The sequence below is a fragment of the Haemorhous mexicanus genome, chromosome 7 (assembly GCF_027477595.1).
Source record: "Haemorhous mexicanus isolate bHaeMex1 chromosome 7, bHaeMex1.pri, whole genome shotgun sequence".
Lineage (NCBI taxonomy): Eukaryota > Metazoa > Chordata > Aves > Passeriformes > Fringillidae > Haemorhous > Haemorhous mexicanus.
Window position 1 is genome coordinate 17,492,400 of NC_082347.1, and position 129,389 is coordinate 17,621,788.

At 38.4% G+C, this 129,389-nt stretch overlaps 1 protein-coding gene across 1 annotated transcript; it reads right to left on the reverse strand.

Annotated features, from left to right (window-relative positions):
* Nucleotides 1–57,397: 57,397 nt before the first annotated feature.
* SH2D4B (SH2 domain containing 4B) lies at nucleotides 57,398–118,919 on the reverse strand. Its single transcript, XM_059851237.1, has 8 exons — nucleotides 118,670–118,919; nucleotides 105,820–105,979; nucleotides 104,589–104,736; nucleotides 96,912–97,056; nucleotides 90,999–91,203; nucleotides 89,838–89,965; nucleotides 65,888–66,108; nucleotides 57,398–63,217 (listed from the first exon to the last, which is right to left on the reverse strand). Exons 1-8 carry the CDS (start codon nucleotides 118,851–118,853, stop codon nucleotides 63,125–63,127), a joined length of 1,284 nt encoding a protein of 427 aa, XP_059707220.1. The 5' UTR covers nucleotides 118,854–118,919; the 3' UTR covers nucleotides 57,398–63,124.
* Between the last annotated feature and the right edge of the window lie 10,470 nt (nucleotides 118,920–129,389).

Genomic DNA, 129,389 nt, shown 5'->3' on the forward strand with positions numbered 1-129,389 from the left:
TTTCAACCAAGGTATAGTTTTCTCTACCTTTTAAAATGGGCTTAAAATGAGGAAATAAATATCAGCTGTGGTGCATTGCTGACTGTGGTGTGTAGTTGAACCATCACAGTAAATATTTTAATGAAGACTTGAAAAACAAGCTGCAGTATTAGTAATGCAGTAATCATCTTCAGGTTGTCTGCATTTTTAACTCCAGCTTTCTTCACTCAGGGGACTTTTTCAGGAGGGTTTACAAAAATCATTTCCTGAGCCTACAGGAAACTCTTAATTACCTAACCTTGATTTTAACCATTGCTAAAAGATAATCAATTTCATCTTCCAAACAAAATAGGTTAATTTAGCTCACAGAGTGGGTCTGAATATTAATTGTGTCTTATTTACATATTCTTCATGATTAGCAGGCATGTAATAAGCTCTTGAATGAATGAAGGGAGAAAAAGAAGGAAACAGAAAATCTTCCAAGGAATGGTTAAGAAAATGGGGTAGGTGAAATTGCAGAACTCCCTGCACAAAGGTCTCAGCAATAACTGCATACATTTGTTCTGTGTTTGCAAATATATATTTTTTTAAATGCCATCCTGAATTTATGTAAAAAGATATCACTGCTGCTACAGACAGCAAAGGTTATCTCATTAGTCAAACCCCTGGCATTCCAGTCTCAGGCTATCATTAAAAAGACATATATGGATACATAGAACACACCATAAATACATGCAAGGAATTATGATTTTGTAACAAACCATCCCAAGAGCTCTAGGAATATATTTCATTTCTCTATGGAAATACACAAGTGTCTAATTTGATGGTTCAGACATCCATGTTTGCTTAGCCCCTGTGCAGTTTTGACAATGACAGGAATCATTGTCACAACACAGCTCTGACAGTAATTCATTAATACAGTCAAAATGTAACCCTGTTCAGGAAATGCAGCACTGTGTTATCTTACTGCAAATTTAAGGGTAGAGCAACCTTTCCCATGGCAATTGGTTGAGCTACTACAAGTGTCTCATTTATATCATCTCATTCACCACTTAGGGTTTTCAGCTTTCCCCACAATTAATGACTTTATGACCAAACAGGTTTTGTATTGCACAACACATAAATTACAAAGCGTTAATATTGATTTGCATATTTACATATACGCACACAAAATGCAAAAGCTCTGAGCTGTTGTGCTAAATATATTAAATACTAAGACATTCCTCTTCCTCAAAATCTTTGCATTGTAATACAGATTTGGCTTTTGAGAGCCGAACATAACAAATGTTTTTTCATGATTGAGAATATCTGCAAAAATTGCATCTTCCATAACCATTTCCCAGTTAACTATTCTGCTTAATAAATCAATAAATAGACTAGGACAGCTCAACCGGGTATGACTTTATAAATTTCTCATGCCTTTGAATTATGTTTCATCTGGATGTAATGTTTTTCTCCCTCCCTTACTTTCCTTCTGCTGTAGAACTCAATTTTCAAGTTCCAATGATTTCACCACAGAAAATAATACAGCCTTGACAATAAGGTTTTATTAACTTTTATTGTTCTAAAGCCTACATCTGAGATGAAATCCCACAGCTTTAACTGTCAAAGGTTAAATAAGTGATTGCTGCTTCTAATGGGTGTCTGAAAGACACTCAGTCGTATTTTCCCTTATACACACTCTACTGAAGGAAAATATAGATTACAGTAACTTGAGATAGAAGACTTTTAAAATGAATCCCCAGTGCAGTATTTTTTAGGAAACTAGACCTAAATTTAAAGAGCAAACTTTTAAAGTTAAATAGTTTTGCCTTGCCTTCTCTTGCCTACTATATGTAAATTTTTCTACTAGTTTACTCAGCTAAAACTTAACAGCAGGCTTGCACTTATTATGGGGAGAGGTATGATACTTCAGAAGGGATTTCTCCTGCCTTATCACTGAAATACACTGAGCTTCCATGGAAAGCACAGCACAGCCTCTTGTTTTAGAAGGAACAACTGAATTGGGTCTCCATCTCAGAAAGGTAAAGATCTATACACATAATGATCATGAAACAATTTCACCTTTTTCCTACATATTTGCTGCAAATTCTCCAGTGAAGCCATAGATAAAGCCTAAATAAGGGCTGAAAGAAGACACTTCTTCCAACACAGAATCAGAATGTAGAATCCTCTTCTCCCTCTACTTCTATAAGACACAGACAGAAGATGAGCCTGCATTAAGGAGGCCAGGAGAGTTAATGGAGCCAGGGTAGGGGTTAGGAAGCTCTTTCTAGGAGGGAAACCTGATTTCTTCAACTGAAGAATTGTTTTCTGAAAGTGACCATTAAAAACAGGGCCATAATTAGAGGCAGGGGAACAGCACAAACCTTCTGGTCTGTTTTTGCCACATATCACAGTAATTCACAGAACAGCACAAAGATTTTACTGGCTTCAGGCTGGGTGTGCTGATCTTCCTATCACTGATAAGATACAAGTGCAACTTTTGGGCCTTTTAATCTGCAAATTGTTGTCGCCCTGGAGCAGAATAGAGGCAATCTCTTCAGTCAGAGAAAATGTGCTGCTGTCTGCACACAGGATGTGATCTGTCTGCAACACATCACAGGATGCAAGGAGGGAAAGGAGATTTTTGTTCCCAACCAAGCCATCCGCAGAATTCCCAGTGATGGCAGCAGTGCCAATCTTCAGCACTGGCAAGAATACAATAAAAATTCTTGCCCAGTGACACAGGTAATACTTCATTAGACAACTCCTGAAGTGGATATTGATCATGTTTTGATTTGAAAAATTTGATTTTTTGTATTTTGAAAAATTCAGTCATCTTCATCACAGGCTATAGCCTGTAACTTTTATGTTTCTGTTCCCTTCATGAAAAGACTCGAAAACTATACAAAAGTATAGTTTAGTATGTTTATGGTATATGGACTTTGGCCTAAAAACCCTTTGCCACAGAAAACAGGTCCTGTGCTCTTCTCCTGTGATTCTGACACTTGATCTCCTGTGTGCTAGGAGCTCGGGAAGATGCTCTGCTTTCCCCTGCTCCTTTAGTGATAAGAATGAGGAAAAAGTTATGCTAAGAACAAGACAGAGAAATGATCAACAAAGAGATTATACAATAACATGTGATTTTCCAGGGTAGGAACAGCTAGAAAATTTAGACTAGAACATCAGCAGAGTGCAGCACTACAAAAAAAAAAGGGGGAATGATGTGCATTGAGATGCCTAGATGCTATGCAAATTCAATAGTGAGGAAAGAATTTAAAAGAAAAAAAAAATTTAAATATCCAAAGAGAAGTTTTTCCTTTCAAATTCCATTAAACCTGAAATGGGTTGAGCCAGGCATCCATACAATTTCAGGCTGATATAAAAATTAAAGCTACCTAGAGTATTATTGGCATTATTAGCCAATAACACCAGCTGAGTTAATGTTTCTCATTTGTGTCTGTGTGTATGTATATACTTGTATGTGCCTGTAAATTAAAGACAACTTTCTGTTATAAACAGAAAGAAACTCATTCACAAATGTCTCTGGTATCTTTGGACAGCACTTTTTAAATCAGGTAAAAGTTTTTTGGATTAAATAATGTTCATGACACAGGAAAACATGAGCTCAGCTGTTTGTCACAACAGGGAATAAGCAGATGGGCAATGTTGATGTTCTCAAGTGGAGAGGTCCCTGTACACCCTGCTGTGCTCAGTGAGTGAGAGCAAGTGAGTGAGAGCACTGCTAGACCCAGGAAGTGGCAATTTACAGTCAGTCAGGTCTGGAATGATTCCCTCTACAAGGTTTCAAACTAGAAGTTGCACAAGTAGCTAGACTGGGCAATTGTAATGCTCTCTCCAGCATTACAAACTATAAATAGACAAAGCACTCAGCATTCTGTTCAAGTTGCCTACTTTTTCCCTTAATTCCTTTTGATCTTTTCCTTTAATCTGCTACAACCAGTTGTTCAAGGCTCAAACACATACATATCTCTATGCCATTATATTTATAGCTTGTGTTTTTCTTTCCATTCAATACCAATCTGATGCTAACTTTTTTCTTTAGCTTTGATTTGTCAGCTCATATTCCCTTTTAGGTGTATTTTTTAGGTAAGAACATGAACAAAGGTGTCTCTTTATCTACCTTTCATCATTTAACTCGTGCCTAGACTATAAGCTTTCCATAAAACAAAAGTTGAAGTTTAGTAACTTTGAATCAAATGTTCCATTACTACAGAGCCTAAGAAGTTGAAGTCCTTCTAAATGTAGTACAAAGCTGTCTTGAGTAATTTGCACTTCTGCAATAATTATTTCGTTGCTTCTACCATTAGGGTTTCAAATCCCCATTGCTGTTCCCCTGTGTGATTAAAGTAAAGCAATGTTTCAATGATTTCTTATACCAGACTTGGAGTACTTTCACAACTAAAAAAAAATCTGGAAGGGACAGAGAGTATTTTCTGAATTTCTAAACTCAATGATAGACATAGATTAAAAAAAGAAAAAACCCAACAACAACAACAACAACAACAAAAACAACCAACCAAAACCACCCCCTCAAAAAACCTCAGAAAAAAACCCCAAATGACCCAACACTGGTGGGAAGACTGCCTGCATATCTAGTAGAGCAGATGTAGACAAAATCTACCATCTAAAAAATGATCAGAGGAGGTAAATACCCATCAAGCAGCATTCCAGCACTGCCTGGCTTTTGCTGTGTCTAGTTCTAAGAGAAATAAGCAGCTGCCTAAGGCTGACAAGATATTCTGGTATCATCAGTCCTTGCTCCCACAAGCCCCACATCTTCTTCTCCTTCTGCCAACACTAAAGCAGGTACTGGTGATGAGAGGCAACTGCTGCTGCTGATATTACTGTGTGCAATTTTTGTGTGGCTTGCACGTGTGCGTATGTGAGAGAAAAAATAATAAAGCATTCTAATGCTTTTATGAAAATTACAGCTTTTATGCTTTTCTGAATCAAAACAGTCTTTAAAAAGAATGAAATATTTTCAGAGCCATACACTACTGTTTTTGTCAACCTCTGCCTCTCACTAATGCCCATTGCCTCATAAAATTAATAATACAATGTATACACAACCAGGGGTCAGACTGTAAGACCACTCATGCACTGCAAAGTAGAAAGAACTGCTGAGAGTAGCAATTAAAAACAGCCTTTCTACAGAGATACAAGCTGTGGGACAGTCGACCTCATTTTGAGCCAGTTAAACAGTTGTATTGAAATGCAAATATGTTGATTCCACAAGTGTTTCTGTGGATACCTGTTAAAGAAGTTTCCTTCAAAAGCTATTAAAGAGTACATTGGTTTTGCATCAAACCATGTGTGAGAACACAATACGCTCTGTTAAATAAAGATAAAGGAGAGGAATAACCTTGTTAAAGGCATGACTGTGTGAAACAAGGTTGTACATTTACCACTATTTGGCTGTAATTACAACTTGTAGAAAAACAGTACTTTACTTGGTAACCAATACAGTGGCTGCTGAATTCTTTTATACTTAAACCACTAATAATTTTGGTTTTAACAATTTTTATTTCCATTTCAGTGTTTTGGAGGGCTTTATTTAATATATGGCAACATAAGTTCAGTAATCACATGCCAGCAAGAAGGAAGTAACCAGACTAGGAGTGTTATTTGAACTCTGGCTGTAAGGACTCACTGGGCCTTTGTGGCCAATGGACAGCAGTGAACAGTGGAGATTTGCAGGTACTTGGAAGCACATCCAAGACATTTTTGGAGCTTCATTTAAATCCAGTTTGCATAATCATTTCAACAGAGACAAATACCAAAACAGGCAGAACCTCAATGAATTTCCACTGAGGCACAGTCTAACTTTTTAAATTCATAGTGTTATGAAAAAATAACCAGAGTTGCAATTAAGATCAGGTCAGAAAACAAGCAGCTTATCAATATAGCTATAGAAGAGAGCACTGGGCAACAGAGTGACAGAACTCTGCCAAAATGGGGCAGTTACAGAATTTCTTTAGATTATTTAACTCCTTCCCCAAAATTCAGCCAACAAACTGAATATGATAATTAACATGAGCAATTTAAAACCTGCAGACAGCACATCCATTTACAAAGAATCCTCTGCCTTTACATAGTCTGCTGTTGTTAATTAAATTGTGCTGACTGGCAAGACCATTAGCTGCAAGTTTCTGAGCTCCCTAGGTCTCCTGTGGGATGTTAACTGCTTTCCTTCCACGGGAGACTAAGGCTGCGATTGGAGTATCATAACTGGGCTCTCTATGTTTCTGTAGGACATGCATTCTGAGAGAGAGGCTCCTTCTTATTTATACATTTTTCTTAGGTTCTGAAATCTTGATAGTAGGTGAGGCTTACAGATAGTTCTGGAAAATAATTATTGCCCTGGTATAAATTCTCAGCACCATTTAGTCCCAGGAAATGAGTTGTTCACTGTGGTTCAAATGCATCCTTGTTCCTTTGAACAAATGATTAAATAAACAAATAAATATTAAGGATTGAAAAATTTCACAGCAAGCGTTTGCAAAGATTTATGGTGTAAATTAAGGCTTTTGAGTCCCTGACCTCCAGTTTAGTTGCTGTATTATTTATATTGCTGAAAACCAATGTTTATCACTATCTATATTGAAATGACATCATGTTCCTTTTTCTGATACAAATTAGATTTAAGTCAGAGCTTTTCGCTTCAAACCATTCGGAAAAGCCTGAGGATGTATTGATTGTAATAAGACACAAGGCATCAGTTTTTCACCTCTTCCAGACTGTTACTCAGAGAAATACCACTAGAAGGAATTGTCTAAATGATTTTAAAATGTAAATTGTGATCAAAATAAGAAATGCAAGATACTAAATCCTTTCAGTTTGGGAAACAGATATAAATCTCCTTAGCTCTTGACATTTCTGTTTTCAAAACACAAGACACAAACTCAGCTAACCTCTCTCAGCAGCTATTTTACTCCAGTGGCTTCACAGCCATCTGTTTCTAGTGTCAGCAGCTCATCAGAATTGAAATTCAGACTTCATCCTGAAAAGGGAGATGAGGCTTTTGAATAAACACCATCATCCAAAATATGTCCCACATCTCCAGAGCAATAATAGCAGGGAAGAAAAGAGTGGTGAGCTCTGAAAATGGGCCATTCCTCCAGTTGCAATGATTCACAGTTTTGTCTTGAATATATTGCTCACATCTGACGTTGTCTTTGGACTGGCCTTGAATTTCCCTGCCTACAAAACACAAATTCCTTGTACATGTTCTGTTTACTCTGGAGCAAATTGCCATGGTTATAGTACAATCTAGAAGTACAGAAAAAGCTACCACATGGTCATAGAAAAGGCAATGATCAAAAAAAAAGGAGGATCACTAACAAGAAGAAAGGTGGTGTTTCATTTCAGTAGTTACTGGGGCTGAAACTACATTTACAGATCTCTGTATACAAATTAAGCACTGTTTCCAACAGTATAATCAAGAACCACTCTGCACTTTATAGCCTCGAGAGGAGCATAACTATAAATGTACAGAGGGCAAAATAGCTGTTTCACTAAAAAAGTGAGATTTAAAAACACATATTCATTCAAACAGTAAGTGAAGACTGAAGTCTTCAGAATTCTTGAAGCAATAGAAAAGCTTAGAAAAGACTGTTTAGATGGGATTGTTAATATCGAATACCAAACATGAAGAACATAAAAATACATTTCAAAATGTTAAAATAGAGAATTTTGATGTTGTTTGAATGTTCAAGTATTCATCCTAAGCAGAAGTTTAACAAAATCAGCTTTGGGGGGTTTTTTTGTTGTTGTTTTGTTTGGTTGGTTTTTTTGTGTTGATCATGGAATACTGCCCTCACCAAGACCCACCACAAAGTTCAGCTGCAGGGCTAGAAGTGTTAATCTGAAATTAAATGAAATTATTTTGTCACATACTTTTCTCTTTACGTGGCTTTTAGCAAAAGGAACACATGTAATTCAATCGATTACCATATGTTGGGTAAAAGATAATCACCTCAAAAGGTCCCTTCCAACCCAAACTATTCTATGAATCCATGATTGTGGAGATTCTGAAGAGGAATTATAGATATACAGAATGCAGTATTGGATTGCAGGTGAAAACAATAGTGAAAACTATGCAACATCCCCTTGACTCACACAACACTTAAAATATGCTTTTCTCAGTTATCTATGTCCTGCTCAGATTACTATTTACTATATTTACTCTTCTCCATATGTCTGAGGAGATGTTGTAGCTCATGGAAACTTCTGCAGCTGTGATAGTTAGTTGTCATTGATCACACTGTTATAAAAGAAGAAAATTTGGGCAATTGTATCTTTGTCAATGTTTGTTACTGTGACAAAGGGTTAGTTCTTCCTATACCAGCTGCAATTGCAGTATGAGGGTTGCAGTAGAGTTTTGAGCTATGTCTCTTGCATTACCATTTTTAGACAGATTATCTACCTCAGCTTTTAATACTACTGTACCTGCTGCTGCTGCAATCATGTATATACTCTGTGAACTCTAGTGGATTTACTTGTTAAAGATAAGCTACTTTGTATAGAAAAGACTTTATAATGAGCCCAGTGTCGGGCAGTGATGCATAGAGACGCACTGCACTAAATTTTCTGGGAGTTGATTAAGATGGCCTTCGGTCCCCACAGATTTGCTGTATTAAAGAAAAAAAAAACTAATCAAAGTAATAAAGATTGTTCCTTTCATACTGGATTTTTAATGTAATTTATACCAAAATAAAGATCAGAAGTCAAACCCAACAGCCCACCCATACACGTATATGAGTTTGTAATAGAAAAAGACAAAGGACATACTGTAAAATCCATTTTACAGACTAGGAAGGAAGAAGAAAGATATCAGAGGCTTTACCTAAAGTAAAACAAGAAATACACAGCAATAATAGTGACTGGCCTCCAGAAGCCAGGAAGTTATCATCCCTGCTAGAATGTGTGAATCTTCTTTGGTACCATAATCAAGTCTCTGCCAATGATATACACGCTGCTGCAAAATGCCAGCCATGAAGGAAAAGGAAGAAGTACTTACCTTGTTGTAGCAACGTTCATTATTCCCTCTTCTGACAGGACTGGAGAGAGCAGTTTTCTTTAACACCAAGGTACTTCAATTACTTTTGCAGCACAAATACATTCCTCTTAGTTTCTGCTTCTTTGGCTATAGAGAAAAGAAAGGATCACTGTCCTGGATTGTAGAGACCATGACTTTGCTTTGCTCTCCACAATTTGGAGCCTATGTCTTTGCAGGTGTAATTTTTCAGTCTTCAACCAAAACACTGCATGTTATTTTCATCAAGTCCTGTAATAATTTTAGCTATAACATTGTCATGAGTGTTGAATGTACTTAGGCCTGTGCTAAACATGAGAAGTTTATTCACTCCGACAGACTACTGACACTGCAAATAATACCTAAATTCTACTCGAGGTAGTGCAGGAAAGGCTTGGAGATAAACACAGAAATGGAATCTCTGTTCATCTGTGTATATCCTTTAAAGTGTTCACTTCAGGTAAGCTAGGAAGAAAGCAATGTTCTCATGATTTCTACTTGCTCCTTCCTATTTACCATTTAACTTCTACATATAAACAAACTTGTAAAACAAAAGTGCAAAGTTTGACCGAGCATTTAAATATCCTTGTGTGCTTTTGCTAAGCCAAAGGTGATTTAAGAGGAATCCCGCTTAGAGGTAAAAAAAACCACCCTTTGATATCACCATAACACATGCGTAAGATTCAGTTTTGAAGCTTTTACAAAGCTTTTTTCACCACAAAGCAGACATAGTAAAGATAAAACAGAGAGCAAATGTCCTTTCAAACAGAAAACACAATGTTCATTAATCCATATAAGTAAAAGAATGCAGCATAATTCATCTTATCAATAGTTTATTATATGAGCATAATGCAAGACTTGAAGTGCCCTAACACACTGGAAAATATAAATTAATATAAAGACCAAACTGGGAGCTATGTTACGTAACAGTTAGCATAATAGGCATGAAGGGAGTCATATATATGTATTTATTATCAAGGACACACAAAACTACTTAGATCTATCCTTGATTTTTCAATATGGTTCTGTTCTATTAAGGGCAGAACAATGAACTGTGCTAACAGACAGAAAAGCATGGGCAAGTGCATGACAAATCTATGACAGGGTGAAAATTTCCAAAGCATTCACATTTGTCTTTAAACATCTGAATTGCTATTTTCAACACCAGTGTTTCCATCCACCCACAGCTGAGAACTAATCAAAAGCTTTCAAAACACATACTGTATATATTTCTTTTCAACTGCATACTATGTGAGTGCTCCCATGGTCCACCTTTGACAAATGTCCTGAATAACACTTGCAATGGCAGAAATGCAAGAGTAAACAGCGTGAGTGACTCATATTACACAAAACCTTTCTGGGAGGACACTTGCCCCACATAGTTCATATTAAAGTGAAAGAGAACCATCAGCTGGATTAAATAATAACTGAGGAATTACAGAGACTTCTGAAACAAAGAAGCAAGCCTGAAAAGAATTATTGAAGCACGAACATTTGTAAGAGAGGGGAGATCTGGAGGTTGACACAGAGGTGGCCAAAACATGTTTTGATGGTACCACAGGTTGTCACACAAGTGGCACAGCCTCTGCCAAGGCCTCACAGAGCATCTCCATCATCAGACATGCTGAGCAGTCACAATCCAACCAGGAGAGAGACCCTGGGTGCACCAAGTAGGCACCCAACCCTGGAGGGGCTACACATCACTCAGGGAGGGTGGGGAGCTCCTGGGGAAAGGGGGTCTGAGCCCATCACTGAGGGTAGGATTAGTTACAAAGGGTGTTTCAAAATTTGTGGGCATTTGTTAACATTTTGTAAGTGTCTCATTTTGTGGATTATCTGATATTGATTCTTAATTTATAGTTCACTTATTGCTAATTTCATTTTGTTAAGTCTTCAATAAAGTGGTTTGATCCTGATTTGGATTTAAAATATGTGATCTGAGCTCTGTGAAGTATAGTTTTGCATGTGTCAATATTTTACTTCTTTTCTCCCTGACATATCAGCTGGACAAAGTTTATATGAGATATGAACACCTACCAGTAAAAAGAAAAAAAAAGAGAAAAAAATTTAGGTCAAAAGTTTTCAGCTGGTGGTAGTGGCACTTTTTGTGTATGTGATACCACACACTTCACAAGATTACTTTGAAACCTGAGAACAAGCAATCCCTAAATTCCTTCTGTTACAGACAGAATAACTAACTTTACACTTTTTCACAATTCCATAAAAATTATTTAGCTGTTGCTCAAAACACTTCTGGGGAAAGTTAAGTATCAGTAGTGTAAGGGAAATCTCTCTCTCTGACCATCCAGGAGGCACTCTTGCAGTCCCACTCCCACAACCTGAGCTGGGACCAAAGCCACTTTGCAGCTGCACCCCCTGCTCACACAGTCAGACCAGGTTTCCTTACTCTAGGTTTCCCACAGCAGAGTCTCAGACATCCAGATCCTTCAAATAGTTTCATCTTGGTGCAATAAACAAATAAAACTACAGCTGGAGCTGGTGCCTCCAAGAGGGACACCAAAAAAGGAACCCTTTTATCCCCTCACAGTCTAAGTGTGTGAAAGTGGGGTCCTCAGCTCCTGCCGTGTCCCTGAATGTCTCTCACCAGGTCCCCAAGCCCTTTGTCACACAAAGGATCAGTTCACAGATTCCTGTCTCAGGCTCCCACCACCCAGGGCTCAACCTGCAGCTCCCATTGCAGCTGCACCCTGAGCTGCCCAAACCACATGTATTCCTCAAATTAGTAACTCTATTTGCAGTGGACAGCTCAGAGCATTTAAGTGTAGACTATTCCAGGTTCTTGAATGGCAACTAGTTCTGGAGTAATACTAGTTATACGTAACATACAAGTTCTTATGCAATCTTTCTGAGAAAAGTCTATCCCAGTTCAATTTTAGGGATTTCTGTCAACTAATTTAACTGCCATGATTTCAGTTTCTCCACCACTGAGGAGGATGCAGGAACACTTGCTTACCTTCAGCTCCAAAGGTGGTACCCTTCAGCTGCCTACTTCAATTCAGAACCACCCATGAGTCGGCTGCTTCCCTCATTTAATAACTGAGTAGATTAATCTGTTCATAGAACTTGTTAAAACTAGTCAGGAGAGAAGGGTAATGGGGATAATTGGCTAAAATCTAGCTTTTGAAAATATCCAGGGCTCTGATTCATGACTAAGGACAGCTTGCATTGAGGTGGCAATCCTGTAGTCCTGCTCTAGCTGACTATAGGGAAGTGCAACTATTTTTGTGGCAGCAGCTGAATAACCACAAATTACAGCCTGATGTATTACAGAAACCCAGAGAATAGTCTCGGTTTACCTCAATACCCTGCGCTCTAAGACTCTGAAATTTTAGCTTTTGCTTGGTGTAGAAATACCCAAACAGCTCAGAGCATTGTGCTTCTGACACAGAGGGGTAGGAGCTGCTACATCAATCTTCTATTATGTGACTCATACTTTTTGCAACTGTTATTGCAATAACAATTTAAGTGCATGAGAATGTCAAATATTTATAGAGCTACTTATTTTTAATTAGTTATTTAATTTCAAATTAATAGAATTTATTTCTAGTTTCCTTCAGGTTATTTATTCATCACTCCTAGATTTGTCATATGCTGGCCTTTTGTTTTTTTTATACTACATATCTAGCATTTCCTGAGTCAGATGATTATTTAATTTGCAGTAATATACTACTAATACATTCTACTACTAAAACACTGTATTTTCAAAGCTAGAAATTATTCCATCTATGGTGAGTCATCAGTTACACTTGCTTCTCCCACTACATCTTTTAATACAATTCTCATTAAATCAAAATGGGATTTACTACTAGGATTTTCCCACACATTCAAAAGCATACTTCTTAATCCTACAATTACAACACGGAATATCATATTTGATTATCACTGAAGACAGGACAGGCTTAATTATAACAAGTTTGATAAACTCAGTGTGCTCTTCATGAATTCTCTCTCACACTGACAAAATTTTCACACAATTGTCAGGGGAGAATGCTGAGACAGATCATATAGATGTCTATGTCTGCCTTCCTTAAACAAAGCAGGGGGAGGGCCTGGAAACCTAAATAGCTGTGTGCAGTTGCTCAGTCTCAGCTATTAGTACAGTCCAGTTTATGCTGATCCCTTTCTTACAGGGGAGCTTTCAGAAGACAGTGTCTCCAAGATGAATATAAAATTAATAGAACAGGCATTGTGAATCTAAGGTAGTTTAGAAGTGCATGGCAACTGTAGTGCAGAATAGATCTATTTAATAGCACCTGCAAGTCACTGTCCACAAGTATTTATTCTCACAGCTCTACAATGCAGTGCTGAGAGGGAAGCCTAGTGATTCCCTCAGTCTGGGAGCTCCATTAGCAGCATACCCTAAGGCTCAAACAGTGTGCAGTATTCATAGTCAAACCCATCCAAGAAAGTTTTGAAAAAAAAGCCTAGAAATTTATTTTTTTCTGACTCAAGCCTAGTGTGATCTTCAGCACAATTTTCAGTCTAAATTCTGTGAGTTAAAACTGAGTTTGACCAAGACTGCAGTAGAGACAGCAAGCACAATATTGTTAGGAACCGAAGTTTACAGTACTCACTTCTGGAAACAAACTGGGGAGTTCTAAGCAATGGGGAGGGAGCATGTCTGGATTGGGGTTTTTTTTTTGTTTGTTTTTTGTGGTTTTTTTGTTGGGTTTTTTGTTGGGTTTTTTTTTTTTTTTGGGTGGGGGGGTGGGGGTCTTTTTTTGGGTTGTTTTCTTTTGGCAGAGGAAGCAACAGAAACTTTTTCGAGGTTTTTAGCCACAGTTTGTAGATCCCACTGCTCTGACTGTTTAGTATTCAGGCAAAACATAATTATAGATCTAAGTAATATGATAGCTAAAATAGACACAGCAAATTTGAAACATCACTGGTCTTAGTTCTAATCCATTCTATGCCTTGCAGTTTATGACATATCCCTGAAGTTTCACCCTGAAGCAGGTGCTGCTTCACCATTCAAATCAAAAACTGAAAGCAATGCACATTATGCATCTGAAAACTCAACCTTTTTTCAAAGCCTACTATCTTTACTGAAGAAAATTATGAATCAGGAGTGAAAAAATGTACGATGCTAAAATATCATAAAGTAATGTAAAAAATAAGTTTAAATGAAAAAAACTCTTGCATTGGACTGATTATGATTAGCTTTACAAAAGCAAAATAAATTTCCGCAGTGGAAAATTGAAAGGAAGGAAATTAATATCTCATCACATTCCTTTCCCAAAGATAATATCAAAGCTGCTCAATACAAACAGATTTTGAAAAAGTACAAAAACAACAGAGATAGAGGCAATTCTATATGTAATTCAGATGCCAGTAATTCAGCTCTTCAGCAGTGTCTCAGAGAAGAAACAATAGTTGCTACTTGATCACTTCAAATTATCAACTACTGACTCATTCCATGTCTTCACCAGAAAATGGAAAATAAGCAATTTAAACCTAGTCTGTTAAGACCTGTACTTGTCCTTATGGCAGAGAAAGCAAATAAAAATTAAACTTTTCTTCCTTCCTGTTTTGTATGTAATAATTATGGCAGTGGAAGACATTATGATCTCAAGGAGCATCCTAAACTGTGTAAGGATTGCCACCTGAATAATAGCATCATAGTTACTACGACATATGGATTTTTAGACGTATATTAAATTAGTGTCCTACTGAACCCTTCTGCAAATTCTATTTAAATGGGATTTTTGCAAGGTTAGTGAAGGTAGTGGAATGTCCTCACAGCTCACAAAGGACAGATATAAGCACATAAGTGATACTGCTGAGGACCTGGGGTGGTATTCATCCCATGACATTGCATTTGGCTGATGATCTATGACTACAGGGATCTTTTGCCCCCACTTATAGCTCATTCCAGCATTCCTCCTTTCTTCCTGCTCTGCAAATGAAGCACAGTGAATTGCTGCTTCATCATCCTGACATCTTGCACCAGCTCACTGCATTGTCTGCCACAGCTACCCAAATTTGAAATATACTTCTGCTGCTTTGGGGCTCCATCAATACACATCAAGGCAAAAGGAAAGGAAGGAATAAGATTTTTTCACACATAGGTAATACATTGATTCTATGAACATAAATTCCATTTGTAAAACCCCTGTATTCGCTTCCACATTTTTTCCAAAGGATTACCACCAAAAGGATTGCCAAGCACCACAGACCTTTTAAAACCCCACCTGAAATTCATTATGGTCTGAAAATGAAAATCACACCTCCCTGAGAATTTCCACTGTACATCAGTCTCATTGCAGCTACAAATATTCTGCCAGAAATTATTTTAATGGCTTTCCTCCTCTACATAAACATTTCCTTCTCACAAATTGTGTTTCTTATATAAATATCTGATTTGAGAAATAATCTGGTTTAGTCTAGGAAAATGAACAAGAAACTTCTTAAATCTTAGTGCAGCATTAAGAAGTTTGGCTTTTTCTATGTACCATTTATAGTTAATTTGAAACAAAAGGCTTTTCATACAAACACCTTTTACCACTGAAAACCATACATGGCATTGTAGATGTGGTAAGCAAAGATTAGGTTGATACAAGAAAGCCATTACTTCATTATTAGCCCACACGTACATTAATAGACCTAAATTCTTATCCAGCCTCAAATTCTCTACACAAAACACTGTTCAGGATGTGTCATACACACTGAGACCTAACTGCTGTCATTTCAGGGGTCCCAACCCAAGGATCAAAGCTCTTTATTCATCACCAAATTGGATAGAAACATGTTAGAGAGAAGCACCCAGCAGCCTGTGACAGTGTGTAGCCACACTGACCTGAAGGCACCAGAGCTTTGCCTGTGCCTGGCCTTGGCTGCTGCTGCAGACACGAAGGATGTTGGCAGGGCAGCTGAGGCACTGAGCTCCTGTCAGCACCTGAAGCTTGAGAAGGGAGCAGGGGTTATTTCTCCACAAGTAGGATAAAAAAATTGCAAACTTTGAGCTAATGAATGTCCCTTCCTAAATGGTGTGATAAATTAGAATCAGTGTTTTCTTTTGCACATTAAATGAACTTTATTTTTTTGCACATTAAATATCATTTCGTTTATGCCACTTGCCACATTTTCTTACTTACCACTTAATTATCCCAGCAATGTTTATTTTCCTCCTTCTCAGCACTGAAATCAGATTATTTAAAAGGAAATTAATTGAATTACACCCTTTCACTGATGTCTATGCCCTGTTTTTTCATTCAGTTCAGAGTGCATAAATTTTCTCTTCCTTTCAGATAAAAGAAGGCATCTGAAGGATCAGAGTTAGAAGGACCAGTTAAGTTTGGTATGTTCATCCATCCACACTTTAGGATACTCCAAGAGAACAAAGATTTATAAATTTTGTAAAATGAAAAGTTATTTTGTCATGTTAAGCCCCTTGTCACCCTGGTGAACTCTGCCTTTTGGACTTGTCTGGGAAATGACTACCAACATGGCAAGCTCTTTTATAGTCACAGTAGACCTTAAAAATTCATTTGAAATCAAACAGGTACCATGGGTTTGACTGACATGGAGATTTGTTCGTTGTTCAAAGCTTGAAACACATGAATTTACAAACAGATATCACTCTAGAACCTGATGACAATCTCTTCATTATACATGCTCCTTTGGTGATTTGGCTGCTGTATATTTTCACTAATGCATTCAGAGACATAGTTCATCTGCAAATGAGATGTCCTTTTCAATTACATTTCTGGGGGAAAAGAGTTGTCTAGAAAACTTTTTGACAGTACTTGGAAAAGAGTGAAAATAATAACTTCTTGAAAAAGTGATGGAGGTTTTTTTCAGGAGGGTTTTTGGGTTATTTTTCTTCCTGCTGGCTTATTTAATTTTGGGTTACTACGTTAATACTCTTCCCCCATACTATGTTCCTCAGTAACAACTACTTGAGTGATTTTGTAATTGACTGCCACAATGCTTATAGCTGTATAGGCAAAATTTACTGTGATTACATCCAAATTAATTATTTCCACCCAAATACTAGTAGAGTAGAATTTGCTTGGAGGGAAAAAAATGCTTTACATTCCCTCATCTCTCTCAAAAAGAAAACTCATAACCCCTCCCAGAGAAAGAGTTTTTAAAAAGCAGACAGCAATGCAAAGAACTGAACCAATAGATTTCCTCATGGCTTAATTGGAATTTTGAATTATGTATGACAGGTTGAATCTGATAAATTTGGCGACTTCTGACCATGAGCTGAGGGGGATTTCAAGTAATGTGATTTAATGTGATCCATGAACACACAGCAATCACAATGGGCACCTCTCTCAAACTACATAAAGGTCAGATGGCAGGGAAAAGCATAAGGGCACAGCTTCAGCCAGAGAGAAGCATAAGAGACTCCAATTCCTTTTCTCCTGGGGCAGGGATCACACCACTCCCTCCCACAACACCCTTCTGCTTTGGGAGTGTGGTAGAGGAGCTGGAGAGCAGCCATGGGTTGCTTTTGCTTCTGCACATATATCATGTCTTGCAGAGATATTTCTGGCTTGTAGGGAAAGATTGGTCTGGATTAGTGGCTGCCACAATTTCACAGTGGGCATTTTAATTGTCAGAAACTTCCATCAGCAAAACCAGGTCCTTCCCTGAAACCATGACCAGGAAGCAGATTAAGGGGTACAGCCTGGGTTCCAGCTGGAAGACAACCACCATGGTGTACTTTAAAGTTTTCCAAAGCAAAACCTTGAGGTTGAAAAGGTTGGTTCTGGAAAAGGACTCAAAAGTCTTCCCTTGTAATTTGTGCTTGGTAAGAGACATTTTTTGTCACCATCTTTACAAGTGCCTGCATAGGTAAGCATAAAGAATTAACTTTGCAATAAGAGTTCTTACAACGGAATCTGAGTCTGACATTCCTTAGGCATGTTAGAGGATTTAGAAGTAGAAGCAGGCCAGCTGCACTTTCTAAATGAATGAATAATGTAAAAACAATTATTGCTTTTCACAGATACTGCACAGTATAACACACAATATTTATTTTTTCATTTTGCAGTGTGGATGTTTATGTTTACAATGGCAATTTTCTCGAGGGAAGTTACAGTTATGACAACTAAGGACAGTATCTAGAATGTGCTTCACAATTATGGTGCTACAATGGTAAAAAAGAGGGAAAATCAATGAAACCAATTAAACTACATGAACTGCAGTGCTCCAGACCAAACATAGCTTTCCCTCTGCATCCAAACTTTCCTCTTAGAATCTACAGTCAAGGCTCGAGTATTTGAGTATCAAACCAAAACAAGTGACGGAATAATCTTGTTTGCTAAAATCTGCTCTCTTTAATCTGTTATTGATGCAGTTGGTAAAAGAGCTTGTTTTGAAATTCAATTTGGCTGATTTGAAAACAGGATTCTGAATGGAAGCATTTTCAGTGGCCTGCCAGAGTAATTGGTTAAATGTAAATACACAAACCAATTAAAAACTTCTTTCCTTCCTGTGAAGCCTTCTTAGTATAAATGTAACTGGAGGAAGTAGAGGAAGGTATTTCCCAGAAAGTGTAAGGTGGGTCCATACTTGCCACTCATTCCTTATTTAGGAAGAAGGTTGATCTTTATGCAAGAAGCATTCTTTCTACTGGGTAAAAGCTAAAAAACAAAACCAAAACAAACAAAAAAAATATTGCCCTATGCAGATTAGGAAGCCATGCTATGCAAACACAAATAATGCAGCTCAAACAAATCAGGTCTTAAGGTCATAACAAGTCAGGTTTGTTCTGTATTACATCTTTACTGAAAGGTTTGATCTATGACATTTTCAGAACATCTGAAAAAGACATCAGGAATGTAAGGCACAGGGCAGCAGTGAAAAGGTTACATACTAACAGCACATAAAAATGCAATTTCCTAGCATTTAGCAGATTGATAAGCAGACATTTTCTAGTCAATGTTTCAGCAAGAGGCACAATAAATAATTAGGAAACCTTTTGCCCTTTTGAGACTTGAGTTAAATTCAGTGATGTTACCACATAAAAGAAGTTCAATGTATTTTTTGTGGATCCGAGGGAAAGTCATTCATATCACATGAAATCAAAGTGTGTGGCGACTGTCCAAGAGTGAAATAGATTACAGCACAGGCTAGGACACTCAGACTGGGAAATATGCTTGGATATAAACAGAAGTTGAGTGATGCAAAAAGAGTAAAGTATGAAGACATGCAAGCACAATGCAGTATTTCTGAAGCCCATTTCAGACAGTATTTCGGATCTTCTAATGCTCTGGGTTCTCTGATGTTTCCAAAACTGAAACTGAGTCATAAGAAAGGATAAAAAGCTCCTGACATGAAGAAGTGGTGGGAGCAAAATATGGAATCTTATGTAAAAATGTGATAAAAAAAAGAGTAGCTTTTCCCATGGATATATAAAGAGCGTGTTATTAGCTGCTCTTACTACAACTGTTTTTCATTCCCTGAAATCCAATTTCTATACCAAAGAATTAAGTCAGGAACAGGACTTTCTTTTAAAACAAATATATCATTTTACTGAATGCCTAATCTACAAATTCTTCACAAGTGTTATGTTAGAATTTTATAGAGGAAGGAAAGAATAAACGATGAAATTATAGAATGCAACACAATTTCAAGTTTTGTGATATCTTTTATGGCCCAAACACATGGCAAATTACTTTGTGTCCAGTACCTGAAAGTAGATGAGAAGTGACACATGTGAACTTGGTCATACGATAACAGATAAAGACAAAAAAAAGACTGATAATGCAATAGTATAACCATGAAACAGTAATAATGTTAATTCTGTGCTACTTCTGAAAGATGAAAATCCTTTTCTACAGTAACATCCTGTTCACAGTCATTTTGCCCATGACAGTCCTCTCACTAGTGATACTCTCTGAAAGCAGGAAGCCATCTGAGACTTCACGGACCTCTCTCATGTCCTCTCCTTTGTCTATGGAGAGATCTTTCTGTCTACTCTGAGCTATGGATGAATATTCTATCGATAATATGAATGGCCCTGTCTGTAAAAGGCATAATTAAGTGCACTGTTTCCTTCACTGAATTTTCTGAAAAATTCTAAAATTCATTCCACCCTGTTTGCCTCCTAAGTATTGAGTGAGGACTTTGTAAATCTACTAAACTCATTGTAGTAATGCTAGTATTGAGTTGAAGGCCAATAAAAGTCTTAGCTAATCCACTAATATCTCTCTCAACCAACTCTCATGAGACAGATTCAGACAGCGAACATTTCCCTGAATGCAGTAAGATTTTATCTAAAGTAGTGTAAATACATCATCATTACAAATGAAATCTCGGCCCTTGATCAGCTATAAGTAAGTTAAGAAAGACTTGATTCTAGCTAAGGATTTGAAGTACTTCGTCCTCCTCCCAGGCCTTCATGTTTAAACTTGAATAATTAATAAAAAAATGAATACTAATACTTTTGCATTGCTCTGCATTTTCCCACAAATGAGAGATGAGATAACACACCACAAGGTATTATCTGATTTCTCTAATGGTGACAATATTGGTTTTGAGACAGCAAAGATATTTCCAAGTAAACTGTGGTACAGAAGAATGCAGACTACCCACTAGTCTCCTAGAATGTGATACAATTATTGATTTCACCTTTCCAAGTAAAAATATCTTAAATCATCTTAGTCCAAGCTTTTATCTGTTAATTCTTAAACAGAATTAGCTTTTAGTAATTATAATTAATTTTTAATCATCATTTATGAATAGAAGTTTGAAGAGTGAGATGAAATTGCTGAGGCTGAGGGCAGAATGGGAATTCCTTTGTCTCTCCTTGTTTACATATGTCAAGTCCACCCTTTGAACATTTCACAGACAATTCATTTCCAAAGTACTTTAAATCATAGGAAAGCTGTGCCTGTTACCTTCTTTAGTTCTTTGTCACAGTATATGATTCTTATGTCCTGCTCTTCTCTATGCTGCTATTGCTAGTAGACAAAGTGCCTAAATATATGTTAGATACCCATTGCACAGTGGTTGTGTAGGTTGAAGTTACAGCCACACACAGAGCTTTATTTGACATGGGCTTAACAGCAGGTGTATCAGCAACGCTAAAGCTCAAATCAGACTTGGGATATTTATTCATCTCATGTTTTGAAAGATTCATTTTTATCTCATGGTCAATTACTTTATATTTCATGGGCCTTTCATCCTAATGTTAAGGTACTTGCCTTTAAACATGGGAAAAAATGTGCCAACTGAAAGGGAGTTTAGAAAATTCAATTCCGAATGCTTTGGGAGATTAGAGAATTAAATTTAGAATATTGTCAATAGCTTCATCTTCAGAAGCAGCAAGTCCTTTAGTGTGACTCCATATTTCATCATATTCTTAGAAAAGGATTTAATTTATTATGGGCAATCATTGAAGTTCTACACATACAATTATATAAGTTCATAAAAGTACGTGTTTAAATTTACCTTATAAACATTAATTAGCAGCACAAGGTCTCCAAACACATTGAGGACAATATAAACCTCTCTCCCTCATGAGACTGAAATGGTTTCTATTCACACATAAGAGTCTGATGGAAGGCAGGAGCCCACTTACCAACCTCAGAAATGGAGCAGGTCATTAGGCAAGCAGCTCAAAGCAACTCAAAGGCTCTAATAATGGCATTGTCCCTCCCCCTACAGCCAAAGCTCTCACTGCAGCATTCCACAATGCCAGGCACTCCCAGACACCTCTCAGCTCCCACCCACTTCACATCCCCTCCACAGCCAGCCCGGTCAGAACTGTCCCACTGCCCCGGTGACCCCAGTGTCACAGCCAGCCTGGTAAGAACTGTCCCCACTGCCCCAGTGACCCTGGGTGTCCCAGCCAGCCTTGCTGTGTGCTCACAGGCAGCAGCTCCACAAGGGGCTCTGCAGAAGGGCAGCCCCTAAACCCCCAGCAAAAAACCTGATCCTGAGTGAGATGCTTCATACACAGTGAGAAACAACAGCAGAAATAAACTACTCACAGAACCAACTTTGGGAAGACTGTACACAGAGGATACAATTACTGGCAGATTAAATCAACTCCCAAGTAAGAATATCTTGGCAAGTAACCTGAAATTAATCCCTCATAGCTTGCTGGAAGCCACTCCACGGCAGCAAAAATTATTTGGTTTGGGGTTTTTTTTCAGCTGATTTAATTCAGAAACAGTTATTCTCAAGAGGCTGAGGTGGGATAGAAAGTGACCTTAAAATCTGAATACTCTGGAAAAAATTGCTGGAAAAAAAAACAGATTGATAATATTTTTTAAAAATCTAAAATAGAAAGAAAATTAAGTCCTGAATAATTTGAAAAATCTGAATCTAGGAGTTTCTGTGGATATATCCTGGCATAGAAAAATTAGCATATCTCCAAAGAAACAGGGACAGAAAAAAACAGTAGGATCTGGACCCTAAAAACCTTTATGTCAGTCCTGGGGAAAAATAAATTGTTGTTAAGAGTGCCCTTCTCAAAACAAGTACGGACAGGTTAAACACAACATTCGGTTTTCACAGCTCCTTCCCAACAAAAGAAGTGCTCACATAAACACCCATACATTAAAAAGGCAAATAATCAAATCTGTGCCAGTTCTAAGTTTCTGACATTTCTTGTCTGACAAATATGTACAACAATGCCCCAGAGCACTGGGAATTTCTCAAACTTCAATGGAAAATTTAAGAGATTCCTTCAAAAACTACTTTTTTCTCACTTTCTCACACATGCATGTGTGTCACCTCTTTCTCTCCTTCCTCAACAAAATGGTGACTCTTCAAGGGAGAGTATTTTCATAGCTCTCTGAGGTTATGATGGAACAGACTGACCTGCTGCTTCATTTTCCACACATCCTCTGTGTGGACTCAGCATTTTGAGAGAAGAAACTGAGAAATGAGCAGTGACAGTCAGGGCCTGCCTCCTTGCCCTTGAAGGGTGGTAGTGTATAGACCTAATGCAACATGACTTTCCCTAGTGCTTGCTTTGCCTGATGTCAGAGAGGAGTGCCTGGCTTTGTCCAGTCCCTCTTGCATTCTTGTGTCAAACCCTTATCCAGATCCTACAACTTTTGCAAAAGGTTTGTTTGCCTTGAAAGTACTTCATCTTTGAAGCATGTGATAATGTCAATTAAAAGAAAAAATAAAGCTTGGGTTCAGGATGATGGAGAACTCTCTAAAATACTAAAGGACTTTAAAATATGTACAAAATAAATAGAAATGTGGATTTCTTTTTTCGTTAAAAAATATTTCAAATGTTTGGGCTTACTATGATTTATCTAGGGGAACAGCAGCAGCTCTGCAGATATACCATAAATATTGCTAGCTGTCACACAGAAATAAGGAAGTGAGTTATTGCTCCTCAATCCCTTAACAAAGACATATAACATAGACTAGGCACTCTGGCTTCAAGGAAGTTAATATAGTACTTTTTTTCTTGAAAGCGAGAAATACAAAGGTGTGTGAGGTTCTTTCAGGGTTGTTTTTCTTTTCTTGTTGGGAAATGTTTGCTTTCACTAATGCTACAGGGTAGCAATAACTGTTCATTATTTAGCAACAAACAAACAAATGATTTCACAGCTATGCAGTGTAAATAAATATATTCTTCAAATTATCCCACACAAGTTAAATACTGATGTTAATGGTCTTCTGGAGCTACTGTCCTCAAGAGTCTTGGTGGTACCTGGAGATAAGAAAATCCCTTTATAACACTTTCTAAGGATATGGGTGGACATTTATGACTTTTGACAGGTTAGACATAATTGCAGTGGAACTCTGCATTGTATTTAATTGAATACCTGAAGAGTTTGACAGTGTTGAAATTACTACAGTGATTCCATAAAAAACAGTTGGTCTGGTCTTCTATTACTTAAGTATCTCAAGCTGATTTACACCAGTAAATAGAAAGGGAAGCAGACAGCACCTGGACAGGTGAAAACACATCACTAAATCTTGAAATTTTACCAACTTTCATCCATATTCTTACATTCCTTGAGCTTTTTTTTTCAGTCTAGCTGTCAATCCTTTCGTTTTCTGTATCCTTGACTAAAAGTAAAAAGTACCAATTATGAAGAGAGACCTTTTACATCATTTAGTCCAACAGCTCTACTTTGCAGATGTCACTGCCACTTAGTCTGAGTAGGATGGGAGGTTGTGAAATACAGCTTTTTACCAGTGATATCATCTCCTTTTCCACACAATTAATCTATAAATAATTAACATGAGTCATCACCCTATTTAGAGGCTGGCATTCTGAACTTCAATTGCTACAGAATACACTGAGAGAAGGATCAGCCTTCAAAGCATGTCCCTTCTTGCTACAGTAAAAAGGGCAAAAACGTTTGGAGAAAGGCATTAAAACCTGACAATATTACACATTATGTACTCCACTACAAAGCAAAGAGAAGCTGGCAGGTGGTCAGTTTGTCACCCATTAGAGGTTTGGTCACTTAAATGGCATAGGGCAGGATATTACAGTGAGAAACTTGAATATTCTGTGACCAGTTAGAGTTGTGTTGACTCTAAAGCCACTGGAGTACGGGAAGAGAATCAACCTGTAGGAACCTGACACAGTGACAGGAAACTTAAACCATGCCTAACAGGAAGCCAGCCTTTAACATCACTCATGAAAACCTGCATGAAAAACTGTATGAAAAACTGCCTGGTTTCTTTGCTTCTCCTCTATCAGATATCCCATAAACAAAGCAACCAGGAACTTGTGAGGAGACTTCCCACACATACTCAAGGCAGTTTTTTACTAATGTAATTGATGATATTATTAGAGGAATAAAAACCACAACAACAACAACAATGAAACAAAGGAAAGTTAACATCTGGATCCTGCCACAGTATTCTAACGAAGGAGCTCAATAGTTGTGTATTTCTTATAAGTTACTTCAGCTGTCACTCAGTATTATCTGCTATGAAAACAAATTCTGCCTTTCACTCCTGTACTGGTAGATTACTAGCACAAGAACATCTTTGTGTAATCATTTAAAACTCTGCACTGCAGTTTGTACCTAAATAAAGCTACTTTTTTGTCACGTGAGTAAGTCAAGAAATCACAATTTTGAGACAAATCCATGACTCTTGTGAAATATCCTTCCTTTTAGTCTAAGGAGAAGCTGTGGTTGATTAGCAGAAACACAGGTCCTGGAGAACAGCAGACTGTATTTCCCAAATACAGTTCTTACAATGCAATAATATTCATACCATAAACTTCATACCATCTTGTAAAAAATACGTTAAAAGCATTATTTTTTACCCTTTCAGAGGAAAAAAAACATGTTTAAAGTCATAATAGCCATTAATAGTCATAATAGTAATTTTGTAGCTTTAGCCATCAAAAAAATTCACTTGAAAAAATGTATCTATATGAACTTTGTTCTGAAGGGATGAACAGCAGAGCTGGTTTTGTCAGCACAAACTCTCCAAGAATCTTGAATAAAGTTGTTCAAAGCCTTATAACAGTAAACTAGACAAATATTTGTCCTATTCTCCTTGAAATTTTGGAGATTTAAGCATTAACGGCACAAAGGACAAGGATTTCAAATTGCATGTAGTTTTTAAAATTAAGAGGAATTTAGAGAAAAAGAAAGTATGAAGTGATTTCTGCTGTTAGATGTTATTCTTCTAAATGACAAATGCATAGATTGCTTGGTTGTTTTTTTTTTTTTCTTAAATTTAGATCTTTCAGGTCATTTGTCTACTGGATGGGTTATTTCTTTGAGTGCCAACTAACCAATTATGAAGAGTATAAAAAGATATCTTTGGTTTTAACCACTAGACCACTCTTCCTAGATAATGAGTTTATTTTTCTATCAAATAATCAAAGCCTTGTTTCTGTACTTAAGCACATCAATATAAATGGTTATAGCCTGGTATTAAAATATTTGTCCTTCTCTTCAGTTTCCTTTAGGGTAACAGACTGAGGTAATAGCTTTTGAGTAAAATGTCCAGGCTAATACGATTTGGGTAGATTAAAAAACAAGCCTCATAAATCAGTTTTCCAGTGATGTTTATTTTTGTCATTGTTCCTGATACTTGTCATGCAAACATTAGTCTTGTACGATATGTCAGCCATTGTTAAAGCCTTGATTTATTTCACATAAGAGAAAGAAACCTGTCATTGCATTAAAAGTTAATGGACTCTTAAAAAAATAGCTTTAGTTTGGTATGCAATTTTCTAAAATTCAGGCCTGTAAGGACCCAAATAACCCTAGGTCTGTATTGCATTAACACCTTAAATATATATGTAATTATATTCTCTAATAATTCATCTTTTTTTTCTGTGTTGTTTCAAAGAGTTCAGATTATACTAAAAAAAAAAGTTGTAAGGAAGCTTGAAGGTGACGCTGAATGTGTCTACCCCATGGGTAAGGGACTGAGAAATGGAGAAAAAAGGCTGGGTTTCACTGAGCTCTGGGTGGCAGCAGAGAAATCTCAGTCTAAAACTTCACTTAGCTCAGTTTAACAGGAGCAGAAGCAAGGCCCACTTCTCAAGGCAAACCTGATAGTGGGAGCACTGCTGTTTGGTTTCCAGGAGTCTGTTCCTGGGTGAGAACTGCCAGATGAACTGCTCTAGAACAAATTCTTCAGACATCTCACGTCAGGTGTAGCATAAACAGTCTACAATCTACATAAATGTGTTGGGCTTGAAGTGGAACCAAGGAGAAGCTTGGTCCTGAAAATCTAATTGTTCTTGGACCAATTGTGTCTAGTTCTTGCGCAGTCTTGGATACCCTGACTTGTTTGTGCAGTGGTTCTGACAGCCACTTCTGCATGGCATTCTGCTAGGGAAACCTGTGTCCTCGAGAAGGGAGACCACTGGTCTTTAAAATGTGCACTTTTGGGCTATCCCCATCATGAAAAATGCACAACACAATTTCTAGCCCATTTCTCCCTGATGAAATTATTATATCTCTAGTACAAAAATACCATTCAAGTGAAGTTACCAGGCAAGGCTGTGTCAGAAATAGGAAAACAATGTAAAATTCTTAATTCCAGTTAACTGAATAAACTTCTAGATTACTATAATTTCAGGTGTCTAGTATGTTAGGTCACCTTACTCAACATCTAGATAAGCACATCTTACCCTGAGGTACCAATATCAGATCACATGTATGAGGGAGGCATGGATAAGTTCAAAGCTACATTTTTCAACAAAATTTGGTCTTACCTATTTTGTTTACTGCTCCCTCTAAGTATTTGCATGAATCATTAGAAGTTTAATTTATAAGTTATTTCAGCAACATTAAATTTGAGACCAAGTATGCAAAAGGAATAATATGCAGAACAGTGTGTGGCCTCCAAGAATAAGCATACCCTTTCTGCATCTGGCTGTACATGAATTGTTTGCAAAACCTGACTTAAGTCTCTATTACAGTCCTTGCAAGGTTGTCATGTCAAAATATTGATGTTATTCTAAAATGCCATTAACCCAAGGGTGTCCCTGAGGGTGCATAATGCACAAGATTAAAAGGTCAATAATGACTTCCCAGCAACATCATCAGCCATTCTCCAGGGCTGTTAAGTTTCTGTGCCAGCCTTAATTTGAGCCAAGAGCATACAAAATGTTACAATGGGCATCAGTGAGTAGGGAATACTCACTGGGTCATGGACCATGAACTCTTTTCCTGGGTGAATTACAGATCCTTTGCGTGCAAGCGCCCAAAGTGAATGCCCTATTGCCTCTGATGAAGCAATTACAGGGTGCTCACAATATTTCATTTTGCTTTTCATCAATGTCCAATTGCACTATTTAGCCTTAGAAAGTAGTAATTGACCAGCTATCTGATTTCCATGTTCGACTTGGACTCACACACCGGGGAAGCCCCAAAGAATATAAGGCCACCAATTTTGAAAGTTCAAAGGCTTCCTCCATAATGAAAAAGCAAACACAAGAGTAATTCCACTGGCTGTCATTCTTGTTGGATTACCTTATGCCTCGAAGCCTTGCATTACTCTGTTTAGACTGACAATGCAACTTGTGATTAGATAGTAAATTTCCTCTTTGAATAGGATGAGCAGCAGAACAGCAGAAAATGCCATTGACTGCAGTTTCAAATTCCAATAAAGTCTGGCACGCTCCACTGCCTATGAGCATCTCTGAAGTAAAGCACTGTAGTTAAGCTTTCACCTTGCATGCTGGTCTAGAATTCAAAGAAAGAAAGGAAAGAAATCATCATAAGAAGCCCCAACTGTCTCAGATCGTAACTGCTTTACTCTTGGTGCAACAAAGTATTGAGTTAATTCTCATTATTGACTTTTTCACTCAGTTTCCCTCTTCTGACCCCACTCTTTTAAAGGTATTAACTACTGAGCAGCCTATGAAACACAGTCCAGGATGGAAATTTGTTTGTGGAAGAGGTTCAGGGTCTTCCAAGTGAAAGGAACCTAGAGGTAGGCAGTCAGAGCATACAAAACACCTTCATTGCAGCAGTTATAGAACAGTGAGACTCCCTAGGTACAATTTAGGTGATTTATTATGCAGTGTTGGTAGTCACTGGAGAAGACAGTCACATAAAAAGAAATATTTTTATTGTGTTAAAATGCTAAATAAGTGCGCCTTCTTTTTCTTCATATTTTCATATCTGCTGGCATGGCAGAGTCTGATGACCCTCTCTTGTCTTCAGACTAATAAACAGTGTCTGTCGTTGTCCTCTAACTGAGACACAGAAACCTTGCTTCAGTTTCCATGCACAAACAAACCAGGAAGGCAGCACTCATTCCCTCCAAATCTCAACCCATTGATATTTTAACTTTACTGAATTACAGTGTAGGCTGAAATGAGTGTAGGCTATATAAAGTCACTAATCATGAGGGTCAGATGGAAATATATAATTTTCTCAATTATAAAAAAAAGAGTTAACAGATGGAAACATCTTGCCTGCTGGTAAACTAATCAGGCTGACCTCTTTTGTCTCTCTATAAATAATAGACTCCAATTCATTCACACAGTGGGTTTTTTTTCTTTTATGCACTGTCAGATTTTCAACCATCTTTTGAAGAGCATGAGTACTGCCACTTCACACAGAATTTCAGTGTCACTCTTACCTGAGGCAGAGATGAAATTCTCACCAATCTCCACTGTAAACAGCCAAGGACTCCCTTAAACCTCTTTCAATAGTTTTTTCTTGAAAGCTCATTTTTGTTTACCCCCCCTGACATCTGTGTTTCTTGTACAACACACCACTTTAGAGAAAACAGAAAGACTCATGGAGTTTTAATACTCACCATCCACACCTTATAAACTGATCAAATTATTTTTCTGATCAGGGGCAGTAATTAAGTGGTTACCAATAAAAGGGCAGAAGTTGAAAGCTCTTAGTAATCTCCAATAATTTCTCCTCAGCATCATAAAATACTCTTGGCAGTCAAGTTTTACAAAAATCAACATGTTAATATGTCAGGGACAGGGAGAAATTAAAGAAATGCTTTGTCATGAGACTGCCAAAGAAGTCTTTCCTACTTAAACCTCTGCTTATGTGATTTCCTTTTTCATAGTTTCTGGCCAAAACAGAATTTAGTAGTTTTCTACAAAAAGAAGTGAGAGCTGGGTTGTATTGAGCAGAAATGCTATGCTACTAAAGAGAACTCACATGGGTGAAGAAAACCACTTGGATGGCTTATTTATTTCCTGTAAAACAAGGAGAAAAATTTATACTGTATATTAGCACCATAATTTCTTGGTCTGTTGAAATAATCCAGAAAATTATGAGAGATTAAAAAGCAACATGTCTTTTTGTACATATTTCTTTTGCTCTGTATTCTAAAAACTAAAATAGCAAGAAAGTTTCAGTGTTCCAGCCTCTAAAAGGTCACACAGGTGCCCCAAATCCATCACCTCTCTTACTTAATGTATTTTAAATAAAGTAGCATAGCTGGTCTCTCAACTTCATAACTTGTCACATGTTGGTGTCAGAGTCTCAAGAATTTAAACCTTAATTTGAGTCCAGGGTGAAATCACTTAATGTTTAAGCAGACCTCACTAGTTAGGTACTATGAACCAGGGGAACCAGCAGGGAAATAGATTTCATGCACAGTGCATGAAGCATAGAGGTTAAAATGACTGAAGCATGACAGCAACCTGAGAAATAGTCTTTCTCATCCTCTCCTTCTCTAAGAGCATTTAGTCTAAGAACAACTTTAAGAAAACACAATTTCTCTTCTGAGGCTGGCAAACACCTCAGCATGCACACACAACCTGCCAAGTTCCTGAAGCATCACACATAAGAACATGTCCTAGCACATTACTTCATTAAAGATATTTCTTAAAAGAAAATTAAATGTCACCCTTCTCCAAAAAATAAACCCAGTGACAAAACAAATGGACAATACCATTTGTTTTGAATTATACTTTATTTATCCATTTTACTGTTTGCTAATTCACATGCAGCCAAAACAGGGATGACAAAGAAAAGGGTGCTATCTGCTCAGGACTTCACAAAACTGAGAGCAAATACAGCCCCAAGCTCTGAAGAAGCATAAGCAGGACACCTACTCTGCTGGAAGCCTGACTCAAGGTGAATTGTGATTAATCAAGCACTATGCTTACAAGGAGGATGTCTTGCAATTGCAAGGTCAGCAGGAGGCAAGTAAGAGCACAGGATGATCAAAACATACAGTTTGAGATATTTTCATCCCACATCCAGCAAGCTGGGCTTGCCACAGACCAGACGTAGTTTGCAACAAGGGAAAGACAACTAGAAGAGGCTTGCTGCAATGACAGTCTCCACCAGTAAAATAAAGTAAGCAAACCACTACATTCTTTACATGCCTATAGCATCACAAATTTCTTATATCCTTGCAACTATACACAGTAAGCTTTTCTGGGCAGGGAAGATGTGTTTATGTACATGCAGATAAAGACACCCTGAACGACCTCCCCTCAGCAGCAAGGCTAATGTTTTTATAAAACTAAGAACAAAATAATTTGCATGCATCCAGATGGCAATGTCATGTAAGCAATTCTCCAGAGCAGAGACTAAGCTCCACAGGGTACAAGATACACAGCTGTGTATTATGAGAGTGCTGATGTTGTTCTATGCTGTGTTGGGAAAAAATTTTGTCTAGAGGCATCATACGTCCTTTGAGCAACAAAGGTTTGGAGACACATCCCTGAAACATGTCATGTTTCATACCTCTGGGCACTGTCTCTACAGTTTGATGATTTCTTATTGGTCTTAAGAGAGGATAAATTCTGGTGTTCTAGTAGCATCTCACCCATGATGAGTCATATCAGATGTTGCAGAAACATCTGCTCCAAAATGCCTTTTGAATCTCTAGTTAGATGGAATACCTACCTGGAAAGCTGCTAGTCTCTCAGAAGTGATGAGTAAAGAAACACACTCTCTTTCATGAAGTGTAAAACCTAGACAGAAACTGACTTCTGGATGGTTTCTGAAGAAAATATCAAGACCCTTGCTAAAAGCAGCCAGTTTTTCTAGCTGTTCATAATACATTTTAATGTATCATGGCCACACCCAAATTTGTCAAGCAGCTAAGAACAGACCACAGTCAGAATGGCATGGACCATGTCTCAGAGACTTTAAATTTCTTTCTTACCTGTATAAAGTTGAGAAAACTGAACATATAGTATAACAATGTGTTCTTGTTCCATACAATTGTGTATAGGAATACTGCTGATTGTTTTTTAAGGTGTTAAAAATAATGACTAAGACATCCCAATATAGAGAACCACAGAATTGTTTGCATTGAAAAAGACTTTGAAGATCCTTGAGTCCAACCAAGTACTGCCACATCCACCACTAAACCGTGTCCTTAAGTACCACATCTACTTGTCTTTTAAACACCTCAAGAGTTGATGACACAATCACTTCCCTGGGCAGCCTGTTCTACTAGTTGGTCACTCTTTCAGTGAAGAAATGTTTTCTATTATCCAATCTAAACCTTCCCTCCTGCAACTTGAGGCCATTTCCTCTCATCCTGTCCCTTGATACCTGGTAGGAGACTGACCCTCACCTTGCCACAACAAGGGCCAGTGCCACCTGGCCTGTATCAGGAATAGTGTGGCCAGCAGGACCAGGATCATCCCCCTGTTGTTGGCAATGATGAAGCCACACCTTGAGTACAGGGCTCAGATCTGGGTCCCTCACTACAAGAACAACATTGAGGAGCTGGAGCAGGTGCAGAGAAGAGCAATGAAGTTGGTTAAAGGTCTGGAGCACACAAACAGGAGGAGTAGCTGAGGAAGCTGGGTGTGTTTAGCCTGGAGATAAAATGATTCAGGGGGGCACCTTACTGCCCTCTAAAACTTCCCAAAAGGGATTTGTGGTAAGGCAGCAATCAGTCTCTTCTCCAAAGTATCAGGCGACAGGATGAGAGGAAATGACCTTAAGTTGCACAACAGAAGGTTTAGACTGGCTATTAGAACATATCCAAGCCACAAGTAGCCAGTTTGTCCAGGAAAATGCTGTGGGAAACAGTGTCAAAACCCATACTGAAGTCCAAGCAGACAATATCCACAGCTGTTCTCTCATCCACTAAACATGCCACCTTGTCACAGATCAGGTTGATAAAGCAGGAGCTGCCTTTCTTAAAACCAAGTTAGCAGGGTGTGGTCCCCTGGGTGTCCTGCCCATGCCTCATGATGACACTCAAGGGAATCTACTAGTCCACTGAGGTCAGGTCTGTAGTTCCCTCCATTCTCCTTCCAACCCTTTCTGCAGATGGGCATCACAGTTCCCGAGTTCCAGCCAACTGGGGCTTCCCTGGTTAGCCAGAACTGCTGGTAAATGGCAGAAAATGTTTCAGTGAGCACTTCCACCAGCTCCCTCAGTATCCTTGGATAGACCTCACCTGCCCCCACAGACTTGTATGTGTGTCCAAGTGGTCCAGCAGGACCCTGACCATTTCCCCTGGATCATAGGGCTGCATCCTGCTCTCCACCCCTGTCTTCCAGCTCAGGGGGCTGGACATCCAAAGAACAAATGCTTGTGCTATTAAAGACTGAGGCAAAGAACACATCATACACAGGAATAACTTGAACACATCTGTGTTGTATTATGGGAGAGTTTATCCCAGACTGGATATGTTATCAACATAAAAAAAGAGCGGAAATAACCCCTTAGTGTGTTACACAGACACATTTAATTGTGTTGTTGAATCTATTTTTATTTATCACCTGTTAACACATAAATGAGTAAGCATGAAGGATGCTATAATTTACCTGCTAAGAACACTAACAATCCAGTTGTAAGCATTTTTAAGTCACAGTCTGTCTTCCCTTTTCCTCTTGAGTCAATGTAGAATATCTCCTACAAACTAGACTGAGGAAGGTTTTGCAGAGGTTTTTATTCTAAGTTGTTATTCCTGATTCTTTTTATTAATTTTCTGTCATTGGTGCTGCTCTTTAGAAGTAAAAAAAAGTACACAGCTCTGAATTAGCATACATTTAAATGGAAGAATGTAATTCAGACAGCAGCTATACAAGAATGAATCAGGAATTGTTATCTCCTTTGAACCCAAACCTGGCCGTAATACAAATCAACTTTAGCAGATTAGACCTTCATTATGCTCAGTTTTACATCAATGACAGTCTTAAGATCTCATAGCTTGGGAAGCTGCAGGGGTGAAATGTGAGCATTGAGCCACTGGAAACTGGTTTGACAGGTGCAGGGAAATTTAAAAATGCAGCTACAGTAACCACAATATTCCTATTCTTTAAAGTATTTCACACCTTAATACTTGCGCAGGATGACACTGGCAGTATTAGCTACAGGACGCTTGGTAGGCAATTCCCTACAAGGCTGGGGCCAGCTTTCATAAAGATTCCCCCACAGGATTAATTTTCCATCTGATACAAAGGCCAGGATGTTGGGAGGACTGAACCCTCCTAAATTCTGTCCATAGCTGTTTGCTGTGCCATTATATATTTTGTCAATATGCATGCAATTTCTTGCAACCAGTGAATAAAATTAGTCTTTAGAAAATGATACAATAGGCACTACTCAGAATCAAAGCAGGTTTTATCATGGTTGCAGAAAGGAATGGACTTTCAGCAGGAACAAAGTGCAAAACCTTGTTCCTCTACAGATATTTTGCTGCCCTCTGCATTTAAAGTGGTACAACACCACCCTGCCATGACTTGCAGTTTGAGACACATGCGGAAGACATCACCATGATATTAAAAGAAAATAATTCATTAAAAAGCGAGGGGGAGGGAGACACCTGCCGCGGAAGGAGCGGCGCCAGGCTGGCCAGCTCAAGAGCGCCACCTGCTGGGAGCGCGCTCCGGGGCCGGGCTCAGCCCTGCTCAGGGCGGCACCTCCCGCCGTCCTGCCGTGTGCCGCGCAGTCCTGCCAGGCTTCCTGGCTTCTTTCCTTCCTTCCCCTGGCCTCGTCCATTCTCCTTCAGATGCAGAAACTCTGTCAGGGACAGCGTCTGTCTGGCAGTTGTCTAGAAATCAGACTCGGCCTAAGTGCAGATGAGCTGTGGGTTTAGAAGGTGAACATTATCCATCTGTGTCTTCCTCAGATTACAGCAATGGATTTAAAGGATCCATCTTCAAATATTTCCATATTTATTCTTAATATGGTCTCTTCCCTTAAAGTCAGAATCAGAATTTTGTCATCCTCTATTAATAAATGCTAGTAGTTTATGGAATAGGAGCCCTTTTCCTTTTTTACAGCTGAGACAAGCTATTTCAGAGAGATAAAACCACACTGGGTATGAAGGAAGGAAAGGAAGCAGACAAAACATAGTTTCTACTGTCAAGCTCATAAAACTGAAGAAACTACAGGTCTTCTGTAAGTGAATGCTTGCATTTTCACATCAAAAATCTCATTCTGTGTCAACACTGCTCAGCTTCTACATCAGGTAACACAACCTTCCTATTAAACCTCAAAACAAAATTCTTACAAAGAGGGTCAAGTACTGACAAAGGGCAAATATTGAGATGAGAAATGCTCTTTGGGACTGGTTTATTTCACCATGGTGGCAGAGCCACTCAGAAATGGGGGGTGGAGATGTCCTCAAGTGCCTGAAAGGAGTCCAAGCAACAGAAACCTTGCATCTCCAGGAGACTTGGACTACTGTTTGTGAGGTATCCCTCTATGCATATACTCAGCATCACCATTCACATGCAAGTCCTGAAACAGGGAAAATTCAGGAAACTGAAGCACATGAGTTTGCTTTTTCTTCCCTAAAACATCTTGTGGCCAAGTAAAATGAGGGGAAAAAGCACAAACCACACATCATCTTCCAAAGTAATGGAAGCATGAAGAAGGAAAACAGAGTGATCTGTTTCATGGTTGGTGAACTGTGTTTCCTAGTGTGGAAGTGAAGCCTACATGAAACACCTATTAGCAAGTATAATTCAGGAAGTGTTTTGAAAAGAAAAATCAAGTGCAGCTCTCAGAGGTACAGCAAAGAAGGATATCTTGACCCACACATTTTAAAGTGAAACTGGTAAATTCAGTCAACTGCCAAGACCTATCACTGAAAGCAATGTAAAACACCCATTAAAAGCACCTAGTTTCCACTGCACTGAAGCCAGTATATCAGATCTAAGCATTCTCCTTGAAGTCTTTGTAGGTACTTGAGGAAAACAAAATGAAGGGCAGAAAGAGAGAGAGGAAAATCTGATGATTTAGGCTTGTCACTCATATTTCATTACAAAGAGTATTAATTGGACCTCATGAAAGAAATTTGTCATAATTTTGAATATAAAATAAAAATAAAACTACAAAATTAAGTGGTTTGATCCACTTTATTTTGTTTTATCTGAATTTTCTGTTCTAATCCTCGTGATCTTTGAGTAAATGAAAACTGAACACTGCACCAAGCTTTCTCATGAATGCATTTCTGTGTAGTTGTGTTTTTCCTTTCGATTGCTATGTTCCAAGAAATCATAACACCAAAACTGCTTGGTCCCCTTGCCCACTGTGGCACTTTTAAATGGACATAGTTTACTTCCCCAAAGGAGTTCTTTCACATAAATATTCAGTTCTGAAGCAGCAGTGATGTCCAGTGATGATGCATGAGATTACAAGGTGCTACATGACTTAGCTCTAGGAGGGTGCTCTAAACTTGGCCATCCCTTCACTTTTTAAAATCTTTCTTCCAGGGGAGGGGGGGAAGGGGCAAAGGAAGAGAGGGAATTCTCTTTTTTGCTATGATGAAAAATGAATTACAGTCTGAATAGCAAATAACAGCGTGTGAACTATTTATATCAACTCACAAGCAGACTACTATTGAGCACCACAGTATTATCCCAGTCTTCCTTCCAGTTTTATTCCTTTTTGTAACTATGACACAAACTTTAAGGGTACACACAGCAATACATGTATGTGAAAGCTTGCAGGTGTGACATGCAGAACTATTTTCACAAGTATTTTGAATTTTATTGTCTGTAGTAGGCCATACAAGACATCCAGTTTTACAAGCAGATTCTTCCAAAGGAGAAAAAGGTCCTATTTTACCCCAGGTTTCTTGATTTATTTCACCATATACTAGCACATGCAATGCTACTTTGGAGAAAGATTAATGCATTTGTCAGGTGAATTTACTTAATTTTCCTAGACATGTTTCAATCTGCACTAATTCTACCCTGATGATTATTCTGTCAAAATATATTTTTCCCTTTAGTTTCAAATGATGAGGAAATTTTCCTATAGTTATAATCAGGATGACAGTGTCAGTTGACTTTAATTTTGCTTGTGTAAAAGTCAATGTACAAGTACTCATGGAATATATGCATTGAAGTGACCAGCTAGGCAGACAACCACTAATGTCAGTGGAGTAACTTCTGTAAGATGTTATCTTAATAAACCAATATATCCACTCAGTTTCACATAGAGGCAACTAGAACAAACTAGTCAATTCTATCCTGCATAAATTGTGTTATGGGAGGGTAAAGGTAGAAGCCATTTCCTTGATATTTAATACATATAAGCAGGCTAGAATGTGTTAAAGTTTCCTGACATACATCCTACCTTAAAAAAAAAAAAAAAAAAAAAAAAAAAAAAAAAAAAAAAAGACTCAAATCCTACACTTCAAGACAGTGTTATTTTTGTCATAGTATTATTCAGCCAGAAATGAAGGAAAGGGAAAAGGGAGTCATGTCCAAAACAATGAGAATAGACAGACTAACCTCAAACAGATAATCATATAAATAACTCTTTAATGATCTTTTTTATTCATGACCTTGTTTTCCTTTATACTTCTAAAGGGGACAATATCAATTTGTTTGAGCTCAAATTCATCATAACTTCAGATCTCATTAACTGCCAAAACAATATCAGAGCGAATGTTTTAAATCTCTTGGTTTTGGAAAGATATTTCTGCTGAGGGGAATTTATGCAAAATTTTGCAAAGAAAAACCTCACTCATTTTTCAAGATAACTTTTTTCTGCCGCTGGATGGTACTGGCAGAGGGAATGAAAAGCTTCTCTCTGTGGAATTTCAGTGCTGTGTCTTGGTGAGGCATGTGAGCAGCCTGATGCACAGCCAAGGGATGCCAGGGCTATTCACAGAACAACATTACAATGGAAAGCAGATAATGCTCTAATGCAGAACAGCATTCCCAGTCACAGCAGCAGCCAGGGCTCTGCAGGGGTGGGCACCCAGAGCACACTCAGTATCACCCTCCTCAGCCTTTCACAGCATGTGCTGCCACCTGGTAGCATTATTGCCACTCTACAAACAGAGCCAAGCCACAGAACCCAGGTGATCTGACAGAGGTACCAAACCTTTGATAAGGCTGACCTTACTAAATTAGATTTCAGGTAGATTTCATTACCTCAGTTCTCACACAATGCCCATGCAAAGAAAAGCGAACAGACCTACAATATATGACTAGGTAGTAAGAATACCCTTTATCCTTGGTAATAAGAGCTTTCAAATGTGAATTTTCCCTGTAGAACTTTAATAGAAACCTGTTTTTCTATTAAAATGCAGTTTGCCTTGTCCTTGGGATTTTATCTGAAACATTTATTCTTGTAAAATTTTATATCAACATTAATAAATTTTCTCTAAGACCTCAGGCACTAGCCTTACTGCTGTGTTTGTTACATCACAATCAATGTTCCAAGACTGTGTCACAGCAAAATTTCTGGAATATTAGACTAGAAAATAACTTTTAAAACCATGTTGTATAAGTGAAATTAATATTTGATTGGAAAAAGGCAGAATGCTCTCAGAAGAGCACATTGAGGATGGGTGCCTACACACTGTGAGTAGGAAATTGGCATGAATAGTAGTAAAGATGTGGAGAATGAGTGAGCCAGGATAAGAGCACCATGATCTGTAGCCAAGATGACTCGGTGTGTTTATTTATGCATTTACACCACCAGGAGGAACAGTAATAAAGTTTCTGTCCTTCTAGATTGAGATCTTCAAAAGAACCTGACCAGGAATATGCACCCACGAGGAATTTCACATGCATTCAACACACAACATTCCCCACAGCACTTCCCAGTCAAGTACTTCTGCTATAATCTGATTCTCCATCAATCCTGCTTCCATTAACTCCACCTGTGTAATCTATTCTTTTGACATCCCTGCAATTTGCCCAAACTTGTGACTTGCCCAACAACTCTCTCTTACAACTGCTTTGGCATCATGTGAAGGAGACATTGACCCTACCACTGTTCTGCCACCTTGCACCAAAGCACAAAATTAAGGAACTCCTGCAAAGACTAGAAAGGAACTGGAAACAGTTTAAAATTCCAACTACAGACTGTGATGCCTGTGCAGGCAGGGACATGAGGACCAAAGGTCACCATTACAAAGTGGATTGTCCTTCATATAACCAGATGTGAGAAAAAGTTCAGTATATCAGAGGCATCTGATACAGTACAAGGTCTCATCTTGCAATCTATTGATGAGTCTGCATTTGGGATTTCTCCTTCATTTTTTTTTACTTTTTTGAGTTTTCTCATACTCAGTCTCATCACAGACCATCAGTCTTCCAAACTTCTTTGGAAAGATTTTTTTTCTAAATTTGGAGTCAAACTATTGTGAAGGTTTAGCCTTTTCCCCCATGGTTCATAGGGGTATTTTAATTTTCTGCCATATCTTTTTTAAAGACTGCCATTTTGTTCTTGTTGAATTGCTAAAATAAACAGCATTGTCTTCAGACTGGATTTTTCTGTGTGCCTACAAAATGTCTGCTGAAGTACAGCACTGATTACCAAAAATGCACCAAAATTTACCAGATTTGCTTTCAGTTCTCCTGACCTCATTTTGCAGGGTGCAAACAGAAATTCTTGATGGTAATAGAAGAAGGCAAGAGATTGCAAGAATTCTCTGTGGAAGGGCTCAGGGCAGCGTGAAATCAGCAACACAGGACTCCCAGAGAATTGATTAAGGGCCTTGACCCTTAACCATGGGGTATCAGAACCAGATGAAACAGCAAAAGCCAGCTTTATTACTCCACTCAAGCTCGTGTCACAGCAGAAGCAGCACGAAGCTCCCTCGCTACATGGCAACTCTGACGCTGTGCTGTGAACTTTGTAATTGTTACTGGTAAGCATGTGCTCCAAAAGCAGGGGAACATAAATATCCAGGTTCCACTGCACCTATTTCAAGTATCAACAGCTGCGTGGCACTAGGAGCTTCCTGGGAAGTGACAACTCACAGTGACTTGAGTATATAACAAAAAAAAAGGGTGATTCCTTAAGGTATCTTTCTAAGTCATATACAGTTTCATTCCAGGTTTTAATGTCAAATGAGCCAGCATGATTTATTTCTTTTCAGTAGTTTCATGGTACATCTCTACAACTTCCCAATTCGTCAACCAAAAAATTAACCAAAGAGTTCTTGAATGTTATTAATCTATAGCTATCATTCTGAATGATTATTTGTTTGGCTCATTCTGAATAAATGCTTAGCAAGGCATAAGGAAATGATCTAGTCTTGTTGGACTAATTTAAAGCAGGGAAATTCTATTTTATTACTATGGGGACTGTTGCACATACACCATTTCCTTTCTTTATTAGCTACTAACACCTTTTTTGAATGTTCTCCCCTGTTTGATTTTGTGATTAAGAGACACCAGTTTCACTTTGAGGCTTACATAATATACCTTGCTCTTCTAGAATATTAGAGACCTCAGATAGAGAAAAAGCAAGACTAATAATTACACCTGTGTGTCTCAAACACATGCCTCCACAGTTGTCACTGCTTATTTTTTTTATATACCTATATATATATATTTAAAACATGTTGCGCAAGTTGTGCAAGCACACTTGTGCACAAATAAGTGTGTGCACAAGTCTAGAAATAAAAAAAAAAAAGAAAAGGTGGTAACAGAAAATCTTGGCTACATTAAGTCACTAGGGATACTGAACTTATTTATTTAGCTAAATGTACTCAATACTGTTCTCTCTGCCATAATTTTATTCCTTTTTAAGCTACTACTTCTGGTTTAAAGCAATTCAAAACTACAGCAAGAGGAAAAAGTTACTTTAGTTAATGGAAAATTTGCTACAAAATGGAAAATTATAGATCACTTTTTAAAAAAAATTTCTCCTTTCTTTTTACCTTCTTCATCTCAGCTACTTATAAAAATCAAAAGCAATTTTTGATTTAAAAACCATCACCCTACAAGGCTTTTATTGAACATATCAAATACTTTTGAGGATGCATGGCACCAATATTCATTTGGGGATAATCATGAAAAATTAATGAATACCTATATGTTCATAAAAGTAACAGCACTTACAGTGATATCATTAAGAAATTTTGAAGTCCTTTTATAGTCCCAGGTCATCAGATAAGGCCCCAAAACACATGATAGTGTATCATTGAAATTAATGAAAGGACTCTTGAGAGTTTGAGAGTTTTTTACAATATCTATTCAGACATAGATATTGTAAAAAATCAGCACAGAACTTTTCAGCTCTCGCTCTCCATATTCTTATGAGGAAGAAACAATTCATGCTGCAAAATTGAAGTCACTAATTACCAGTAGGAACTTAGAAGCCAGTAGAAACCATAAAAGCTGCATATACAAGGCTTTCTGTCCCACATCTCCAACATGAAGGAGGTCCTTTAGAGAAATTAATTGTCGTGTTGATCTACTACCACAAAAGCTGTGTCAATGTTTTATTAAACAGCAGTTTTGACTTAACTAAAAAAATGAACATAAGTGACTTGTAACTTTCAGTGTTACTAAACAAAGCAAACAAACAAAGTCATTTTTTCTACACTACAACTCTTGCTTTTATCAAGGCAAATCTTAGTAGAAGCACATTCAGTTAACAAGAAGCTTTAATTTCAAGGCCTAATGCACATGATGAAGTCTCAGGAAATAAAATGTGTTGCAGCTTGCATGTGTCATTCTTGCCTTTCAACACATAAAAAGATGTTTGCTTCTCAGCCATCAGACACACAAACCCCCATGGGTCAGAAGAAACAGTTATTGCAACTGTAGGCATTTATTCTATTAAAGAATTTCTGAAATGTTGGAAAGACTTTTCTCAGAGTTAACAGTGTGATGAAAGACCACATATTGGGCGAGTGAAATCAGTTTTGGTGCTGGAGTTGAAAAAACAGAGGCTTAGGGAAAAGATGTTAAATCCTCAAAACATTCTCCACTCACTATTAAAAGCAGAAATTGAGTCTTTGATGTAGAAATCTGTATTTACAATTAAAATAATTATCTTACTTTCCTTAATTCAATCCTTTTGACTTTTTTTCTGAAAGAAAAATAATAACACTATCTGAACTACTGCTGAAAGGCATGATTATCCACTTCTAAGTTTGCTTTAGTTGCTGCTTAACGTTCATTAATTATTTTCATGTTTAAAAGACTTTTTCTCCCCTGTAATGCTAGAACTTAGTTCCCAGATAAACTGTAGCTCCCAAAAAGGAAACCTGACATGCCAATTTTATCTTAGTGTTGATGCTTCTGTTGCTACAGCTTCATGGGAGGGAATCTCAGCTGGTGTACACAGCTCCAGTTCAACTGATCCTTTGGAAGCTGGGCAACCTGCACTGAAGGTTTGATATTTGATTATGAGAATTTGCAACACTCTGTTCTGCTGTGAGATACAGAGTCCAGTTCAGAAGAGAGTATTGACTACTTCTAGCTGCTTTCCTCTAAGCTGTTAATCGATGACTAATTAGTCATTTAGATTTACCTCAAAATAAATCCTGCTTGAAGAGTATTTTCCCTAACCCCGTAGCAGTCTCAGCCTCCAACAAAGATTCCCACTGAAACTAGGGCAGTTCACAGAAATACCTCAGAAGAAAGCCCCACATGGACTGCTCCATCCCCTTATAAACCAACATGCTTCACCTGCAAAATTCAAGCCACAGGTTTATCACCAGAGCTCATCAAGGGCACATTATCACCATTCTAACACAATAGTGCTCTTTGTAATTCTGACCACATTAAACAAAAAGCTCCTAAATTCAACAGGTTACTAAGTTGAACTGCATCAGCACACAGAAAAACCTCAGCCAGGACTGCCATCTCCACCCAGTGCAGTGCTTCCCTGAGTTCCTACGCAGGACCTCTATTTTGAAGTGTCCTTGCATGGAATTCACAGATGTGCTTCATGTACCAGTGCCATACACTTAACAGCTTAGCCCTGACAAACCCTGAGGATTTTCATATGCTCTAATCAATTTCTCCATATAATTGCAGCAGGCTAAAATGTACTGAATTGGTTTTTATACCTTTGCTCCCATTTTATTTGCTTGCACATGTCCAGTGACAATATCCAGGCTCTAACAGTGCAGGCACTATTGTTTCAATTCAGAAATAAACACTAGTAAATAACCACCCATGAAATGGCATTGGTCCATTGGTAAACTGAAAATTATGGAGCAAAGATAGCTTTTGCAATGTACATAATTCATACTTTATTATTTGGCTCCCATTTTCCACCATCTCATTCAATTGGGGATTTCCTGAAATATGTATTTCACTAAAAACATCGTAATTTACCCACTGCCTTGTAACTTACAATCAAACAACATGCATTTACAATGTGTGATAACTAATAAAAATACAGGCACACCTGTGCCCTTGCCCTCTCCCTACCCCTTCATTATGGAACAGGAAAATGTCTTGATTCTGTGGGGACTGTGGGGTATGTTTGCCATTCCAAATTCATTTATACAAACTGGCTTAGTTTTGCTTAATAGTAAACAAACCCTTCTAGAATTCATGCTGGGACTATGGTTTTCCTGTACTAACACCTTTCACTATTGTCTCCGTGCCCTAATTCAGAGAAGGAGCACCTCCTATCTGGTAGTCAGACCCGTAACTCACAATTTTCTGAGACACTTCTGTTAATTTCCTTCATAAGTTTAGGATGTGGAAATATAGAAAATGATTATCCAATGTTCAATACTTTTCACATACATCTATGTATAATGTGGAACCTTGGCAAGTACTACACCCATTTTATAGCATACAACTTCCATCTTTGAAAACATTCCATTATGTATATTTTTATCCTAATAGTGATACTGTGAGATAGGTTTTGAAAAAAACTCTTTTGCTCTATGGGCTCCAGCCTGCTTTTTCTGAACTCAGTTCTTTCACACAAAGACTTCTGGGAGTGCCTGAATACATGCATGCATGCATGCAGAGAGTGACAGCCATGAAATGCAGTGAGCTTGCAAGATGAACAAAATCACAGCTGGAAAGAGCTCCCCCAGAAACACAGTACCTATACTTGTGGTTTGAGATCAGAAACTGGTCCTGATACGGAGGGAAAAGCAAACCTATTTTTAACAGTGTAAGAAGTACCTGAGAATTACAGATCACCCAGCTGAATGAGATATTTGGGAAGATCCTGGAAGACTTGCAGCATTCTGAAAATAGTGATAAGTAAATAAAATAATTTCCTCCATGATGTAAACAAAACATCTCACTAGAGCAAGTGAATTTCCTTCCAGCTGGCTTAGTGAAAAAGAATAAGCAATAGATGGGCCACCTCTATTTAGTGAGGCATTTGACACTGGCATTACAATAAACTGGAAACATTTGGAGATGGCCGGTGAAATAAAAATGAGCAGTTTATTACTTATCAGACTAGGAGACTTTGAGATCTTTCAGAAGTCTGCCCTGTGATTACATTTTTTTAACTATTCAAGCCATAATACCTATAAATTATTTGAGTAATTAAAAAACACACAAAATTCACATGTCACCACGTACTGGGATAATGTAAAAGCATACTTAAGAAAAATACTAAGATGCAGAATAATCCTGGTAAACCAGAAAAATTGTTTAGAAACAGTAAGATAAATTCAATTAGGACCAGAGCACAGTAAAGAGAAATAAAGAGTGTAAATAGAAAGAAGGAAAACAAACCATCAGATTCTACCAGGGAGAATTCTGGTTGTTAAGATTAAACCTGAATAAGAGTTAACTTATTCTGTACTGTATTTACAGGAATATTGTAAATCTGAAATTGAGAAAATGCTCTGCTTTTCATCATCCTGGTGAGAGCCAAGATAGAACCCTGTCTGTAGCTTGGCCTATCTGCTTAAGGCAGACAAAAGCAAATTACCAAATCCCAAAGAGAACATTAAGAGTCAAAGGTTTAAAAATGTGACCTAAAAGGCTGCCATGAATTCAGCAGGGTTAGTCTAGAGAAGAGGGATTTTACAGGTAACATGACAACAGTTCCATAATATGAAAGCTGGTAAAAGTGCTATAGCAATAAATTGTTGCCCAGTCTCACGGGGAGGAGGAAAAAGAGTAACAAACTTTGCCTACTGAAGAGATTTCATATGGAGTCTGGAAAAGAAATTTCTAATTCACAATGTTTCTATGTCCATCATTAGTGTCCAGGGAAGTTGTGTCACTGCTTAGACAGCAAGGGACAAAACATTCTGTCATTAATGCTATCTCACTGAAAAGAGACAAGCTGAATAAAAAGGTCCCTTTCCAGTGCTCCACTTCCAAGATTTGTAAGCATTCTTTTGCTAAAGACACAAAACAAAATACTGAAAAATATTGTACAGTGCTGGTATTTGCAGTTTCACAGTAAACACGTCAAGCTGTTTTTTCTCCATCTTAAAATAACTGAAAGCCCAGATGGTCCCTGAAGTGCTTAAATTGCATTGATCATCACCTGTTCTGCATAGTACATTCTTTTGCACATTCAAGCTGTGAGCACAGTACACATTCATGCAGCTTTACAGCAAGAATGATAGGTAATAGTAACTTTTCCCAGGCTTACGTGTTTGCCACCCCTGAACAGAAAATGTTACCATTAGTAGCTTGTTCATTTTTTAAGCTTATTTTTAAGCTACTGAAAGAGTTCGAGTAACAGCTAAGTTATTTTCTGCTATTCAAAACAAATATTTTAAATCTGCCTAGCGTGTTGTAGACAAATTGGGTAAAAGAGATATGAAGTATTCACAGTAGACATGTTTTTTTTTAATCTCAGTTCACAACATCCCTTGTTATCATGTCTGAAGCCCATGGAATGTGTGTTGGTGCTGTTTTACCCCTCATTTAATTACTTGCTTTATGAGGACAACAATGCTGGTTTTAATGCTGATTTCTCAGGGAAATGTCAATACTGTATAATTTCTCTCTAATGATATTTGGGGGGAATAGTGCAAATTTTTTAATTAGTAAATGTGACTAATAATGCTGTGTTCTTGAAGCCATTATGTCTGTAATTTAGCCTTGGCAGTGCTGTGGTGTATTACAAGCATATACCCAAAATTTAGGACTCCTTAACAATCTTACTGTTCCTGCAAGTATTTGCTTAGGCTGTACAAAGAAGCAGGCAGACATTTACCTGCCTTCTCCTGACTGCTTGCTGAGACACTTCCATCAGCCTCCATCCTCTACTTACTACCGTGACCAACTTCATGACCTAAGTTTTTCTCAATTAGGAACCTCTTGCTCAAGTTGTGGGAGAAAAAAATTCAGGACAACAAACCAAAACCTGAGAACCTCCCCACAGACACACTCCTCCCCCTCAAACAAGTCTATTCCTGTGTCTTCATCCAGTGCTGGTGGGAGAGCCAGAAGGCTGCAAGGTACAGTAAGAAGATAAGTTGGTTACACAAATTCAGTTTCTCTGAATACTGAAGTAAAGAAAAGGAACAGAGACAAGACAGTCAAAAGCCTGCAAATTATTTAAGCAGCAACCTGATGTAAGAGACTGATATTCAAGCTCTTGTTTTAAGCTGGCTCTCAGTGGTATCCATGGATATAAATATTTTTTATAGTCATCACAGCTGTGAAACTCTGGGTAAACTTCTTTCAACACTTTCAGGAAAATTTAAAAACACCAAATTTAATTTGAGATATCAAAAGAAAAATCATAATTTTAGTCCACCATGTAATTAATGAAAAAAAACCCTTAAGTTTCCTAATAGCACTTACCTGGAGACCTTGGGAGCTCACACAGTCAGAAGGACAGCTCTTTGCAGTGGTAATGTAGAAGACAAGAAGCACCAGCCACAAATCATGAGGAAAGGACAGCCTGCCTCCTAGATTAACTACTGTCTAGGCACTTGCTAGCAGGGATTGATTTTCTTTTCACTTCATTTCAGTCTGTGAGGTTTTTTTACCTTGTACTGAAGTTTCCCATGTATTCCCATCAAAGTGAAAAGAGAATGAGGGGATGTCCCAAGTTTATATGAACCCACCAAGATCCCAATGGACTGGTGGGGCAAGAGAGCACTCACTTCTCATCTCTCTCACCTGAGGACCAGGGGCAAGTGCTGTCCTCCAGCTGCTCCACGTCCACCTGAGGCTGAGTGAGCCAAAAGGGCAAAGTTATTTCTGTTCCTGCAGAAACAAACTCCTCTACACCTCACCAGATCAGGAGCAGCATTTTGTGTTTTGGCATCACATCCCCACATCTTCTCGAAAAGATGGCGGTGGGACAGATAGGACCTAAACACTCTTTTAATTAGGCTGGATTGCAGCATTGCATTTGTCTACTATATTTAACATACATAAAAAGTATTTAACAATTGAGCATTCTTGTTGATAACCATATTCAGATGCTTAATTTTCTCAGAAGCTCTAATCAAGAACTGTTGAGAAAGATTTTATCAAATAATGTTGAAAGAAAGATTGTTCAAAAATTACTGATTTTAGAAGCCTCAATTTTTTGCCCAAGTTCATTTGGATCTGCAGAGCACTAACAAATTTAAACTTTATAAAATATCTCTAGCACAACAAGACAATGCAAAATTATTCATCATGTTTGAAAAGTTGGGCTGTGATATGTTCCCAATCAAGATTGTGCTTGAAACTGAGATTTTGCAGAGTGCTGCCAAAATGATCAACCCTGTCTGCTATATTTCTTGGAAGGGCATACAATCATCCTGGTCCATAAATGACTACTGTTTCTATAAAACAAGTCAATTTCTGTCTTAAAGCTCCCTGGCTTTAATTTTAAGGGCATAACTCCACATGCAAGCCAAATAACCAAATGCTATTAAAATATTTATTTTTACAAAAGGTGCTGTCTGCTTGTCTCCTAAGTAGAAGGGTGATGAGAAAGTGAATTCACTGACATTTCAGAACTCAGGCCTTTTGCAGTGACAGGGACACACTAGTTAAGGAGGATTTTATGCCTGTTCCAATTTTACTGTGATCTGAAATGTTTTAAATTGGCTGTGTCTGCCAAATCCTGAGAAAGGTTTAATTGTGAATGTCCAGAAGAAAACTGAATGCAATCTACTTGACTCCATGCCTGTCAAAACGAGCCTCATTGCACATATATGATGAGTTATGAACCCTTGTCAAATCCTGGCAGAATATTGCAGCAGGAGGTTCCCTATCTTATGTGAAGAAAAGTTTTATTCTAGTACAAATATATATATATATATATATATATATATATATATATATATATATATATATATATAACATCTATTTTTAAAGCCAATACAAGGGGATGATACCAGTTACTCAAAGATGTCCTATTAGACCTAGAACAAATGGGAAAGAAATTGATCTGGCTTTCCTCCTTCAACTTTGACCCGTCAGAAGTTTCCTGACTCCAGCACTATGAGTTGCAGATGATCATCCAGTGGAGCCCCCAAACTTATGAGCTGGGCTTAACAACTGTCAGAGCTGAGTTAATATGCACTCATTTGCTTCAGGGTTTGCAGCTTGCCTCAACACTGTGCTCACTGACTTCAGATCTCTGAGCACAAGAGCACTTCCATGTCTGCTTGCAGCAGGAATATGCAAAGTGAAAGATTTCACTCACATCTGTGTGAATAACAGTATTTAGACTATAGTCTCATTCTCAGATTCTGTACTCTAGGTTCAAAAGGAAAGAAATTAGTTATTCTGAGCCTTTGAGAGAGTCAGTCTTTCAAAGCACTTCCCTTTAGAACAGTTTTAATGACGTTTTAATTGCACTTTTCTTCCTTAGGCAGTACATACCTTTTCACAAACTGTTTGTGTAGCATTAAATATATCCTCCCAGCAAGCAAATATTTGGTACCCAATATGTTGCATGAAAGTATTTAGTGCTTGACTTGAAGTTCTTCCATCATTAACTTATTGCTATGGTCTTCCACTGGAATTCAGACCATTGTGTAGAAAACAATCTTTCCAATTATGTCTCCAGCCCCCATCCAACTGCCTTGTTCTACAGGGTGTGGAAACACTGCCTTCATGACAAGGCAACATTAAAATTTTCCCAGGATACCAAGTCACCCTACACAGCTGATTGGAAGGTTCAGGACAGTACTAGAGATGTGCATTGGCTGTGTGCTGGTGCTCTGAATGGGGTTGAATTTTTCTGTGGTAGGACAAGAGGACTAGGCAATGTGAAGGGGAGAAAATCATCTAAAACATCATTCCATGTGGGGAATGAATTGAAGCTGGGATTATATTCTCTAAAATCAAAACAACCAAGGTATAGACTAGACTATGGAAAAGGCTTGCATTTACTTCTACCTCAGAGGACCTGTTGTGATGATCACCAAACCTTAGAGCCCCATTTTTACCTCTAAAAGCTATTTTCTACATCTTGAAGCATGCCCAGATTATCCTCTGGAGCTTGCATGTACCATCCTTTTGGATGGAGATAATCAAGTTCAGCCTTAGCTGTTTCCAGCTTGTGTTAGATGAGGGATACCACTGCAATAATCTAGTCTGGACTCCTGGCAGAAAGCATTTTGAGATTCAGGTACACAATCCATTGCCAGCATTTCTGGCTGCTCAATTATGAACCCTCATTGAGAGATGAGAAGAAAAAGGAAGGTGGAGAAAGACTTATAAAATACTTACAGGAACAACAAGAAAAGCTGTGCAGGTAGTTCAGGCTTTAGTGAAGTCAACTAGAGGTCTACAAATTTTTCTAATGAGCATGTGAGTACCATGTTTTAAAAACAAATGTATGTGTTTGAAACTTAGCTACCATTCATGAATTTAATTCTAAATTGGTTTGGTACTTAGAGAAAAACTTCTCACATGCATTTGTGGCACTATATTACTCAGACTGGATTGTTTCTGGAAGTTAAATCTAGCCAGTTTTTATTCAAAGACTTCGGAATTTTTTTCCTTTCAAAAGCATCTATATTTGGAGACCTTGTACTGCATGTCATTGAAAGCATATTTGCTGGTAAGCAACCATATGTAACAGATGCATTTTACAAGATTATTTTCCTTATTATTCTTTTAACAAAAATGTTAGAGATCCATTTTTCTCCTGGAAAACTTTTTTTTCCTTAATGAATTATATTTCACAAGCTTCCTAATACTTTACACATGTTTGACTGGCCAGCAGCTTGCAACCAGATACCTGGACTTGCCCTTGGGAGTCATTTATTCAAGGACAGCTCAGTTCAGACTGCTCACTTACAGATGTTAATGTAAGATGAGCTGTGTTACATTAATGGGTAAACAGCTATCAAAATAGCAGTCAGAAAACCTCAGCAGGTAAGTCAAAAGTACAGAGTAAAATTCCAGCCATAAAATCTACAGAAACAAGATGAATTTGCAGTAACATGGTGCTGAATGCCCAGCACTGTGGCTAAATGAGCTTGCACTCTGCAATCCAACACCAATGCCTAGCAGTGTGCTCACACTTTCTGCCCTCAACATCACCACATTTTCTCTGATGGTATAAAATTTTCATACAACTTTTCCACTGACTTGTTTTTTTTCTCTGCTTCTTATACAGGTCTAACTCTTCTGCCAATTAAGTCAATGGGATTTTTACAGTTGACCTACATTGAAGAAATACTGGCTTTAGGCCTATTGAGTTACAATTTCCACACAAGTAACATTAGAGAGGTGGTTTTTTCACTTCACACATGATAAAGACCTTTTAAGGAATATGAGTGAATGAATAAAGTAACTAAACACAAGTCAGAGATGAAAAACCTCAGAAATATTAATTAACATCCAAGCTTGTATTGTGAGCAATGCAGTTTCATAAACAATAATGACTCTTATCCAGAAAATGAATGGTATCTGAACACATACTAAAGGATTTCATACCTATTGCAGTGATGAAACTTGATGATGAAACAAGATGATGACTTGAAAACAACTTTGAGTACAACTTTGAGTTTCATTCAAAACACTGGTAAAATCATAGTCCTTTGTCCAGCGGGAGTTTCTAAAACCTTTTGTTCATAAGGCATGCAAAACCCCCAAAGATCCCTCTTGCATTAAACTGTATTTTGCTTGGTGCTGCTAGGACTGCTACAAGATAAATGGCTTGTGAGGATATGGATTTGAAGTATTAGAAATTACTTTTTGACTGCATATCAGTGCCATTTTATTGATAATGAGGGATTTGCTGACTATTTACAACTGACATTTTGAGAAGTTGTTCTGTAATCCAAAATGATCTCTTATTCTACAGCACTCATTTTTAAGCTAGGATCCAGAGGGAAAAAAGGAGGCATTCAGCACAATATGACATTTTGATGTATTCTAAAGAGTTTTTAAAGGACTTAGCATCCAAAATAGCAGAATAGATTAAAAAATACATAAGGACATTTTCATTAGAGAGTATCTCTTCTCAAAAAGTTCAGATGCTTTTATATGAAGCACAGGAGTTCAGACCCTCATCTGAAAGTGTTTCATGGAATTGAGGTCCTTGGGATCACGGTGGTCTTTTGAGACTTTCCCATTCTTTATATAGCTTCTTGTAACAGACATTTAACAAGTTGTAAAAGGAAGATAAAGGCAAACTTGCGTGGAGTTTCAGGACTTTTGGATCAGGCAGGCACTCACAGAGCATCCTTTTAGCACTTAGATCAAAACTAGTAAGAACCAGGAACTTTATGAGGCCCTAAAGGGAGACTGGAAGTAAAAGCACTGAACTATTCTTAAACTTCAAGAGGGTTCTGTTATGGTTACCTATAAAACCAGAATTAATTCAGTTTGAATGAAATAGTTTTGTTTTCTATAACTAAATGGTTTATCCAAGGTTTTCTTCTCTTCTATTTCTACAAGAACTTTTCTATAATAACTGTTCTGGCACCTTTGCCAAAGGAATGTGTTATGCACAGTTTAATGGCGCACTGAATTGACAATTCACTGACAAACACTAGATTGTAACAAACAAAAAAAATAGGAGAAAAGAAAAGGCAGGAGGTGAGAATCAAGAAGGGGAGATATCTATGTCTCTGAAAAAAGCAAAGTCGCAGAAGATCCTGGACCTCTAAAACTGAGCAACAAGAAAAATGAAGTAAAAATAATGAAGAAATAGTGAGGCAGTTCGCAGGCTTTGTGCTATAATTATTAGCTGTTTATTGTCCTAGAAGTCATGGTCCATTCCTCTTATAGCCTTATGATGAATATTGATAAGGAACTCCTAATCTGTGTCTAAATATATTGACAGGAGCTGACTGAAATTTCTGTGCCTCAACATAGCTCAATTTTTTTTTTTTTTTTACGGCTATATTGAATCACAATTTTTCCAATATATTAAACATACATTGTACATACACAGCTACGTAGAACATTTGAGACTTCTCAGTTTGTCTGTTACTATTGTGATGCCAAAATGTGAATTTTGGAGCCTATCTCTGGACAGGCAACTAAGCCCTGGGTTGGTTTTTTTTTTTAACATAGTGTTGTGTAATAATGTGCATAGTACTTTAAAAAGAGAAAGAATACAGGAAAACCGAGTTGTTGATTTCCACCACAAATTCCCTGCCTGAAAGGAAACTCTCCATAAAGCAAGTTAATAACCCTGGTCTGCCTGCCTTCCTGAGACAGGACATCACTCAGATGCCGGTACAAATTCATTGTCTATACATGTATCTATTGCAATATTTATTCATTTTCCTGCTATCAGCAGTGACAAATTGTTTCCTTGCATTCTTTAGTTAGAAATGGGCTGCTTTTTCTTTCTCTCACATATCTCCAAACACCTCAGTCACATCCATAGCTGTTACAGAACTCAAAGCAAGGCATTTTATTAGACATGCAGCAGCAACAATCACTGAAAAATACTAAGCTTAAAGAAGAAATTTCATGAAGCCTTTAACAAATCCGCTCATATCCCATCACAGGTTTTCTTTTTTTAAATAAAATAAAAGCAAAACCAATGCTAACAACCTTAACAAAACAACAAAATCAGCAACTCTCCTATTGCTCTGTGATTATACATAAAGAAGTTTAATGCTGCAAAAGTAAAAGGTGGGCAAGAATTTCAAGTTGGGGTATATAAAATATTTTTCAGCCTTTTCAATGGAACTTTTTGCCCATATTCACACATAACAAAGTCCAGCATCTAAACTGTAGTTTAAAACTTAAAGTTTAAAAAAAAAAAAAAAAAAAGGTGTACAGCAAAAGCTCCCCTGAACAGTAAGCTCCAGGAATGACAGCCTGAAAGACATTCATAAAAATAAAAGGGCAGATCTGTTAGTTGGACCAATAAATTAGACACCTATGGTCCTCCAGAGGGTGCAGTGACAAGGAAAAAATGAAAGTCCAGATGCTGAAAGATTAAAGAAAATTTAGTTAATTCCATTAAAATCCAGGAGACACCATCCTAAAATTTTAGTACAAACATCACTTCCAAAGGCCCCTAAAGCCCCAAATTATTCTAAGATGCCACAATTCATCCACGCTGAGTCAAAAGCAACTTCCTTTCTTTAGTATCACAGAGGAGTGTTTACCTGAGTTTTGTGCTGTGTAGAATGAGGGCAGTAGAGTCTTCACCTTTTATTTGCTGCTTCTCATCAAATACAATTACAGTGCCATAAGTCCACATTTTATTTTCTCTATTGGACTCCTTGCTTTGTTAAAAATTAAACTACCATGAAAAATACTCACAAAATATTAAATAAGCATAAACATATCAGTCAAACTACTTAAGAAAGCATTAAATTTGTTTAGATGTTCTCCAGCTTGTTCTGTGGTAAAAGGATGCACAGAGATTACTTCAGACAAAGAAATCAAAACAGAATAATTTCATCGTGAAAAGCAGGCAACATTGCATTCTTGATAGCCATTTACACTCCTTTTTATACAAAAGCTTTATTGCATTACATTTCTGAGCATTATTTCAGTATGTGTTAAATAATTTTTGAAAGTTTATAGACTGTATCAAAGCACATCAAATCAACCAGAACGCAGCTGTTTGCCACTCTGCTCTCTAGCACAATCCTATTTGGACATTTCTTATTTTGACATTTCTAAGTCCTCAGACAGTTTTCCCTCTCCTGTATCGGAAATTGTGTTTAGTGCTGTCTGGACCAAGGTGGTAATATTTAAATTTACAGTTTGAGAGAATGATACAGTTTACTTCATCAAATAGAAAGAGTTCCATTAAGGGAAACACAAACTGCCCTGATAATGTGTGCCCCAGCTGTGACTGTGAAGAGGAGAAGGCAGGTTTATTTTCTTTTGCATTCAGGGCTTGACCCAAGACCCATTGGAATAATTGGAAAACATCACATTTTTGTAAACATCCTTGATACTTAACTGATATGTGATTTGTGTTCAGTGGTTCATGGAGATCCAAACATGTTGGAAATTTTTTCCTTTAGATTTGTTCTACATCAGACTCAAACTTTGGACTTGGTTAACAAATCGGGGCAGTGAACAATGACCTCCTCAGCAATTCATGTGGGTGATTTTCCTGTTTCAGCAGTCAGCTGGTACCTTTCCTGCATTCCACCACTGTTACACTGGCCATTCAGGGAAGCTAAGCCAAACTAGAGGGAAAAAATGCATCTTACCTATTGGTCTGCCTCCATCATGCAAGTATTACTGGAGAAGACGGTTCCTTCCCTTTTCTTAGGGACAAAGGGCAGCTTCCTTCCCTGGAGCTTCCCAATCTTCAGCAGGTGAAGAGTCCTTAAACCAGGACGAAAACCAAGACAGTTTGGCATTTCCTGCCAGTTTCATCCTGTCCATCTGTAAACTATCTGCTCTGTTCAACCTGAGAGGAACCGGCCCACGGGGCACGATTTTATCCTGCCTGTATTTCGGGACCTGGTTTGGGTAGGGCTCGGGAAACATGAAGCTTTGGGCCGAGGAAAACTGCTCGGAAAGTTTCCTGGAGCAAAGCCGCGAGATCGGGCCCTCAGCCCCAGGCTCTCCCTGCGCAGCGCTGCCGGCTGGGACCGCTCCATCCCGCACGCTCCTTCTCCGTGGCTGCGGCCGCCGCTGCTCCGCCATCTGCGGCAGAGCCTCAGGATCGAGCCGAGCCTTCACAGGTCACGGACGGGTCAGGGACCGCAGGGCACAGCGGTTCCTCCGGAAGGCTGCCGGCTGTGCCGCCTGAGGGAGGCCCCGCAGCCCCTCACAGCGCCCAGGTGGGCCGGGGCGCGGCCGCTCCCTGCCACAGGGGACACGGGCGGAGCGCCCCGAGTCGGCGACATACAGCAAAGCCAGGCCACGAATCCTGGCCGGCTCAAGTGGGCTCAAATCCATCCAGTGAATTTTACCCCAAGAAAAGCGAGATGTGCTGTTTGGCTGATGCTTGTCTCGAATATTCTCCGCGGGGCGGCCACGGGCGGCCTCAGGGCTGCCCATCCCTGCTCGCAGACCCGGCTCCGGGGCAGCTTTGTGCTTAGAGTGATGGGTGGGACAGTACAGCTCCCACTGCAGTTTTCAAGAAGGGAACTCAGTCCGTGACCTTGTACTTACTCGTGCCTGGGTAATTACTGCATTACCCTGGAGATTGTGAAACCGTTTCAGATTCTCCCTGAATCACCACATCCAGGACTTAAAGCTTTCCCTAATTCACTGCAGCAATTATAAGGATCTGGATATTAGATCCAAGCCCCACATTTTCCTATTGTCTCTAACAGTACAGTCCATTAATGCCTTCAATCTTTATTACAGCTGATTACAAAGATGCCACCATTCTGCAGAAACAAAGTTATCAAAGAAAAATAATCTGAAAACCTATTATCTGTTGAGCCTTTGAGAACTTCACTTGATATTAAAACAGGTAAAGCAACATAATTCAGTCTCAAGAAGGCTCTCTATTCCATTAAAATGTCATTGATTTGCTGCTGATAGAAAATGAACCACAAGAGACATTGATGAAAAAGCTTTATAAAGGGATATGACAAGTGATTATCAGTTACTGAAGTGTAACTTGAATTGAACTTTAGCACTGTGGGCAGGTGCAGACCCAGGATTACAAACAGAGTCTTAGCCAGCAGCCAGTTTTCTCCTTCGTTGCTTTGAATTTGCTTCATTATTAATAGGTCTGGGGGAGGAAAAGAGATTTTAGAAAAAGAACCCCGATGCCTCTTAATTTATCACCTTTTTCTGTGGTCCAAAGTAAAAGCATCCAAGACTTCTCAAAGTACCCTGACTGTCTCCTTGGCAGACTGAGTATTTTTAGCCCACTGGATGTGAGCTGCTCCGGAGAACAGATGGGTTAGCACTCCAAGCACTTCATGGCTGTATGTGCACTGCTGTAGAACAGAATGAATAAACAATGCCCTGCCCATGAAACCCTTATTCCTCACTTCTGTCTCATTGACTTCAACAAATTGTGTGCGTCTCCTCCCCAACAGGAAACAATGTCTGCCAGTTTCACAATGCCTCCTTGTTTCCTCATTAGAAACTGATTCTTATCTAGGGTGGGGAAAGGGAAGTTGGGTTTTTTTTTTCCTTTCATAGTAATATTTCAAGGTTTCACAAGTTTTCTCACTCTCTCCTGATCCTGCCTTCTCAAATAATCGGTGATCTTTGGCAGAGGAGCTGATACAACTCTGAAGGGCCTGTGTCTAGTCCAGCCCGAGGAGAACAACTGGAATCCAAGCTATTCATTTTTGCTACACCACCACAGCTGTTCTGTGGGATGTTTCACCTTTGCAGTGAGCAGGTACATTGCAAATGCTTCCATTTGGTATTTGAATGTGTAGTCTGAACTTTGTATTTCTTAATCACACTTTCATTCAGGAGGAGATTTCTATTGTGATTGATCACAATGACAGCTTGGAAAATTAGATACTGTTTTTCTACAAATGTTCATGAATAGGCTTGGTCTTTTACATAACCATTGATAGAATTAGCCTTTGCAGAGAAACTGGAACAGTAGGTTTAATTTCCTTCATGTTATTTATTATTCAATAGAAATTAATTACTTTTTGAGGCTCAGACTTTTTAGTAGTGTATAAATGTAAATCATACTCTAAGGATCCAAGCACATAACACAATATATTCAAAATTGTGGACAAGATGCATCCATTCTTTTTTTCTAAACTCACTTTCCTAGCTTGATTTTTTTCTGGAAAAAAAATTATCTGGGGTCTTATTTAAACCTTCACAAATTTATTTCAGTCATCAGATCAGATATTTAATGGGCTTGACATTTTGAGTAACTGTTCCCCGGGTATTTTAATTCTCCCCTAAAAGGAAACTAGCATTAAGGGAGAGAATGGATACGTAATGAAATGTCAAAAAACATTGAATATCTGCATTGAATTTGGAGCACAATGTAGCACATTTTCTTTTAGAAATTAATAAAATATAAATTTTTTCTGTGTTAAATTTTGAGAACATTTTTCATATTTTCTGCAATTAAAAATGCCCTTAGATTATTTTTTTCTTTTTTTATTTTTTACTCTAAGGAATTGAAACAATTTTATGAAGCTTGGCATTTTGAAAACAGAACATTTTTTCATTAAATAGTGTCAATGGAAGATTTTAGAGTAGCTCTGGGGAAGTGAAAAGTGATTTTAACAGGCAGCCCTGATAAAAACATTTTCATATTTATCAACTAAGGTTTGCCACATGAACTCCAGCAAATGTTGTGGGAGCTCAGCATTGGAATTCAGTGAATATTTTTTGTCCACAGAATGGTTTGCTTGCCTACATCTGTCTCTACTGCTTTCTTATTTAAAAAATCAGATAGATTCCAATATATCATATAGATTACTGAAATTCAAAACAAATGAAGTAGCATTGTGTGAGTACAGCACGTAATAGGTAACAAAATATTATCTAGAAGGCAGACCAGAACTTTTGCATTGTTGTTAGAATTTTATTTTTTTCTTGGATTCCTTGAGAGAAAATGTCAACAGTAAAAATGATAATGAAACATATACTTTAACACTTCTTCATTACATTGGATTTGAATGAGCTCCTAAAAACATATTTCACATTAGCATCTGGCTATCATGAGCAAAAAGACTGAGAATCCAGAACAGACAGGCTATCTTACTAATTGCAGTGCAGTGTTCACTGTACAGCTCTCAGAAATTACTTGCTGTAGTCCATTATTAAGATTAAATTCCTGGATGGGAAGATATTTTCTTGTTTATAAAGTTGACATTTCCTACAGGAGAGCAGAATAACCAGGGATACTTTTATTCTTCACTGAGTTTTTAAGTGCTGTGAAAATTACACTGGCAAACTCATCATACTTTATGTGGTAAGCAGTACATGGTTTCTACATTTGTAAATCCTGATATGCATTATGCATTTTACAATTTTCTGCCCCAAATAAATTACAAGAATAGCTAGTAACTTTTTTCTAAGACAACTATGTCAGATTTTCCTTTCAGGCAGTCCGTGCTCCACCAGCTTGTGGAATAGAAGGTGCATTACTCTTGGCCACGTCTTCACATGTATTGACCATTAATGACAACAATCACGTCATTAAAAGAATTAACTCCTACCAAACAAGAATTTGCAATCACTCCAAATCTACACACCCATACAGACAATATGTCTTTACTGTGTTCTTGATCCACACTCCTTCTATATCACTCCTGGTGCTCTGTAATGTTACTTACTGAACAACTTCTGGGCTTTTTTCTTACGCACTAGGAATTGCTTCCTACTGCTGTTGTATGAGGGTAAGCAGGAAAATGGTAAGCAGGAAAACCTGTGCATCTCAGGAAGTACTTAATCCAAGCTTTGCCTGCTGTTATATGGAAATCTGTACAGAATAAACCAGTCCTGCCTTCTCTCTTTTCTCTCCATGGCTTGTGAGCTTGGGACCTTCTCCCACCCACAGTTCTCATTAAAACTGAGAACGGCGGAGAAATGGCAGCTAAACTTTAAAGGAGACATTAACATGCCAAGTGTTGTCTTTGTACGTACATCACAAGGACACAAATAGGACCAAACTAAATGTCCAGTCTCTTTTGAAGTTATTTCTCTTCCATAAGAAAAGTCACTTATTGTTGTATAATAAAGATACCATAAAAAGTTACCTTCATTTAAAAATACTGGAAGAAATTCCAAGAGAGAAGAACCCAAACCCACTGAAGGCTCCAGCCTAGTAGAAAATTTGCATTAGCTATGGGCCATCATGTAAATATACAAGCTACAGGATTAATCACTAGCAGTAAACAAATATTTAAAGAGATGCTTTCACTCAGCACTTGCATGGCAAGAAATTAGCTATAAAAATCAATTATGCATCATTATCATCTGACAGTATGTATCCAGGAGATTCATCTCAGAAAACACAAAGCAAGCATCTGGTCAAGTGCAAACACCTCATTCTGCAATTGATAGCTGGCCAGGCACACATTTCACAGGGGTCACTTACCCCCTCCTCTTGGGAAGGGAAAAATGAATCTAAAGCAAAGCCACACTAAGACAGAAAAGAAAGCCAGTCCCTGAACATCATTGAAAAATAAACTCTGACCTGTAAATTATGGAAACGAATTTACTAATAGAAAGAGAAAAGCTTCTCCCACTGTAAACTACCACAGTCTACCAGGTTTGTGTTGTGGTAAATGGAAGAATTTAGACTGCAGTGTAATGTGGTGTAACTCCATTGATGCTCAATATTCAGGTTTCTGGTGTTTCAAAGGAAGTCTGAGCAGAAGTGGATTCCTAGTTCATACAAAACTGAAGTCTTTTACTGTAGTCAGTGAATTAATACTGCCTCACCTCAGCCAAGAAATAGGTTTAATTTGATTCAAGTTAACTGAAATCTAGTGGAAATTCTCCATCTGAATTTGGTTTTTTGAAGTAGTTTCTACTCAGCCTGAAAATGAATCTCTGTATTAAAAACAACTTTTAGGTATCTCCTTCTTGAGGGAGGTGTTATTTTATTTAGCTTAGGATTTGTTCAGAACAATTGGGATTTAGTACCTAAAAGAATAATCCAGGACATCTATTATAAAACTAGTGTGCAAAAACTCATACTACATCATTATTCCATTAATTAAAGAGTTAGACTGGCATCTACTTTCTTTGAGTAGCCTTGGAAATCTCATCCATGATTGCTGTCAATTTCTTTACTTGGTTTTTGTTCTCTTTGGAGAAGAGAGCAGTATTAAATTGGAGATGTCTGTGTACAATAACAGATTAAAACAAAATTCAAAAAAACAGACGGATCTGCGGATCTATGAAGAATCAAGAATAAATCCTCAAGAGATGCTTTTTCCAAAGAAACCTGCAAAGAAGCTCTGGACCTTGTGTGCCATATTTTATTGGTGTGAAACAGATATGAGAAAAGTTAATTCATTTCAAAGTTTAAAATTTACCTTACTGCTGTGGCATTTTTATTTATGAAATCCAATTAGCATAGCAGACCTCTCAGTGAACTCCTGGTGGTCTCATCAGTAAGAAATATTGACAGGGAATCTTATAAGGAAATTCTATAACATGCCTCTCTTACAACTCACCAATAGTTACCACTAGAAAAGCAGGTCAGGAAGCAAGACTGGAAGGTCCCAGGGGTATGAGCTAAAGCTCCCCCTGGCAGCCAAGGAAATGGCAGCAGCACCACCATTTTTTCAGCCAGTGATGAACAGCTGCAGCCAGCACTACACTGAGAGGCAATAGAGGGAAGCATTCTGGGCTGCAGCACAGACCAGCCCAGCTCTTACAGATTCAAGAGTGTCCAATCTACCTCCAAGGTAGGTTTAGCTCAAAGCTGAAATCTTCCAGACTTGCAGAGAGAAAAAGAGGTAGCAGTGCCTGGTCTTCCTCCCAGGGCAGCAAAAATCCAAAATGCTTTCAAAAGAACAGGATAAGCACATTTTTCCCTTGCTTATTTTCCTAATTTTCCATATTTATTCCTTCACTGTTTTATCTCCTATTCTTCCTACTAACTGGGCTACATTTTTATAGTCCCCTAATTGTCTTGTTGCCCCCTTAGACAACAAGAAGCACCTGTTAACTTAGAAAACCTCTCCATGCCTGTACTTCACTCAAGTATATTGGCAACAGCTGCACATTGCTACCAAGGAAAGCTTCTGTTCTTAGTTTCTGCTAGCTATGATCTCTTTTTGTTTCCTACAAAACTTATCTTCAGCCAAGTGCACAGCATTTTCCATTGCAGCTGCTTCTGGTTAAGTATTGTTTAGATTTCTTTCTTGGTAACTCTATGAATTGGCTGAATACTTTATACATTATTTCTGTGGGGCTTAAGGGAGAAAAAACAAGCAATTCCTTTACTTGTGAATTCTGCCATTTATTAGGAGAGTAAAACTCTCAGGAGGAATTGCAGTATTCCAAGTAATATCAGTTGTAGGGGAACTTGAAAGGACTTTATTTTAAAGCTAGGTAAAACTTAGAGTGAAAAATTGATGACAGACAAAAAATTAGAAAATTAGAATTAGGAAATGTGCTCTGAAGTGAAAATAATGTTAATTACATTGCAGAAGGCCACATAAGCTAAAGAACTATTATTTCCTGGCCTTCTTAATGCTAAACAAAACACAAGCAGTTGCTGGGAACTGTGTCACTAGAAATAAATAGCAGTATTACTATCAGCTTCTGAATGTGAATTGCATGTGGAACAAGTTCTTCAATATTCTGTCTATAAACATTCACAGCATTGTGTTGAGTAATCGTCCAAAAACTGGCATTTGCATGTCTTCTAGCATGCCTAGGGCCTTTTCCAGAGAAAAGGTAGCATTTCCTGGTTTTTTTTTTTTTTGTTCTTCTTGGTTTTTTGGGGGGTTTTCTTCAGCGCTTAAAGGAAAAAGACTGGTCTGTAAAGACACCTGGGTGCCTGTACAGTCACCTACTGCTTTCTGAGTGTAGAGGTAAGTCTGTGGATACTTACAATTTTTTATAATTTTTAAGGTCCTTTCCATCCTCCTTTAAGTAAAGTTCGAATTGTTCTATGAAAAAACTGTGCAGCTGTGAATAACCTGAGGCTGAGGTGGTTCTTGAGATGCCTCTGAAGGAGGAAGAAAGTGCAGAGCTGGTTTTCTCAGAGAAAGGAGATCTTTTCTGCCTATTCGCTGTGTCCTGACTTGCTTTGTTCCGAGGTGCTAACAGTAACTGTTTAAAACCTCCTGAGCCAGTGTTCCCAGTGATTAGTACAGAAACTGCCCAGCTGTCTCTATGGGAAGTTCAATAGAATTTTCTTTTCATGGGCCACAAACACTGATGGATTAAATCACACAAAACCCAACATTAACAGAAGAAAAAATTCCTGACCAAGAATGAAGCTTGTGTACAAAAATCTGTACTTTAATATGAGCTAGCCATAAAATTAATCATAAAAAATACTGTTATTACTACCACAAATATTTACTGTTGTAGCACCTGAAATGTTTAGTGTGCTTTATTGGCTTGGATAAGACAAGTTTCTTTTCCTGGTTGTCTTTACCATCTTCATCAGACAGAGTACAGAAGGTAACAGTGAGTCAAGAGTCAAATGACTGTTTGAGGAGAAAGGGTTCAGGAGACAGGACGTTCAGGAGAGGTCTCACCTGGATTTTGAACAGAGGGCGCAGAGACTGCCCAAAGCAGTAGCTTCTAGAAATATGCTCAGTGTACCTTGCCTATGTGTACTGTGATGAGGTTTTAATATTTTTCTAGTCCAAGGACTAAGCAACTGCTCCACAGATCTAGGCTTCTGTTCAATTTTCAGGGGGTTAATGTTTGTAGTAAATGGATCAGGAATACATTGTGTGCATCTTGGTTTTACACAAAAAATAGCACGATGGTAATGCAATTAACTGTACCTTTTCTATGTATAAATATACCAGCCCAGCCCTCTCTCATAACTCAGAAAAGGAAAATACCCAGTCCTATAGCAAAGTAAAGCTAGCAATATCCACTGTGTCTCTTGCACATCTAAAAGTGGAAAGCATGACAAGGCCAGTGAGAGAATTGCAGCAAATCAAACAGTTTCCTTTAGAACAGACTGACCCCTTACTGTACAGGAGTAAACCTCCTTCCAAGGCTGTTGGGCTTAATGAAAATGTAAATAAAATGTGTTTGACCTTTGTCTCTGCTGTGGGGAACTTAGTAGGCCTGAATTCAAAAGCATAATGGCAACTTTCAAGCTACACCTAATTACATACACAATCACAAACTTCACAGGGATGTTTGAAGGCTGCTTCTCTTGTCATCAAAGTGCACCACTGGGTAATGAAATTGTCAACAGAAACTGTCAAACCTTGCTTTGGAACACAGAATCTGTTCAGCAACACTGATACTTCATACAGTACTCTGTGAATGGCTCCTGTCTATGCTTCTTGCAGTATAAAACATGAGAAAATTAGGACAGGAACTTAGCATTCCATGCAATTGGCTACAACCCCTTGAAAATTTTTTTGAAGTAGTCCTCTTTTGCAATTTGCTGGTAATTTCTCACCTTTCAAGTGCTGGCAGTATGGATAATGATGATGATAATTCAGATGCAAACCAGAAATGTTTTAGGCCTCCTAATGAGGATACTTTTTTGGCCACAAGACCAGTGGCTTTGAAAGTGGGTTAACTACTTCCATTGTTTACTTTTGTAACTATCTATTACTACAGCTATCCAGAATGCATTCCTGTTGGTCCTGGATCAGTTATTCAAATAAAGGGCTGTAGTCTGGAGGATTCTTCTGCTGTCCACATGGCTCCAGGAGTAGCTCCCCACCTGAGGACGTGATGATTTCTTCCTGGAATGATAAAACCAATTAAAATACCAAAGATATAAACTGCACCTGCCTTCTAAGAATAGCAATAAAGGCCATCCCTCCTCTGTAACTGGCAAGCAACTATGAATAAACACTTGATTAAATAATTACAGACTAGCAAAAGGATCTTATAGGTTAATCATTTTCTTCATGCTTTGTTTGTTTTATTTATGCTGGTAGCAACTTATGCTACTATCAAGCAGTGAAATCAGCGCACACAAGAGACTCTCTGATTTGTACTACTTGTAAGTTGCTGCACTACTTAGGAAGTCAACTACAGATGCTTATAGAGGGTGTTCTCATGGGTTAATTGAACAGACAGATGCCAGTCTTACCATGCTGCTACCCCAGGCAGACTGAGCAGGGGCTCAATGTTGAGTGCTCACACAGAACAGTAACAGCCTCCTGGCTGATGACAGCAAGGTGAAAGACATTGCCCTTGCTAGGAAAAGGCAGTCTGTACTCACAGCACCTATGCACAGAAGATGCACGCTCACACCATATTCTGTAAAGTTTGTTCTTCCAGCTAATGGTTACCACCCCCTTGTGTCTGCCAGCTGAGTTGCTCAAGTGACCTCTCAGTTTTTTAATCAAAATGAAACAAAGTGAAGTCACTCAATATAAGCAAGTAAAAAATTAGTTACATCATTCCTCCTCAGGGCCTTAAAAAAAGTCCATGCAACCCTTGGGGTGGGAAAGCATACTCTTGCTAAAAATAGCCATGAGGAAAGCAGCACCCTTTTAAAAATTATAGCAATAGCTGTAAGGGAAATGTGCCCACAGCACAACCAGTCACATAGAGATTGCTTTGGGTTACCAGGAGGCTTTGGGACAATTGACAGTGTACTTCACCAGAGAGGGCAGGCAGAAAAGTCTCTAAGAAAACCAAATGACAGACAGGATAAAATGCCTCCTGAGGTGATTGCCAAAGGTACTCGTTTTAATACAGCCATAAGCTAGACAGGGAAAATAGAACTGTGTGCTGGCATTAAAGCTGAACTGGTTTCCCTCATAGGCTTACTGCTGGGGCAGCTATTAACTCTTATCATGGGACACCTAAGCAAGTTTTTTCCTTTTTTCAAATGGCAGGAACTAAAAGCCATTCTGCTTCTGACAAGTGCTCTACTCCTGTCTGTAAATAGATGTGCTCCTAATACAGTGATTGCCTAACATGAGCTGTGATGAAAATATAGGAACACAGCTGAAGCACAGATGGTGGGAATTGATTGTCACCATCACTAGGAGCAGAGGGGAAACTACATTAGCCAGAGGTTCCACATCCAACACCTGATAATCTGCATCTGCTTTTTTTCCCTGACAAAACCCTGGTTACATGCTTTCCAGGTGCACTGGGACTGGCTGGCTGGGGTGGACCTTCACAGCTGCCTGTGCTCCATTGTGACATCATGTTTTAATTTGTGGCTAAAACAGTGTTGATAACACACTACAGTTTTGGCTATTGCTGATCACTGCTTGCACAGCACAAAGGCTTTCTCTTTTTCCCCACTCGGGCCCTGCTAGCAGGGTAGGCTGGGAATAAGGGAGAACTATGAGGGGACGCAGCCCAGTTGGTTTACCCAAACTGGCCAAAAGGACATTCTGTACAAGAAGGTTGTCAGGGATTTGAGCTTCCCAGGTGGCCACTGGGAAGGTTTATTTAAATTAGGAGAGGACATATATTTTAGTCAAATGTGACACCTACCGTCTCCCCACATGGAAATATAACTTGTGGACATTTAATATCAGAGTGATCTCTGAGAGGACACTAAGACAACACTAAACAGATACAGCAAAACAAGAGAGATAAAAGAAAGATTTAAAAGACAGGCAATTTAGAAGAAAAATAACCTGGGACTGAATATTTTAAAAATTAAAAGTTGTGAAGAAAAGGAGGAGCAAAAAAATTATAGAATTACTCTGAGACAAGGGTGAGAAAAAGATAAAATAGGATGGAGAACTAGAAAAGAAAGGATGCAGATGAACTACAAGGGTGTCTAAGAAAAAAAAAAAAACAACAGAATTAAAACTTATGAAGATAGGGAGATTCCAGATAAAAACAATTTATGCTTTCAGAAACAGTGCTACTATTTAGTTAGAGTCTGGCAACAAGAAACAGAACTTAGAGGTAAAGTAATTCAAACCCATCTAAAGTCGAATAGTAAATTCCTCTTGCAAGATTGTTTTGGGTAATAAGAAGTGACCCTTGATACATCCCTAATAGAGAGCCCCTCCATGTTCCCTTCTTTGGTGCAGGGTCACACTCTCTTGGTTTTGCACATTACAGCCCTCACATCAAAGGCAGAAAAATGCTGAAATTTCATTGAAAGACCTTTCTATGGTATTTCAAATCCAATTTTCCACAGCAAAAAGACTCAGAAAGCGTTACATCTGTCAGCCCTTATTAGGCTATTTGTAGCCAAGGAGAGTACACACCGTATAAAGGGACACAAGTACATACTGGAGCATTTGAAAGAAGGGGAAAAGCCTTGTGATTCAGTGCAACAGAAGTATGAATGTTACAGCTGGGCTTATTGTACAATATTCTTTCCCACTATGGTCATTCCTATTTTCCAGTGTGGTTTCAAGCTACATGGCTCCTCATTAAATTATTAATCCATTCCACTCTATTGATCTCCACCTAGCAAGTGTTACCTTGTGAAAATCAATCAGGTCTGTGAGCGTTGGGTGTCGGTTTGGATCTACCCCCAGGAAGCTGTAGAAATCTCCCGAAGCATCCACCAGGAAGTGCTTGAAGCCGTTTTGCTGGCGGTAGGACAAGGCATAGCCCCAGATTTTCTCACTGACTCGCACCAGGAACGCACCTTCAGATTTATTCATCAACAGCTCCTCTGCTTCCTGACGGCTGATAATGCCTGGCAAGAAAAAACCCCATGGTTATGCAGGTACCAGGTCTGCCAGAGGCAATCAAATGCAGCAAACACTGAACAGAAGTGAAATCACAATGCTGTAACTTCTGAAGACTGGAATGTTTCAAGGAGGAGTCTAGGAGGAGATGGAGACAATGTTTATGCTGTTTGCTTCTGAAGGATACCTGTAAAGGTTTTGATGGAGTCTGGTGAGATCTGTTTTTAATTTGATGATTAAGACTTGCTTTTTCCCATCCTTACTTCTTTTTCAAAGTTTAAATAAATGCAACTGGCCTATCAAACCAGCAAATTCTGGACAAGCTGTCATTTAATCAGACTTGCACAGCTAGGCATTGCAGCTTGAATTTGCAATGCATTGCTGATATTTGCAATTGTATTGCAGTTCTGCAGACTCTGATGTCTTATAACTGCATTATATGTCCTACAGAAGGAATCAGGAGAAAAAGCATTTTTTTGCTTTTGTACATCCACACACATACCCATGCATAGATGCATATAGGTAAATTGGAGGGAAAGGTTTAATGGGAGTAGTTTCAAAACCTTTCCCATTTTATTCTTTCATGTTGGAAAAATCTTCATCTCTCTTGTTCTTTCTGATTCTGGGGCACAACACTGAAGTTGCTGGTACTTCTGCTTGCATAGAGGTTATAACAGATAAAACCTATTCTGATCCCAACCTACAACAAAGGTGTGATCAGAAATACACCGGGAACTGAACCAGGTCTTACCATCTACCCAGAGAGCCTGGTTCCAGTCTGTCTGGTCGGCCTAGAGGAGAGTCAGCTCATGCCTCAATTATCTGTGAAACCCAGATGCTCACTCTCATCAGGAGCAGATGTTGAATTAGGCCATTCTGAATGTGAACATGGCACATACATCAGTAAATAATGCATGCACATGTTCCAAAGTTACTCTCTGTGGGGATAACTTTCTCCAAACAATGCATGTAATATTTAATGGAACTGCTTGTCATTGTAGAATCTTATACATGTCCTAGAGAAAGTTCCACGGAGTCCAAGTACTGAAAAGCCACATTGTTTTAATGTAATAACCAACACAGTTCAGGGATTATCTGTTTGCACAGAGAAGGGTTTATCTTTGGAAAGTTTGGAATGCTCTAATTAAGTCCTTAAGGAAAATTATGCATCTGGGAGACGTAGGAAGGGACTGAAGAGGTCTGGGTACTAAAAGCAAGCACCGTGTGATATTAGGAAAGGTAGAAAAACATCTTCTTTCAATTTTCTGTCTACTTTGAGAATACAAGTTTCTCTTACAGTTTTACTTGGTGCAGAGATGAAGGGCTCAATCTCAATGGGGTTCAGAGGTCCCCTTGGGAATACCTTCAAGTACTAAGAAATGTACACATATAGTCTGCTAAATGACACCCATTTCTCTTTTATGAAGGATATTGCATCATCTTTGCACCAGACATGAAAAACAGGCAGTGCAAACATAAGCATTTGTTTAGAAACAGCAAGTAACTGCTCAACAACAGTGTCAATTGATGCACTTTTCAAAATTCGGAATACTTTTATTGGAGGTATTCCAAGATGAATTATTAAAAATTTTTGAACTCTGTTCAAATGAAAAGACAGTACCAATATGAATCCACATGATACAGCGAATTATGGGAAGCTGCACCACCACATCCCAATACCAGGTACCCAAGAATTACACAAAAACTCATTCTGAAATCACAGCATCTGTTGACCCAGTCTTCTCTCAAACTGGCCTAATTTAAATTTGCATGAAATGTTTTATTAGTGATTATGATGGCTACTTCCTTGACAAATCTCCGGTGGAAATAAATGTAGACGAGCTGCACTACCAATCTCAGAGAATTTAATGACAGGAAAGGATAAACAGTGCCATCACCAGCAAATACTACATTAATTACCATAAATCAGTATTTATACTGTAGTTCTAGATTGAAGGCATGTTGATAACTTTTGTGATAGGAAGTGGTGGTTGTTACAACTACCTCTTCTCCAAACACTGCCAGAATTGTTATGCAGCCCTGACAAGCAATGAGGTAGACTTGACAATTCAACCTCAATGAATATAGAGGATTTGTAAAACAAAGAGAGCTGTAAAAAAAGAGTGGTTGTAGTATACAGTGAACACTATTAGGATATTTCTAGAGTTTGAATCACTATCAGGCCTATAATATGAAATTCATTTAGCATTGATTACTTTAATGGCAAACAATCTGTTCAACTGCTCTCAACTCCCACTAGTGTGTGGGAGACTTAAAACACTGGAGACTTCCACACAACGCCATCTTCTTTGCCAGACCTTAGTTGTGTTCTGGGCACTTCCTATCACTGAGTAGGTGAGAAATGCTACGTTGCTCACAGCCAAGTTCTTTTTTTGTTTTAATTCCCTTTTCTGCTACAGATCTTGTAAAAACTTATCAGCCAGTCACTCTCTTCCCTTTTACTCACCTGATTCTGTTAATAGCTCACAAGAAACCATCTCTCTGCACCATCTCCTCCCTCTCCTTGCCTCTCAGTTATTTTATTTTTCTCCAGTTCAATTCTTCAGAGGGTGGTTATTACAGCAATGAAAGTTTCCCTCTACCCTTTAAAAAACATTATCTTGTTCTCAAGACAATTGGAAAAAGAGTGGCACTGTTCACTCCGGAGGTGATTGTAGAAAGATAGAAAACATCTGTGAAACCCCTACATTTAAAATTGTTTTAAGTAAAATCAAGAAACTTTGGTTTTCCAAGTCTCCAGTAAGAGGTATAGAATCACAAATGCTCTTATCTTTGCTAGTTAGGACATTAATGAAATATATTGAATAGAAACCACTGATGCTTTGAAAACTAATTTCCCCTCACTCTCATTCTTGCTAATCTCTTAAAAAGATAAAAAAAGGGGAAAGCCCAGTCCAGCTTTTAATACTTATAGATATTAACGGCTTGGATTCTTAGCAGAGAGAATAACATTTTCTAAGACAGTTATTTCAAATCATAGAACATTCATCATCAACTGACATGTTCCTAACGGCTTCATTTTTAAAATACAGGACAAGTTTTAGATGATGATAGGCAAGTCTTAACATTTTTGTTGTAATTATGTTCTGTTTACTGCCACCAATCTTTCAAACAGGAAAAAGAACATCCTAACATTTAGGGTATATTAAGCCCATGTGAAAAGTGATGAGTTCATTATTAATTTAATGAGCCCAGCTAAGAATCCTAATGCTGCCTTCCAAGTTTACAGAAGCCTCAGCAGCAGAAAGTGCTATTCTGCAATATTCTGCAATGATAACTCAGCTTCCCACTCCACTTTCAGGGTTATCCTACATACATCATTGAGTGAAACTCAAGATGAAGTACATATATATCTGTTACAAGAAAGCCACACCAAGCATGGATCCAAGGCTGATAAATTTTGCTAATAAGATAGACTACGTAATAGAAGTCTAGAATTATTTTTTTCATTATTTTACAGATAAAGTAATATCACATCCTTTGTTGTGACCTACCAAGACTCTAAAGTATCACATGTAATAGTCATGTCTATATAAAAAGATAATTCAGCCTTTAATGGTCAATAAATTTTTAATGCACATATGCACGCATATATATAAAAAAAATATTATATATAATACATGTATATTATATGTGTATATGCCAAGAGGCCAGCTGAGGTTAGAGGGACAGCAGGTACGAACACAGCCCAGAAGCTTTCATTTACCATTCTGCAATAGAAGCTATTTGTTGAGCTGATATTTTCTCTTTTTGTATTTTTTCCATTAGCTTGATCTCAAACACTCCAGTGCATGAGGTCTTACTCAGAAAAAGTGTTACAAATACTAGCAGGAATAAATGAGAACAATGTAATGAAAGAAATCATGGCAAAAGTGCCTTCATGACCATTATGAAAAGCCTTCTATCTTGTGCAAAATTCATTTAATGAACAATTATGAATATTCACACGTAATAAATGCAGAAGAAAGAGACCATTCTGTTAGTACAACTTAAGACATCTAACCAAGGTGATGTAGGCCACTAATCAGAATCCAAAACTGATAGAAGCCAATACCAGCATATCCTCTGTTTTCAATAGGATTAGATCAAAGCCCAAATGAGTACAAATATGCCTGGCAATCATTACATGACTGATTCACATGCTAAAGGTCATAAAAACACATTACACTGAGAGCAAGTGTAAACAGTAAAGAAATAAGTAAACACAAGGAATTATGAGGAATTAGCAGATAACACCTGAATAATATAAAGCACTATATTTGATCAATCATACAGGCAGATCTAATCAGGACTTCAAAAGATAGCAATAAAATGGCCATAAGAGGGAAGGAGCAGTTTGGTATGCATCAGCAAACCCTTCCACTTTTTTGAACTGAAAAACTGAGGTACGCAGACATACTACTCTAAATATAGCATTTAGAATTAAAAAAAAATTCACAATGGCAAAACAGCAAATTTTCCAAACATTTCCAAATCAACTTCTTCTCTTCAAGACTTAATTTGCAAATCAAAAGTTGGATTACATCTCACAATGAAAGAAAGAAAAAAGCTGAAGTAAATTTAAGGGGGAAAAAACCCCAACACTATAGAAGCTTCAAAATAACTTCGTTTAGAACAAATTTTAGGGTCTTGGGCATTTTGACTCAAAAGTTGTGGTTTGGTGAGAGGAAAATACATCATAGGTTTTTCTCCTTATTTCATTACGATTTTAAAAAATCATGCAAGTTGGAAGTAAAGATCAAACCTGCCTGAGGCCAAAATCTGAATGAAGGCAATCAGTTTTGAAAGACATAATCAGACAAATAAACAGAAATTCAGAAGGGATTGATCCAAGTGCAGCCAGTGTGGTTTCAGAGGAGCTGACAGGCTGTGTCACACAGCAGCATTAACATACGCCACAGCCAGGAGGAGCAAGAACAGCTTCTGAGAACACTCTGTGAACCTCATGGAGGGAGGCAGAGCTTCCAGAGCCCACAAAAGATGAAGATGCTCATGAGCAGCCAATACAAGGTAAGATGAAAACTGAAACTGGGAAACTAAAACTTAGAATAGATCTGACCTTTTTGAAGTCCCACAATAAGGTGGGATAGTAATGGCTTGGAGCAAACACTCAAATGACACTAGCAACCATCTCTGGTCTGGGAGAAGATGAAAAACCCAGCTCCTTCAGCCACTCAGAAAGAGCAAAAGCATAAAAGCAGGGAAGGTGAAGTAATGGCTTCCCTGCAGTGGAAGAACTAGAGCAGCTATAGTTTATACTCTCAAGGAAAAGCATCACTCAAAGCAACTTTCCTCAGGCTGACTTTTCCAATTCTCTCCCACAGGTGCAAGTCTATACGTGGACTCTGAAACTGACTAAATATAGTTCTGGTTGTTCATTGGGAAGGTCACAATTAATCTACAGCAGGGTGATGTCTAGACTGAATACTTTATGTCATCCTTGAGACTGCCAATGTCACACAAAATTTAAAGAACTCTGTTATCTGTAGGTGGTTTATGGACTGCGCTGCAAATGAAATAGTAAAAAAATAACAAAGGGTCCAAAGTACCACATATAACAGTCAAGTCTATATAAAAAGATCATTCTGCCTTTAATGATAAATATATATAAAGAGAAGTCAAACATTGCCATTTCTCTGGTGTATTCAGCAAGAGTAGCATACACAACTAAATACATGGACAAATATTTGCAGCAATAGCATCTTACAGTGTACTGCTATTGAAGAGGTTTCACCCTCTCCTTCCTTTTAGTCACAATGCTTTTTTGAATAATGCCACAAGAAGAGATCAATAGTATTATGTGAGAAAAGCTAGAGCTGAGAGGTAACAATAGCTCTGCCTCTGCTATTTCAGAATAGAAGCAATAAAGGCCAGAAAGCAAAGCAAGGGAGTAAATCAAAGACATCTGGTAATAGAAACAAAGCTGTTGAAGCTATTCACCATCTGCTGTTAAGGCAGAACAAACTCACATGGGACTAGATCTTCAAAAGAGTTCTGTTTCCATTTAGACATTGAAGTAAATGGCCAAGCTTAGTAAGAAAACCAACAAATAACAAAACAACAAAAATTCAATAAAAAACCCAAACAAAAAGCCAGCACAATGACTAGAAGGTTTGTTGAGGTTTGGGGGACGAATTGAGTTTTTTCATTGTTTTGTTTGTTTGTTTTCCAAACTCTGGCTTGAAGTGTCATGGCAAGAACCCAAGAGCCAAGGGGTCCTGAATTCCTAGGTAATGCTTTTGTTATTTACAGCTACTAAGAATGCAGCTATTTCATGCTGCGCTGCAGGCTGGTAATCTGAGTCCTAGTAACTAGTAATATTTATGCATACTGATAATAAAGAAAATATGTGCAATAGGTCACAAAAAGCAAAACATAAATATGTATAAATAAAACCTTCCTGTCTCCATAGAACTGCACTGGGAGATAAAGCTGGGTTGTATTTAGAAATCAACAGGTAAAACACACATTTGAAATATACTCACAAATGAGTTCTGTCAGGACACAGGGGCCAGTATGGGGCCAGTCTTCTCTGAGCTACATAGGCAAAGCAGAGTGAGACTCTCTAGGGAGCCTGTGGAGAAAGTTCTCTGCTCCACACTCACCTCCCCTTCTGCACAATTTCAGGAGTTAAGCATGCAGTAACATACCTCAGATAGAGATAAATCTGTGCTGGGGAAAGGTGAACAGGAGCCCATTAGCCATTCTTCACCATTCCTCTCCTTTGTAACCACCCTGGCACATTTCTGGTGTATACAGAATTGGGAAGCAACACCTCAGTGAGATTCAGCCAATTCTCCAGTGTGCCTTGCTCACTATAGGAACTGTGCCCTGGGCTATGCACAGACACATAGAGCAAACCAAGGCCCAGAGGAATAATGTATTATTTCTGATGGCAAGAGATCCCTTTAGGCAAGGATGAGGCACCTTGATAATAATCCATCATGTCCTAAATGAGCTTTCCTTGAAGACTTACTTGACGCATAGCTAGAATTTTTATACAGGAGAAATTAAAGGAAAAATCACAGTAAAAAGATATAGGACTGGTTTTGTTTGGGTGGAGTTTTCAAAGGGGTTCTTTGTAGTGTTTTTTTGATGGGTTGGTTTGGTGATTTTTATAATGTGGATTCAGCTCCCTGCTTTGTCGGGATACAACAGTTCTTAGAATAAAGCAAACTCAGTCCTCAGAAGATTTCTTAATTCCCTAAGGATAAGATTCTCTAAAGCAATTAAAAACCTGCTGAAATTCTGAAAGGAATGGATGCCTTACTCCCCTGGGAATCTTAAAAAATCCCATCTAAATGAATAATGCAGTAATAAAGGGTATTTTTCTTCAGGTTTACAGAAAATCAGGTGTGTTACATCTATTGTTGCCAGTGCAGCTCACAGTTAATTCTCTATGCACTTTGCAGAAAATATACCTCTTAATTGTCTCCTTCAGAATTCATTCTACATCCAGCTATCAAATACTGTAAAAACCCTTTATACCCACTGTCAAAACATTTACACCTTATTCACTAGCAAGCAGTGCAGCACATAAAAGACAGGTGTTGGCATTACTTGTCTGAATATACCAGTGTATAATAGAGCTGTAAATTTTTCTGTTAATGTCTCCTCAAAGCCTCGTGTTGGTTTCTTTTCTTCCTTCTTTTCAGAACAGCCTATAGAATGCATTAGCTGGGATAAAAACAATTTAACCCCTCTCTTCTCTTTTTACATTATTGTAATGTATCAGAAGAAAAAATATAGCACAAAATACTTTTAACCTTTTATCTCATATATATATATATTACTTTTTTTGCTTTAGATATAGGCTCTTCTGACTTGAAATCCCTGCATTAAATCTCTGCTGCTACTCTTTAATTTTTGTGAGTTTTCTCTTCTTGTCTAAGTAGCTTCTTAAAAGAAGCTTATGCTAAAAGATGGAACAGTTAACCATTCAATTTTCAGTGGCTTCTTAAACTAAAAGCCTCTGTGTAATTTACTATGTATCATCAGTAAATTGTCAGAAATTATGGGTCAAGAATATTTCATTTTGTACCGTTTTCACTGTTGGAACACTGTCATGTTTCAAAGTCAGAAGCCTCAGTGTTCTAGTGAACTCAATGGAAGATCAACAACAGGAAGGTTAGAGTTTTGGTTTTGCTTTTGTTGGTTGGGTTTTTTATCAGTAAATACTTCCAGGCCTATATAAATGTTCTTCACTCTGTTATAGATACCTAACATTTCCTGCAAGTAGCATGGAAAATAAATATATGCATGAGGATGTCTTCCAACTTGAGAAAATATCAGTACGATATTCCAAGTAGGGAATTTTGTTACAAATATTATTCCCGTAGGATGCATTCACCTCCTTACAATACAGATGAGATTAAATTTTTATTTCTATTATGTACAAAAAAGCTATAGCAAGCTATACAGGCCATCAAGAAACTTCTGTGATGGGTGCATGATGTGACACATGCAGTAGATACTAAGACCTTGCTGTATCTACTGAAACACTGAAATTTGCTTAATCAGTAAAGCACACAAATATCTAACTAAAACCTGACAGGGCTAGAAATTGTACAGGGGAGTAATAAACAGAGAGCAAAGAGACTGATTTATGCTCTGATCCTGGCTTGGCAAACTGAAACACCTCTGTCCTGGTACAATAGTCACTGATACTGTGTTTTCTGTGCAAATTGAAGCGTGGGACACATTTTTAAGACATTAGTGGGCAGTACTCATCATCCTTTCTCCAGGCAGACAGAATGTTTCATTTATTCAGTCTTGGTCTTGGAAGCAAGAAACAGGAAATTCTAGTTTGTGGTCATCTTTTGCAAGCATTTCACTTGTTTACATTACTCACCTTGTTACTGCTCATCTAAATTCTTAAAGTTTACTGAATTTGAAAATGGGAGAGAAAAACCTTCTAGTTTGCAAATTAGATCTAAATCAAAGAAAAAGATGAGAAAATTGATATGTGCAAGAAGAGGGAAGAAGAAAAGCTCTCCTGGGACCTATTTATGTTTTTATAACTCTAGCCATCATTAGGCTCTTGTTTCTCCTAAATACTTCTAAGGGAAACAGAGACATGAACAAAGATGAAAGACTGAGCTTTTACCAAACCAATCGTACAAAACAAAACAAAGCCCAGAGTGAGATTCTTGTTTACTTTGGATTTCTGCAAAAAGGAAATAAAGAAGAAAAGTAGAAAGTAGAAAAATTAAAGTAGAAGAATTAAAATAGTCTTTTAGTAGAACCTTCCTGGCTTTGTACAACTCATTCCAAGACAACATTGCCAGGTCACTCTCATTGCAAGGGGGAGCACATGGACCAAAGGCAAGAACAATGCATGGAACAGCACTGCTGCTAAGTAGCCCTGGCTGGCATGACCTTCCTGCAGAAATCTCAGAGCCCAGCACCAGCTGATGGGCAGTTGCAGTAGGGGGCATCGGGGCACAGTTCTGAACACACAGAGAATAAGGGAAGTTGCTGAAGCTGGCGCTAATTCCTTCTGGAAACAAAGTCTCCTTTAAAAAATAATTTAAAGAAATATGTAAAAGCAGAAATTATTTGCAATTCAAAATCAGCAGTCACTGAACACTTCAGCCGCTGAAGGCACCACGATGAGAACTGAGTGCCAGTTCCCTGACTTGCTGCGCAAGCTGCATTTGGAACTCGACCCACTGCTCACTCAGTGCGTGGAGACGTTACCATTTCCCACTGCCTGCAAGTGGAAGACAAGGGTGAAAAACTGCAAGTGTTAAAACTACTGTCAGTCTCAGGGATTGTTTTGGAAAAAAACCTGTCTCCTTAGATTTTTATTTACTTGCAGCATCTTCCTTCTCTCGAGGCTATACGCACATTTAACCACCAGAATTTTCTTTTAAAAACAGTGTCAGAAGAAATACTTGTACTTGCAAATCTATAGGTGTTTAATCTCAACAAGAAAGACAAGTCAAGCACAAAACTTCAACTGTGCAGTCTTTTAAAACAGCTACATATTCTACTATCTTTGAAATAAGCATTACTGACTGAAGCGTGGAATACTTTACAGGACATGTAAATCCATAATCATTATTTTAAAAATTAAATGCTAATAGATCTGCATATATATTTACTTATTTTAGCACCAGGTGCTGCTTCTGCACTACACATTTAATATATTGATGTTTCTTAAGTAAGATGCTTCTTTTTGTCTGCAAATAATTTTGATATAAGAAAAATACTATATATTAACACCAAATATATATTTTTTCATTAACAGTCTTTCAGTGTTGATACATAAATTAGTTTTGATGCTTCTGAATTGTGAATACTTGATTGCTTAGGCATACAGACATTTAAGTTTGTGATGCAGACTGGCTCCTTTGTGTAACCTGTTCTAAAAGCCACGGCCACGTTAACGGATATATGGAAGGGACAACAAATAATGAGCATTCATTTAAAAAGGCTGCAGTGGGCTAAGAACAAATGAACTCCAACCCAGCCAAAAGCAGGACATTACCCCTCCATTTGCATGCTCTATCACGAAAATACCACTTGTAGAGAAAAATGGGATTTCATTCTGTGCCCATGGAATTCATAATATCTACACTGTGGTTGATATTATCCTTAATAAATTATATAATAAATCAGCATAAACTCTGGCAAAACAGCTTGGGCCTGATTAGACTTCGCCTTGTATACTGTGCAGCCATTTATTCTCAGGCAGGTTTTGACCCATTATGCCCATTTTTCTATCATGTAATTAAGTACAGAAAATAAAGAAGAATTAAAAAATCAGGCCCATGTCCACACAGACTGGACTGAGATGATCAGCTGCCAAAAAGCTTTCTAATAATAATAGCAATAAATTACTTAGTATTGTAACATGCTCTGATTTTCTATCAAAATTATCAAGACAGCAACATTAGGCCCTAGAGTAGTTCCCTGTGCCATTATTGCCATAGCTGTAAATAGCTAGGAAGAGAGTAACTGTATTTACTAAATGCAGAAAAGGAATTAATTGCTTAGGTAATAGGAAGCTACTGTCAAATTTCATCAAGCCAAGAGCAAAGTAGAAAAATGAACAAGAATGCTCTGAAATCATGGTGGCCACATGACACAAACTATAAAAAGGCAAACAAAAGCAAAGCAGATGTGCCTATAACACTGCATTTTATGGGTATTCCTGCCTTTATCATGTCATCTCCACTAAGCATTAAAAAACCCACCAAAACAAAATAAAAACCCACCCACACAAACACACACAAAAAGTAAAAACAAAAAAGCAACAACCAAAAACTGGAGGGAAAAGCAGTGCATTCAGTCATGAGCCAAATTACAAAAAGCCTGCAATTCTTAGGAGTTAAAACTCAGAGAAAAACAACAGTGCCACTTTCTCAAGCTCATCTCTAGATAAATGGGAAAATAATTTTAGAAAAACGTCATTCTCAGGCATTCTTTCCTTCTTCACACTGTTATAAAGCTTTTCAATATGTCCGGTATAAAAGCAATAGAATGTTTCTTTATAAAAACAAAGAATGTTTAAGAATCTTTTCAATACAGTTTTTCATGATTTTGTAGAATTAAGATAAACCCCAACACTTCAAATTTGGACTTAGAAACTGAACTCACTGTCTTTATCAGTGGTTTCACATGTTTTACTTAGATGTAACAACACAACCAAAATATAGACTGTAGCTCCAGGCAAACAGGAAATGCATCCTAGTCCTATTTAGGAAAAATCTTGAAATAAATGAGATGTACTAAATGAAAGCACATTTTAGAACACTGAAGAAAAGTCACCATGTTAGTGTGTATAAAGAGGAAGACAACTGCATTGGCTTTTGTCTAGAAGATGGATTCAAACAATTTTCTGTAAGATGCATCTCTGAATGAATTCTTCAATTACTTTCCATAAAGGCAATTAACCTGCAGTTCTACCTAAAACAAACAAGCTTCACAATGACTTCAATGAAAAAGCAAAGTAAAGTGTCCTCATGAGTAATGACTCTTTGATATTCAAAATCTGCTTGTGTGTAAACTGAAACCCAAAGCCCTCCACAGACACCCATGCTTAATAAGGTTTATTCACATGTCAAATTGCTGTGAACAAATGTCTTGAATAATGTAACACAAAATACATGTGGGTAGGAAAGGCTTTGTAACTCTACTGATTACTAACAAAGCAGTGATACCTAAGCTGGTCATATTTTTTGAGCATGATGAATGTTCAGCCTTCTTTGGGAGCCTTCCTGCTACATTGCTAGTTTAAATGCTTTATTTATGCTAATATTGATTTGCTATTCAGTACACAGGGAAAGCATTACAAATAAAACTTCATTAATTCAGTGGTCTCACTGTAAAAGCATTTGCCCAATGAACAAACACTGAAATGTCTAGAAGATAATTGAGTTACATGGTAGTAAACAAAATATTACACTACAGCCCCTGACAAGCTGCTAACTTGCTAGAGTTGCTAATGTCTTCCACTGGCCTTTACATATTGATACTAATTTGTATTGATGTATCTACGCTTTTTTATCTGACTACGTGGAAGTTAGGTTTGGATTCTTGCATGTAACAGGATTCTTTAGACCTCTAGTTTGACTTCAAGCAGCAAGGGTTGGCTTTTAGATCCTGAGGCCCTTTCTCCACGTGTTGTGTTTCCATGTGTGTCGTGACAGAGCTGAGGGTTGCTGCATGCTCCCAGGTGAAACTCTGAATTTTGAGAAGAACCTAGAGTAGTGCCACAGATTTGGCCCACAGTTTATAGCCTCTCATGAATACCCTGAGTAGATACCAGCTGATAAAGGCAGTCAACTGGCAGTCATGGTGCAACTGGCTCTGCAGTCACCACAGCAATGTGTGAGTACAAGGCAAGGAAGCTTTCCAGGAGGCTTTACTGATACCCTTCTTGGCCATTAAGTAGACAGAAGAAAAGTAGTGGAATGCATTCTCAGTTTGCTTTTATCTAATAAGGAAGCCCTCAGTTTTAAACAAAAAATACAGCCCACAATCAAAAATTACTGTCGGGCCCTTCTCCTTTCTATAATTAAATTAATAGATCTAAAAAGTACAAAATCCTGATTATATAACCACAAACACATGCTCACAGTGGTCTTTAAAAGCACATATTACAGCTCACCTAGAATGCTATAATCTCAAGGGTGTTGAAGAAGCTGTCAAGACACATTTTCCATAAACCTAAATGACAAGTGTACTAGTAAATCACAGTGTCAGCAGAGCTCACTCAAAAGGAGGAGAAAAACAAAAGCCACAGTTGACATGAAGCCCTGGAAAACTCCAATTTTACAGCTGAATGTTTCAACAGATAACTAGGCAGAAAATATACTGTGTTCTTTGCTTTACATACTTTTCTCTCAGGTGAAGGAAAATGTTTTTTTCTTTAAATATATTCCCTTTGTGTAAAGTTTAAGAACGCATTTATTTTTTAGGTACATTAGCAATCTGAAATCTATTTTAATCTGTAAGAAGCTTCCAGATGACATCACTAATCTTATAAGAAATCATTCTGCATTTTTTTTAATCAAGTAATTATTAGAACCTTTATTGCTAAAAGGGGTACAAATTTAAATCATGGTATATCTGGAGTAATTTCCCATATTCAAATTAAAACAGGATTTCCAGATAGAATTCTACAACGCATTTTCTGTAACTGCTTAAGAAACTGTTCTTCTTTATCTAGCTCAAAGAAAAGTAAATCTAGCCATAATATTGATAACTAATTTTTCTTCTCACACACTTGGCTAGATTTGGGAACCTTAGGCTAGCTTTGTTAATTACAGTGCTTTCTAGCTGCTTGCAGCATTCTTGAACATTGATTTCTTGTACTGTTCCTCAGGGGGAAAAGTTACCTTTAATCACTCAATACAGTGAGCCAGACTCTGAAGCACTGTTGAAAGTCAAATGAGAACAACATTGAGATAGTAAAAACTTCACACCTAATGAGTGGCGGTGTAGTGCCCATGTGCAGCTGTGAGAGTGACCCAGTTCTGGACATCCCCTGGGGTCTGACACGGTTCTCAGTTAAGCCACCAAAAACCAGGCACTAAATTGCCTCATTTCCTACCAGCAGTAGAGCTAAGGTGAGTGAGTTAGCAGCCAGGCTCAAACTCACAGCAGTATAATCTGAATGAGGGGTTTAAAGCCACTACTCAGAAACGGAAAGTACTTCAATGAGGAACCAACTTCATCTCAAGTTCCAAAAAAGTTATAAACAGAAGCAGGCACAAATTTTAACTGATTTTTGAATGCAAAGTCTGGAATTAAGTGTCTTTCATTTACACTAAATTTCATTAATGAAACATGATAAAAGGTACTCCACTCATACAGCAACTGTGCAGAATAATTGTTCCTCCCACTATCTGGGTTCTCAAAACTTCTGTCACCACCCTGTAAACAGTAGCATGGTTAAGAGAGAAAACAGGAGAGGGAGTTCTGTCCCATGACTAATGAGCTACTACTTTCTTGCACTTTGGATTGAGTATCTATAAATGTTTATAGCACACTTCAAGTCAAAAAGATTCCTATTATCAAGCATCTTGGAATGAATTTATAATAGACACATGCACTCATCAAAGGTCATGCTGTGTTTAATTGTAAGAAGCAGTGGTAGCAGCAGTGGCAGAATGGCCCATGGAATTATATATAATTTAGATCTCAGTCCTCTCCACTGTGGATTAAGAACTCTGTGTATTTTATTATGGATGTTAATCTTGGATAGAGAGCTAGGGTTTGAAGCTGTCGGAGCCAATGCCAATCAGTGTGCCAACCCGCATGGCTCTTTTGGAGCTTTTCCTCTTCAAAAGAGTTGTGAGTTTGTGATTTGACAATCCCATTCACTGAAAGGCCAGGAGAAGAAGGAATAACTGACCTTTCTGAAATTGAAAAGGGAAGGAAGCTGTCACTTTCTTAATGTTTGCAAGCGAAAGGCAAATTTCTGTCTCATTCTCTCCACCCCATTCTGCCTCCATGCCAGCAGCACACAGAGCAGTGACACAAACAGGTTGGTTACCTGCAGTCACAGAAATCTCTTCCCTTTCTTTCTCTACCATCTCCTACTGTTTACCTCCTGCAGGGAATGCAGTTCAAGTGTCAAGATCTGCTTCTAACTGGAAGAACTGGAATTAAGCTAAACCAGCAATATATTTTTTTCAGCCCCACACTTTCCCCCCTGCATGACTACACACAATACCTGCTGGTACCCTGTTTGAGAGAGTTGTCTTTGCTTAGCAGGAAAATAGTATTACTTCAGAGGAGCTGTCAAACTAATAACTTGTAATCTTTTCCCTTGAGGCTGGATCAATAGGACTGCAGGTTCAATGCTTAGCAGAGCAAGAAGGAGGACCAATAAGGCATCCAGCTTCTGGGAAATCAGGGAAATTTACTGACCTCACGTCTGCAAGTATTTGCTGGGCTTTAAATAGATAAAATAATAAATATAACTCAGTCTGTCATAAGCTGATGAAAACATATACAGAAGCCTGTGAAAGAGAAAGCACATTCTTGTAAGTATGCAAGCAAAGGAACAAAAGCTGCAAACATTGCTGATAGACACTTAGATATAGACTAACAATAAGCAGGAGATGAGCAATTCATCCAGGCCTAACAAGGTTCTGCACAGGATACCTGTGGTATGCTAGAGGGGGTGATCAGGAAACAAAAAAACACAGCACTTAAAGGTGCACAGTATGAGCTGAATGTCTTGTGCTGGTAGTGTCTGATATCTAAAAGTGTACGGATAAACCCCAACTGACACACCCACAATGCCACTGGAAGGAGAAAGCATGGTCCAGCAGGTAAGGACCAGACTACAGTACCTGGAAAAGGATACTGCTCAGATTCAGGCTGCTGGACAGATGAATAAGGCCTTCTGCTTTTGCTTTGGTCACCATCAAATAATCATAATTCCTTCCAGTCTTACTATAATCAACCTTTGTAGGTTTCTGGGCTTTTTACTAGTGTGTAACACTCCTTATTTTGTGTAAAAATTATGACTTTTATGTCTATACATATGATTTCTTCCAAATAACTTTCACTCTTATATCACACGGTTTCTATAAATTATTCTTCATATCTAAGCACTAACAGCAGAGCTTTCTGTCCAGACACACCTCTCTTTGTTTTATGTAATGTGATAAAGCCTGAAGGAGCTGCAGTAGCAGAGAAATGTATTGACACACTGACCAACTCAAAATGGAGACAGAACTGTAGTGAAAAAATACAGGTATATACTGTAAGCTACCATGACGGCTTACTAAGCAAAATCATAATTGCTTACAATGGCATGCTCTAACAGTAGCAGATGGAGAAGAAAATCTTAAAAGTGTTTTAAGTGAAAGGGGAAGAGGTCTTCGAAATGTAGAGGAATTTGATTTTCAATATTCTTTCAATAAATTCACCTGGGAGTAAACTCTCTGAAATAGTTGCTCAATATTCTTCACTTATGCAAAGAACTGCCTGACGAACTTGAAAAGCCTATTTAAAAAAAATTTTATTTTTAACTAACCCTGCACTGTCTGGGCTCTGTACCTGACCTGTTTGTGTTAGTAAAACTGTTAGCACACCGCACCTGTTTCCTCTTTGTGCTTACATGTTCTTTATTATCTCTCATTCTAAATGTTTGCCATACCTGCTAAGAAAAATTGATGCCTTCTGTCTTCAGAACATGCCAAATCTTTAGAATATAGCTTCCAGTTAAAAAGCAGTCAAGAAGGAAAATGTATTGTAAAAGAATAAGAAAGCTCATTTCACATTAGCAATTAGCCTATTTACATTAATTATTCAACTGCCTCATTCTACAATTTCCCTGCTGTTCTTTTGTGCTTCCTTTCTCCTTGCAGCCTGTTACAGCTCACATTACCTCACTTTGATACTTTGCTCCCTTCCAAGAGGAGCCATGAGTCTAAAACATTTATTTTGTTTGCTAATAACCTGTCTGCATAGACACTTTGAAACTCTAACGGTGTAAGAAAAACAATTCCAAAGCCTTCAATAGAACTGACAGACTGAAACAATCATTATGATCTAAGTGTAATGAATTAGTGTGTGAAGGATCATCTTATTTCTCAGAAAACAGAAAAATACCTCTCATTTCTTAAAAAAGAAGCCAAAAGCTGAATTGAAGCTCAGGAAGCATTTGGATTTTTTCATATTATGGGTCTGACTGAGGACAAAAATAATCAAGTACCAGAATCCACCGTAGGACCTCAACACTTAACTCCAAATACTGTGTGATCTTTGAAAAATATTATCAGAATATCTGGTAAATGTTTGAAAAGGATATGTTCAGGAAATACAGAAAAAGAATGTTCCATCTCACAGGAAGTAAAAAAAGTGAAAAACTATCATGACTCTAATAACAGCTCTCATGCTCATATTCACCCATGTAAAGAATATATATAAAACTGCAAGGACAAGCTGGTTCATGTCTGGTGCTGCATTAAAACCTGTACGTGTAGGTTATAAAAATTACTGCTCTATAATAATTCTGAAGTAAAATTACAATAGTGTTACTATTTAAAGGCAATGGTACAAACCCAACATGAGCCAATCCTCAGTCCGTCAAATGCAAGATAGATTTTCCAGTCTCACAGAGGGTTTAGCAACCCCTCTGTATAATTCACCAGAGGGCTCTCACTCATCCTGCAGCACCACTCTGCCAGGAATATCATCATTCTGTGCCTCAATTCAGCAGTGGAGGAAAGCACAGGACTAAGCAGCCTTGGAATCTCCTGTGGTCTGTGTAACCACAGGATGGGGACAGCAGAGGTGACAGCTGAGCTGCCTTCCCACTCAGGCCTAACTACTTCTCAACCCCTTTTCTAATGTAGGCTTATGTGATGAGAGTGTAATTTGGTGTCCAAACTTATTCTACATCTGTTCTTCCTGCCAAGATTCCCAACAAAGGTGACTTCCATTCCTACCTAATTTTTCTGAGAAAACCACACAGATTGGGGATGCTGATTGATAATAATTGACTGTGGCATTACTTATTTTGCACAAAATCAACCATGTGGCAATATCTGGCAGCCTGTGTTGACCTGGCTGTATCCCTGCAGCAGCCACAAGCCACAAAGCCTACAGATATTTGAACTGCTGATCACAACTGTGTCCATCCTCTTGGAGAACTGACTGGCAGGGAACAGAGACCTCTACCTTTTAAATAAAGGAACTAAGACATAATTTCTTCTAAATCTATCATCTCAAAAGTGTCCTCTCTTTTTTAATCTTTCCCAGACAATTGTTCAAAATAAATTTTTACATTCTGTAAAATGTAAAAATTTAATCCTTTTTTTAATCTCATTTCCCCTTTTCATTACTTGCATAAATTAGAGAACTGGATCTGTCCTGCAAATGTATGCAACAGGTGCATTCATAGTCACAATTTTCATTTGAGTCAGGAATTATCTGATTCCATTCCAGATGTTTCCCAACTACAGAACATTTTAGATACCAAGCCTTGCATATTTGCATTCTTGAAGTCCTGTGGAAGACAGTGAAAAGCTCTCAGTGAATTCAGGAGATTTTTAACAAACTTTGTATCTTTTTATCATCAGCTAACATTCTAGAAGATAAAAAAACCCCAGACCCCTAGGGTCTGTTTACTTAAGCAAATAGTCTGTGTGCACACTTTTTCAAATAGACGTAAAACCTAGATAATAATAAAGCAGTGAATCAGAAAATAGATCATTAATATTATCAAGAAGGCCGTACGTCTGCTAGATTAACAGCACTTGCTTTACATCTTCATAAAATGCATTTATTGAAAAACTGAAAAGCTCCTCTTCAAGAGCAGAAGAAAAAGCATGCTTTTGTTCTCAAAGCAGCAAACTTTATTCACTGTTAGATGTTTTTCAAACAAACCACTGCCATTTCTGTGTCTTTTAAAAATATTACAACACAGACTACATGCTAAATTCCAAGTGCCCTCACTGTTGTTCAAGGATCAGAATGAATAGACTTTCAGAAATATCTCCTTTACTGAGAACACCTCATTTGCAAAACCATTATCACTTTTTTCGTGTGCTAGATTTTCCTCTTGAAACAAGTTTCTTCCTGAAAACAGCATCAGCCATCTGGGTTAAACCTTGATCTGTAAACGTTTGCAACACATTCCTGATAAAAGGAATATTTTCTTCCCTTGCTCCCGTGACCTCAGAGATTATTCAACTCCTGCATCTCTCAGAATTCTTTCAATCCATCCTTCGATCTGCTCTGATCAGCTCCTCCACAGTTCCCCACTCCCCTAACTGCACCACCACTCTGACTTCCCCTGGTGAAATGGTTCTCCACAATAGCACCCACGCTCCTGCAATTACATTGTAAAGGTACAGCCTTTAGGGCAACTACCTCATGTTTCCAGATCTATGATATCAGCCTCTGAACTTTCCTTTCAAATTGAAGGCAAGTGGAGATCTGATAGTGCTGCAGCAGATGCTTGGCAAACAAGCCCACAACCACCCACAGACAGGCAATGAATAAATTCTGTACTGTGCTCACTACACACCTGAGAGATCCCTGTTATATTGTGTATAAACAGAAACAGCCATAAAACATTGCTCTCAACTAGAACTGGGGAAATATTTTGAGCTCAACACCAGCAAAGACCATCATCCCTATATTCTGAATAGAAAATAACCAAATGCAGAACAAAGTATGTGAGGGTGAACAGTCTAACATCTGAAGTTAAAAATATCAAAACCATCAAAAGTAACAGCTGACAAACTCATTGGAATGGGGAAAAAAGTGCTGAAACAAATTGCAAGCACAAGAGAAAGGTTAAAAGACAAATGAAAGAGCAGTTATGGAAATAATACACATTTCAGCCACCAGCAACATTTTGTTAAATACTTAGGGGAGGAAAGGTCTTTAGTTTTGCTGCCATATGGAATTCTATCCCAAGAGTCTTATACCTGCAATAAACCACAATTTGCTAATGTCTGTGATAGTTTGGCAAAACTCTTCAACATACAGGGAAGACTGATAACTTTCCCTTTACTCAGCATGGGTCCCACAGGGGTTTGAAAAGAAAAATCCTGTTCAAAGCTAAACTTAGAAAAACAAGGAATGGTCCCTCTTTCCAGCCTGTTTGAGAGACAGCTCTCCCATCCTAAACAACAATTTGCTTCCCTGCTTTCAAAACATATCAGCAACTGGGATCTTTGCAAAGAATGCTCTTGATTCAAATTAACAAAAACCTTTCATACAACTTGACACAACATTAGGATGCCCATACAAGTTTGATTAATATGCTTATAATCATCAATTAGCAGGTGGGAAATCAGAATACAATCATTAACTTTCTGGCTATCACGCTGTACGGAATTTACCTGTAATTAAATTTAGACCAATTTCTTAGTTTTCGTAGTAAAAAAAATTAAATAATAGTTCTTTTCACTTAAACCTAAGGCAACTATTAGACAATACAAAAGACAAAGACACTGATAACATTAAATCCCAAGATAGTCCTGATGACACCTTAATCACTGGCTCTGATTCTTCTTCATTTTAACCGTTTGAGAACTGAGCATTGAGCACTGTGGCCACAAAGCGGGCATAAGCTACTTCAAAACAAAAGTTCATTGCTTCACAACCCAAATGAAGTAAAGAACATGTCATAATTTTATGATTTAGGACAGAACTAAAGTTGGGTTTAATTTATATAAAACATTTGAAAATAGATATGTATTTTTTTTTTCTTTGCAAACTTAAGAAAATAATCCTAGCTTGGAAGGGCAAATAAACTGGGTTTTGGCAGGGATCTATTATTTAAACAGAGCAAAAAAGAACTGAATTCACATCCAGAATTCAGCTGTATGTTACAATTTGTATCCTTAACATCAATTTTTTAAATGAAGAAAACAGTAAAGCCTATTTCAAATGCGCTAAATAAGATCTGCTGAAATTTAGATAACTGATGATAATTTCAGGAGACAAATAGAGATGGATGAAGTTGAAGCTGATATTTATTTAGGAAGTAACTTCTTGTGAATAAGGAAAGAAATGTTCTGATTTGAAAGATCTTTTGTTACTACAGATTTTACTACCCTGCTTCAAATGAAACATTTTGTAGTGATTCTTCAAATGAAGACAAAAGGAAAACTTCAGGTACATTAAACAAGCCATATGCTACCGGTTTCATGTACCATGAAAATGCCTCAAACAATGTGTATTTTTAAACAGAATCCAGATTGGTTTGATGACTTAAAGTGGAAAATAAGCCAAATATATGAGGATAAAGCCATTTGCATTATGATTTGTACTTTGCTACTTGAGCTACACACATCTGTCTCAAAGCTTCATCTATGCATAACTAGAATAAGTTATATGTCCACAGTACAATTTGAAGACAGTGAATCAGCTAATGCTCAGCTTCAGCTAAAAAGCTGAACAGCCTGACAGTCAAAGCAGGCAAGCCAAGCTCTACTGACCCTGGCAAAAACATGCAATTCTGTAATAAACTGGTATCTACTTTTTCAGTACTGCTGCAATAGCTCTCTTAGTGCATTGCATTCAAAAAACCCTTAACGTGAGGCAGAATATTAAACTCCCATTTTGTGGTTCAAAACTGAGATATAAGAAAATACAGAAGTTGCTCAAGGATGTGAAGGACTTGATTATACCTGTTGTGAGAGACGCTTGAGGTGACCCAGTGGCTCGAATTGTCAGCTGTAATTCTGGGCTTTGCAGAATGGCTTTCATTTGTACTGCCAATTTCTTATACAAGCCAAATATATTCTGCTGTATATTTGTTCATAGACAAAAATCATTCATCATGTATCCTGGTTCCCTGAATATAATACAAAATAACAGGAGGTGCAGGAGTCAGACTCGATAATCCTTGTGGGTCCCCTTCCGACTCAACACAATGTGTGATTCTGTTTTGTTTGGTTTTCCTGAGAGTTTGTGTCCATTACAAACTGTAACACAGACACCAGATAACACTACCAAACACTAATTATTGCACCTGTAATAGCCTCTTTAGATTCCACCACTGCAGAAGAGTTACAAGGCAGCTGAGTTGTTCACAATTTACAATTGTAACAATTAATCTGACCAGAGTTGCAAAAGCCAAAACAACTCATGCAGCAAATAGGTACCAAAACAGCACTCACTGGAGTCCCTGCAGAGAAGACCACTGAGCTTTAGGCTGGAAGGTAACTTGATTGTCTTTGTCTGGCTCTTTGAGTGAGAGAAAGAAAAATTAGGTACTTTGCTCAAATTTACTAGTCATTGCATTCAGTTTCTCAAGATATGAAGAGCGTGACGTGGGAAATTAAAGAATGATCATGACCGTCTCAATTCATTCAGTGATTAACAAACTAATCCAAAAGACACCAAAATTAGTAGAAAGACTGCACATGCATTGGCTCAAGCCTAGACACCTCCTTAACTTTAAGCATAAATTATGTTTGTAATTCCTCACATGAACTTATATGGATGTGGCCTTCCCACATGCAGGGAAAACGTTTATCATTGAATCATGCAGAAAGATCCTGGTTGGAAGCACATCTGGCAAATGGCCACAAATGAAATTTTGATCAGTTTGTCTCTCAGAAAGCAACCACACCTAATGTCTTCCCTAGGAAACACACAACACTGTATCACTGTTCATAAGAAATGAAAGTATTTAGAATTTACAAGCTATACATGACTGACTGCAGGGTCTTTGACCAATTAAGCCAATGAAAATAGCAGCTTGTTGATGTCTTTTAACACATAAGGATTTGTGTATCATAAACAGAAATCTGAAATACGTGAAACACTAAACTTATTCAAAAATCTTCCTTGCCTGACTCACTTCAGAATGCCCACACATCGTCATCTTAGCCTTAGAGAATTAGAGAATCATGAATCAGATGAGGGTCAGCTTAGTGCTTTGAACAAAGCAATAGACACATCAAAAGCAGAAATGAAAAAACACCAGATTTAACTTTAAAGTCTTGCTGGTCCTCAATTATGTCAGCTATTAAACCAGAACCCTTTTTTTTTTTTTTAATGTCTACAAATACTGAATATGAAGATCATTGCTAACATCTATGAAAATAAGACATCTTACCTGTGAATTTGATATCAACATATTCAGCTGCATTGCAAATGCTATACAAAGCAAAACTCTCAGAGATGCTAGCAACTCCAGCAGATAAGATAGCAAATTTTGAATCTGCACATGTCCCATTTCAGGAAAACTGCCTAAAATCATACACTTTCAATTATTTTTGAGGAAAAAAATAATAATTTTTGTTTGCAAAAGAAAGTAAGAAATAAAAAATGCTCCCCCAGTTTATAAAGTAAAACAATGATTAAAAAGATATGAGTTCAAGTCATTCTTGCAAATCAGGTAAATCAAAAACTTGAACGTCAGTCATCTATCTACCACATCATTGTAGTATTTTCCAGTTAATTTTGGAGTTCTTCTCACCCTGTCTTGGTTTAGTACTCTCGCTTGACTTGCTGTTTTGCAGCAAGTATATTTTGACCAAAATATTCCTGAAAAAAAACTTTGGTGATATGAGTCCCACATTAATCTACTTAATTAGTAAAAATAAACCAGGAAAATTGTACAGTAATAGTAGGAAAGATGCAAAAGTCTTGTTTTAACAGGCACTCATTTTCACCATATCAGTAGGCTTTGTTTTTTGGGATGGAAGCTGGTAAGATTAATTTCCCAAGCAGGTGCTCACAGCCCTGTTATACACAAAATAAGAGATCAGGGAATTACCATGGAACCACTGAGCAATCCTGTTGGTGCTCCTCTCAAAGCCAGCCCGCCGAGGGATCTGCTCCTCCTTGAACCAGCGGATGATGACATCTCGGGAGAAGGGCCGAGAAGGGCGCTCCCAGACGTTACTGCACACAGAGACAGCACAGCAGTGTGAGAAAAAAAGGGACAGCAGAAATAATAGTCTCTTTTTACAAATTGACAAAGCATACAGCTGCAAAATGGTCAGTGTAACTTCTGCTCAGTAAAACTCACTGAACAACTTTATCTTTTTAAAAATTGTTAAATTTACTTTTTGTGTTTATGGAAACCACAGTCGTGTGATTTTTATATTTGCAATGGCACCTTAAATATTTTCTTACAGAACTTAAATTGAAAAAATAATTTATAACAATGGATGTTTCAGTCAGCTTTCCTTTTCCGTCTCATTTTTATTCCAATGTAAACATTGACAAGAAATGCTTTTTTCTTGAGTATATTCCTTTTTACTAGCAAAAACTCTTAATCAGTAGCAGCTATAATACACTGTGTCTCCAAACAGGAACCACTAAGCACAGTAGAGGGAATTTTTAGTTTAAAATTTTATGTTTCCTTTGCAGTCTCTGCTTGACAGCCTGCCTTACTCTTTCTACTGCTTTCAATGTGTTTTATTTAGTAGGAATCGTCCTCCAGTTTGAATTCTTCTCCTCTCCTGCAATTAATTGTGCTCCTTAAATAGTGAAATGAATGATTAATAAATACCAAAGATGCTTGGTTTTGCCTGAAAAAAAGCCACAAAAAAATAAAAGCCTCTGAAACTTAGGACTGATCTCTGTTTAAAAAAAAAAAAAAGCTGTTAAGCAGCAGGCAGGTTTAGGCTTGAGGCTTAAGGCTTGCCTAAGAATTTGTCCATTTGACTTCAGCCTCACATACTGATCTCATTCTGTCTTCTCAAGGAGTCTTCTCTGTGTGAATTCTAAGAAATCAGCCTGAAGATAAATGACATTTAGTTTGTGTTAAATCTGTTTTTCTTTTCCTTTAAACATTCTTTTCTCTGATCAGAAGGAAATATCAAGACTGAGGAATCCCAAAACCTGAAGAGCAGCTTGTTGAAATGGAAAGGATTGGAGAGGGAGCAATCCAAGAGAAAACTGTTTCAAAACCACTCCAGCACAAACCAACCTGGCTGCTGCAGGAGACAAAGGAGTCGCACTGTTGCTGTTCAGTTTGATCTCCTGATCATTGTTCAGGTTTGTCACCTGGAACAAATGACTCAGGCCAGCCACTCTTCCCTTCTGGATGGCACGCAGGGACTGCCGTCGGTACTCGTCCCGCGCCCTGCGCGCTTTGTGGCTCCTCTCCTCGTCGGCAGCCTTGGAGCGGCGCACTGGGCGGAGTGAACATGAGGAGAGATTGAGAATTACAAACAGCCACTGAGCCCTCTGTTCACAGCAGCTTAGTGCCCTTATTCCTGCATGAGCTGGTTTTAAGAATGTATAAATTGCGACACATTACCGAAGGCAGATAACCGGATGGCTTCCCTGATGCTTCAAACACAGGCCCACCTCTAGAAGAAGCCTCAAATTACCAATGATCTGACCACTACTGGCAATAACTGAGCTTCTACATATTGTGATTAAATCTGACACTTCTTTTGGCTGTAATAAGAGAAATTCTGCTTGGGGACATCTTTTCCCCTGGAAGTGCACCAAGTTCTAAGTTTCAAGAAAGGATGTTAATTACTGCTTTAAATTAAGTCTGTGTCTGAGTTCTTGGCCATTATGAACATAACTAGAATTGAAGAGTCAACTCCCAAAATTTACCATTATAAAAACTGACATGTAGGTTGCACTTTGTCAGTGCTGTTTTCTTTCTGAAAGGCCTATGCTATCTTTGTCATGGTACTTATAGTCACAGACATTTCCAACTTGAAATTTGCAGTCTAAAAATGGTTTCATTAACAATGGATAAATTAACAGCCATAGGAAAGGACATGTTGATGCTATGGATGGGGCTGCCTCACACTTCAGTCTCTGAAATTGTATATGGAGAACCAGAACTTGTACTGGAAGATTTAATGCACACCTCGCCATGGCACTGACCACGGAGTTACCCATTTTTGTAACCTGAAATGAGACTGCTGTTCTGGCCACAGTGGCTCAGGCATATTTCACTAAAACTTCATCATTTTAAAGTTAATGTTCCAACAATCCTGTCTTTGACATGGCATAACTTAAATGCACCAAGAATTCTACTGCAAATATTCATCATCTATCAGCTCTTTTCTGGTGCCTCAAGCCCCATTTGGATGATGTTTTTGAGTCACAAATAACTGCAGGCAGGCAAATTATTCCAGTGCAAAACAAACCTTTAACATGCAGTGAAGCAAATATTAAAGAAGCTAGCTATGGCCTCCAGTAGCAATTATCAATCCTACCATGACTATCCTGGCTTCGATCATACCCAGTTCATAAAGTGAACACTCCATTTCCTACTCCCCTGTGACTGTACCTGTGACTAGGAATGCATCATAGAATACCAGACAGCTGCATTTCATTAGTCTGTTTGCATCCCTCTGGTTTACACTCCCAATTTAAAGCAAGCAGAAGTATAACTGGATTTAACTCCCAAATTCTAAGAAGGTTTAATGGAATCAAGAAATAAAAGCACTCAAGGCCAAATGAAATGAAATAAAATGTTGTGGGCAAATGAGGGAAAGGGAAAAGACTTTTAAGCTGAGAATTATATAATATTATCATAAGCAGAAAGATATCCAGGACTAAAAGCTCATCAAGATAGCATAATAAACGAATCATAGATGCTTCACAGTATACAGCTGGCAAGATGCCAGTTTCACTTAACTACATAACCCGCAGCTTTGGCTAAACACAGTGACAAACAAATGAACATCCCAGGAACACAAGTAACAAACTCCACTATTTATCTTAGAGATCATTATTTTTAAGGGTAGATAACGTCATTTACATATAGTGCTCCAATGGCTCCAGTATTTCTGTGATTTATCTCCTAGAAAGCCACTCATGATGGTCACTTGGACGATGAATGCAGCACAAGGAGAGACTGCAAGGAAGATGAGTGTGATGCAACTTTGCAAGACATCTAGAAACCCTCCACTGTTGCCACCATCACATATTCAGATTGAGAGCAGACTGCCTGGACCTTTCTGGGACTCTTTTCTACTGATGTACAGGCTGCCTGGCAATGAAAAAGGCAAGGTATCGTCATGCCCCTCTTTCCTCAATAATAGGCACTCTTTTCAATAGTTATTCCTATTGTATTTTTGCTAGCCAACAAGTCTGTACCATCAGAAGTCAGTGACCCAGACTACATTTTCCCAAACTATCAAACTTTAGTACTTCTTACCACAAATGTATGACATGAGGTAGCATAGTTAAATATCAATAGCAACTTTGAAATACCAATATTCAGAAAACCTTTTGAAAGTATGACATGCAGCCCTCTCTATGCAGACATATACATGTATGTATGTGCATTTAAATTTATGTATACACCCATACATGTGTGTTTGTGTCCATAGGATACAGCAGGCTGTATACAGATATTGAGATTTTACAGAGAGAATAATCTCTTTCCCGTTGGGAAGAATTTTTGAGATTTTCCAGTGGAGGTATCTGAATTCTATCACTAACCATAGGGATGCAAAGGGTCTCTTAATCCATTTTTCTCATTACTGGACTCCTGATTTTCTCCCTATCCCCCTCCTTGTAGTTACTACCAAAAACTGGGGACCACTACTTTAAAATTCAGCATTTTATCAATGCTCCTGACAGTAAACTCACTTGAATTTTTAGGGAACATGAATACCCAATGAATTTCTTTAAAAGTCAGGCAAAAATAAATTCATAGACACATTCGTAGAAGAACATAAAAATACAACAATATAAAAGAAGCTATAATGAGTCAGCCTGGTATTCTTCTTCCAAGAGACACCAAAAGTAGGTGCTCAGGGAAAGGCAAAAGAATGGATCAACTCACTCATCTCTGTCTTCATTTTTACTGGAATAATTTTTTCCTAGAGATTAATAAAGCTGGTCAGATGGTATCTGAACACTTCCCTGCCTGATGCAGTTTGCAAGACTTTGTAAGTGTATTAACAGAATGCCTTTTACAATATTCAGATTAATATTTGTGCTACAAATTTTCCTATCATGTTTCACAGATTCTTTTTTTGCTTTCTCAAAGAGAGGTCACACTTAAATAAACTAGAAACCTAAAAACGGGACAGCACACAGAAACTAATGAGAATATGTACCCTCTGCTATCCAAATTTAGTTTTGTTTTTCAGTTTCAAAAATAAGAGTTTTGAACAGTAGACTCTCTGAATAAGTCTTCCACTCTTCATCTTTTCACTTGCTAACCAATATCCCTACTCAAGGTACTAACTTACAACAGCCCTCTAAAATACCCCAATATGTATCTTTTATATGAAATCAAAGTGTGTAATTGCTCTTACAACATATTTTTTCCCTTTTAGCACTGATTTCCCAAATTATTCTACACTTGTTATTTAGTACACTAAAAGCCCTAAAATCCTGTATTTCAGTTAACACAGTACTTCAATGGGTCATTATTGTTCTTTGGCAAACAGCAAAAGCAAACTGAAGAGAAACTAATATTAGCACCACTTTGCTTATTGCCTTGGCAATAAACAGCTGAGGGATAATGTGATGCGGAGAGTTGAATCCCCATCACATTATGAATTCCATCTACTAAAGAAATTAGTAGTGTCAATATCCTTGCTACATTCCTCTCCCCAATACCTGCTCTAGCTCTATTGTTCCCCTGCAGCCATGAGCCCCACTGCAGGTTTGCAGTGGAAAAAAATGTAAATACTACATCTGCTTGTAATTCTCTTATACATTCATGCATTTATTTATTTATTACTTAGAAAAGCTGACTTATGGACAGCTTTGCCTAACTTCACTAAATTTCCTCTCAGTGCCCCACAGGAATACTTGCAGACAAAATGGAAGGATTACCATAAAAAGAAAAATATATCTGGAACTGAAATAAAAAATGAAAAGTCTGGTGAACCTGAGGTACGAATTAATTTCATAGCAATTTCAGATGTTTCCACTTCCAAATATTTGTTATTATCTGCTGTGCATTTTGGCTCCTGCAGTAAAGGTAAGGAAATGGAAGATGTTAAAACACCTGAGGAAACTCAGTGCAAAGTTTGATAGCATAGCCTAAACCAGCCAGCAACTGGTCTCAGACAAAGCACTAATAGTGTGTCTTCCTATCTTCAGTTGTTGAACCCATTTGCTAATGGAGCACAGTTCTGAGCCCTCAAACCAATGGGGATAAATTGAGACACTGAGATAAGCATAAGAGGATAAACCGGGATATGGAACACTCCAGTCATTAGTCTGCAGTTAGTTTAATGCTAAATCAATTACTGCTAACAGCATAACTCTGGCAGCACAGAATTTATAGCAGGCTGCAAACCCAGCAGCAGGAGAGAAGGTGCTGAGGCAGAGCAACTGCTAGTGACCAGGCTCAGCAGCTTTGAGTCACCTGAGCTGCTCTCAGTCACCCTCTGGCTGAGGGGACAGGCCTGCAGGTACTGAGGCACACAGACTGGAGGTGATGGAATTCCTTCAGAGCATACAGAATACCCCAGAGCTTTCACAACAAAAAGTACAGGTGGCAAACTATCCCTACCAGCATGTGATGCAGGCACAAGTGTTTTAACAGACCAAAAATGCCATTACAGAATTCCTGGTCAAAACTTTCCCTAGCTTACTCCTTTTTCTCCCTCCCTTCTCCCATAATTATTCTGCTGCAGTTTTGGTGTCTATCCCTGCACAAACAGCATTCCTCAAGAAAACAATTTAAAACATCAGTTACCTCATTAATTCAATAGTAAGAAAATGATACCTGGTTTTAATAGTGTTTGTAGTATTTTGTTTTATTTCAATGCAAAGGTAACCCGGATTTTTTTTTTTCTTTTAGCATTATGATTAAAATTTTCCTTCCTTATCAAAGAAATTCTAAAATATATAATACCATCCTCTATGCTGGGTTGCCAGCTGATGCTGATTTTCTACAGACCTAAAGGGCTACTTTTTCCTCAACTCACTTTACTCTCACCCAAAATGCAGAAAGTTAGTTTTCCTTTCCATATAAACATGTACACCTGGATTTAGATAATACTCCAGAAAATAATTATTTTATCTTTATTGACAGTGTAATATGCAGAGGTTTTGAGGATCAAAATTAACATACTCTGCTATGAGCTTGGAAAATGGCACCAGTGTATCATATAGATTTAATTCATCTTGTACAGAATGATTCATTGTAAGATCAATTTCAAGTAATAGCATTTCAGTAATTAGTCCTCAGGAATTAATGAAGTGATGATTACAGCCATAAAATAAACTAATTGTATATTTTGAAATTTATTCATAATGTGGGCCATTACTTATCTATGGTATTCATGTATACATCTATATAATAATACAGTTGTTCTGTTCCTTATACATCTTTTTAAATCACAAAAAAAAATTGAAATTAATCACAATTATGATATTCATAAAGAATTTCAGGCTATCTAAAAAGGAAAAGTACTTCCATGGAATGAGATCATCATCATCAGGTGGTTTTTTTCAGAGCAACAATCAAAACATGATTTACTGTAATCTTTTGGAATGAAGTAAGTTTCAGCACTGATATCATAGCTTCACCCCACTACCATATGGAAGTAATTAAAATACTGATGAAGACAGATTTTATCTCTTCTAAGATAGCTGAGGACAAGCTGTCAAAATAACTGTGCCCTGAGTTATTATTACTAATTAAGAACATTAGACAGAATTTAATGGTCTCAGTCATTGTACACAAAAACTTTTCTATAAGGCATTGACACAGATTCAGGAAGAAACACAAAAGTTTTGTTTGTAATTTTAAGCTGGCAATTTCCACCGAAATAATACAGCACTTTGTACTGCTCTAGGTAGAGGATTTTTTGGCCACACCTTCTCAGACATTCTGCAAGTGTCCTTTTATCTGCTTTCAGAAATACATGAGTGCTGGGAAGGCAGTTTTACTCACACTGTTCTTCCCACTCCTGGTCATCGTCGCTGTGCTGACTGTGCTGCTGAGCTTGCTTGAGGCTCAGGTACAGCTCCTTTGCCCGGATTTCCTCCTGCTGCCTGATTAGTTCCTCACCTTTCTGTCTTTCCTCTTCTTCTCTTTTCTGGAGAAAATGAAATAAGCCACAAGTGACTAAAGAGGAAGAATGTGCCAAAAGTTGAGACACTGCTTCAGTTGCTTCTCATCTCAAAGAAACTGCATTATTCTGGACAAATCACTATCTCTTCTAACTTTGGGCTTCTCACCTCTCACAAGTGTCACCACTGAATTTTCCCACCTCCTAGGAATTCCTGAGGAGGGTACATTTTGAGACCACAGGTATCAAAGGAATGAGGAACATGTAAGCATCTAAGATCTGAAAACTGTACAGATAACATTTTATCACGTGACACCAAAGCCTGTGCTATTCTCCAGGCTGTAAGCAAAGCTTTCTTTAAGTCCATGTGTACACCCATTTAAGATACTGCTGCCTTCGAGCACTACACACATCATCCACAGAACCTTAGAATTCAGGAACTCATTTATTGCTGTTCTTGGTTTAGCAACTGTCCCAGTGTGTCATCATAACCAGCACAGGTAATAATATTTTCCAAAAATTAAGATCACTACATTCTGGATGAAAAGGCAGATCCTTCAGCACATAACAGTCACTTTGTAAAATGTAGCTAAGAGTAACATGCCAAAAAAGTTCACTTCCAAGAAAGCCTTAAAAGAGATGGAAATCTGACAAAGATTGCTTCTTCAGTTCACATTATCAATAACATAGGAGCTTAATTAATGCACAACTAGGAATCTGTATCTGTTTTCCAAAGAGTTTTCCTGAATCCCTTAGGTAGTAAAGAAGTAGATTTAAATCATATAGTTTAATAGAAGCCCACAAAAAGCTGAAAACTGAACTTCATTAAGTGTTATTCATACTATTGAAATGACTTGAATTACAAATAAAAACAGTTTTTATTTAATTTTATAATGGAATCAGCACTATACCCTTACAGGTAACAAAGTTACATGTAAGAGTTTTTTTATAAATCCCTGAGTAAAATCACCCTGAATCACTATCCTAGTTACCTGACCTAAACTATAAGTACGGGAAGCCCAAGGAGATTGTTGCAAAATGTTAATCCTATGAAATTTCTAGGGTGAAGGGTAAAGGTCCAGCCCTTAATGTTATATGGTTCTGTGAACAATACATTAGACTGCTCTTAATACCTCTAAGAAATAAAAGCCTAGTATTCTTCAGTCATTCCTAATGCTACTGTCTTGGATTATTTCTAGTATCATTTTTCCATTGTTATTTCCTGGCTCCTAAAAACATGAGCTGAGTGGACAGTTCAGTAATTTTGAGAAGTGAATGCTTTTAGACAATGCTAATTTCAAAGCCAAGCAGCTTCCACAGAAAAAATAATTATCTTTTTTAATATCTCTATAGAATTGGTGATTGTACATTTTAGCTGCAAGTAAATAGTTCTATTCTCTTCTTGAAAAAAATATGAGATCAACTGTTTATTCTTATGAGGAGAGTATTTATTCACTTAGCTTGACTACCTAAAAAAATTCAATACATTCAGTCTATCCTTCAGGAAGATGGACAGACACAGAAGCAATCCTGAGTTATCAGAATATTTTCTATTCAACATCTTAAGCCACAAGGTAAACCTGAAATAGAGGAGGGGAGGGAAAAAAAAAAAAAAATCAATCTCACTGCAGTTTCTCTGAATCACACAAGAGTTTTGTTTTAAGTTTGGGCTCATTTTTTAACGTCGTTGTTGTTGAAACATTTCTAGTAAAAAGATTAAAGGGTCTAAGAAAAACAAACAAAAAGCACCCCCACACAACACCAAAACCTACAATTCAGATAGAGTTTGCCTTCTTAATGGAAGGCAACAATGCCAACTAAGAAAATCCTCCCTTTTTAACTGAAAAGGAGATTTAAGTCAAAAAAGAGATAACAAAAGCTTAACATGGGCACTTGATTCTGAATTCACCAAAATATTTTCTCATAATTTTCCTTTTTACAGAAAGAGGAGATTTAACTTATATTTATTAAATTAGTGCATAGATGTGCAGGTATATTGCCCAACTCCCTCAAGATGTGTGTGAGAAGAAACAATCCTTGCTGGTATGATGCAGGAAAAGAACAGTCATCCTTTTGTCAAGTACGACTAAACAGTGTGCGTTTGTATTTAAAATTAACAACAACTGAACTTTTCACATTTACTCCACTGGAAGAATACAGCAAGCAGTTTGTCTGCTTCTCCCCAGGAATCTAATCCTGCACATCAGAGCTGGGAGTGAAGAGCTGTAATACCTACAAACACCATCTTCTGCCTGACAGTTGAGAGAGACTGTACTCTTTGCCTGACCCTTTTAGCTCTGCCAAAATAATTAGGAAGGGACAATTCAGTTCAGAGTTGCAAATTGCTGAGAAATACCAAGCTGCGGAAACAAATCACACTGGCAATTTGACAGGCAGCAGTAATCCTCTCCAGCCTTTACTCCACTGGAGAATTTGAACATTCTTATATATCCTCTAGCAGTTGAGAATTTACCACAAACTTGTTTCTGTCTATGTGTATCTCACTATGTTTGATAGCTTTACTATGAGCAGCTCTAAAAAATATTTAATATTACCCATGCTAAGTTTTAATGTTTTAGTCCAAGGCAGATGAGAGGAGATTAGGTCATCATTTAGTTTTTGCTGCAGAAAGATTTAAAAAATGTACTGAGGAATAGGTAAAATAGAGCAGTGGGGTTTTTTACAGAGGAAAACTGGGCTTCTGATGCCACAGCTCTTGGGGTCTTTCTGGGAAGTCTTACAGGTTTCAGGGCAGCTGAATGACCACTCTCCTCCTGCTCAGGGCAAAACCCACAAGGTGTGCTTATTACAACAGCCCTCTGAAGCAAATACTACCTGGGATTCTCTCAGGGCTTCAGGCTGGCAGGAAGTGTCTTCGGCAGCCCTGAAAGCTGCAGCCAGCCAGATGCACTTCAGCTGCAACAAACCTGAGCCCATTCAGCAACCACCTGGGCTAGGCAAAAGAGTCAAGCCACCTAAAACACAGCTGAGAGCCCTTAGGGACTCCCTGCTCTGAGGAAGGAAATCTGGAAACCCCAGGGTCACCAGCTGCAGTTCAGGCTGCTCTCAGCAAGCTGACACAGCCAGCTGAGTTCAGAGATCAGACATCTCTCCAGACCCATCTGACAGGCACCAACGGAGCTCTGAGTAAAGGCAGAAATATGTCCAACTCCTTCCCAGACTTTTTCTGAGAAAATTCTCTCACTTGCTTCAGAAAAGAAAGTGTAGAGGCATTATTTTTTTCTCCACTACCAGTGTCTCAAAAGGAACACAGGTTTTGCATCACTTCACTGTGCATGTATTTGCACAGAGACAAATTTATGAACTGCACTCAAGCTTTATGCAGAAGCTACAAGATTTCTGCCATGGGTGTGTCCCAGGACATGCTATTCACACATCTCATACAAAGATGTATCAGCCTATTCTGATCACAAAGACCCTGTGTTCCATAAGGTGGAAAGCAAAGCTAAGGACTGTTCCTGGTTGGGAGAGATCTGACATTTACTGCACATGCTGTAACAGGCTCTGCTCGAGTAATTTATCCTAGATCCAGTGACCATCTACCTAAAGTTTGTCTCTGGACCTTAGAGACTCTTCACAGCTTGAATTCCTAACATGTAAGCTACCTTCATCAGTGGCTCGGATTTTGCCGGTTTACCCATGGAAAACACCTGAGCTTTGCTAGTTTTTACCAGCAATCCAGACTGAAGACAGTGGTTTCAGAAGCACAATCATTACTGATGTCATTGAGGAAGATATTTTCCTTCAAAATTAATATCAGTTACAAGTAGGATAGGGAAAATCTGAAGACCCAGTTCCCAACCAAAACTAACAGTTTCCTCGTTTACAACATTGTTCAAGAGACAATAGCATAGGGAAAAAAAAGAATTACTGAATTGTGGTGACCCAAAAGGAAGCAAAATGAACTCTTGCAATTGCCACTGAAATAACTCATCTAAGGCACTTTCAGAATTAATTGGGTGCTGAACCCCAGCAAGAAGCTGTTGTCATATTCCTCGATTATAAATATGCTGTCTTTGGGAAAGAGCTCAATGTTTTCTTGGCACAGCAAAGCACAGAGCTGAACTTACAGCTTATTTGCACTTGAGGATAACAGTGCTTGACGTTTACTTGGAGACAAGAGTTTTTTTCAGATCAAGACAGAATGCTCACTGCTCTATCATAAGAAGCCCATCATACTCCAAATGGCAATGCTGACAGTTCACCGTATTCCTAAACTCTACATCTGGCAGCAATTTTCTGAAGAATCATGTCCACAGCACTTGGGGGCACAGTAAAGCACTCAGGCATGTGTTGAAAGCTTATCCAAGCTCAATAGAAAGTGTATTCTTTCTACTGAGCATGAGGTTAATTAGATATTTCCTGAACAGAAGCACTAATTGTTCTGTTCTCTGAACCTATCTTCTTTGATGAGACACATTTCATCTCCCAGGGAATTTTTAAGAAGCAATCTATCTCTGCTGTCAACTGTGCTTATATTATTAAATTTGGCAGGTATCTGATGTTGTCATAAGGAGAGTACTTTACTATTAATATTCTCCTGCTTTATGTAGACCACATGAAGACTGAACCTAGAGATCTCTTTTATTTCTAAATGTAGCTGAAGGATACCCACCCCTGGCTGGATGACACTCACATCTTCAATTTGCCTTAGCTCTGCACATTGTTCAGACTCTTAATGACAGCTACTGATAAGCCTAGAAAATTATGCTTATGAGCTCATAGCCTTTGTGAATTAGCAAAAAGATTAATGATAGTAATTGGCTCTCTTATTTGTCCTTTGCAATAGGTGCATAAAAGAATAGCTGCCCTTAAACTGCAAAAATAGAGTAGTCAATGTTTATATTCCAGCATCATAAATTAAAGGCAATTCTGCTTAGAAACACCAAGGAAAGCAATACTTTTGGAATAGTGTTGGAAAAGGAAATAGGGATCATCACTCACTTTGATATGTAAGATATCATTTATCTCGTGCAGACAGCCCTAACGTCCCATGATTGGTCAAGAGGGATAAAAGCATCTTAAAAACAAGTTTTTGTGACACAATATGGTTAGAAATTAAACATGCTAGCAGAAAGGAGACAGTTTCAATTTCCCAAGTCAAACTGCTTCAAGAGGATGAAGCATTAGCAGAGACTGGACTTTCCATACCTCAGTCTGGAGACCTCTTTAGACATGGTCTGGTCATCATCACAGAAGGATGATTACCAGTGTGTTAAATATTTTAAATCTGTTGAAGCAAGCTTGCTTACAGATCTACATCAAATTCCACACCCTTTTCTTCAATCTATCAATGACTTCTGTCATACATCAGTAGATTCATTAATTCACCATTTTCCCTGTACCTTAGTTGTATTCCTTCCTTCTAGTTGGACATGGATGCCAGTAACACAACTTTCTATCCCTATATATATACCATGCACAATGTACAAGAGGTACACAGAAAAACTGCTTTTCTGTGTAGCAAAGGAGTGGTGTCAAAGTACCAATCAATCCTGCATTTGGATTTCTGCTGGTGGAACCCTATGCCAGACCAAGTCTCTCCCAGCAGATCTCAGACTATAGACCTAATTGAAGAGCCTATGCTGAAAGTGGAATTAGATTCTGTTGTTGGATTAATACAGGAAATTATGGGGAACACTTGATAAAGGGCATTTAAAGAAACAATCACTGCATCTTATCTGGTTTCCAAACTAATTCTTTAAGTCAGGAGTTCCTTTCAGGTGGGTCTTGTTTTGAAAACTTTGGTCCATTTATTTAAATTTTTGTAAATTCTCTCTTCAAATGGTTGATTTAATAGAAACCATTGGGAAAGAAAGGGTTTCTGCTTCCTTAGCAGAACAAATATGTTGGCAGCTTTAGGAAGAGAGATAGAGAAATCCCAGCCAAAGTTACGTATTTGAAATTCAAAGTAGAAACTGAACCATAATCCCATCCCACTTCCAGCTCCTACAACACACAGCTGGATGAAGGACACCTGCTCATGTCCTGGGAAACAGTGGAAACAGATCACTGTGATCACTGTGACATTACCTTTCCATCAATATGAACATGAGCAGAATTTAGTGCCATTCCTTTTAATTTTACCAACAACTGAACAACTAGTTTCCCTTAATAGAAAGCTATGAATACTGGCCACTGAAAGTCTCAAGCTATGAATACTGGCCACTGCTGACTCTACTCTTTGAAAAAGTCTCTTTGAAACAGAACAGTAACAGTGAGCTTGTGGACATTTTCCCCATCAAGTGTCCCGTGAGTCAGCCACATAGACGTAAGTGAACACTGTCAGCCTTTGTTCAAGAGGGCTTTACTTTCCAGAGAGCAGAAGAAAGAGTGTTTAATTAGTTGCTCTGCTCATTATTCATACATTAATAAAGCAGAAAGGTATACTTTCATTACTCATTGACATCATATTTCAAAGGTCCCATTCTCTCCTGTGAATTCAAATTAATTGTGGAAAGGTAAATCAGTAACTCTATGCAGCCTCCTCTGCAGGAACTGCCCTGGCTTTGTGCTCCACAACCACCTCAAATCCCAGGCTCACAGTCTACAGAGTGATAAGAAATTTGCTATTTGCAATCAAACCACATAAACTCAACACTAAGTTTTCAGCATTCCTCCCATCACAAAGGGGCAATGGGAAAAGTCTATCCCCTCTTCCCATGCCTTAAATCACTGCACCAGGAAAGGAAGAGACACAGTGAGTTGTCATCAGGGCAGAGAAGGGTGGATGGAAGTTACTGGATCCTCAGAGTCAGATTTTCTAAAGGCTTTCTCCATGGAAACTCAGCCTCACCAATTGTGTGCAGTGCCAGCATGCACATCCCAGTCTCAGAGGACTGTCATGACTTCTCTGCATGAACCCATTATATTTCACTTTCTCATTTTTAAACAGGTTTTTATCTTTATCAAGTAATATGAAAAGGGTGGAAAGATGTGTTTCCTATTTAGTTTTGAAATTGCTATTTTCAACTAGAAAATGTGAAAAAATATTATTTCCAACAAACATTAAAATATTGCAACTGAGCTCATAGAAAGTTCATTGTAAACTCAATAAAAATCAAGCATATTAACTTCTCCCAGAAAAGCCAACTGGACTTTTCCCATATATTGAGTAGGAGAAGGATCCACCCCTTGTTATTTTGAAGGAAGTAGTGACACAGTTTTGAAGTTCATTATGTGAACAAACTCATCCAAAATACACAGAATACATTCAAGCAAACTAACTTAAAATGAGATCTTTCCCAATTGTACATTTTTTCCCCAGGATGATTCATCCAGCACAGCTGACTGAACAATTCTGTTAATGTGTGAGCTGAATAACCAGTTTGATTGTTCTGGCACTTCTGAATGAGACCTGTAATTTTTCTCATCGCTCACCCAGCTGTTCTGCTGAACACCATGTAGCTATCTGTATATTCCAGAATGAAAAATTACAACTCTGGATTTTAAAGCTTATTAATAAGCATGCACTGAAGGTGACAAGAACTGTGAATCTATATGAAAACACTATAAAAAAACCCCTAAATTTCTCAAACCTTCAGTTCCTCCTGAATTTTTTCTTCCTCCAGTTTGGCTGCTTTCCGATCCTCCATTTCTATTTTCCATTTTTCTGCCACTATTCTGGCTTTTTCTTGAGCCATAGCATCACGGAATTTCTTTGTTATTTCAGCTTCCTTTTGTCTCCTTCAGAAAAGGATGTGAAAACAAAAATTTAATGCACTAATTTTCTTAAACTGAAGATCAATACTTACTTACTGGTTGCAATAAATAATTAGCGTAAGGCTTCATGGAAAGATGCAAGCAAAGAATTAAAATGTATTTAACAAGAGACCTACCACAAATCATATTTGAAGAAACCATCCAGAACGCAGAGACAGTTTACAATTTTTGATGAAATTATTAATTAAAATAGCACTTCCAAGTTAGAAAGTACTTCTTGGATGTCTTTAAGTCATACCTTATATTTTTCTATTAGTCTAGCAAAGCATGGTTGGGAATTTACTGTCTTTCAAAAACCAGTACAAATGTCTCCCAAATTCTTATGCTAGGATGTTTATTACTACTGACAATATAAAGGGAATTCAGAGCACAGGTTGAAGGTTTCAATCCATGCTTAAATATGCAAGCACTGAAAGCAAGAATAATCTCATATGAAAAACGATAACAAAGAATAGCCTGATATTAAAGAGTCATTTTTCAGTGCTGCACTACAAAGGGAAGTGTGTGAGGCAGGTGGCCGAATTTCTAACAATATCAATCATCAAAATACTTTCAAATCTCCCCCAAACCTGGAAGAGGCCCTGCTAGAAACAGCCACATGGCACTTTGTATAATGAGTTTTGAACTGCTGGAATAAAAATTAATGCAAGCAAATTGCAAATAAAACCAATTTCAAAAAGGATTTTGTGTACTAAACCCCCCTTGTGGGCTCAGAACTGTGATATAACAAACATATCTAATTTAATCATCTCAAAACCAGACTGCTTCATTTTTCTTTATTTGCAGGCTGGTCAATGGTTTAGCTAAATTCCTAAGAGAGAAAAAAGTTGGCACCTCTTTTTTTTGCAAATAGGATTTTTGGCTTTCAGTATTCAATAGAAGCAAAATGACATTTTTAACACTCTGAAAACCTGAAAAAAACAAGTGAAAGCAAAAGTTCACAAAACATACTTACCAGTTTTACCCACCCTTACCTCCCACCTTTCTACAAGGTCATGCCTCCCATTATGCCAAGTAGACCCTGAACTCAGATTCTTAAATCCTCACCATAGCTCTTCTGCCTCCTTCTGTGCCTGCAGCCTGGCCCGCTCTGCTATGAGCTCCTCCGAGATCTGCTCGTAGGGTTTGTCCCCTGGGGCTTCTCCCATCACCCAGACCCAGACCTCACCATCCTTGCCCCGCAGCCACTGCACACGTTTGCCGTTACCTGCAATAGCCACCAAGAACACACCACAACGTAAACATTGCCTCAAATCCTGCATAAGCAGACATGAAGGAGTGAGAAATCTGCAACTTAGAAAACATTAAGCTTGCCATTTACAATTCGGACGAAAACACTGCTCAGAGGTCCAAAGAAATCTTCAGATTCGACCAAATCGTGTCAAACGCTGGGGAAAAGGTTTTCATGCTGAGGATTACCCAATCTTTAAAGACTAAGTGTCCCACAAAAGTAAAAATTATTAATTCAGGCATGAATTTCCCAGAATTCCAGTACTATAATCCCTTTTTAATTGCTATATTTGCTCACTTCACTCAGCAAGGGATGAATGAAGAGCGTGGAAAAAGAGATGGGGCAAAACCAATGACCAGTGATATTATGTGACTAAAAATGCTTTGTGCACAACGAATGTCCAGTGTTGAACAGGTAGAGAAACTTGATGAGAATACCTTCCAAGGATGCAGGAATTTCCTGCTTCCACTGTGTGAAGTAGGAGTTTCAGGGAGTCCGCATACTCAGAGCACACCACTCAGTGCTGCAGAGCCTATTCTGCTCACATAGGCAATTGAAAGGGATTAAATTTCTGATTCAGTTTTCAAGACACAAACTACACAAAAACCTATGGTTACTGTGTTGACAGAGTGATTTTAGGAACACCACAAAAGGCCTGAGAGTCCTTTACTAAACAGACTGCATTTGGTGAGCCATCAAGTACAAGAACCAGCGGTAGGACTACAAAGGACACTAGATCCTACCTGAACCCATTTTAATAGTTATTTTCATTACCTGACTTAGTGTGGTTTAGTCTTTTCCTTCTGCTTTTATAAACACAACTGTCAAATATTATAAGCATTTTAGAGGTTCATAATAAGGAATTTGTAGAAACACTCCTTATGCATCAATTTTTATGTTTCATTTCTTCCAAATTTCTCAAAACTGTCCTCCACAAAAGGAGATTCTTCCACAAAGACCATTGCCAAATGAACACTGGATTTATTTCAAAGAATTCAGACTACAAGGACATAAAGGGTCAGCAGTTTGCATCATTCCCTGTATATTAGAGTCCCCTAGATTTCATCCTCTCACCCAGACATTGATACGAGAAAATTGTGCATCACAAAAGGAAACTTCTAAATCTTTATCTTCCAAAAGGAATCTTGTCTCATTCAAAACCATGAAGAAATGGACAGAGCACCATATTCTTAAGGATTTTTTCTCCAGTGTTCCCATAAGAGTTAAAAGAAACTTGTCCTATTTGAACAGGCAGGCTTTGCTTCCACTTTTCCTCCATCTCTCTCTACCAGCACCAGCTTTGCTACTCTCACCTTAAGCTACCACTTGTTTTGTGTGAGGACATATCCATTTAACCGGATTAAGTTTCCTAATGCACAATCAATAAAGTGTTTCTGACATCCCAGGCAGAAGGCAGAAAACTGCAGGAGGCAGTGGAGTGGGGCTGTTGACAGCAGCAGTGTCAGCACCAGCCCACACTCACAAGTGTTGACAATCCAGACTGAAGGCAATGAACGGATCAGATATCACCATGAAAGGTGATATTCTATATCAAATTTGAAAACGTAATTTATACGAATCCCCAGCGTTGGCCTAACGGTACTAACTTCAAAGAGGGGAGGAAATTTAAGCTAATAGTGTTTTCCTTCAATAACTCTCAAAAGTATTTGCCCTTTCACAGTCTATCAGATTATGTCTCAGGTTATAAATGTGAATGTATTTCATTGTGGTTCTTATTCTGTACATTGTGTTCCTGTCAGCACAACATTTATTTTGAACTTGTGTTTTTTGGATACAGCATTAGAATACCATCTGCTGAGACCTGACTGGCCGTATCACTACTTGCCTCCAAGGTTTTCTCCTACTGCACTTCCTGGTAAAGTATCCTGAGAAGTATGGAATGAGTACTCCCAGGAACATTAATTACATAAAACCAAAGGCAGTTTTTGTTTTAAAAGCACAGCACATCTTTCTTGTGAGGAATCTGAATATCCTAGTTGCTCTCCTTTATTTAGTACTTTAAAGAAAAGATTGCAAACAGCACACCTTGTATTAATTGATCTGTACCATAATTGATGGATACAAAATACTACTCCAGTTCTGAGACAATTTCACTATTTCTGTTCATTTATGAGCTCACCAGAGGGAACCAGGAAAGAAAAAAAAATTATAACTTTTCAGGTAGGCAGACAAATTTTTTCTTTGCTTCTCTCAAGGTTTTCTGTGCCAAAGGTTTATTAATGGGTTTCTCAGAGGCACAACTAACCCATTGCAATCCAGCCCAATAAAACAAATAGCTGATTTGTAGATGTGTCTTGAGAAACTGTTCTTTCTTCTTTTAAAACAATGGATCTTTTCTATAAAGTTCTAGCCAGTAGATGTATAAACTCCTTTGAAACCATCAGTATTGTTGGTTCAGCACTACACACAGTACAGAACTCTACTGTATATGCATAAATACATGTACAAATATAGACAAAACTGAAAGATTTCTGTATTAAACAAACTGGCGGTTTTAACCGTCAGCATTCAACAGATAGACCCCCACATATATATATAATTTTAGAATAATTCAGCTTGAGCACAAATGCCTTAATTTAGATTTTTCTCTAGAAGAAAAGAAGGCCTTTTCACATCCAACCACTGAATTTACTTCAAGAAATGACTCCCATGCAAACCTTCCCTTAAACCTCTGCTCCCATAAAGTTGCAGCTGGGCTTTACTGTACAATCTCATCATAAAACTTAGTAGTTTCTTAGCACAAAATCACATCAAAAATGAGTGTGCAGAAAAGAAAAAGCACCTCAGGGAGAAAATCTGGCTCTGCAAGAGCAGCATTTTTGCCATACAAAAAGCCTCTGCAGCCTGCAGAATCACATTCACAGGTGAGAGTGTCAGCTCTTCTAGGTTAATGATATTTTAAACTGCAGAACCTATGGCAAGATCAAGAAAATCCAGAAAATAATTTTCCCTAATACTTGTAGGAAACTAGTGTTGTCTGCTTTGCAAGAGAATTACTGCTATTTAGGACTGATTATAACAAAATAAATCCTGCTTTAAAATGCCTCTGAAGTACTTTTTTTTTTCTGCAAAATAGGTTGTCTTTCTTAATTCACTTCAGTTCCAAATGAATGAGAGAAACACAAAAAAAGGAAAAATTCAATTAAATGTAAAAGGAAGAGAAGGTCCTGACTAAACAACTTTGAAATGTAGATGAGAAGGAGGCAAGAGAGCCTCATGTTTCCTGGTCAGCAGCAGGCTTCTGAGCCCAGTCACAAAGCCTAATGCAGAGTTAAGAAAAAAAAATTAAACCTCTTGAGCCCCAGTCTTGTGCCTTGACCACAAAAGTACTTTTTTCTTCTTGGAGAGAGTGTGACAGGCTGCAAATAATAACCTTAAGGAAGCAGTGTATATCAAAGTTAGTCTGGATTGGAGAGTAGAAATGGAAGTACTTTAGAAACAAGCAATGCTTTGTTAGGAAAACTTACTGAATAATTCACTAGGTCTTTGCCATCCCTTTTTTTCCACCATTTTTGGCCTAAAACAACTTTGTAGCACCAAAAGAAGACAACAAACTTTAAGTTCTTTTCACCTGAAGCACATCCATGAATTAGCATCTCACATGGAGCTCCTCTAAATCTACACCCATACTGCTTTGAGACCAATAAACTGGCTTCTGGCTCCTTACTCCAGACAAATGCCAGGTCAGAAAATGCAAAATCAGGTCTCTCCAAATTGCAGCACAAAAAGATCACAGCAAAAACTTTCTCAGACACCTAAAGCCAGAACCAATAGCAACTCAAGTTTGTACATATAAATGCACACAATCAAAACTAACACCAAATCATGTTTTCTATTTCTCTGCTATTTGCACAGCCAATTCTATAACAGCAATGAAAGTGTAAAACAATGCCTTGGAGAGCAATTTGAAACTAGAGCTCTCACCTACAAGACTTATGAGGCTCTGCTAGGAGCACTCCCGATCCCACCCACTGAGTGCTGGAGGGCTACCGGAGCTGAGCCATGGGGCACCACGGGCTGCTCTGGCCTCCAAGCTGCCCCAGGGCCAGCAGGGCATTGTCACCTCATCTCTGCCATGACTAAACGCTGCCAGGGAACAGCGACACTGCCTGGATACCTGCAGACAGAGAGAAGCAGGTGTCCAGCAGGACAGGGAATCCCAGCTCAGGCACACTGGGTTCCAACCCTGTCAGCTCAGACCACCGCAGAGGCTTAGAACAAACACAGACACACCAAGGAGACCAGAGCCCCACACTGCCTCTGCCAGCTGGAACAGGGGAGCTGAGCTGCTCACTGGGTTTAGGAGTTTTATGGGTTCTTGGCCTCCTTTTTTTTACATCTCCAAATAAAAGCGCTTTGGAAATAACGGTAATTAGAGCAAATAGAAACTGGTGGAGTCAGCTTCTTCTCTCCAAGCTTGGTCACCATTGCTTTAACAGTTAGAGAATCCCCAGCAGTCCCCATTTGTGATCCATCCCCAGTGTTAACATGGGAGCTGTTCCAAGGAACTAGAGGCCTGATTTGGTGTCAGGATTCCCAGCTGTGCCATCACCCAGTCTGCCTGCTTAGTCCAGCAAAATGACAGAGAGCACCAAGCACCCTCCTGTGTTTTTGTGGTTGGGAACACCACAGGGTGAAAATTCAGAAAATTATGTGATCACTGATCTATAATCTCAAAACCATGGGACAGCATTCAAATTCTGCTGAATGTTGTACTAAAGAATCTGCTATTTCCATGAACAGCCTCATTTCTCTAGGCTTCTCACCATAAATCTCCTGCTAGAAAGCTACAAATCTCTGCAACAGCAATTGACTGTCCTTCCTCACCCACTGGGAAGCTTTGCAGTCATACAAGTATCTTTTGACTCTCTACAGAAAACATCTCTATTCTTTTCTCTCTCTGGGCTAGAAAAAAATCTCCTGAAATTTATTAGGCATTTGAAATGGGCTGCATGTGCATTAAAAGCTGATCAGCCTGATCTACTTTTGCCATGGAGAGTTAACCATAGCTCGTGGAGTTTGCTGTGTTTGTAGGGCTGTGGTTTTTTGTTCTTCTGCAATTCAAATATCTGGTATACTCTGGTCTAGGCACAATGTCCTTTACTTGAAATTTCTTGGCTTTTCAAGCAAATTATTTTTATGGCTTCTTTAAAGTAGAGGCTTGAGTTTTGCTAGTCTGCGGGGTAGATGAGGTTCCATTCAGAGTTTCATTTAGCTAGAGGACATGTGTTAGAAGCTCATTGATTAGGATGAAAATGAGGATGTGAGCTTTAGGCTGTTCTCAATTCCTTGAACTTAGCCAACATAAGTATTGAATTAACTTTTTTTTTTTTATACACAAACCAAATTTAATTTCTTTCTAAGGAGAAAACCTAGGAAATTACTGTGAATGTTTTTGAGAGACTGTTCAAAGGACAGAATGCACTTCTCAAAACAATAACTGCTGTAAATCCATTAAAATATACAGAGAAGAACTAGATGGTAATGAGGAAAGTAATGAAAATAACATCATCCCACAATAAACTGAAGATCTACAATTAATTTGTGATCTGCCTCTGCTAATTCTATGCTTGGTAACATAGATTCCCTCTCTTCCCAAAACATGTTCAAAAAAACCCTTCATTTCAATTCTTAGAAGAATGGGGGGAAATTCTGCCCCTGACATTTCAATTTACACACCTTTGAATTTCAATACTGTGTTATGTGCCTTTCCGTTGAGGGAAGGATTTGCAAAGGCAGAAAGAAATTCAACTGATTGCATTAATGTATCAATAAGGATTGCAGGATTTCAGCATTGCTGAAAAATCAGCCTTTTATGGCTCTCCAGCTGCTTCCTGATCATATAACAAACTCAATCTTCTGTTTATGGAATTACAGCCTGTTACCATGGAAATAATTATGCTGCAATAAACCCCTGCAGCATCAAATAAAGGAAGAGTGACTGAAGAGAGCAAATATTAAGGGAGGAAACAGTTACATAGGACTCTGGTAATTAACAAATGTAGCAGAGATAACTGTACACAACACTCAAAAGTAAGTGGGTTTGCATTAGGACATGGTATGTATATATGCAACCCATACACAGGGGTTTGCATGTAAAAAACCAAAAAGAAGAAGAAAAAAGAAACACAGAAATAAAATACCATTTAAGCTGCATCTGCCCAGTGCGTTCCAATTTTGTGGCTCCCTGGCCAAGGCACACTGTTACATGTAACAATTTTGTAATTGGCCCAATTCCAGCTGGGAGATAACATTCAAAACTCTTTCTTAAAGACATTTTTCTAACTCCTGGTACAATCTAGAGGCAGTCTTTTGTCTGTCCACTTTAATGGCTAACCCTCTCACTGAAAACAGCATAAAAATATAGGTAAGCATCAGAGGAAAATTAAAGGTTTTAAAATCATTCCCATCAGTATTGCTCATTTGAGATTTTTTTCTTGATTAAAAAATTTCAAGAACATAGCACCATATTTTCTGATTCTTCATCCAAACTGAATCTTGTAAAGTATAGAAGGCTTGGTATCTCTCGCAGACCTATCACAAAGCTTCCAGGTTTTCCCTTTGAGAATAAAATAAAATCATGTCTGCATGGCTGCTTCAGGGTCTGCTGGAAACTCAAAGCAAGAGGATAAGGGTTCTGTGTCACAGAATGAACAGGGAGCTATGGATCATTTTCTGTACCAGGCTATCCTGATTAATGCAGCATGCCAGGTTTGCACTGACTCCTTTTGTCAGGCACACAGGACCAGAGAAGCAGGGAGCACTATACCCTACAGTGAGGCTTTTTAGCACCACAGCAAATAAGTGGACTCAAATGTTATTGAACTGCCATCAGTGTCTGGCTAAATCCACTGCTGACTTGAACACATTGAGTTTTCCTGTACCTTCCAAATCCTGCTCTCAAAACCTGGTTCCTTTGTCCTTGAATGTTTTAGTCATTTATGTAAAAAAATGGCAAAATCAGCAAGAAAATATTGAATTAGCTTGGGTAAATCCCATTCTCCCCTTGGCCACAGTTCTGCCCTCTTTCCATATCAAGTATTCATGAGTTTGCAGACAACCACAACCTCATATCATTACTGAGGCACAGTATGTGGGAGAAAGTCCGACACTGCCATGTCCAGACAGGCCGAGGAACAGGACGCTGCAGAGAAACACAGTGACGCCCTCTGTGCCAGAGGCTCACTAACCCAGCAGCCTCTCTCACAGAGTGCCTGATGCCAGATGTCTCAGGGAACAGCAGCACTGAGGATTGCATGTCTGCAGGAGAAGGCCCCAGGTAGGCAGCAATATTTTGCTGTCACTTTTCTGCAAAACAGAGAAATCAGCTGCAGGACTAGATAGAAAACCAAAAAGCACAGACTTATTGCTGATCATAGGAGGTGAGAGAAGTCCCTCTGGATTTGTTCCATCTGGTGCATACCTAGGTCATTCAGCAACTGGAGGTCTCTTGATAGCCCCAGGTTCAGAGAACTGAGTTCAGAAGCTGCTGTCTAACCAAACCTCAGCACTCAGACACTCCAGGCACAGGCCCTGAGCCGCTCAGTTCTGGTCCAAGGTACAGAGCATAACAAAGCTGCAGCATATCTAAAGCTGCTCTACATTGTGAGTGTTACATGAAAACTTATCCAATGACTTCAAATTAGGTGGCTCAGTACCCTAACAAAAACTGTTTTAATGTTCTTGTTCCTGTTCTCTTGTTACTTTTCCATCTATATCTGAATGGGAAACAAAGGACAGGACTGTACAGAATTCAAGATCACATAATGCCAGAAACTTCAGAAATACTGAGGTCTGATGTCCCTGGTTAGATTCATATCCAGTGATACAGAGAAAGAGACACTGAACACTAACAGGAGCTTGTCTCCACAGGAGATAAAATCTTAGCTAAGTATTACCAGGGTCTGTAGAGGCCTGAGCATAAATAAGGAATACATTTCAAAGTTCAAAGTCAGAAAAAATGTCACTGCATGTCCACCCACTGAAACACATGCTCACTCACTGGCCTTCCTCTGACACTGATGTATTCTCCAGCCATCCACTTGGTATATTTGAGATACTTGCTTCCAAACAGCATCATCTATTCTCTAATGACCTTTCTAACACAAATGTCATTTAGATAGATAAATTATTTTCTAGCCATGCTGTGATAAGCCTACCCTATTTTCTCCCAGCTTCTCTTGTTAAGGACAGGTAAATAAGAGCATTTACAAATAGCTCCCATCTAAGCACCACGAGCTGCCGTTCACAATGAATAAATAGAAGAAATAACAGCAGCAGACCAGCACTGTCTCCTGTCCCACATTACTGTCCTTCAGCTACCTAATGCTCAATAGTTTTTGAGATCTCATTTTGGGAATGCTGGCAGCTCTGTATACTGCATCAGTGTCAAAACAAAAATTGGCAGGGCCCTCTGCTTCCTCCCAGCTCAGCTGTAGTGGCTAAAGAGCTCCTGCCTAATCACATAAACACATTTCTGTGCAAATTGCAAAGCTGCCTGTCAGTCAAATATCAGAAAATCCCAAAGGATCTTGAAATTTTGAGGAGGCTTCTCACAGTGATTTTAGCACAGTAGGAACAAGCAAACTGTTTTTTTACAATGAAGATATGTTCCTGAAACATCTGCCCAGGACCAATCTGTAAGTGAATTGAAGGTGGACCTCCAAGAATTCAGCTCACCTGGGCTGCTATTCCAGCACCAGCCAGCAGCCATTATTCAATTAAAGCTACAAAAGATTTCCTTTACCTTGAATAAGCTCACTAGTTGCTGTCATTTTGGGAGGACCCATATGATGCCCAAATTCTACTAATAATTTTAGGCAAGGTACAAATAGCAAAAAAACTGGGAAAAATTTATTCAATATAGGAGTGAATATAAAAGAAATATTTCATTCTGAAGTGATGTTTATACACTGCTTCCCTTTAGACATCAATCTATGATTTTTAATTGGCAAAGAAATTAAAACCATTGAATAATCTGAACACATTTCATTCACCCTCAAAGTGAAATAATTCCTTCAACACTGACTCATTCTGATACTAATTTCAATTTTAACCTTTCCTCAAGACACATGGAACCAAACAATCCAAATTCAGAAGCAGGCACCATTTAGCATTACGTTTTGCAGGTGACTAATATTATTTATTTTTAGAAATTAAGAATAAGACTTCACAGATGGGTGCACTATTTGGCTAGCTCTTACACTCTTACACTCTTAACAACTTACATCTTTTTTCATGGCTTGGACTTGGTTGTTTTCTAAAAGGCAAATTTCACAGTACTGAATAGGACATTTGTGGACAACCTGCACTCCGTGGAACTGCTTTAAAAAACAAGGCAGATTTGGGGCCTTTGGTAGTTAGTTTCCAAACAATTAAAAAATGATCATGTTAATGAGCAGTCCCTAAGTCTGCTGATGATTTTAACTCTAGCACAAGGCCTTTCTGATTTGCATATGCCAATCTTTTTGCCCCCAGCTCTGCACTTGTGGTTTCCATAGTACAGCATACTTAAAACACAAGAACACTTCATCCTTAAGTCATTGTCAGAAATCAAAATTGAACTCACAATAACTGCTTTGTTTTAAAAAAGCCAAGCCTTTTGTTGTGCTGCTGGATGCACACATCCCACTGTAGCTAAGATCCTGAATCCATGGGGAATTGCAGCAGCTGGGGTATAGAATACCAGTTCAAGCAGAAGGTACTTTTCAGAGCATTTTAATTAGAGAAGTGCCCATTAACAGCTTTTGTTCAACATCATCATATCCCATCCCAAAGAGATAGAAAGAAAAGTTTTCATATGTGGCTATTCAAACTTTGAGGAAAGCAAAAGGATTTGAAAGGCAGTTCTGTAAAGATAATTCCAGTTAAATTAGTATGAAATTATTTTATACAAATGCTATGTTGTATTCACAAACAACATCTACATTTTCAGAAATTTAGCACAACATTAGCAATGTTGAAGTCTCACATCTATTCTACTCTTTCAGGCTACAAAACTATCTATAAACTCAGAGTAACTCCTGGTCTAAAACAAGTAGCATGAACATAAAATGTGTCATGCAGCAGAGTCAAAACCAATAAAAACCTCAGATCTCTCAGTTTCAAGGGAATAAAGAACATGTAATTGGGGTAGCTTTGCATCTCTTGGTAGCCACTAATATAAAACAGGAATAAAACCATTCTGTATTCTACACTTTGAAGCAGGGGAAAAAGGTCTGGAAATTCACTTACATATTAAGGGCAATTTAAAATTAAGAAGCTTCGAGGTCCAAAAAATTATGATGCCGATTGTCTTCCAGGAAAAAAATATTTTAAGATAAAAAAATATTATCGGCATCTACTCTGACCCCTTGAGTCTATAGGCAAGACTATTGCACAGTAATTACTATTTTATATCCATAATTTGCAGTTGGCTTTTTTATCTTTTCTGTTTTAAACAAGAAACCATCTTCACTGAGAGACCATTTAACATCACATTGTGGAACTGTGCAGTAGAAATCAATTACAAGTATCTGTACAGTTAATGATCAGCACACCTGAAACAAGTTATGTTTTCCAACTCTAGTGCACATCAGTTCATGAAAGTAAAAAAATGTTTCCAACAGAACCAGATGCCTGACTTGCAAATCTGATTCCAATAGTTCTTCACTACAGTTCTGAAAGTAGAAATTTCCTAACAGTGGGCAAAAGGCAAACCTAAGCAATACCTTTAATTGGCAATTTAAGAAGGTAAAATGGAAATGGGTTTTTCTGAAATTTAACTCAATGTGTATTTGTGACTACCTTTGTCAGAGCAAATATAATCTATAGGGTACTCTGCTGCTTTCCTTTCTCCTATTACTTACTAATCAGAAAATTACTTACCCAGAAAATGGTCTCCTGTAGTAAGAAGCTGAACAGGTTTAATGTATAATTTATATATGGAAATGTAGGTGTCAACACTGTGACAATTCATCAGATAAATATTTTTGCAGTTAGGAGTTTTCTGTATCTGTCTCCCTCAAAGAATGAGCATGATACAGATTATCTCAATGATATGATGTTGTTTTGGTGTGTGGAGATGAACTGCATTTTTAATTTTTTTCTCAGCTACGAATCAATCAAAATCAACAAGGCTTTTGCGCTGTATGAGAGAAGCTGTTCTGGTGCCATCCCTCTCAAGAGGGCCATTCACAGTGAGAGCACTAACACGAAAAATCAAAAAATTTAACAGAATGACGTTTTCCAACATCCACCTTGCCATCTCTGAGGTGTCATTTTCAATTCCTACTATGGCTGACTAGAGTGTTCTGGTCATTCCCCCCTTGTTTTAATGCTACTGTTGTAATTTAGTCTAGTCATTCCATGTAGGTCTGTGCTTCAAGTGAGTCTTGGAAAATAGTTTTGCTTTGAAGCAGTTTTCTAATAATAATCTTTGAATTGATAATTATCTAAGGGGCACTTTGTAAGGTTCAGAAACTCTATATATTTCAAGCCTAAAAACTGAATCCAACAGCGTCTCTGTATTGGGGTGTTTCTACCATGGGTGTGTTCAAATAAGCAACATTTGAAATGCTGATTGCAGTCCCATAACCATTACAGAGCTTTCTCAAAATCAGCTACCTGAAGTTATTAGAAACTTTGAATATTCAAGCTTTAATAGATTTAAAGATGTGATAAGATCTTTGGCAGGGAAATGAGTGGTTTACATATCCCTGTGACATCTCCTTGTTGAGTGAGGAATCACTGTAGTTACATTTCCAAGATGAAAATGTTTTCTGTTTTACACCAGCCTAACAGCTTTACCCTATGAATGGGGGAAAGAGCTAGAAAGGCACTAACTCAGAGAAAAGAGCAAGGAATTAAATATTTCTGTTTACTTGGAACCACTTGGACACAAGGCCAGTCAGTTGGAAAAGACATTTGGAGGAGTTATTTTCTGATGTTTCTTCCATCATTGTCCTATTCTCTTTTCAAGTCAACACACACATTCAACATTCATAGCAGCCTTTGGGAGGAGCTCCATATTTTAACTACATATTGTATGCAAACACATTTATTCTCTTTGGTTTTGGTTGTTGACTTGCCACACTATTATCCTTTTCCCTACACCATCTCTTGGAGACTATTTATTAATACAGTTGAAAATTTTGTCTCATATATTATGGCTCTTTTGGTATTACATTTATTCATAAAGAGCCCTTCATAACAAGCTCAAATTCATAAAATTATTTCCTACTACAGCCAGATGGAAATATTTAATGCTAAGCCAACAAACTGCAACAGCACAGGCTTTTGCCTGACCTAGATTGAGGGGCAAGGATGTCAGGTGATAAAAAATAGTCAAAAAGCCTTAGGAGTAGAGGAGAAACTTGGTCATGATACATCAGTTACCACTAAGAGAACATCAGCAGTGACTCCTGACTGAAACAGGCACTTCAAAACAATTCCCCTTACTCCATCACTAAGGTACTCCCAAAACAAACGACCAGCCTGGAGATACAAGGAGCAGGAACATGTTGCTTTTGCAGTCCCAGACTGTCATTTTGCCCGTAGGGACAGCGGGCACTCAGCCTTGCCATCTCTTCCAGATGCCTGCTGCACCACTGGTTGCAAGCCCACCATCCCCAGCTCTGAAGCATAGAAGGAGGTCAGAAATCTTACTCTGGTTGCGCCTTGCTGTCTTTCTCAGCACAGCCTCCTCCATTCGGGCCTTTTCTTCCCTTTCCCTCCAGCGCCTCAGCTGCTCTTCTCTCATCTTGTAGAATAAGATCTGCTTTTGCTCTTCGTTCAGCTCTGCCAGGAGCTCAGGGTCAATATACATATCACGCAAAATTTGCTGCAGCATGATGGCTCCAAAAAAATAAAAATGAAAAAGACAAGGAAAAACAGAAGAGAGAGAAACCTGCTTCCAGTTATACCCACTACAGTGACAAAAGCCGTCTGATGGCACTCCAGAAAGCAAACTGCAGCAAAGGAGCTCTCCCACACCTGCCTGCCCAGGAGAGGTTTGATTCCTGCTCTGGCCCTTTTTGAGCAGGCATATTCTGCTCCTTGTCTTGACAGGAACAAAGCTCTTTTCTTATCTCATCCTCCAAATGTAGGGACAAGTGTCAAGTGAATATAAGAAAAATGAACAGAAAAGGCTAGGGAAAAAACAAAATGAAAAGGCTGGGAGAAAAAAGTGAAAGTCACTTGAGTGCTCCTGACTGCAAACCAGTAAAAATAAGGGATTCTTGATTGAACCCAGCAGCTTTGCTCCCTTGAGAGAAGGAAATTCAACATAGAAAGTCTCAGAGTTTCAGGTCAAGCAGTTGCCTTCAGCAGCAATACACTCCCGAGGGCGTGAGCGTTGCCCAGGGGTTTAATGTGATGTCATGGTTAAAGGTATCACCTACACCAACAATATCCATGTCACTTTGGGAACTGATCTCCCCTGATAAGAGAGGAGTTTGCATATTATTTCTTGGTCTAGCCTGTTAACCAGACTGAACAGAGTAAGGCACGTTAGAGGTCATATTTACCTGGTGTTGACACATACTGTCATGCAGTAAATTGACCAATATGCTTCTAAAATTTAAAGCAGATATTACAAAGCCACAAGAATCTTGTTATCACTTTATAAATAAATCAATATGAATTAAACAAGACTAAGTTCTCAGCAATTCACACAGGCTATGCTAGCCCTAATGTTAATTCATTTTCCACTTAGTGACTGTAGAAAGCTACAATGCTGCTCTTCCTGGAGATTATATCTCTTTATCATGCAACAGTTTAATCAAAATCAGCAAAAATAATATTTCAGCACTAGGGCCAGCAGCCACTTAATTATGTAAAAAGTCCAAACCAAATCAAAGCCCAACACAATAAAAAGCTCTGGATTTGGGAGCCTGTTTTCTCTGGGCAGGGGCTCAGCTCCTCTGGGGAGGGATTGCACACTGTGAGAGGGGGCTGCTTTGTGAGACAAACCAAAGTGTGGCCACTCAGAGACACAACAAAACACAGATCACATCAGCAGGCTGAGCCACATCCCACTGCTTGATTTTTATACAAGGAGGAAGAGAAAGAGCAGGCCTGTGTTTCCTCATGAGAGGAACCTGCTTAATAGATAAGGAGCTATCAAAACCTGCTATAAACCTACTTCATAGATAAGGAGCTATCAGAGCCCTGTATGACTTCCATGACCTCATATTCAAAAACATCCTGCTAATGCACCTATATGTCCTTCTTTAGAGGAATATAAAATACTATTGCCCGAATTTAGATGGAAAATCAAACTGATATAAACCAAAATTCTGATGAAGACACCTTATCACCTGGAAACACAATGCCAAAGATGCTGGAATGATGCCTTCAGCTGAAATGGGATTTCAGAACCCATCATGTATGGGCTGTAAGGAGTGTAGTCCACATGCTACGCTGCCATTCAGGATTGGTCTTATGTACAGATTTTGTCTCCTAAAACAAAATGCTTTTATTATTACTATTATTTTTCAAGAAGTACAGCTTGGCAACAAAAAACCTAGAGTAAGAAAGATTTTGTTACGCTTCTCTATTTTACTTAGTCAGGTATACAAAGGGGAGACCCTGAGGGGGTTGGCTTTTGTTTCCCTGCTTCTATTCAATTATATTAGAGCTGTGCCTCCACATTTTGGCACTAATTGAAAAAGACTCGCCTTTGCAAAGGCTTCAGGGCAAGCAGTTACACTGTTTTACTCATTTGTCATCATTCTTTATTTTATTTTGCTTGACTTCACAGACCAGAAATTAAATCCTGATCAGAAGCTATCACAGTGCAGAGAACAAACTCTTCATCATGGATTATGTGCTTTTGAGCATGACAAGTAGCACATCTCTGAACAGCATTCAGCTGCAGAAGTAGCTCAGGGTGGAGATACAAGATAGAATGCAAACAAATATTCAGGCAATGTTCAGTGTTGAACATTGTAATGTTCAATGAGCAACCACACAAGAAAAACTGCAAGAACAAAGAGATGAAATGACACTTCACGAACAACCCATTGCCTGAAGATTAATCAACAAAAATATTTGAAGGTGGTAACCAAATGATCAAGTGGAATTAATCTGTGTGGGAATTACTCTTTCTTTAACAAAATAAAAAGTTACATGTGGAAGAGTTATCATCTAATCACAGCAGCAAATTCAATCAACTTTCTTGTTGTAGATTCTCTTTGGGTTGCAGCAATCCCAAAATAAAAAACTGGAAATACAAAGGAGAAGAAAGATAAAGAAACATCCCACCTGATACAAGCCAACATCCAAGAGAAGTAGAAACAAACATCATAAATTTTGCCATTAATTTTTAACCTATTAGACACTGATTCTCATTGCAGTTAATGTTTCCACAAATATTCCAAATACATAGATGGAATTAACACAAAGAAATTATCATGATCTCTCCTGATTGCTCAGAAAATGAAGCAAATCTATGAAATCCAAAATAACCTTGAAGAAACACCAAACTATAACTCTTGCTATTTCTAGGAGTAGTTCATATTTTGTTAAGTGATGAGCTTTGCAACTCCAACCAATGTAGAATCAGAAAACTCAGGGATAGGAAATAACTCAGGCAAAACAAAAACCAAAAAATTTATTGCACGATAACTATTCTCTCTCCCCTTCCTTTCCCAGGCCAAATTAATATATAGATAAATTCATGACTGAGAAGAGCAGGGAAAGTTGTAGTAAGGATGCCTGCTTCCTGATTTTGGCAAGCCATCATCTTTTCACCCTTCCTGAGAAGTATTTTGAATAGTAGTTTAGTTCCATTGCTTTTCCACCTTGGTTACCCCTAGTTCCATAGTCTAAGCTAAGCTAATATCATTACAGAAACATTACAACTCAACAGCCTATGCACAAAATAAAAGTGACTATTAATGGAGTTATTTGTTGGCAGTTATTATCTTACAATAATTGCCACAAAACTTGATGCTCTAATTAGTAGCAGTCTCTGCAAGGAGCCCAGAGCTGTTTAAAATTTAAGCTTGGAGCTTCCTTTAATCTTAAATGGCATCTTCTGGGACTAGACACACTCTGCCCCACCTCTGGTGTAGCATCTTTCTGGCTAAGCACTCCTCAATACTGCCACTAGAATCCATCTGTTGGGGGAAGGGGAGGGAGGGAGAGGAAAAGGTAGAGAAAAACATTTTCATTTCATTTTTTAAAGGGAAGTCCTTTATTATTGATTAAGGGCTGGAAATCTCTTCATCCATTTTCCTCTGAGCATGTGCACCTTCCATTCCCTGAACTGAACAGCTCACTGGCAATGCTGATTATTGCTGAGCCAGGAGAACAGCATTTGCGTTTTATGACACAGCCATATAATCTACTCTAGCCATGTAATTTACATAAAAATATTGTGCTATAACCTACACATTACAGGGGAAGAGAGGGCTGTAATGCATCTCTCTCCTTAAAGATTTATATGATTAAGAAAATACTTTCTTAATATGTTTAAGAAAAAACCCAGTAAAGAAAAAATGTGGCAATCATGTTTTCCAGACTCTGAACTCCATGGTCTTAATCAATTTCTTGTGGTTTGTGTCTTTATATTTTTCATTTTTTAAGAGGAAGGAGCATGCAGAATCTTAATTTTTCAAGTCCTGCTGTGTCAGCATCAAAAGAAGAACAGTAGAACCTGGAACCAAATGGTGCAGGAGGGTGTAAAGGGGAAAGGTAAGATTAACATTCGGTTGAGGTCTCCAAAACCCTACAAATCTGTCACTACAAAAGCAAATGTTCTTTGGCATTCCCCATGAACTAGCCTTATGTCTGATTTGAAGTTGCTGTTAATTAAAAGCTAGAAAAAAAAAAAAACAAAAACCAATTGAGAACCATCCCTTCCCCACCTTCTCTATCACAGATGGGCACAACAAAACCTGCCTGGTTTTCCTCCATTTCCATAGTCTAGTCTGTGGCTCCCTCTAAGGGCTGAAATGAGTTTCTCAGCAGCACAATCTGCAGCTGGGTCAGAATGGTTGTTTCCCTGAAGCTGCTACTCCATTACAAAGCACCACATAAAGCAAAAATGAGAGCATGTTTTTCCAGGCCTTCCTTTTCAATCGAGCTCTAGCATCAGTAAATCAGACTGCAGCATGTTTTGGAACCTGGGCAGGCTTTGCATGCTCATCATCTTCTCTGTACTCATTCAAGATTGCTATTTCTGCAAGGCACTGTGTTAGCAACAAAGAAAAGGAAAATAAAAATTGAGATATGTATAGCAAAATAAGAATTAAATAGATAGATTAAAACCTCATCTTAATGAAATGAAATGCAGCAAGAGAGCTATAAACCAATCCATGAGAAAATACATCTTATACTGTCAGTCTTCCAGCTGCAAGGGAAACTTGCTAACTGGGGATTTTAATAGTGCAATGAAGATTTACAGTGGCAGCAGTCTCGTCAGATAGATGGGTTTTGCTTGGTTTTATTTTAATTCAAATCTGTTATTCCTCAGTCCCACACAGAAATCAGACAATCACAATTATAGAGAGCACTGACAGTAGGGAAAGCAAAGGGATGGGCACTAACACTGGGAAAGCAGTATTTGCAGTCCAGGGCTACAGAGAGTAAAGCCATCTGTCATTACTCCAGTCTCCCAAGGTTAGTTTTGTACTCTGCAACACTACCTGCCCTTCAGAAGAAGTCCCATCAGTGATTATTTTTGCCTGGCACTGTGGCAATCCTACCCAGCAAGATTACTTTAGGGCTATCCCTTTGTGTTCTGTGCCACAGCTGTCACAGACACAATTACACTGGAGGCCGTGATGCCTTCAAGGTTCAGCACAATTTATTAGAGATTTGGGGACCTGAGTGGAAAGAACAGCCCTTGGATTTTTCTTCAGTTTTATAGTAGATATTCCAAATTCTGACCTGCATTATAAAGGTCTGAAAAGTATGTAGAACAATAAATACCTGATGTTTATTGCTACTACTACACTAAAAATAGCAAGACACAACAAGTCCCATCATAATTTTTCAAATGGAGAATGAAGCATCCACTATTAAAATAATTCAGAATGAGAGTTGGTAAAGTAATCTGAACAGGAAAAAAAAAAAAAAAAAAACAAGATTCCTTGACAGAGTTCATCTGAGAAAACATGGTAAAAAGGCTACAGCCGGTGTTCCCTAAACCAGACAGTGAAGAGAGAGACTTTGGAGAAGAAGGGCAGAAGATGATGACAGAACACTCCCACACACTGCAGTTAACTAGAACAGAGTTCTTGGTACTTCACCAACCTCTGCCTGGGATTGTGCTGTCTAATTCAATTGGTGTGTATCTCATTGACAAAACAGTAATCAAGCTCCTCAGATTGGGCTCTCAGCTATAAAGTGGGTGTACTTGGTTAGCAGGCAGCAGGCTCTCCTTGGGAAGCAATTACAGCTCACTAAGTGTCTGCAGGGATCTAACCTTATCAGATGAAAAGGCACACTGGTAACAGCCTCCAAGAACTTCCTTTGTTCAAAGAGATATGCAGAATGCACTGCCTCCTGCTCTCCTATTTACACTTCCTTGCTCACATCAGGACATTATATTACACTGCATGGAACACAGCCCGTGCTTGCACTGCGCACTACAGGCCAGGTCTGTGCTGGGTAAGTACAAAACACATCAGCCCATCTGTTTCTCAGCAGAAGTCTCCAATGGAGACTGAAGGAGGCCATCCATGACCCTTCAAAGCAGAAATGGTTGCCTTTCAACTCTGGAGTGATAGGCTTTTCTTAAGGGTCTATACACCTGTTCTTTTTATTGATTTACCTCTATCTGATCTTTATAATGATCTGTTAACTAAGGAGGAAACTCTGAGTGCAGACAGCTGCCTAGAGAATATTGCTGTGGTCTGCTCTTCTTTCCCTGCCCCTCAGCACACACCTTTCCAGACCCAGCTGTCTGCATAGCAACAGCACACTTATCTTCAAGCAGGAAGATATTCAGCATTCTCCTCCATATGAATTACTTGCTTTGTGCATCCACAAAGCCCAAAGAGACCTTTGAATTCCATGACCTAATTGCTACATGAAATTATTCCAGCATTTGGTATGTTTTCAGTGAAGTTCATTACAATGAGCTACCCAAGAGACATCATGCTCTACATTATACGAATTTCTTCTCTCAGATATATATTAACTTATGAAAATGCTCAGTAAGTTCACTTTTTTCCATCTCACCATAAGTGCATCAGAACATATCATGTAAGAGCTAATTTTCTTTAATATACTCCCTGGTACCATTCAGCTGCATTATACATAATGCAGCAGTTGTAGCATATCAACTTCACATCATATCAGACACTGAATTATGGCAGCTGAATTGATTACTTGTGTAATTTAAGGGCACCGGTAGGAAAGTTTTAATCATTTAAGTGACTCATCAGCTTTATATACAAACTATCTTGCTTTAGTGGCACCACACAAGTGACATACTCCCAGGCCGTAGCATTTTAAGCCACTTCTTATTCTTGTGATCTTTGCAGGACAATCCTACAGATTTACAAAAGGCAGAGCATAAACTGAATGTTGACTATAAAGGATTTCTTTTGACTATCAGACTCCTGTTTGCAAGACCTAATAAAAATCCAGCTAGACAAAAGTAGTTTTGTTTCTGATGGGAGTTTTTGTGAGTCTGTTTTTGTTCTGTTGTTCTTTTTTTTAATTGTAATATTTCACTCACCATAAGAAGCCAGCCTTTTCTTTGTTTTCAAGGGTCAGATGGAAAAATCCACAAACACTTTTTATTGTTCTTTTCTTTTCAGCTTCACTCGCTGCCCACCTCCTAAAGTAGCAAAACCTCTGCTGCAAAAAAGTGCCTAACTTGCTGCTGCAGTTCACATTCAGCACTTTCCATGTCCTGACACTGAGGTGCTGTTCAAAAGTTTAAAAAGCAGTACCTAAAGGATTTTGAAAATCCTTCCCTTATACTTGAAGTCTTAATAAGAGCTTCTCCACTGCTGTCATATACCATAGAACAAAGAGCAGCTCAGGACATTCCTGAAACTTACTTGATTTTTATTTTTTTTTTAAACTTTAATCATCTTCACAGTTTCAAACCACAAAACCTGGATTAAGCCCACTGGCTCATTTTCACAATACGAGCCTGCAGAGCTTTGGCATTCATGTCTGTGCTCCATTCACCTGACAGAAAATACCATTTTCAAAGCTATTTGCAAAATTATGACAGATCCAAGTTTCACAATAGGGATGTGTCCCTATCAATCCCTTATGGCAGACTTATGAAGTAAGAGCAACTCTATTTCATTCTCTCTGCCGTTGTCATATCCTCAGTCATGAGAGTCACCTCCTCATTCTTTTCCAACAGTACCATGCACTGCACTTCTCCAGGCTTTTATTTTCTAAGTTTCTTCTTTTTATATTTCTATGTTGCTTCCTGCACTAAGCCTCTGCCCACTATCAGCAGCTCCTGCCTGAGAAGGATGACCAGCTCAAGCAATTTCATCCCGGCTCCTCTCACTGCAACAGAGGACTGCAGTGTTTTTGTGGCATCCCAACTTTTCCCTCTCCCAATAGGAAGATGAGCCCCTCTACAATCCCTGTGACCCAAATTTACAGAGGCAATAAATGCCAATATATTAAATATATTGTACAGTATGACCACAAAATTACTAAATATAAATATTTATGACTAAATACTCAGAGTTGATTGAGGAATTTCTTCCTACAGAAACTCTTGCTTTAACTGACACTGTACCATACAAGCTAACTCATGCAAAGAGACATTAGATGAGTTGGGTAAATATTCTAGCCACTCCTGAGTAACAATGGATTCAGGCAGGTTATGAATGCTGCTTCAGGTCTTTCTATCCTTTTAGCAAGTCATCTTAAGCCACCTTCACACCCTCAGCTAAAAAAAAATTGTATTATTTTTAACTGCCAAACAAGTATTATGTTCATGTGTTCATCTTAGAATTCTGTAAATACCTCCTTATTTTACCACAGTGCAATGAGCGAGGTGCCCAGAGGGCAGGTGATATACCACTACCACTGTTTTGTATTTTTCTGCTCTCTCACTGCTACCCAAAAGGACCATCAGCAGTGGGGATCTCTCCCATCACCTGCAAAGCATTGGAGGACAGAACCTGCTGTCGGCTGCCCTCAGAAATCTGGAGTAGGGTTCAGATCCAGCCACCAAAGTACGCTCCAGTCACAGGCCTGTAATGGTTAGAGTTTCCAGCTGAAAGCCACTCCCAAATGGCTGCAGCTGCCCATAGATCCATTTCTATCAATCACAGCTGGAATAACCTTGAAGTTTGTCAGCACAGCACTGATTCAGCTCCTATCACATTTTCATGGTTCTGATGTGTCACACCAAGCTTTACTCACCACACTCCCCACCAGCAGCTGCCTTCCAGACAGGCCCTGTCTTCTCTTCCACAGAGCCCTCAGCCCAACTGCACAACCCAAGAGCTGTGAGCCCGGCTCTGCTCCCACCACCACACCCTGCAGAAGCCTTGAGCACTGCTCTGCTCCAAACTCCAGAGCAGCTTGCTGCTCTCCATCCTCAGCCTCCTCTCAGCACTCTCCTCAGGTGCCCTAGGCCAGGCCACGCTGGCACACTGCGCCATGGCGGCTGTCCGTGCAGCCTGAGGCCCAGCTCTCTGTGCCATGGCCGCTCTCTGTGCAGCCCGAGGCCCAGCTCTCCATGCCACGGCCGCTCTCTGTGCAGCCCGAGGCCCAGCTCTCTGTGCCATGGCTGCTCTCTGTGCAGCCCGAGGCCCAGCTCTCTGTGCCACGGCCGCTCTCTGTGCAGCCCGAGGCCCAGCTCTCTGTGCCATGGCTTCTCTGTGTGCAGCCCAAGGCCCAGCTCTCTGTGCCACGGCCGCTCTCTGTGCAGCCCAAGGCCCAGCTCTCCATGCCACGGCCACTCTGTGTGCAGCCCGAGGCCCAGCTCTCTGTGCCATGGCCGCTGTCCATGCAGCCCGAGGCCCAGCTCTCCATGCCACGGCCGCTCTCTGTGCAGCCCGAGGCCCAGCTCTCTGTGCCACGGCCACTCTGTGTGCAGCCCGAGGCCCAGCTCTCTGCGCCACGGCCACTCTGTGTACAGCCCGAGGCCCAGCTCTCCATGCCACGGCCACTCTCTGTGCAGCCCGAGGCCCAGCTCTCCATGCCACGGCCACTCTGTGTGCAGCCCGAGGCCCAGCTCTCTGCGCCACGGCCACTCTGTGTACAGCCCGAGGCCCAGCTCTCTGTGCCATGGCTGCTCTCTGTGCAGCCCGAGGCCCAGCTCTCCGTGCTCGTCACAGACCTCCCAGAGAAGCTGGGCTGATGGTGTCCTGGAAGATGCTGCTACCTCCCTGTTACCCCTGCAGGTAGAAAAGATCCTTTATTGCTCATGAGACCAAGCAAGCAGGTCAACTTCTGAAAGTAAAGGTGAGCTCAGGGAATTCATCTCACAGTCACCATAAACAGCACTGTGGCTCCAAGGGTGAATAAAGGAGGTCCCTCTGATTTTACTTGTAAAATGTGATTACTTTAGTAGAGGTGGGAGTTTTTACATTAATACTCTCAGGAGTTTCAACTCACTCATCCAGTAGGTTACATCTTATGGATACAAGCAGTTCCTTTGATTAAATTACACTGATAATCATCAGTCTCTCAGTGAGATGAGCCGTACACTGACATGAAACAGGTTAGTGAGAACTTGATAATTTTTCACTACTGGCACCACAAACAGTTCTTTGTAAACTAAAATAACCATCAATTCCGAGCCCCAGAGTGCTCGAGTGAGCCACATGAAGCCACCACATTTTCTCCTATGAAATTCATAGAGGTCACAGATCTGCTACATTCAACCTTCAGAACAAATGCTACAGGGATAATTGGGTGAAGGTATAAAGGCTTGTGATGATCAAAATGATCCAATAGTCCCTGCAGGCTTATTTACTACAAATCTATAAACTCACCCAAGAGTGAGACAGACTGCTCCTAAGTGGAGCTCTCATCAAGCAGATCAAAGAAGTCAGCACTTAAAAAGTATAAATGCCAGAATGCACTGGAGCAAAGCTGGACTTGTACTGAAAATTTTATTTTTAGTCTTTAATTTGTTCATTTAAAGTAATAATCCTTATAAGCATAATTATTAAAGAAAACAGACTTTTATATCCCTCTCTAAATTGATTGGAATTCCCTGCAGATTTGTCACCAGCAGAGACCCTACTTTGTTGGCCCAGCTGTCAAAGAAAGTATAGACTGAAGCAAGCATTTAACTTTATGCTGTATAGTCAACTTTAGTAAAATCAATGGGATTACCTAGACTGTGCAATATTAAAGAGCTTTGTAGGTCACTGAAGAAATGGGATCAGACACTGCATTTTCCCTGAAAAAGCACAGTAACTACCAGGGACTATTA

Bases quoted from the DNA above. Each gene is read 5' to 3' on its own strand.
- SH2D4B (XM_059851237.1), bottom strand. From the start codon at position 118,853: ATGCTGCAGCAAATTTTGCGTGATATGTATATTGACCCTGAGCTCCTG. The intron at 89,966-90,998 runs GTTGGTTTGTGC...CTCTGTGTGCAG, and splicing joins TTGTCTCCTGCAGCAGCCAG to TAACGTCTGGGAGCGCCCTT. The intron at 63,218-65,887 runs GTAACACTTGCT...TTATCATTCCAG, and splicing joins ACCTGATTGATTTTCACAAG to GAAGAAATCATCACGTCCTC.